Source organism: Amblyraja radiata, chromosome 1 (assembly GCF_010909765.2).
Source record: "Amblyraja radiata isolate CabotCenter1 chromosome 1, sAmbRad1.1.pri, whole genome shotgun sequence".
Taxonomy (NCBI): Eukaryota; Metazoa; Chordata; class Chondrichthyes; order Rajiformes; family Rajidae; genus Amblyraja; species Amblyraja radiata.
Window position 1 is genome coordinate 32,675,827 of NC_045956.1, and position 122,027 is coordinate 32,797,853.

The 122,027-nt window shown below is 46.4% G+C and overlaps 1 protein-coding gene and 1 long non-coding RNA gene across 2 annotated transcripts; both read right to left on the minus strand.

The window, feature by feature from the left end:
• Positions 1–15,278: 15,278 nt before the first annotated feature.
• Positions 15,279–98,361, minus strand: pkd2 (polycystin 2, transient receptor potential cation channel). The gene is made up of 15 exons (XM_033020164.1): positions 97,739–98,361; positions 81,052–81,165; positions 49,558–49,691; positions 47,133–47,383; positions 42,660–42,884; positions 40,522–40,750; positions 35,294–35,464; positions 34,978–35,159; positions 31,906–32,026; positions 30,690–30,788; positions 27,038–27,159; positions 26,827–26,944; positions 25,598–25,761; positions 19,128–19,275; positions 15,279–16,816 (listed from the first exon to the last, which is right to left on the minus strand). Exons 1-15 carry the CDS (start codon positions 98,130–98,132, stop codon positions 16,586–16,588), a joined length of 2,703 nt encoding a protein of 900 aa, XP_032876055.1. The 5' UTR covers positions 98,133–98,361; the 3' UTR covers positions 15,279–16,585.
• A 15,549-nt stretch (positions 98,362–113,910) lies between these two features.
• Positions 113,911–119,653, minus strand: LOC116970993. The gene is made up of 3 exons (XR_004411381.1): positions 119,324–119,653; positions 118,111–118,172; positions 113,911–114,118 (listed from the first exon to the last, which is right to left on the minus strand). It is a non-coding gene; the product is annotated as an uncharacterized LOC116970993 (long non-coding RNA).
• Between the last annotated feature and the right edge of the window lie 2,374 nt (positions 119,654–122,027).

The window sequence follows — 122,027 nt, forward strand, 5'->3', positions numbered from 1 at the left end:
AAATGTCCGGGGGGTTGGGGGGGTGATTGGCAGGTCACCGAGGTACGTTGTTGAGTAGAGTGACAGCCGCCGGGAAGAAGCTGTTCCTGGACCTGCTGGTTCGGCAACGGAGAGACCTGTAGCGCCTCCCGGATGGTAGGAGGGTAAACAGTCCATGGTTGGGGTGAGAGCAGTCCTTGGCGATGCTGAGCGCCCTCCGCAGACAACGCTTGCTTTGGACAGACTCAATGGAGGGGAGCGAGGAACCGGTGATGCGTTGGGCAATTTTCACCACCCTCTGCAATGCCTTCCGGTCGGAGACAGAGCAGCTGCCATACCACACTGTGATGCAGTTGGTAAGGATGCTCTCGATGGTGCAGCGGTAGAAGTTCACCAGGATCTGAGGAGACAGATGGACCTTCTTCAGTCTCCTCAGGAAGAAGAGACGCTGGTGAGCCTTCTTGATCAGAGTTGAGGTATTGTGGGTCCAAGAGAGGTCATCGGAGATGTTGACTCCCAGGAACCTGAAGCTAGAAACACGTTCCACCTCCGTCCCGTTAATGTGGATGGGGGTGTGCGTGCCGCCCCTGGACTTCCTGAAGTCTACAATGAGCTCCTTGGTCTTCTTGGAGTTAAGGGCCAGGTTGTTGTCAGCGCACCATGCTGCTAAGTGCTGGACCTCCTCCCTGTAGGCCGACTCATCGTTGTTGCTGATGAGGCCAATCACCGTTGTATCATCTGCATACTTGACCCCAGATCACCTGAATCTACGAAAGACAGAGTTCTGTAATGTTTATCATCAGTGGGGATGTGCCTCTTGATCTGGTTTGCCAACAGAGCCACAGGAATGATCTTGATGGTTCATTGCCCCAGTGAAAATGCCTGCAGTCTAGACACCAGGGTGTGCGTGTGTCTAGTGACACACCATGCCGGAAGCTACTTGCCCGATTAATGGCCCAAACTCAATCATCCACCCTTTGGACTTTAGAGATAGAGCACGGAAACAGGCCCACCGAGTCAGCGCCGGCCAGCAATCACCCTGTACACTAGAACTAGTGGGATAATCTGGGACCAGAGGGCACAGTCTCAGAATAAAAGGACGTACCTTTAGAAAGGTGATGAGGAGGAATTTCTTCAGTCAGAGGGTGGTGAATCTGTGGAATTCATTGCCACAGACAGCTGTGGAGGCCAAGTCAATTAGTATTTTTAAGACAGAGAATGACAGATTCTTGTTTAGTACGGGTGTCAGGGGTTATGGGGAGAAGGCAGGAGAATGGGGTTGAGAGGGAAAGATAGATCAGTCATGATTGAATGGCGGAGTAGATGACGGGCTGAATGGCCTAATTCTGCTCCCATGATTTGGGAATTGATCCTACACACAATTTATAATTCTTACCGAAGCCAAGTAACCTATAAATCTGCATGTCTTTGGAGCGTGGGAGGAAACCGGAGGAAACTTATGCAGTCACGGGGAGAATGTACAAACTCCGTACAGCCAGCACCCGTAGTCAGGGTGGAACTGGGTCTCGGGCACAGCGGCTTCAGTGGAAGCAGCCTTCTGACTCGTGTTGTCCCCCATTCCTGGTGCAAACATCCGAGAAATAGTAAGGCAGTGTGGAAACAGGCCATTCGGCCCATCTGTTCCAAGCCGACCAACATGACCCATCTACACTAGTCCCACCTGCTAACGCTCTTACTGTATCCCTCCAAACCTGTCCTATCTACGTACCTGTCCAAATCTCGCTTACAACCATCTCATGTGATGCAACTCTTTCGCAGCTAGGAGAACAATGTTAGAGTCATAGTCATAGAGTGATACAGTGTGGAAACAGGCCCTTCGGCCCAACTTGCCCAGACCGGCCAACGTGCCCCAGCTACACTAGTCCCACCTGCCTACATTTGGTCCATATCCCTCCTCACCTGTCCCATCCATGTACCTGTCTAACTGTTTCTTAAACGCTGGGATACTCCCAGCCTCAACCACCTCCTCTGGCAGCTTGTTCCATACACCCACCACCCTTTGTGTGAAAAGGTTACCCCTCGGATTTCTCTTAAATCTGTTGACACACACAAGCTGGTGTGTCAGCAGGTGGTGACAAATAATCTTGAACCATGAACAAGGTTTAGGTTTAATGTTGTCACGTGTACCGAGGTACAGCAAAAAGCATTGTCTTGCATGCAATCCCACAAGTCCAGATATACCGTACATAATTGCAATCACGCCAGACTCCAGTACAATAGGTAGAGCAAAGGGGAAGATACAGAGTACAGAGTATAGTTCTCAGCATTGTAGCGCATCAGTTCCAGAGACAAAGTCCAATGTCCGCAATGGGGTAGAGGTGAATCGGACAGTTCCCTAGCTGATGGAAGGGCCGTTCAGAAGCCTGATAACAGAGGGGAAGAAGCTGTTCCTGAGTCTGGTGGTGCGCGCTTTCAAGCTTCTGTACCTTCTGCCGGACGGGAGCGGGGAGAAGATGGAATGACCGATGTGGGACAGGGACAGGGACCCAGTGGTGTGGGTCGGAGGGCCTGTGTCTGTGTTGCAGGGCGCGGTGACTCAACAACCCGGAGCGGTGGATCAGACGCTGTCCCAAGCCTGCCAACAGTGGCCACAGGGAAACTTCCTGGGGAAAACATCCAGGAGGACAGCTGGGCCGCGGCACCGGGCTCGGGGAGAGTCTTGTGGCCGCAGTCTCTGCCTTGTGGTCACAGTGCCCCCGCTCCCACCGCCAGGAGGATCAGCTCCAAACCACTGGCTCTGCTGCCTCCACCGTGACATTGACCCAGTGCCCGCCTCCCTGGCTTCACCCACCAGAGGAAACGGCTTATTTAATCTCAGAAAACCTTTCTTAATTTTAGAAAACTTTAAAATCCCGACCACTGTCCCAGCCACTGCATTTCCGGAGTTTAGTTTAGTTTAGTTTACCAGCGATCCCCGCACACTAACACTACCCTACACACACTAGGGACAATATTACATTAATACCAAGCCAATTAACCTACAAACCTGCACGTCTTTGGAGTGTGGGAGGATACAGAAGAAACCCCACGCGGTCACGGGGAGAACGTACAAACTCCGTGCAGACAGCACCCGTAGTCAGGATTGAACCCGGGTCTCTGGCGCTGTAGGGCAGCAACTCTCCCGCTGCACCGCCGTGCCACCCGTTGCAAACTAGAGTTGCAGACTCTAGTGAAGAACGTTTGTTGTATCAAGTGTCCCCTCCTGCATTGCGGCGCTTCCTCAGTGCCCCCCCCCCCCCCTCCCACAGTGCTCCTTGAAACATTGAAAAGATCTCCCCTGTCTAAATGGAGGCAAGCTGCCCAAACTCAGGGCAGTGATTCTCACGTTGAGCAAAGATGTTGGGTGCGGAGGGTTGGCTCGTGACGGACCCATGAACCACAGCTCCAACCGGCCCTCTCCACAATCAACAGAGTAGATGGAAGGACACAAAGTACTGGGGTAACTCAGCGGCTCAGGCATCCGCTCAGGAGAACATCAGTCTGAAGAACGGTTCCGACCTTAAAAACATCACCTATTTCTTTACTCCTTGAGATGCTGCCTGACCCGCTGAGTTACTCCAGCACTCTGTGTCCATGTTCTCCACAGATGCTGCCTGACCCGCTGAGTTACTCCAGCACTCTGTGGCCTTTGATGTAAGCCAACACCTTCCACAACAGACTAGATGGCGTTGGAAGGAACCCTGGGAGTATTGAAGTGAATTAGTTTAGTTTAGAGCAGGGGTGTGCAACCTTGTTCTGCATAGGGGCCGGGACACATGTCTGTGAGCGGATGGCGGGCCACATCTATCACGTGTACACATGGATCCCGCCCCCAGCAGGCATCAAATCACATGTTCACAGGTAGACAAAAATGCTGGAAAAACTCAGCGGGTGCCTCATGCAATCCTTGCATGTCTCACCTGCTGAGTTTCTCCAGCATTTTTGTCTACCTTCGATTTTTCCCGCATCTGCAGTTCTTTCATACGCCAGAGCCTGGCGCTCTGCCGCTGCTCGGGGGCGCTGCTGCTCTGGGCGCTCGGCATCTGCTCGGGGCGCCCGGCGGGCAGAATGATTACGGGGGGGAAAATCCGCCTGCGGGCCGGATGATTTTGGGTTACAGGCCGTTTTCGGCCTGGGGGCTGCAGGTTGTCGACCCCTGGATTAGAGGAATAGCAAGGAAACTGTTGTTGTGGCTTACCGAGTCCAGGCCGACCAGCGACCACCCATACACTAGATACATCCTATACGGAAGCCAGTTGAGCTGGAAAACCTGTATGTGTTTGGAATGTTGGAGGAAATTGGAGGACCCGGCGAAACCCAACACAGTCATGTTCATCAAGTTCTAGGAGCAGAATCAGGCCATTCGGCCCATCAAGTCTACTCCGCCATTCAATCATGACTAATCTTTATTTCCCTTTCAAACCCCAAAACCCCACACGCGGTCACAGGGAGAATGTGCACCCTCCATACAGACAGCACCCGTAGTCAGGACCGAACCATGGTCTATGGCGCTGTGAGGCAGCAACTCTACCGCTGCGCCACCGTGCCGCACAATTAGCTGGAGTCACGACAGGAATTGAAATAAAGAGAACGAAAGTTTGGATTACGAGTTGGACGGGATGAAAATAAAGTCTGAAAATAACTTAGATATTTTTTAAAGTTATCAGGAAACATCTGGTTCTCTGTAACATTCTCATCCTGACCACGGTTGGTGCGTAGCAAGAACAAACATGAAGGGACCGGCTCTATAAATACCAGCCCTAATGTTCTTGGGCTATTGAGAGGAAGGCCGCGGTTTCTGAAACTCACCATGAAGTGAGTTCAGAATTGCCACTGAGTCAAACAGCACAGAAACTGGCCCTCCCATCCAACATGTCCTTGCCCACCAAGGTACCCCATCTACGCTAGTCCCATTTGCCCATGTATGGTCCACATCCCTATAAAACCTATCCATGTTCTTGTGGAGTTAATCCAGTACTTTGTGTGTGTTTTTTTTGTTTGGTAAACCGGCACCTGCAGTTCCTTGTTTCTACATTCTCCCTCTACAACCTTTCCTATCTATGTACCTGTCCAGGTGACTTTTAAATGCTGCTCAACTACCTCCTCTGGCAGCTCAATCCATACTGCCACCACCTTCGGTGTGAAAAAGTTGCCCCTCAGGTTCCTATTAAATCTTTCCCTCTCTCCTTAAATCTATGTCCTCTGGTTCTTGATTCCCCTACTTTGGGATCAAAGTTTAGTTTAGTTTATTGTCACATGTACTGAGGTATGGTGGAAATTTATTTTGTTGCACACTATCCAGTCATTACATTCAAGCCATCCACAGTGTCCAGATACAGGATAAAGGGAATAACGTTTAGTGCAAGATAAAGTCTAGTATAGTCTGATTAAAGATAATTCGAGGGTCTCCATTGAGGTAGATGGGAGGTCCGGACCGTTCTCTAGTTGGTGATAGGATGGTTCAGTTGCAGCTGGAAAGAAACTGTCCCTGAATCTGGAGGTGTGCGTTTTCACATTTCTGTACCTCGTGCCTGATGGGAGAGGGGAGAAGAGGGAGTGACCGGGGTGAGACATGTCCTTGATTATGCTGCTGGCCTTGCCGAGGCAGTGTAGGGTGTAAATGAAGTCAATGGAAAGGAGGTTGGTTCGTGTGACGTTCTGGGCTGCGTCCACAATTCTCTGCAATTTTTGCAACACAGTGGCGCTGCGGTAGAGTTGCTGCCTCACAGCGCCAGAGGCCCGGGTTCGATTCTGACTATGGGCGCTGTCTGTACGGAGTTTGTACGTTCCCCCTGTGACCGCGTGGGTTTTCTCCGGGTGCACCAGTTTCCTCCCACACTCCAAAGACGTGCAGGTTCGTAGGTTGTGGCTTTTGTGAATTGTAAATTGTCCTCAGTGTGTAGGATAGTGCTAGTGTACAGGGTGACCGCTGGTCAGCACGGACTCGGTGGGCCGAAGGGCCTGCTTCCGTGCTGTATCTCTAAATTCTAAAAAATATGAACATTTCTCCATTACGAATCCTTGGTTAGAATCAGTCCCCAAGTCTCCCGAAGCGAGCTCACGTTTACTTTCAATGTGGCTGTTTGCCAAAGTCCACTGGATCTCTCCTGGATCTTGTGCCAAGCTGTGAAGAAATGATACCTTTCTCCTTCAGAATCTGCAACAACACCTACTTTGCGTGAGTCGATTCTTTACCATTGCGGGGGAGAATGTTAAATAAATATCCTCGTCCAAACCTCCGCAAATATTCAAGGAAAAAAAAAAGCAGTGTTTACACTAAAAGAAAATTCCTCATTTATTCCAAATGGTTTTGAACCCTCAGTAATTCTCTTGGAATGTTAGTTGCTGTAAACATATTAGTTTGAATTGTATATTCTGGATAATTGTCAGCATTTATGCGGTTTTGAGAAGTTTTGGAATCTCACATCTATGTACCGAAGGGCAGATTTCTCCCCAGTCAGTGTCCCACATTTACAATAGTAAAAGTGACAGTATAACCTTTCACATTATAATGACACCTTTCTTCCCTGACATGCATTGCAATGAGTGCAATTACAGAGTAGCGAGCTGACACAGATTGTGGCGTTGCAGGTAGACAAGGCTACGAGGTGAGGAAGGCCTTTGGCACGCTGGCCTTCAGTCAACATAGAAACATAGAAATTAGGTGCAGGAGTAGGCCATTCGGCCCTTCGAGCCTGCACCGCCATTCAATATGATCATGGCTGATCATCCAACTCAGTATCCTGTACCTGCCTTCTCTCCATACCCTCTGATCCCCTTAGCCACAAGGGCCACATCTAACTCCCTCTTAAATATAGCCAATGAACTGGCCTCGACTACCCTCTGTGGCAGAGAGTTCCAGAGATTCACCACTCTCTGTGTGAAAAAAGTTCTTCTCATCTCGATTTTAAAGGATTTCCCCCTTATCCTTAAGCTGTGACCCCTTGTCCTGGACTTCCCCAACATCGGGAGCAATCTTCCTGCATCTAGCCTGTCCAACCCCTTAAGAATTTTGTAAGTTTCTATAAGATCCCCTCTCAATCTCCTAAATTCTAGAGAGTATAAACCAAGTTAAGCCGAGTCTATCCAGTCTTTCTTCATAAGACAGTCCTGACATCCCAGGAATCAGTCTGGTGAACCTTCTCTGCACTCCCTCTATGGCAATAATGTCCTTCCTCAGATTTGGAGACCAAAACTGTACGCAATACTCCAGGTGTGGTCTCACCAAGACCCTGTACAACTGCAGTAGAACCTCCCTGCTCCTATACTCAAATCCTTTTGCTATGAAAGCTAACATACCATTCGCTTTCTTCACTGCCTGCTGCACCTGCATGCCCACTTTCAATGACTGGTGTACCATGACACCCAGGTCTCGCTGCATCTCCCCTTTTCCTAGTCGGCCACCATTTAGATAATAGTCTGCTTTCCTGTTTTTGCCACCAAAATGGATAACCTCACATTTATCCACATTATACTGCATCTGCCAAACATTTGCCCACTCACCCAGCCTATCCAAGTCACCTTGCAGTCTCCTAGCATCCTCCTCACAGCTAACACTGCCCCCCAGCTTAGTGTCATCCGCAAACTTGGAGATATTGCCTTCAATTCCCTCATCCAGATCATTAATATAAATTGTAAATAGCTGGGGTCCCAGCACTGAGCCTTGCGGTACCCCACTAGTCACTGTCTGCCATTGTGAAAAGGACCCGTTTACTCCTACTCTTTGCTTCCTGTTTGCCAGCCAGTTCTCTATCCACATCAATACTGAACCCCCAATGCCGTGTGCTTTAAGTTTGTATACTAATCTCTTATGTGGGACCTTGTCGAAAGCCTTCTGGAAGTCCAGATACACCACATCCACTGGTTCTCCCCTATCCACTGCTACTAGTTACATCCTCGAAAAATTCTATAAGATTCGTCAGACATGATTTACCTTTTGTAAATCCATGCTGACTTTGTCCAATGATTTCACCACTTTCCAAATGTGCTGCTATCCCATCTTTAATAACTGACTCTAGCAGTTTCCCCACTACCGATGTTAGACAAACTGGTCTGTAATTCCCCGTTTTCTCTCTCCCTCCCTTCTTAAAAAGTGGGGTTACGTTTGCTACCCGCCAATCCTCAGGAACTACTCCAGAATCTAAAGGGTTTTGAAAGATTATTACTAATGCATCCACTATTTCTGGAGCTACTTCCTTAAGTACTCTGGGATGCAGCCTATCTGGCCCTGGGGATTTATCGGCCTTTAATCCATTCAATTTACCCAACATCACTTCCCGGCTAACCTGGATTTCACTCAATCCCTCCAACTCCTTTGACCCGCGGTCCCCTGCTATTTCCGGCAGATTATTTATGTCTTCCTTAGTGAAGACGGAACCAAAGTAGTTATTCAATTGGTCCGCCATATCCTTGTTCCCCATGATCAACTCACCTGTTTCTGACTGCAAGGGACCTACATTTGTTTTAACTAATCTCTTTCTTTTCACATATCTATAAAAACTTTTGCAGTCAGTTTTTATGTTCCCTGCCAGTTTTCTTTCATAATCTATTTTTCCTTTCCTAATTAAGCCCTTTGTCCTCCTCTGCTGGTCTCTGAATTTCTCCCAGTCCTCCGGTATGCTGCTTTTTCTGGCTAATTTGTACGCATCATCCTTCGCTTTGATACTATCCCTGATTTCCCTTGTTATCCACGGATGCACTACCTTCCCTGATTTATTCAATTCATAGAGTGATACAGTGATACAGTGTGGAATCAGGCCTTCGGCCCAACTTGCCCTCACCGACCCACATGCCCCATCTACACTTGTCCTACACTAGGGATCATGACAAAAGTCTCCTCATGACGATCCCTGGAAGCGACGACACGATGCACTCTGTGACGCGTCGGGCGACAATTCTGTCAATATGTTGGACGTCGACAGAAGCCAACAGCGAGCTACAACGTCTGACACACGAGCGGTCTAGTCCCACCTGCCTGCGCTTGGTCCATATCCCTCCAAACCAGTCTTTTGCCCAGAGGAATAGAGAACCAGTGGTCATAGATTTAAGATGAGGGGGGGGGGGGGACTTTAGTAGGAACCTAAGGGGCAACTTCTTTACACAAAGATTGGTGAGTGTTTGGAACGAGCTGCCAGAGGAGGTAGTTGAGGCAGGGACTATTGCAACGTTTAAGAAACAGTTAGGCAGGTACATGGATAGGACAGGTTTGGAGGGATATTGGGCAAACGCAGGCAGGAGGCACTCGTGTAGATGGGGCACAGTGTAGTTAGTCGGCGTGGGCAAGTTGGGCCTGTTTCCATGCTGACTGTGACTATTTAACTCCCCAGAGAAAGCTTAACCCCTTCACCTTGGCCAAACATACGAATCCACAAGGGATTAAAAAACAATTTGGCAAGACTTCCTCCCCCACTGAACTGAGTCACCAGGGTAAACACACCCACTGGTGTTTAATGCTGATGTGCAGAAGGAGCTCTTGGTTTTGTCTGTGGTGAGGTGGTATTCCACCCGTCTAATTTGTGACGCTCTCCGTAAACAAGTACAACCAACTCTTCCTAGCCCACAGAAAATCCTTTCACCCTCCTTACCACGTCTTTGACAGCAAGGACAAGCGTAAATGGAGAACTTTCTCACAAGCTGGGCCACGCCACCTCCCCTCGTCTCGTCTCGCCACGGTGACCTCTACGACCCTCTGGCGGAAGCTCGGTGGAGTCGGGGCTTTCTGTTTGACCTCACCTCACCAGGAGATGGCACTGGGACAAGGGCCACAACCACCCCAGGATCTGACGGCGAAGAAACGTCAAAGTGACTTCATCAGTCAGAGTATTGAGTACGGAAGTTGGGAAGTATAAGACGTTGGCGAGGCCACATTGAGAACATTATGTTCAGCTTTGGGTTACGTTATGGGAAAGATGTTGTCAAGCTGGGAAGGATGCAGAGAAAATGAGGTTCTTAAAGCTATGTCCTCGGATTCTCGATTCCTACTCTGGGCAAGAGACTAGGTGTGTTTAACCAATCCATTCCTCTCATGATTTTGCGCACCAAGTTTTAGAGGGATGTGAGCCAAATGCAGGCAAATGGGAATAACTTAGATAGCATTGATGAGTTGGACTGAAGAGTCCGTTTTGGTGAGCAACTTGAAAACCTTTCTTATCCATGTATCTGTCCAAATGCTGTTTATAAAGTCATAGAGTGATACAGTGTACAAACAGGCCCTTCAGCCCAACTTGCCCACACCTGCCAACAATGTCCCAGTTACACTAGTCCCACCTGCCCGCATTTGGTCCATATCCCTCCAAACCTGTCCTGTCCATTATCTGTCTGTTTCTTAACTGTTGGGATAGTCCCAGCCTCAACTACCTCCTCTGGCAGATTGTTCCAAACCCCCACCACCCTTTGTGTGAAAACATTACCCCTCAGATTTATATTAAATCTTTTCCCATTCACCTTAAACCTATGTCCTCTGGTCTTCTATTGCACTCCGCTTCAACTATCTTCTGGTTTCATATAGCCACTGCCCCATTGGCATATGGTGGCTATTCTCATAATCCTGTTGGCTGGTGTGGTGCTGTGCATTCCAGCTATGATTATCGGTGGGGAATACAAATTGTTTCACAGGCAGCACGGGTGGATGAACGTGTAATGTTTCATTATGCCCAATTTAGGAAACATTTGTCACTGTGCAAATCCTGCTTCAAACACTCTCTTGTGTCCTCCCGCATTGCAAAGACCTTTTTCGGTTTAGTTGTGAGGAACAGCGCATTCACCCATTCATTACTTCTATCCTACACACTTACAGACTCCGATTAACCGACCAGCCTGCATGTCTTTGGAATGTATGAGGCCAGAGAAACCGAAGGAAACCAACACGGTCACAGGGAGAACGTACAAGCTCTGTACAGACAGCACCCGTAGACAGGATCAAGCCCAGGTCTCTGGTGCTGTAAGTCAACCACTATACCGCTCCCTGTAAGGAGGTTTTTCAGGCTGTAAATTTGAGAGTGAGAAGAGCCCCCAGCGATCCGCAGCCGTATCCCAACGGGAGGCCTGACTCGCCCGCTGCGGAACTTGGAACCCGCGGAGAGAAGGATAGAGGGAGACGGCGGCAGATGCTGGACAATGGGCCCGGTGAAAAGAACTGGGGAGGGTCTTGCCCCCCCCCCCCCCCCCCCCCCGGGCGAACGAGCACTGAAGAGGACCGTGTGAGGAGAGGGACGATGGTTCGCGGGACGACTGGAATGGAGGCGACGGCTGCAATGGGCCTTTGCGGCCAGCTGTGGCGGGGACTGAACAATGATGCATCTTGCATATAGACTCTGTGGGCTGTGATGTACATTCTGTACTAACCGGGGGATTGTGATTATGTCTGGTGATAGTCTTGCTGAGCTGTATACAAAATAATACTTCATTGTACCTTGTTACAGGTGATAATAAAAAAAACATTGAGAAGCGCGGGAGGGCTGATGGACACAAGAGAAAAGGATGCAAAAAGTTGTGACCACTGCCCAGTCCATCATCGGCTCTAACCTCCCCACCATCGAAGGGATCTATCGCAGTCGCTGCCTCAAACAGGCTGGCAACATCATCAAGGACCCACACCATCCTGGCCACGCTTTCATCTCTCCGCTACCATCGGGCAGAAGGTACAGGAGCCTGAAATCTGTTACATCCAGGTTCAGGAACAGCTACTTCCCCACAGCCATCAGGCTATTAAACTCTCCAACAAACAGACTCTGAACTGTAACAGTCTATTGCACTTTATCTGCTTATTTATGTGAATATTCAACTGAACTGTTCTGTATTTTTGCAAGCAAGAATTTCATTGTCCTATCTGGGACACATGACAATAAACTATCTCGTCTTGTCTTGAAGAGGTATTCAGAAATAAATCAGGTGGGAATGGTGGGATTGTTTTCAGTCTGAGACTTAATGTGCCAAATGGTCTGCCTCCTTACGGAAATATGAGTAATGCCACTTACCAGAGCATTTACCACCAAAAAGTCCAGGGGAAGAAGTCACAGGAAGAGCATTAGGCTATTCGGGCCATCGAGCCTACTCCGCCATTGAGTCCTAGCCTTCCCTGTAGCTCAGGCCCTCAAGTCCTGTCATCATCCTCAAATATTCTCTGCACTCTTTCCAACTTAGCAACATCTTTCCTATAGCAGGATGACCAAAACTAAACACACTACTCAAATGCAGCCTTGCCAACATCTTCTAGATGGCAACAATTTAGTTGTTATTCTGAAATGGCTAAATACATATGTAGTCAACTTTAACTCCCACCTCCTTCCGTCCTGCCTCCCCATGCCTGAGCAGACCTGTGTAACACAGCTTTTTACTTTCTCATTATTTTCACCATGACTTCTTCCTCACGTCTTCCCTTGTATCTGCAGTGTGAAAATCACAGAGGCAAGTAAATCAGCAGAAAAGATATACTTTATTATAAAGTGCTTGCATACAATTGCCCGTAATCTACAAAAAACCTCCAACAATGGAAGACTTGAAACCTACTGGAAAGTTTGTAAACAAAGTGTAACTAGTTATAGAAAAGTAGCACGGGGAAGCTGGATATTTCAAATGAGATATTAAAATATAAAAACACAGTTCTATAAACTAGACTTTATGCATTTGCACGCACAGCGTCAAGATATAACATGGACATCCCATGAAATTATGCACTTCAAAATGAAGTTTGTTAAAGTTCCTACATATCACTTTAATAAAAATCTTTTTGTTCAAAAAAGTTGTGATGCATTAATAGGTACATGAATTCATATTCAACATTATGCAGGTAATGTCAAACCTAAACTACAAGGGAAATATACATGGCAAGTGAATACAGATCAAAGCACTTTCATTCTGTATTTAGAAAGGCAACTATGCAAAAATAATAATGTGGAATATAAGATTCAGACTTAATAACAGCACAGGTTACATGGAATTCTAGAAAAAAAAAAGAACCGCAGATACTGGTTTACAAAATAAGACAAAAGTGCTGGAGTTACCCAGGGGGTCAGATAGCATCTCCGAAGAACATGGATAGGTGACTGAAGGGTCTCAACCTGCAACATCACCTATCCATGGTCTCCTTGTTGCTGCTGGTAAATGCGGAAACCAAATGCTTCTGCCGTGTAATGTGAGGGTTTCCAAAGTGTCTAGTTTTACAAGCATTTGCCTCCATATTTATCACAACGGTAATGCCAACCAGGTCCTATCTTTAAGATGCGTTTGAGGCAATGATGGAAAGTCACTTCGATGGGTGAGAACTATGCGACCTACCTTCAAAAACAAGATCCAACAAAGCATCTCTCATAGGAGGCGGCTCATAACAAAAAACAGAAAGCAAGGAATTCAGCAACCTTTGCACAGGTGAGGGCCAATTACTATGTTTAGTTTATAGAGACGTTGATAAGAAAGTACTGAAACAGGGCCCTTAACCTTCAGTTAGGATGTTTCCGCCACAAAGCACTCCCACCCTCTCAATTCCGCTCACCACTTACATATTTCCTCAATCAATTAGTCAGAGTATAGAAACAGGCCCTTCAACCCAATTTGTCCATGCTGACCAAGAGGCCACATCTGAGCTGGTTCCATTTGCCCACATTTGGCCCAGATCCCTCCAAACCTTTTCTATCCACGTACCTGTCCAAATGTCCTAAATGCTGTTATTATACCTGCCTCAACTACTTCCTCAGGCAGCTCATTCCATACATCCACCACCTTCTGTCTGATAAAGCTGTCTCTCATGCTCCTATTAAATCTTTCCCCTCTCACAATACTTTGCCCTCTAGTTCTTGGTTTCCCTATCTTGGGATAAAGACACTGGATATCTTTTTAAGGACTATTTCAACAATGGTAATTTAGAGTAACCGAGCCTCCGGACTCAAATTTAAAAAAAGACACAACGTGCTGGAGTAACCCAGTGCGTCAGGTGGCATTCCTGGAGAACATGGATAGGTGACATTTCAGGTCAGGACCCTTCTTCAATCTTGAAAACAAGATGGGTGCCAACCAAAAATGTTACCTATCCATGTTCACCCAAGATGCAGCCTGTTCCATTGAGTTACTCCAGCACTTTGTGTCTTATGAACAAACATCTCAAGTTCCCCGGGTCCACTCTAGCCTCTAAAGCCATCCCAAAAATCTCTATTGTTACCAATTGTGAATCAGAATATTTAGGTGGCTCTCCACTGATTCGTGCACAATATCCTGGAGGAACTTTTTAAACTTTACAATTTAAAAAATAAACTTTTGTTTAAACAAATTCCACTGAAGGATCATTAAGGATTAATGGCAAAAGTAGAGTCCGGACTGTGAAGGGGCTGGCAATTCTTGGAAAGGTCCAGTAAGCAATCCGCAAGAACGTTTAACTCGGGCCTTCCCTTCCCTTCTGTGTTCAATGATCAACATCTGACACAGGAGAAGACGACACAACACGGCCCCTCAATCCCACCCTCTTACTGACACGACACAGAATCCAAGGATTCGTGGGGAAATGGAGGGTGGGAGATGGCAGGAGAGGTGGGATCTGCTTGTGTCACTAATCATTCTGGTTAAACCAATTCCATGCAGTCTGTGCCCCTGCATCCATTATCCACAAAAACTTTTAAACAGCTCCTCCTAGCTTGTAATTCACTGCAGTTCAGGATGAAAACTGATGAAGGCAACTTTTCTAATTTTACCTTCTAAAGCTCTTATTGTCAGCTAGGATCTTATTGTTAAGTAGGTTTCATTCAGTTGAGAAAATGCAGATACACTTCACAACTATTTACACAACTCGGCTGGAGATCACAGAATGCCTTTGGACTTTAGAGATACAGCGTGGATTTGGCCCACCGAATCCACACCGACCAGCGATCACCTCGTACACTAGCCCTATCCGTAACACTAGGGACAGTTTACAATGTTACCGGAGCCAATTAACCCACAAACCTGCACATCTTTGTGTGTGGGAGAAACCGGAGCACCCGGAGAAAACCCACACGGTCACAGGGCATTGGGATTAATAACATAGTCATCAAGGACGGCACAAAAGGTGTCACAGTGGCAGAGTTAGCAGCCTTACAGCGCCAAAGACCCGGGTTCGATCCCGAATATGGGTGCTTGTCTGTACAGTTTGTATGTGCTCCCTGTGATATGTGCGGCTTTTCTCCGGGATCTCCAGTTTCCTCCCATATTCCAAAGACGTACAGGTTTGTAGGCTAATTGGCTTGGTGTAGTTGTAAATTGTCCCTACGGTGTGTAGGATAGTGTAAGTGTGCGGGGATCGTTGCTCGTGAGATGAAGGGCCTGTTTTCACACCGTATCTCTAGACTAAATTAAAAAGGAGAACTCCGTACAGACAGCACCCGTAGTCAGGATGCAACCCAGGTTTTTGGCACTGTAAGCAGCAACTCTACCGCTGCGCCACCCTGCCGCGGACTATGCAGTCCATGTTGACTTTGTTGGATATGTTATTAATCCTAATGTCATGCTTCTTCCCTGACACCATCGGACAGATTCATGCTAATTATTAAACTATAGCCTTAAATTTTTTTTAAAAAATCCAAAATCACAATCCAGAGGTTAAATTACAGAGGTTCTGAGGAGAATGAGTGAGGCAACGTTCCCAAACCCATACCACTATTTGCTGAAAACACCACATCCTGCCAAACTAATGGGCAGCAAGATGGAGTTTACAGATTACAGAAGATAAGACACAAAAAGCTGGAGTAACGCAGCCCGCGGGACAGGGAAGGAATGAGTGACGTTTCGGGTCTTCAGACTAGAAGTATGAAGAAGGGTCTCGACCCGAAACGTCACTCATTCCTTCTCTCCAGTGATGTTGCCTGTCCCGCTGCGTTACTCCAGTTTTTTGTGTCTATCCGGTTTAAACCAGCATCTGCCGTTCCTTCTCACACATTTTGTTTTACAGATTACAGATGTCCACTGGATTGGGGGGTAGAATAACAGAGTGAGAATACCCATCTTAACCTCTAAGCCTGTTTAAGAAGACCCATTTGTAATCGACAGAGCATGGACGGAGGCCAATGTTACGTGTACTGGTTTGCTGAAAGATCTTTCATGTTCATGTCAGAGGAGCAGAATTAGGCCATTCTGCCCATCGAGTCTATTCCACCATTCAATCTTTCCAATCTTGCTGATCTATCTTTCCCTCTGAAGCACATTCTCATGCCTTCTCCCCGTAACCTTTGACACCTTTACTAAGCAAGAACCTTGATCAGGTTGAAGGGAGGGAAGAAAAATAATGAAACCTAAATCCCATCATGGTTGATCTCTGAAGCTCTCCAATTAATGCCGAGACACAGCTCTGCCCCGGTTTATTGGGAATTTCTCCAGCTAAAGCATTCTGTACCACGGGTGCAGGAAAATACGCACGCAGCTTCCTCTAAATTTCTTGAAGTAAAGCAGGCTACAGGTAAGAGTTTATAAAAATCCATGATTACATGGCTGTACAATCCTTGCCCAGGTGTTGGGTGTGATCATTCCTACTCAACTGATCAATTCACAACTGCATTAAAAAACAAGGTGTAAATACTGATGCAACGTCTGCGCAATGTGACGTTATAGATTAACTGACAAGCCCATCTCCAGCTGCAGAATGAAAGCTCTAGACATGGCTTCCCCCAAGACCCCCGGCGTCCGCCAAGCCTTCAGTGGACTGAGAGGACGAGGGGCGGGAACTGTGGGAGCGGGAGCGCCCGTTGATCCCCAGCGGGGTCCCGAGGTGGTGGCTCAGCTGCGACACGGTCTCGTCCGACTCCCAGCGCTCCAGCTCCTCGCGCACCAGGCGCTCCATCTGCTCGCGGTGCACGTCATTGTCCCGACCCAGGCGCTCATCCTGTGGGGCAAAGGAAGCTTTACTCATGTTACACTACGCCCGCTACCTCAGCCAAGCGCAGAGCGCTGGAGTAACTCAGCGGGTCAGGCCTGGAAACAAACAACTGCAGATGCTGTGTATACCAATGATAGACATAAAGTGCTGGTGTAACCCCGTGGGTCAGGATGCATCTCTGGGGAGAAGGAATGGGTGACGTTTTGGGTCGAGACCCTTCATCAGAGTCAGGGAAGGAACTACAGATGCTGGTTTATACCAAAGATAGACAAAGTGCTGGAGTAACTCTGTGGGTCAGGCAGCATCTCTGGAGAAAAATGATAAGTGACGTTCTGGGTCTGAAGAAGGGTCCCGATCCAAAACCACCTATCTTTTTTCTTTAGCAATGCCGCCTGATTTGAGTTACTCCAGCACTTTGTGTCTATCAGCGGGTGAGGTAGTGTCTTTGGAGGGAATGGACAGATGACAGTACAGCGATGCAGCGGGTAGAGCTGCTGCCTCACAGCGCCAGAGCCCCGGGTTTGATCTCGACTAAATGTGCTGTCTGTCTGCGTGGAGTTTGCATGTTCTCCCTGCTATCGCATGGGTTTCCTCCGGTTTCCTCCCACGTCCAACAGACTTGCAGGCGTGTAGGTTAATTGGCCTCTGTAAATTTTCCCTGCGTGTTTAGGGAGTGGACGTGAAAGTGGAATAGGATAGAACTAGTTGGAACGGGTGATCTATGGTCAGCGTGGCCCGGAGGGGTCTGCTTCCACATTGTATCTGTCAATGTGTCAATGAATCAATGACGTTTTGAGGCAGAATCCATCTTCAGACTGATGGAGCGGGAGAAAGCTGGAAGAGAAGTGGGTGCTGGGCAAAGCTTGGGAAGTGAATCATGGTACAGATGAGAGGAGGGCAATTGGCAGATGGTGGACCAAGTGACAAAGACTGGAGGTAAATAGGAGACAAAAGGGCATTAGATAAGCAAAGAGGAGTGAAATGTCAGTCCATTCTCTCCACAGATGCCACCTAACCTGCTGAATTTGCCCAACACTGTTAATGTTTATATATAATAACTGCTCTTTGTATTTCTCTTACTTGGCTCGGGCTGCAAATTTAATATCGAAGCAGATCTGTATCAGAATCTGAGGCTTCTCTTTACATTAAGCAAATTAAATCATTCAAATTAAGTTTCATTTAGAAGACCCAAGCATAGGAAAGTCAAGTTACATCATTCAATAGGCATTTGGACAGGTACATGGACAGGACAGGTTTAGAGGGATATGGGCCAAATGTGGGCAGGTGGGGCCAATATAGATGGGGGATGTTGGTCAGTATGGGCAAGATGGCCGAAGGGCCTGTTTCGACGCTGTATGACTCTATACGGACCAATGTATAGTCTGATCTAACTTTGTCCAATTAGCCTGTTCCTCGTCTGTATTTTTTATCTTTTCTTTGCCTTCCTTGGTTTGGCAAGCCTTAGTATTCATTTAACAAAACCTTTCCACCTCCGTTTTGGAAGTTTGAAGTGACCCCTGCTTCAACAGTTTAGTTTTGGCCCTTGGTTGGAGGTGGTGCCCGATTGTACAAACAAACATCCAGACATCACGCTGACACAACCTCCCGCAAATTCCTCACTTCCCTCCACCAGTTTACATCATTTCCAGCTGCCTACACTGTCAAACCATCATCTGCAGAAGCAACAAATCATATATTCAATGTTTAAAAACAAAATTTTAACCTCATTCAGACATGAGCCGACTCACACACAGAATGCTCAGCACAGTAGATGCAGTTCCAATTGAAAATCTTAATTTTATTTAGGGATGGAAACAAGGTTTTATTTTTAAGTTACCATTGAGGTACCATATGTTTCTATTGGGGAGAAGGCTTGGGGATGATTGATTGGGGACGATCAGCCATGATCACAATGAATGGCGGTGCTGGCTCGAAGGGCCAAATGGCCTCCTCCTGCACCTATTTTCTATGTTTCTATGTGAACCAGAGGACATAGGTTTAAGGTGAGGGGGGAAGAGATAGGAAACTGAGAGGCAACTTTTTTTTTTTACACAAAAGGTGGTGGGTATATGGAACAAAGTGCCAGAGGAGGTAGTTGAGGCAGGGACTATAACAATATCATTACAATTAGGAGACATTTGGACAGGTTCATGGATAGGATAGGTTTAGAGGGGTATGGGCCAAGCGCGGGCAGGTGGGACTAGTGCATTGGTGGGTGTGGGCAAGTGGGGCCGAGGGGTCTGTTTCCACACTGTATCACTATGACTATTACAGAGAGAGTGATGAAAGTCCAGCCAGTGCCTCAGATAGGGCTCACCTCTGTTACACCATCCAGCAGCCTGCCTAGTACGTCCCTCCTCTTCAGCTTGGCTCTCTCCATGGCCTCCAGCTTCACAATCACGGCATCAATTTTGGACACGATGCTGCCGATGGAATGCTCCATCCGATCCACGCGCCTGACAAGGCTGAGCAAAGAATCAAATCAATTACAAATACAGCTTTCAAAGTCATTCTAAAATTAGCTGTTCTCTACTGATTAATTACACAGATGCTTTCAACAGAGTAACATAGCTTTTATAGACAATAGACAATAGGTGCAGGAGTAGGCCATTTGGCCCTTTGAGCCAGCACCGCCATTCAATGTGATCATGGCTGATCATCCCCAATCAGTACCCCGTTCCTGCCTTCTCCCCAAATCCTCTGACTCCGCTATTTTAAGAGCCCTATCTAGCTCTCTCTTGAAAGTATCCAGAGAAACTGCCTCCACCGCCCTCTGAGGCAGAGAATTCCACAGACTCACCACTCTCGGTGAGAAAAAGTGTTTCCTCGTCTCCGTTCTAAATGACTTACTCCTTATTCTTAAACTGGTTCTGGACTCCCCAGCATCGGGAACATGTTTCCTGCCTCTAGCGTGTCCAAACCCTTAACAATCTTATATGTTTCAATGCAAAGTAAACATCCACAGTATTACATTACTAGGTTATGTGGAACATAGAAGAGTACAGCATAAAAATAGGCCCTTCAACCCACAATGTCAGCGTGAACATAATGCCAAGAACATATCTCTCCATATCCACGTGCCTATCCAAAAGTCTCTTAAATGCCATTATTGTCTTTGCCTCCACCATTTAAAATTTTTTTTTATTTCAAAATAGACTTTATTCAATTGATAAATATATACAATTCATGAACCATTCGAACAAAAAATTCATCCGACATTTTCGGAGACTATACTAATTTTTTTCAGTACAATATTTTGACATTTGTCAAATTCCACCAAAACTGTCCCCCACCCGTGCCACTCTGTGGCCCCTGTCCAAGTAATAAATATATACAATGTGTGCACAGTTCGAAAATTCCATCCGACATTTTTGTAGGCTATGGAGATTGTTCAATACAGTTTATGTCTTTTAAATTCCACAAAAATGTCCCCCACCCGTGCCACTCATGTGGCCCCCTGGTGTGGGATACCTTCCCTTAATTTAATTTGAGGGGTGTCTCCACCATACCGTGCCCCCCATGTCCAGCAGCGGAAGGACCCTAGACTGTGGCCCTCCCCCACCGAGCCTTGGCGTTGGCTGCACCAAGCTTCAGCGAGTCCCTTAGCACGTACTCCTGCAGTCTGCAGTGGGCCAGTCGGCAACATTCCCTGACGGACATCTCGCTCTGCTGGGTGGTGAGTAACGCTCGGGCAGACCAAAGAGCGTCTTTCACCGAGTTGATGACCCTCCAGCAGCACTCGATGTCAGCCTTTTGCCTCCACCATTTTTTTTTTTTCATTTAAAAAAAAATCTTTTTTTAATATACCATGGCCCGACAGTTCCAGGCACTCATTACCCTCTGTGTAAAAATACTTGCCCCGTACATCTCCGTTACACTTAGCTCCTCTCACCTTAAAGCTATGCTGCCGAGTAATTGATTCTTCCATCCTGGGTTTAAAGGGTTCAACTAGCTAGCCTATCTATGCCTCTCATTATTTTAAACACTTCTATGAGCTCTCCCCGCAACCTCCTGCGTTCTGCTGAGAGAAATCAATCCAAGTCTGTCCAATCTCTCCCTGTAGCTAATAGTTTAGGTTAGTTTATTATTGTCAAGTTTACCGAGGTACAGTGAAAAGATTTTTATTTGCGTGCTCTCCAGGCCAAAAGACTCCACATAGAAACATAGAAATTAGGTGCAGGAGTAGGCCATTCGGCCCTTCGAGCCTGCACCGCCATACAATATGATCATGGCTGATCATCCAACTCAGTATCCTGTACCTGCCTTCTCTCCATACCCCCTGATCCCTTTAGCCACAAGGGCCACATCTAACTCCCTCTTAAATATAGCCAATGAACTGGCCTCAACTACCTTCTGTGGCAGAGAATTCCAGAGATTCACCACTCTCTGGGTGAAAAATGTTTTTCTCATCTCGGTCCTAAAAGATTTCCCCCTTATCCTTAAACTGTGACTCCTTGTTCTGGACTTCCCCAACATCGGGAACAATCTTCCTGCATCTAGCCTGTCCAACCCCTTAAGAATTTTGTAAGTTTCTATAATATCCCCCCTCAATCTTCGAAATTCTAGCGAGTACAAGCCGAGTCTATCCAGTCTTTCTTCATATGAAAGTCCTGACATCCCAGGAATCAGTCTGTACTCCCTCTCTGGCAAGAATGTCCTTCCTCAGATTAGGAGACCAAAACTGTACGCAATACTCCAGGTGTGGTCTCACCAAGACCCTGTACAACTGCAGTAGAACCTCCCTGTTTCTATACTCAAATCCTTTTGCTATGAATGCTAACATACCATTCGCTTTCTTCACTGCCTGCTGCACCTGCATGCCTACTTTCAATGACTGGTGTACCATGACACCCAGGTCTCGTTGCATCTCCCCTTTTCCTAAACGGCCACCATTCAGATATGAGTCTACTTTCCTGTTTTTGCCACCAAAGTGGATAACCTCACATTTAACCACATTATACTGCATCTGCCATGCATTTGCCCACTCACCCAGCCTATCCAAGTCACCTTGCAGCCTCCTAGCATCTTACTCACAGCTAACGCTGCCCCCCAGCTTCATGTCATCCGCAAACTTGGAGATGTTGCATTCAATTCCCTCGTCCAAATCATTAATATATATTGTAAATAGCTGGGGTTCCAGCACTGAGCCTTGCGGTATCCCACTAGTCACTGCCTGCCATTGTGAAAAGGACCCGTTTATTCCTACTCTTTGCTTCCTGTCTGCCAGCCAGTTCTCTATCCACATCAATACTGAACCCCCAATACCATGTACTTTAAATTTGTATACTAATCTCTTATGTGGGACCTTGTCAAAAGCCTTCTGAAAGTACAGATATAACACATCCACTGGTTCTCCCTTATCCACTCTACATCCTCGAAAAATTCTATAAGATTCGTCAGACATGATTTACCTTTCATAAATCCATGCTGACTTTGCCCAATGATTTCACCATTTTCCAAATGTGCTGCTATCCCATCTTTAATAACTGACTCTAGCAGTTTCCCCACTACCGATGTTAGACTAACTGGTCTGTAATTCCCCGTTTTCTCTCTCCCTCCCTTTTTAAAAAGTGGGGTTACATTAACTACCCTCCAATCTTCAGGAACTACTCCAGAATCTAGAGTTTTGAAAAATTATCACTAATGCATCCACTATTTCTGCAGCTATTTCCTGAAGTACTCTTGGATGCAGCCTATCTGGCCCTGGGGATTTATCGGATTTAATCCATTCAATTTACCTAACACCACTTCCCAGATAACCTGGATTTCACTCAGTTCCTCCATCTCATTTGACCCCCGGTCCCCTGCTATTTCCGGCAGATTATTTATGTCTTCCTTAGTGAAGACAGAACCAAAGTAGTTATTCAATTGCGTTAGCTGTGAGTAAGATGCTAGGAGGCTGCAAGGTGACTTGGATAGGCTGAGTGAGTGGGCAAATGCATGGCAGATGCAGTATAATGTGGATAAATGTGAGGTTATCCACTTTGGTGGCAAAAACAGGAAAGTAGACTATTATCTGAATGGTGGCCGTTTAGGAAAAGGGGAGATGCAACGAGACCTGGGTGTCATGGTACACCAGTCATTGAAAGTAGGCATGCAGGTGCAGCAGGCAGTGAAGAAAGCGAATGGTATGTTAGCATTCATGTCTGCCATGTCTTTGTTCCCCATGATCAATTCACCTGTTTCTGACTGCAAGGGACCTACATTTGTTTTAACTAATCTTTTTCTCTTCACATATCTATAAAAACTTTTGCAGTCAGTTTTTATGTTCCCTGCCAGTTTTCTTTCATAATCTATTTTCCCTTTCCTAATTAAGCCCTTTGTCCTCCTCTGCTGGACTGAATTTCTCCTAGTCCTCTGGTCCATGATTACAATCAAGCTGTCCACAGTGTACAGATAAAGGATACAACATTAAGTACAAGATAGTCTGATTAAAAATAGTTTGAAGATCTCCAATGAGGTAGATGGGAGGTCAGGACCGCTCTCAGGCTGATGAAAGGACGGTTCAGTTGCTGGAGAACATGGATAGGGACTTTTCGGGTCGGGACCCTTCTTTAGACGTAGGATCCTGACTTGAAATATCATCTATTCATGCTCTCCAGAGACATTGCCTGACCTGATGAGTTACTTCAGTACTTAGTGTCTGTTTTTGTAAACCAGCACGTGTAGTTCCTTGTTTCTAGTCTTTTGTTTCCAATGTTTAGCAGTGTTAGCAGTGTTTCCAATCCAGCATCCCATTTAAACTTCACATTAACCACTACCTTAGCAACTGTGCTCTATGAACTGTATCTTTGGTTGCACTCTGAACTATTACGGTTTCTGAGCACAACATTAATTAATGAATTATTAATTATATATTTAACTGTTGTTTTGCTAATGGACCTGTTAAGGATTATAGACGTAGGTGCAGAATTAGACCATTCGGCCCATCAAGTCTACTCTGCCATTCAATCATGGTTGATCCATCTTTCCCTCTCAACCCTATTCTCCTACCTTCTCCCCTTAACCTTTGACACATGCACTAATCAAGAATCTGTCAATCTCCACTTTAAAAATACCCAACGACTTGGCCTTCACAGCCGTCTGTGGCAATGATATCCATAGATGCCTACTATGTTCTGTGTGCTGAAGCAAAGCAAGAATTTAATTGTCCTATACAGGGACACATGACTATAAACTCACTTGAACTTGGGGGAAATTTTTTTTTTTTTTAAATTCACCGTCCTCTAAAGAAATTCCTCCGTATCTCATTTCTGAAGGCACGTCCTTTTATTCCGAGGCTGTGCCCTCTGGTCCTAGACTCTCCCACTAGTGGAAACATCCTCTCCACATCCACTATCCAGGCTTTTCACTATTCGGTAAGTTTCAATGAGGACACCACCCCCTCCAAAACCATGCTGACTTCGGCCTATTTTATCATGTGCTTCCTAGTACTCTGAAACCTCAACCTTAATTGTCGACTCTAAAATCTTACCAACCACTGAAGTCAGACTAACCAGCTTATAATTTCCTTTCGTTTACATCACTCCCTTCTTAACAAACGGAGCTATAGTAAGAAAGAATTTCATTGTTTCATTGACAGTACATATGACAAATAAAACTCTTGACATCCTGTGGTCAATATTGCTTCTGCTCATTCTTTTTTCCCCCCCACACGGAATCAGCTCACACTCCATGTTAAATTACATCTGCCATGTGTGACCTTGCAGAGTAAGGGCAGGAGTCACAAGTTCATAAGTCATAGGAGCAGAATTAGGCCATTCGGCCCATCAAGTCGACTCTGCCATTCAATCATGGCTGATCTATCTTCCTCTCTCAACCCCAATCTCCTGTCTTCTCCCCATTGACCACCTGTGGCGCCTGTAATGGCCGCCTCGCCAGCAGCCTGTCTGTTTTTATTATTTAAAGTATGTTTCTAATGTAGGTCTCAATGTCTCTTGGCTAGTTTATGTGGGGGGAGGGAAAAATAGGGGGGAACTTTTTCCCAGTCACTTAACCTGGCGGAGAAGCAACTGTTCTCCATGTCCCATCTTCACCCACCTTGCGACCTACCAGCTGGATTGGCACGGCCTTTCCGACCAGAGCTTCAGCGGCAGACGCAGCGTGGACTTACCATCGCGGAGCCTGGGATCCTGTCGAAGATCGCCAGTGTTGGAGCTCCGACCGGTGGGCCTGCTGACTTTTAACATCGTGGAGCTGCGGGCTGCGGAGCTTCTAGCCGCGGGCGGCTCAGACTTTAACATTGCGGAGCCTGGGATCTTTTGCCGAGGATCGCCAGCATCGGAACTCCGCCCCTTGGGGACTGTAGACTTTAACATCGGAAGCCGCGGTCTCCGGAAACAAGCAGCCTAGTCGGGAACTCCAAAGATGGGGAGTGTGTTACGACCCGTCCCGATGTCGGAGTTTCGATTATCCCGGCGAGAGGGCCTGTATATCGGGCCGTCCTAGCGGCAACTGCGGAGGGTTTGAAAGGCCCCGACCAAGGGTGAACAAGGTGGAAGATGACTGAACTTTGTGGCCTTCCATCACAGTGAGAAATGCTGATCCCACTGTGGTGGATGTTTATGTTGAATTCTATTGTGTGTTGTGTACTTTTTATTCGTATGGCTGTATGGTAACTCAAATATCACTGTACCAATTAGTGCATGTAACAATAAATGAAACTTGAACTTGACCCCCGATGCCTTTACTAATCAAGAACCGATCAATCTCCACCTTAAATCAATCTCCACCTTAAATTTAAATAGTTGACAAGTGAATAAAGCGTTTGCCAGTCTAAACCCTTACACTTGAAACTCCTCGTAGGACACCCCTGTGGAGCTGCTCCCTCTTCTCCTTGAGCTATGACCGCTGTCTTCATCATCCTCCTCCTCTGAATCGTCCATGCTCCGCGGGAAGCTTCGGCCACTGGTGGATCGAGGCAATGAGCTCCTGTCCAGGTCCAAGTCGTCCTACAACACCAGGGGATTGAACACATAAGCTGTGCACTTATCTATACCACCTAGAAGCAGAACCCAAGCACAACGCACAATTCTCACCTTGCTTGCAACATGAGCCAACACACGCATGAGCTTACATCGCACTTAATGCCCGTGTCAACTTCATTTCCAGATTTTACTCCAGGTTGCTACTTGATTCAATATAATATTTGACTACACCGTAAGATGTAAGCAAGTTATTGTTTCCAGTGAGGATGGATTCCATTAAAAGGAACAATATAATGTTGAAAAAAACCCACAAAGTGCTGGAATAACTGCAAGGCAGGCAGCATCTCTGGAGATAATGGATAGGCGACAGCCAATTCATCCATCCATTATTTTCAGTGATACCTTGGCTGTCACCTATCCATATTCTCCAGAGATGCTGCCTGACTTGCTGAGTTATTCCAGCACAGTGTGTCTCTTTTTTTCAACAATATAGTGTTCCATTTAAAGAAATCCATCCTCACTGGAAACAATGACAATGTTTAATGAAATAACACTTAATGCAAGTGCAAATCTCCATTTTAGCAATATGCACATTTTAAATCATTACATAAAAAGTAAATATCAATCAAAATATTTTGACATTGTGTCTTATTTTGATGTGCTCTGTGCACTGTTTTTCTATGTACGGTTGCCCGACTGGATACCAAGATTCCACCCGCATCACTCAAAATTACAAAGATTTCCCTTCCTTTATATTGGTTAATTTTCATAATCAAATTAACTAATATGTCAATTCAGCAATCTATCATCCAGAGGAGGTACCACTGCAGATAGACAAAAGGCAGGAGTAACTCAGCAGGTCAAGCAGCTTCTCTGGAGAAAACGGATAGATGACGTCTTGGATCAGGGCCCTTCATCAGCCTGACCGGCTGAGTTACTCCAGCACTTTGTGTCCATCATTGGTATAAAGTAACATCTGCAGTACTTTGTCTCTAGATTCCACCACATTTCGTTTACAAAGTACTAACACTAACAAATCAGATAGGCTTGTAGACACTTGAACAACACAAACTCTTATGGTTAACTCACTCTCTCTTTCTCTAGGTCATCCCTCATCTGTTGATGTTCGTGTTCGGTCAGCTCCTGATCCCCATCCTGGTCATATTTGGCGAAGATTGCTTCTATCTCAGCATCTGTGTGACCCCTCCTAAGACGAGGGCAAAGGCAAAGGAGTTTGGCTGAAATGATAGTACACTGATTGAAGAAGCGTTCTCCAGTTATCAACCAATGTTTTACTCACCCTTTCAGATCTTGTCGCAATTCATCAAAATTTAGTTTCCCTCCAGCCTGCCGTAGACTCTCCGTGATGTCATCAACAGTGGACTTCCTTAGCCGCAGCTTCAGCATGGCCTTGCTACATCCCTAGTTAGAGGAAGTGTTTGCAGCTGGTGAGTTCTGACGAGTTAAAGCAATCAATCTTGTTGGAAGCTTCAGACTGAAAACTAATAGTCCATAAGCATGGCGTATTCATTAACGTCTGATGAGCATTTGACAGCACTGGGCCTGTACTCGCTGGAGTTTAGAAGGAGGAGGGGGACCTCATTGAAACTTACCGAATAGTGGATGTGGAGAGTCTAGGACCAGAGGGAATAAAAGGATGTTCCTTTAGAAAGGAAATACGAGGAGGAATTTCCTTCGCCAGAGGGTGGTGAATCTGTGGAATTCATTGCCATAGACAGCTGTGGAAGCCAAGACATTGGGCATTTTTAAAGCAGAGATTGACAGGTTCTTGATTAGCAAGGGTGTCAAAGATTTCGGGGAGAAGGCAGGAAAATGGGGTTAAGAGAGAAAGATGGACCAGACATGATTGAATGGCGTAGACTCAAGGGGCCAAATGGTCTAATTCTGCTCCTATGACTTAAGAACTTACGAATAAGCAAGTAACGGCTCTGACAACTTGACTAGTATTTGTACCATCTTTTATGCCTTTGAACTTCTGAATTAAAAGCACAATTACAGCAGGTACCACTGTTCAATTTTAAATCTCTCACCTCATTCAGGATTTGCTTTAGTTTGAAAGAACCAGTATCTGTAATTGTGCTTGTGCAAATATTTCTACTTGTGAGATGGATTATAAAATATTTGATCCTTTTCAAAGAAAAATGTCCTAATAACAAGGTAAAATAAGTGTTATCGAATGCTTAACTGAAAGCTTAAACGGCATCTGTGATAAGAGAAAGGTCTGGGCTAACTTGGAGATACCATAAATGAAATAAACAAAGGCTAGCTACAAGAATGTATTTAGAAACAATCTGCGGCAAGAGCAGCTCAATAACAACATATCTGTCCTTGTCTGTACTTTGGGGAAACTGAAATCGCATTGAATAGTCACTAACCAATCTGAATCAAAATGAAATGGCACAGAGTGAATGCTGAAATAATAAGACATAAACCTCTGAAAAATAAAACAAAGAAGATCTTTAGGATCCCTTCTTCAGTCTGTGGAAGGGTTTCGGCCCGAAACGTCACCTATTTCCTTCGCTCCATAGATGCTGCGGCACCCGCTGAGTTTCTCCAGCATTTTTGTGTACCAAAGATGATCTTTACATGGGCAACGTATCTAACAAGTGGAATGGAATTGGATCAAAATGTCTTGTGAGACTCAAGACCAGTAGTAAGGAATTCATTCAGCTGTGTGGTGTTTTTCAAAGACACCGACTTGGAGCTCTTGCTGTCATTTACACTCAAAATCTTTCCATATTAAAAAAAATTAATGAAGAACAGTTAATGATGGGTGGCATAGTGGGCACGTCTGTTGGAGCTGTTGCCTCACAGCACTAGAAACCAACCCTGACCTTGGGTGCTGTCGGTGTGGAGTTTGCACGTTCTCAGTGATTGTGTGGGTTTCCTCCGGGTGCTCCGGTTTCCTCCCACATCCCAAAGACGTGCAGGTTTGTAGGTTAACTAGCCTTTTTTAGATGGCACTAGTGTGTACGATGGGTGAGAAAGTGGAATAACATCAAACAAGTGTGAACAGGTGATTGATGGTCGGCGTGGACTCAGTGTGCCAAAGGGTCCGATTCCATGCTGTATCTTTCAATCAAAAACATGATGGCAATTTAATTACACCTTCTGTCCAAGATCTTTAGCAGCAAAACAGAACAAAAACAATATTTCAAATTGCAAAGCATTTATATTTTACATCGTAAAGAATTGCATAAATTACAGATTGGATTGTAAATTTGGACATATTTACAGTGCCCTCCATAATGTTTAGGACAAAGACCCATCATTTATTTATTTGCCTCTGCACTCCACAATTTGAGATTTGTAATAGAAAAATTTCACATGTGGTTAAAGTGCACATTGTCAGATTTTATTGAAGGGTATTTTTATACATTTTGTTTCCACCATGTAGAAGTTACAGCTGTGTTTATACATAGTCCCCCATTTCAGGGCACCATAACGTCTGGGACACATGGCTTCACAGGTGTTTGTAATTGCTTAGGTGTGTTTAATTGCCTCCTTAATGCAGGTATAAGAGAGCTCTCAGCACCTAGTCTTTCCTCCAGTCTTTCCATCACCTTTGGACACTTTTATTGCCGTTTATCAACATGAGGACCAGTTGTGCCAATGAAAGTCAAAGAAGCCATGATGAGACTGAGAACCAAGAATAAAACTGTTAGAGACATCAGCCACACCTTAGACTTACCAAAATCAACTGTTTGGTACATCATTAAGAAGAAAGAGAGCACTTGTGAGCTTACTAATCACTAAGGGACTGGCAGGCTAAGGAAGACCTCCACAGCTGATGACAGAAGAATTCTCTCTATTATAAAGACAATTCCCCAAAACACCTGTCCGACAGATCAGAAACACTCTTCAGGAGTCAGGTGTGGATTTGTCAATGACCACTGTCCGCAGAAGACTTCATGAACAGAAATACAGAGGCTACACTGCAAGATGCAAACCACTGGTTAGCAGCAAAAATAGGATGGCCAGGTTTCAGTTTGCCAAGAAGTACTTAAAAGAGCAACCACAGTTCTGGAAAAAGGTCTTATGGACAGATGAGATGAAAATTAACATATCAGAGTGATGGCAAGAGCAAAGCATGGAGGAGAGAAGGAACTGCCCAAAGCGTACCACATCATCTGTGAAACACGGTGGTGGGGGTGATATGGCCTGGGCATGTATGGCTGCTGAAGGTACTGGCTCACTTATCTTCATTGATGATACGACTGTTGATGGTAATAGCATAATGAATTATGAAGTGTATCGACACATCTTATCTGCTCAAGTTCAAACAAGTGCCTCAAAACTCATTGGCCGGTGGTTCATTCTAAAGCAAAACAACGATCCCAAACATACTGCTAAAGCAACAAAGGAGTTTTTCAAAGCTAAAAAATGGTCAATTCTTGAGTGGCCAAGTCAATCACTCAATCCGAACCCAATTGGGACTAGCCCCCAAAACAAGCATAAGCTAAAGATGGCTGCAATACAGGCCTGAACACACCCAGCAACTGGTGATGTCCATGAATCACAGACTTCAAGCAGTAACATGCAACAAAATACTAAACATGACTTTCATTTACATGACATTGCTGTGTCCGATACATTATGGTGCCCTGAAATGGGGAGGACAATGTATAAACACAGCTGTAATTTCTACATAGTGAAACCAAAATGTATAAAAATGGCCTTTATTAAAATCTGACAAAGTGCACTTTAACCACATGTGTTTTTTTCTATTACAAATCTAAAATTGTGGAGAACAGAGGATGGGTCTTTGTCCCAAACATTATAGAGGGCACTGTAACAACCAGCTAGATGACGTTGTTATCGACAACTGCAAACTAAATCGTAACAACTCTCAGATTCCATGCAGTACATTCAAATTCTGTAAAACTTTGGACAACACAAGGTTAGAATTATGAAAAAATCTAATCAAATACCTTCTTAATAAAGTCAGTAAGCTCCATCTCACTCTTCTGCTGGGCCATGTCAGCTTTCACTTCAGAGTAGGTGTCATTAATGATGGCCAAAAACATGTTCTGGTGGGACAAGCAGAACTCAACTGAAGAACTCTCTCAGAAAGTGTATTAACAAAGCTCGAGCTAATCTCCCTGCACAATGAGCTATCCGATTCACATTCTAGCGGTCTTTATTGGCAGCAATTGCACAGCTATAGATCTGTTGCCTCACAGCACCAGAGACCCACATTTCACGCCGCCTTTTGGTGCTTCTGTGTGTACTTTGCACGTTCTCTGTGACTGCGACGGCTTTATCCTGGGTGCTCAGGTTTACTTCTACACCCCAAAGGCACACAGGGTGGTAGTATTTTGCAGGTTAGGTAATTGGCTACTGTAAATTGCAATGAATGTGTCAATGAGTGGTAGAATCTTTTGATCCTATCTCGAGTAGTAGTGGAGCAACACGGTTGCGCAGCAGTAGAGTTGCTGCCTCACAGCACCAGAGACCCGGGTTTCATCCGGACTACAGGTGCTGCCGGTATGGAGTTTGTACCTTCTCCCTGCGACGACATGGGTTTTTTCCAGGTGCAGGTTTGTAGGTTAATTGGCTTCGGTAAAATTGTAAATTGTCCCTACTGTGTAGGATAGTGTGAGTGTACGGGATGATGGCTGGTTGGTGCGGACTCGATGGGCCGAAGGGCCTGTTTCTGTGCTGTATCACAGTCTAAATCTGGGCTGGAGCTGGAGATGTGGGGACATTTTTTATTAAATGGGATTAATGAGGGTTGAGTGTAAATGCGTGGTTGCTGGTTGGCATGGATTTAGATATGAGGGAAAGAGAGAGTCTGTTTCTGTACTTTGTCTCCCAACATATTAATCTTAACTGTTCTGCGGTTTCAGATTTGAGATCATGTACATCAACTTCCAATGGAACTGCACTTGTTCCAAACAAATAAATCTAACATAGCCCAGTGCAGTCCAAGCCAAACCTGAATGGAAGAAGGAGCAGTGAAATTGGCTACACACTGAATCAACAAGAGTTATCACATTCCTGACATCAGTGAAGAAATTCCCCAACAGATGTATCGAACTATTGGGTCACCATAACAAAAAATAATTAAACAGCCCCCCTTTCATTTTTACACGGCATATCGTCATTTCTTTACTCCTAGAAGCTTTGACTGCGCTCACTACTCACCAAAAGAATGAAGAAAATGAAGAAGACAAAAGTGGCAAAATAAACTGGTCCCAGAATCCGGTCTGCTTCTTCAATTTTGGCAAAATCGAAATCTCCCAGAATGATGCGGAACTGAGTAAAGCTGCAACAAAGAAATAAAAACTAAAATAAACATCTCGTCACTGTCCCGCAAAAAGCTCAGCCAATTATTCCCATAGAGGTCTGTATAAAAAGCCAACACACACTTGATTCCATAAAATGGAGCAGATGTCTTCTTGATAACAGGACAAATTTTGCAGCCTACGCAAAGGATTCATGTAAATAACAAAAAGCTGGGCATTGAAATCACAGCTTTGAAATAAGATGTGGCTAAATGTCCCATTATTTGAATGTCCCGGGCTACACAATGCTCTGTCTCAGTATAGAGTCATGGAGCACAGACACCAGCTCTTTGGCCCAACTTGCCTATGCCGACCAAAATTCACTATCTACGCTAGTCCCACCTGCCAGCCTTTGATTCATATCCCTCTAAACCTTTTCTGTCCATGTACCTGTCAAAGCATCTTTAAAATGTTGTTATATTACCTGCCTCAATTACTTCCTCTGGCAACTGTGTAGCCGGACACAGTGCGAACTCCATCATCAAGTTCGCCGACGACACCACAGTTTGTGGGACGAATTACAGATGGTGATGAGTCAGAGTATAGAAGTGAGATCGACCGATTGACCAAATGGTGCCAGCACAACAACCTGGTTCTCAATATCAGTAAAACCAAGGAACTGATTGTGGAGTTTGGAAGAGGAAGGATGAGGTCCCACAATCCTGCTTATATTACTGGTGGATTGAGTCAAAAGCTTCAAATTCCTGGGCGTGCATATTTCTGACGATCTTTCCTGGACCCAGCACACTGATGCAATTATAAATGAAACACATCAGCGACTCTACTTCCTGAGACGATTACGGAGATTCGGCATGTCAAAGAGGATTCTCTTGAACTTCTACAGGTGCAAAGTAGCGAGCATACTAATTGGTTGCATCATGGCCTGGTTCGGCAACTTGAAAGCCCAGGAGCGGAAAAGACTGCAAAAAGTTGTGACCACTGCCCAGTCCATCACCGGCTCTGACCTCCCCACCATCGAAGGGATTTATCGGAGTCGCTGCCTCAAAAACGCAGCTAGCATCATCAGAGACCCACACCATCCTGGCCACACACTCATCTCACCCCTGCCATTGGGAAGAAGGTACAGTAGCCTGAACGTCCAAGTTCAGGAACAGATTCTTCGCAACAGCCATCAGGCTATTAAACACTAGGACCTCAAATATGTTCTGAACTACAATATACACGAGAAGAGTCAAGAGAGTTTTATTGTCATGTCCCAGATAGGACAATTAAATTCTTGCTTGCTGCATTATTATTATTACACTACTAATGTTTGTTTTTTGAGCGTGTATATACACACACACACACAGGTACGTGAGTATGTGTGTATATATACCCAGACACTGAACATTTTTTCCTCTCTTGTTTATTATATTGTTTACAGTGTTATATGTTTACATATTCTGTGTGCTGCAGCAAGTAAGAATTTCATTGTTCTATCTGGGACATATGACAATAAAACACTCTTGACTCTTCCTCTGGCAGCTTGTTCCATACACCCACCACCCTTTGTGTGAAAAAGTTAGCCGTCAGATTCCTATGAAATCTTTTCCCCTTCACCTTAAACCTATGTCCTCTGGTGTTCACCTACTCCGGGCAAGAGACAAAGTGCATCGACCCAATCTATTCCTCTCATTCATTTTCCACTGTCAGAAATTATAACCAATCATATATAAACAGAAAGTGCTCAAGTATGAATAGGTGATTATTTCGGGTCAGGACCCTTCTTCAGGAATCTGACAAAGCATCCCAATTTAAAACATCACCTATCCACGTTTGCTGGAGATGCTGCCTGACCCGCTGAGTTACTTCAGCACTATGTTCCACGCAAGATTCCTGCACTGGGATGGCACTGTGGCGCAGCGGTAGAGTTGCTGCCTCACCGCGCCAGAGACCCAGGTTTGGGTGCTGTCTGTATGGAGTTTGTACGTTCTCCCTGTGACAATAGACAATAGGTACAGGAGTAGGCCATTCGGCCCTTCGAGCCAGCACCGCCATTCAATGTGATCATGGCTGATCATCCCCAATCAGTATCCCGTTCCTGCCTCCTCTGCATATCCCCCGACTCCGCTTTCTTTAAGAGCCCCATCTAGCTCTCTCTTGAAAGTATCCAGAGAACCGACCTCCATCGCCCCCTGAGGCAGAGAATTCCACAGACTCACAATTCTCTGTGAGAAAAAGTGTATCCTCAACTCCGTTCTAAATGGCTTACCCCTTATTCTTAAACTGTGGCCCCTGGTTCTGGACTCCCTCAACATCAGGAACATGTTTCCTGCCTCTCGCGTGTCCAAACCCTTAACAATCTTATGTTTCAATAAGATACCCTCTCATCCTTCTAAACTCCAGAGTATACAAGCCCAGCTGCTCCATTCTCTCAGCATATGACAGTCCCGGGAATTAACCTTGTAAACCTACGCTGCACTCTCCCAATAGCAAGAATGTCCTTCCTCAAATTAGGGGACCAAAACTGCACACAATACTCCAGGTGTGATCTCACTAGGGCCCTGTACAACTGCAGAAGGACCTCTTTGCTCCTATACTCGACTCCTCTTGTTATAAAGGCCAACATGCCATTAGCTTTCTTCACTGCCTGCTGTACATGCATGCTTACTTTCATAGACTGATGAACAAGGACCCCCAGATCCCGTTGTACTTCGTGGGTTTCCTCCGGTTTCCTCCCACACTCCAAAGACGTGCAGATTTACGGGTTAATTGGCTTCTGTAAGATGCAAATTGTCCCTAGCGTGTAGGATAGTGTGAGAGTACGGGGTGATTGCTGGTCAGCGCGGACTTGTTGGGTCGAAGAACCTGTGTCGACGCTGCATCTCTGAACTAATGACTCTAAGGTCTAAATCTGCAGCTCCTTGTGCCTCCACATAAACACAGGTGAAGTTTAGAATGGAGCCACCCCCACCTCCCCAGTGAAACTTACATGCAAGTGTGGAAAGTGCTGAAGTCGTCAACCTGGGTACCAAAGACGAGGTAGGCCAGCTGAGCGTAGGCCAGGAAAATGATAAAGAACATGATGGCAAAGCCCATGACATCTTTGGCACAGCGAGACATGGTGGAAGTCAACTGGATCATGGTCTTATTGAAGCTAATGAATTTGAAGATCTGTGAAAACAAAAGGTTCCATTTAACAAAGCCATTTCAGTCCCAATTGATCAATGTATACATGCAAGAAAAATACAGAATTTAAAAAGTGGCGTAGGAAGCAATGAACAAGCTAGATGTTGATATTAACATACCTTAATCCACACAAAGAACACAACCACTGCTGCCATGTTGTTGAACTGAACGTGTAAGTATGTCAGAGGCTCCAGCTTGGGGTATGAAGTCGGGTTCTCCAGTATTTCTCCAAGTACCTCCTCAATTATTGCTGTACAATAAATATTGATGCAGATTGCCACCAACGACAGCTGGAAAACATGAACAAATAAGAAAAAAAGAGTCTGAAGAAGGGTTGCGACCTGAAACATCACCTATTCCTTTCCTCCAGAGAAGCTACCTGATGCACTGAGTTACTCTAGCATTTTGTGTCGATCTTCAGGAAGAACAAATAATTACTGGAATCCATTGATAAGTACGATACTTCAAAAGTCATAATAAAACCTCATCTATTCTATAACATAGAGAAGTAGAATGGTATAGCACAGGAACAGGCCCTTTGGCCCCAGAATGTTCATACCAGACATTATGCCAACCTAGGTACACAAAAATGCTGGAGAAACTCAGCGGGTGCAGCAGCATCTATGGAGCGAAGGAAATAGGCAACGTTTCGGGCCGAAACCCTTCTTCAGACTGATGGGGGGTGGGGGGGGAGAAGGAAAAAGGGAGGAGGAGGAGCCCGAGGGCGGGGGGATGGGAGGAGACAGCTCGAGGGTTAAGGAAGGGGAGGAGACAGCAAGGGCTAGCAAAACTGGGAGAATTCAACGTTCATGCCATCCGGACGCAAGCAACCCAGGCGGAATATGAGGTGCTGTTCCTCCAATTTCCGGTGTTGCTCACTCTGGCAATGGAGGAGACCCAGGACAGAGAGGTCAGATTGGGAATGGGAGGGGGAGTTGAAGTGCTGAGCCACCGGGAGTTCAGGTAGGTTATTGCGGACTGAGCGGAGGTGTTCGGCGAAACGATCGCCCAACCTCCGCTTAGTCTCCCCGATGTAAATCAGCTGACATCTAGAGCAGCGGATGCAGTAGATGAGGTTGGAGGAGATACAGGTGAACCTTTGTCGCACCTGGAACGACTGCTTGGGTCCTTGAATGGAGTCGAGGGGGGAGGTGAAGGGACAGGTGTTGCATTTCTTGCGGTTGCAACGGAAAGTGCCCGGGGAGGGGGTGGTACGGGAGGGAAGGGAAGAATTGACAAGGGAGTTGCGGAGGGAGCGGTCTTTGCGGAAGGCAGACATAGGGGGAGATGGGAAGATGTGGCGAGTGGTGGGGTCACGTTGGAGGTGGCGGAAATGGCGGAGGATTATTTGTTGTCTTTGCCGGCTGGTGGGGTGAAAGGTGAGGACTAGGGGGACTCTGCCCTTGTTGCGAGTGCGGGGATGGGGAGAGAGAGCAGTGTTGCGGGGTATGGATGAGACCCTGGTGCGAGCCTCATCTATGGTGGCGGAGGGGAATCCCCGTTCCCTGAAGAACGAGGACATTTCCGATGCCCTGGTGTGGAACGTCTCATCCTGGGAACAGATGCGGCGTAGGCGGAGGAATTGGGAGTAGGGGATGGAGTCTTTACAGGGGGCAGGGTGGGAAGACGTGTAGTCCAGATAGCCATGTGAGTCAGTTGGTTTGTAGTGTATGTCGGTCAGAAGTCTGTCCCCTGCGATGGAGATGGTGAGGTCAAGGAATGGTAGGGAAGTGTCGGAAATGGTCCAGGTGTATTGGAGTGCCGGATGGAAGTTGGTGGTGAAGTGGATGAAGTCAGTCAGTTGTGTGTGGGTGCAGGAGGTGGCCCCAAAGCAGTCGTCAATGTAACGGAGGTAGAGGTCGGGGATGGGGCCCTGGTACGTATTGAACAAGGATTGTTCAACGTACCCGACAAAGAGGCAGGCGTAGCTGGGGCCCATGCGTGTGCCCATAGCTACGCCTTGTGTTTGGAGGAAATGGGAGGAGTCAAACGTAAAGTTGTTGAGGGTGAGGACCAACTACGCTAGGCGGAGGAGGGTGTCAGTGGCTGGGTATAGGTTGCTCCTCTGGTCGAGGAAGAACCGGAGGGCTTTGAGGCCATCCTGGTGGGGGATGGAGGTGTAGAGTGACTGGACATCCATGGTGAAGATGAGGGGGTGAGGGCCTAGAGAGTGGAATGCGCGGAGGCGGCGGAGAGTGTCTGAGGTGTCTAGAACATAGGTGGGAAGGGATTTGACCAAGGGGGATAGTATGGAGTCAAGGTATGTGGACTTAAATCTTAAAAAGGTAACTTAAATCTCCTCTGTCTGAACATAATCCATGTCCCTTCAATCCCTGCAAATCCACATGCCCATCTAAAAGGCTCTCAATTGCCACTATTCTTTCTGATTGTATGAAAGTACTATCCTGGTCAGTAAATTAACAATTATTTTAGGATAATTATGAGATGGGGAAATTGAGGGGACCAAAAATGTAGTGTTTCCTTTCCAACAGTTACTTGAAAAGCTGCCATGTGCAAGATGGAGGATAGGGGAAGGGACAGAAAACAAACGCAGGATGAATGAGTCAAAACAACTTGATGGCTTGGTGACCTGTGTGGAGGATGGTGAAACAACGGAGATATGGACATGCTGCTGGAGTGGCAGAGAAATGTGAAGTGCTACATTTTGCTGAGAGAAGTGAGAATATAAACCAGATGGCATAATTCTGAATGGTGTCGAAAAACAGGGTGATCTGGGTATACTCCACACTGAATATACCAAGCCGGATTGAGCTTCAGTTTAGGTTATTGTAACGTGTACTGAGATGAAAACTTTTTTATTGTGCACCATCCAGTCAGATTACACATGATTACAATCGAGCCGTCCACAGTGTATAGGTACAGGATAAAGGGAAAAACATTTAGTGCAAAATAGAGCCCAGTAAAGTCCAGTTTTAAGATAGTCCAAGGATCTCCAATGAGGTAGATCAGGGGTCGGCAACCTTGTTCTGCATAGGAGCCAGGACCCATGTCTGCGAGCGGATGACGGGCCACATCAATCGCCATCGTTAATAAATAATTAATTATAGTTTGTTTTTTTAAATCGCAACAAAAATGTAACAGGATGACAATTACCCCCACGACAAACTACACTAAAGTGCAACAGGGTGGCTGGAGTGGAATTCTTCACTGACCCCGCTGATGCCCGCCGCTGGTCTCCAGAGGAAACCACTCCAGCACCACCTGGCCAAAGCCGCTTCAGTTTCATACATGCTGCGGCACCGGGGTGGGGGGGGAGGGGCGCTTTCACTCCGGGTGGTCAGGAGGATGGAAGAGGGGGTAGGACAAGAGACACGAGACATTTATTGTCACATGCACCAATTAGTACAGTGGAATTTGGAGTCACCATACAGCCATACGAGTGAGTCAACAGGTGTTGCGATATGGAATTGGCTCTGTGTGTGTGTGTGAGAACTACTCTCAGATAAGTGTTGTGTGCGTTTTGTGTTACATCTGCGGGCCGGATAATTTCGGGTTTCCTGGCTGGATCTGGCCCGTGGACCGTTGGTTGCCGACCCCCGAGGTAGATGGTAGCTCAGAACCACTCTCATGCAAACTGAGGTACTGGAAACAGAAGATGATCCCTTATCATACAATGGTATGATTACAACTGGAGGTTTAGGTTCACCCTTTAGGAAAGAGGCATTAGAAGAGATTCACAAGGACGATTCCAAGGATGAGAGGCTTTAGTTCTGTCGATAGACTGGAGAAGCAAGTGTTGTTCTCCTTAGAACGGGGATGGTTAAGCAGGAATCTGATAGGGCATTTAAAATCAAGAAAGATATAGGCAGTAGATTAAAGATTCCCACTGCAGAGGGATCAAAAATCCAAGAACAGAATGAAAATGAAGGTGGTTCAAAAGGAAGAACTAGGTGATAATAAATTCTCAACAAAAAGTGAGCAGTTAGGGTCTGGAACACACTGCTTTAGGAACAATGAGGCAGATTCAATTATATCATTTAAATGGACATTGGATAAATATCTAAAAGGAAAAAAGTCTGCACACCCAAGTCGAGGGGTTTAGTTTAGAGATATAGTATGTAAGCAGGCCCTTCAGCCCACCGAGTGCGTACCAACTAGCAATCATCCGTACACTTCTTCTATCCCACACACCAAGGGCAATTTACAGAAGCCAATTAACCTATAAACCTGCACATCTTTGGAATGTTAAATCCTTTAAACATTCAACACATCCTCAATTTAGTTTGGTCCCTCGGAACCATCTACCGAGGCAATATGGAGATATGCACTGAGCAGATGCTTATAGACCATCCTCAAGGATGAGGGGCATTGGTCACCACAGGCCTGAAGAAGCAGAGATATTGTGATATTATTCTATATATTTAACTCATCAGTTTCTCTGACCCAGACTAGTCATAGTCATACAGCGAGAAAACAGGCCCTTCGGCCCAACTTGTCCACACCGTCTGCACTACACCGATCTGCCTGTGCTTGGCCCATATATCAATAGACTTATCCTATGTACTTGTCTAAATGACTTAAACACTGCCATAGTACCTGCCTCAACTACCACCACCAGCAGCTTGTTCCATACAAGTACTACCCATTCTGTGAAAAAAAGGACCTCAGGTTCCTTCCTTCCTTCCTTCACTTTAAACACATGTCCTCTAGTGCACGATTTCCCTGGTCTGGGTAAAAGACACAGTGAACTTACTTAACCTATTCATCTCATGATCTTGTGCACAGAGTTGTATCATTTGTAGACACAAGGAACTGGAGCTGCTGGTTTACAAAAAAACAAAGACACAAAGTGTTGAATAACTCAACAGGTCAAGCAGCATCTCGGAAGAACATGGATAGGTGAAATATCACCTATCCATGGTGCAGGGATGGGTCTATGCAAGACCAATATAATGCAGATGCGGCAGACACAGAATGTGAATGTGGAACATCCGTACAATCCATGCCACACCTACTGACATGCCCACTTCTTGGTGAACAATGCTGCCTGGAAGATCTAGTGGTGGCAAACGAGAAAGCTGTCCACTGTGCAAGAGCCTGGCCCAACATTTGAAACATTGATGATGGACACGAAAAAAAGAGAAAAAATAATCTATCCATGTTCTCCAGAGGTGCTGTTTGATCCGCTGAGTTACTCCTGCACTGTCATTTTTAGTTGTATATGTTTTTTGTGTATTTTTCCGAATCTATGTGCCTACGGTGCTCCTTCAAGCAAGATTTATCATTGTCCCTGTACCTAACTATTCTCATTCATATGACAATAAACATGAAACCCCTCTGTGCTCAAGGTTTAAGCAGATAACAAAGCAAAACAATCTCCACGCACCACAATGATCAGTATATCCAAACAGTTCCAGACGCTCCTGAAGTAACGCAGCTTGTGAACACGGATCTCCAGAAACTCCTCGACTATATAGTAAAATATGAAAATACAGAAAGTAATTTCACAGGCTGCCAGGAAATAGTCAAACGATGAGACATAGCGGATAAGTTTCACCGTCTGAAATTGCCATGAAGAAAGGGCACCTCCCGTCGCAGGGAACTCCACCACCAACCTGCAAAAGTGAAATGAAACACCTCTGTAAGCGGCAATATTAAATCATTACAAACTGAACACATAAAACAGAATTTCTATTACAATATAATTGTTTTTAATTTACGGCACAGTGGGGCAGTGGTAGAGTTGCTGCCTTACAGCGCCAGAAACCCAGAATTCCCGACTACAGGTGCTGTCCGTACAGAGTTTGCACATTCTCCCTGTGACTTTTCTCCGGGTGCACCGGCTTCTTCCCACACTCCAAAGAAGCACAGGTTTGTAGGCAAATTGGTTTTGGTAAATCGTAAATTGTCCCTCATGTGTAGGATATTGCTAGTGTAAAGTGCTTGTCGGCGCAGACTTAGTGGGCTGAAGGGCCTGTTTCTAGGCTGTATCTCTAAAGGTTAATGTAAATTACAATACAATAAAATAATGTTCACAATTAAAGGTACCCAACTTCAACTTGACCTTTCTTTTGAGATTGCGTCACAGTAATGGCTATCGTGGGTTGTTTGGAGGAGGGACTACACGTGGTCATTGATTACCCTATAATGCAGTCTCATCTATCTAGATCCCATAATTTGTTGGTGAGGGAGGTAACGGGCAGATACAGCACAGTACTGATTCCATGGAAATGTGGAAGTCAAGAAAATGCTGGAGGTCAGGAATGCATGTTTCCTTTAACACCAGAGTCCCATGCCATTAGTTCTGCATTCCAAAGAAAGCTCGTGTTATGGAAAGTCGTCTTATAAAAACAGTTATGTCAAGGAGGGAAAAGGAATAAGAGGCTAGAGAGTTGCAGACTCAAATTGTTTTTAGGTAGGATTTGCAACAATAAAGATCTTTTTAACAGCCGCAAGTTTATTTTTGGTAGTGCAAGCTAAAAACACCGGAAGCTGTATGTTATACGGCTTGATAGAGCACTGTTACTCGACTGTCAATAGAAACAAAAGCTTGCCAATTTCAATGGCTTCCCATGGCGTGTTCGTACGAGACAATGGTGTCTGATTACAGTGGACAGGTTACATGGAAACAGTTTCTTTTCCCGGGATATTTGTTTTGCAAGACGGCTTTTTTTCCCCCTGCTTTGATAAGCCTGGTAACAGAGGGGCTGTTCCCAAGTATTGTGTTGCACACTTTCAAGCTTCTGTACGTTTCGCCTGATGGGAGCAGGGAGGAGGAGGAATGAGCGGGATAGGACAAATATTTGATTATGTGTACGGAACTGCAGTTGTTGGATTAAACCGAAGATAGACACAAAAAGCTGGAGTAACTCAGCGGGACTGGCAGTATCTACGGAGAGAAGGAATGGGTGACGTTTCAGTTCGAGACCCTTCTTCAGCAGGGTCTGACGACTCTTCGTCTGTAGAAGGGTCTCGACCCAAAACGCCACCCATTACTTCCCTCCAGAGATGCTCCCTGCCCCGCTGAGTTACTCCAAATATTTGATTATGTCAGCTGCTTTACTGAGGCAGTGTGAAGTGTAGATGGAGTCAAGGGCGGGGAGTCTGATCTGTGTGATGGATTAGGCTACATTTACAACTGTAATTTTTGTTTTGTGGTCTTGGGCAGAGCAATTCCAAAACCAAGCAGTGATGCAACCCGATAGTATACTTTAAACTGTCTGTTAAAATTGCTTTAATTTATTTAGTACTAGATAATTATATCTTTATCAATGAAACTCCAAAGCAAAGGCTTTAAATTAATGGACTGAAGAATCCCTCGGTCATTAGCTGAATCACCTAATTGCTACTGCTGATCTTCCATTTATAGTAATAGCATTACATATACATCTTCCTATCTTTACGTTTCTGTATACGGTTTCTTCCATGAAAAAAACCCCATTGTTTCGTGACAAATAAATAATTTCCTGCTAAGTTTCAAACTCAGACAAGAAGTAGAGAAGCATTCATAGTTCCGGATCATACCTGATCACACAAAATAAGTTAATGTTTGCGTTGTAGACAGAGAAGTCAATGAACACAACCCTGGTGCCTCGATCAAGCCACAGATTCTCCTTCAGCACCTTTAACTTTGTGGCCGTTTCATCTCTATTTCTTGCCAGGTCCAAGTAATATCCTGCTCCACTGTAGATGGCGACTAACCCCCAGTAGCCAATCTCTTTCAGATCTTTCTCACTCGTGTAAGTCCAACTGTTTTGAAGAGAAAAACAATGCAATTATACTCCCAAATTATGTTCGTAAGTCACAGGAGCAGAATTAGTCCATTCAGTCCATCAAGTCTACAGTGCATTCAGAAGGTATTCAGACCCCTTCACTTTTTCCACATTTTGTTACATTACAGCCTTATTTTAAAATGGATTAAATTCTTTTTTTCAATCATCAATCTACACACAATACCCCAGAATGAAGAAGTGAAAAGAGGCGCTTAGAAATTTTTGCAAAGTAATTAAAAATAAATAATTGAAATATCACATTTTCATAAGTATTCAGACCCTTTGCTATGACACCCAACATTAGACACTAGGTGCAGGAGTAGGCCATTCGGCTCTTCGAGCCAGCACCGCCATTCAATGTGATCATGGCTGCTCATCCGCAATCAGTACCTTGTTCCTGCCTTCTCCCCATATCCCCCGACTCTGCTATTTTTAAGCCCTATCTAGCTCTCTCTTGAAAGCATCCAGAGAACCTGCCTCCACCGCCCTCCGAGGCAGAGAATTCCACAGACTCACCACTCTGAGAGAAAAAGTGATTCCTCGTCTCCGTTCTAAATGGCTTATTCCTTATTCTTAAACTGTGGCCCCTGGTTGAGCTTAGGTTCATCCTGTTTCCATTGATTATCCTAGCGATGTTTCTACAACTTGAGTGGAGTCCACCAATGGTAAATTAAACTGATTGGATATGATTTGGAAAGGCACACACCTGTCTATATATGGTCCCACAGTTGACAGTGCAAAAACAATAGACAATAGATGCAGGAGTAGGCCATTCGTCCCTTCGAGCCAGCACCGCCATTCAATGTGATCATGGCTGATTATCTACAATCAGTAGCCCGTTCCTGCCTTCTCCCCATACTCCTGACTCCGCTATCTTTAAGAGCCCCATCTAGCTCTCTCTTGAAAGTATCCAGAGAACCGGCCTCCACAGACTCACAACTCTCTGTGTGAAAAAGTGTTTCCTCATCTCCGTCCTAAATGGCTTACCCCAATTCTTAAACTGTGGTCCCTGGTTCTGGACTCCCCCAACATCGGGAACATGTTTCCTGCATCAAGCGTGTCCAAACCCTTAATAATCTTATATGTTTCAATAAGATTCCCTCTCATCCTTCTAAATTCACGAGCCCAGCCGCTCCATTCTCTCAAAATATGACAGATCAGCCATCCCGGGAATTAACCTTGTAAACCTATGCTGCATTCCCTCAATAGCAAGAATGTCCTTCCTCAAATTTGGAGACCAAAACTGCACACAATAATTGAATATTTATTACATGTCATTTGAACCTCAGTGAGGCTCAAACGAAACTTAGTTTCCACAGCCATACAACTAGAGACAATTCTTACAAGACATACAAACTCAATTTACACAAACATCCATCACAGTGAATCTCCTCCTCACTGTGATGGAAGGCAAAGTCTTTTCTCTCCCCTGCACCATTTTTCTCCCGATGTTGAAGCCCCAGGAGGGCGATGTTAAGTCCCACGGCCATTTTATGCCGCGCCGGGCGATGTACGGCCCCGCTCCAGGCCCAAAAGTCACAATGTTGGAGCCCCCGTCGGGCGCTGGAATGTCCCGCAGCCATTAATGCCGCGCCGGGCGATGTACGGCCCTGATCCGGGTCGTTCCAACCCTGCGACACGGGCTGGAGAAGTCGCGTTGCGGGAGCTCCGGAAAGCGGTCTCCACCCGGACCCGCGAGCTCCCGATATCACAGTCCACCGGATCTGCGGCTGCAGCTGGAGCTTCCGCGCTCTGGAGTCGGGCCGCAGCAGCGAGCCACCACCGCTGCCCACGCTCCGAGGCCGGCCATCCAGGTGTGGTCTCACTAGGGTCCTGTACAACTGCAGAAGGACCTCTTTGCTCCTATACTGAACTCCTCGTTATGAAGGCCAACATGCCATTCGCTTTCTTCACTGCCTGCTGTACCTGCATGCTTACTTTCATTGACTGAAAAACAAGGACCCCCATATCCCGTTGTATTTCCCCTTTTCCCAACTTGACACCATTTAGATAAAAATCTGCCTCCCTGTTTATGCTACCAAAGTGGATAACCTCACATTTATCCACATTAAACAAGATCTGCCATGCATCTGCCCACTCACCCAACCTGTCCAAGTCACCCTGCGGTACACACAATTGCTGGGGAAACTCAGCGGGTGCAGCAGCATCTATGGAGCGAAGGAAATAGGCGACGTTTCGGGCCGAAACCCTTCTTCAGACTGATGGGGGGTGGGGAAAGAAAGAAGGAAAAGGGGAGGAGGAGGAGGAGGAGCCCGAGGGCGGGCGGATGGGAGGGTGGGAGGAGACAGCTAGAGGGTTAAGGAAGGGGAGGGGACAGCACGGGCTAGCCATGTCACCCTGCATTCTCATAGCATCCTCCTCACAGTTCACACTGCCACTCAGCTTTGTGTCATCTGCACATTTGCTAATGTTACTTTGAATCCCATCATCTAAATCATTGATGTATATTGTAAATAGCTACGGTCCCAGCACCGAGCCTTGTGGTAACCCACTAGTCACTGCCTGCCATTTGGAAAGGGACCCGTTAATCCCTACTCTTTGTTTCCTGTCTGCCAACCAATTTTCTATCCATGTCAGCACTCTACCCCCAATACCATGTGCCCTAATTTTGCCCACTAATCTCCTATGTGGGACCTTATCAAATGCTTTCTGAAAGTCCAGGTACACTACATCCACTGGCTCTCCTTTGTCCATTTTCCTAGTTACAGCCTCAAAATATTCCAGAAGATCAGTCAAGCACGATTTCCCCTTCGTATTCCAGAAGATTAGTCAAGCATGGTTTTCCCTTCATATTCCAGAAGATTAGTCAAGCATGGTTTTCCCTTCATGAATGAAGACGAAGGAATTGTCCCTAGACCTCCGAGATGCAATGGTAGAAGCATCTACAATTACAAAATTTAAAAGCCAGACAGCTACATAGAAGGGGAAGTTTGAAGGGATAGACACAAAGTGCTGGAGTAACTCAGCGGGTCAGGCAGCATCTCAAATAAAAAGGATGGGTGGTGTTTCGGGTCGGGACCCTTCTTCAGATGCTTCTTACCGACCTGAAATGTCACCCATCCTTTTCCTCTGGAGATGCTGCCTGATCTGCTGAGTTACTCCAGCACTTTGTGTCTATCTTTGGTATAACTAGCATCTGCAGTTCCTTGATGGACACAAAAAGCTGGAGTAACTCAGTGGGACAGGCTGCATCTCTGGAGAGAAGAAACGGGTGACATTTCAGGTTGAGTCCCTTCTTCAGACTGGTTAGGGGTAAGGGAAATGAGAGATATAGACAGTGATGTGGAGAGATAAAGAACAATGAATGAAAGATATGCAAAAAAGATATGCAGTTTCTTGTTTCTATCAAGGTTTGAGGGGATATGGGCCTGGCGCAGGCAAGCTAGGTTAGCAAGGATGTGTTAGTCGAAGGGCCCGTTTCTGTACTGTATAGCTACAAGTCTATGAAAAGATGGTCATAGTAAAATCACTTTCAGCACATTAGGCGTGAAACTAGGAATAAATGTTTTAGTATCGTTATCTAATGTTGATACATTCATTTTATTAAATGATAGATCTTCAAAATACTTTACAATGACTTATTGGTGTATTTTGTGGAGCTCACAGTCCCTTGGGAGGATGCTGTGTAGGAAGCCTTCGAAGGAAAGAAACTGCGATATACAGAGCTTGCAGCGGAGGCTGAACAGCGGGGCTGGAGAGCTAAGATCTCCCGGTAAAAGTTGGATGTCGAGGATTCGTGGCAACATCTACCTTAAGACTGATGAAGGACCTGGGGATCAGCGGACCAGCCCTACGCCAGGCCATCAAAGAAATATCACGGGTGGCAGAGCGGAGTAGCCAGTGGCTCTGGCTGAAGAGGAAAGACCCCATTTGGTCTCCCAAATAACCGACTAGACAGATGCAGAGGGGGGTGGTTCTGGGAAGCCAGAATGCACCGCTGAGCCCACTGGAGACATCGTGGGTTCAATCAGTGAAACGTTGATGAAAGTAGGTGCCCACTTGATAACCCCAATGACGTGTCTGCCTAGCCTTTCTCAACATCGGAGGAGCATAGGTGAGTGCAGAAGGCTCCCATCACCATAAATTGATATTTGGCACTTTGGACTTTTAACATCTAGTCCTGTGTATTTGTAAATATTGATGAAATGACATTCAGTGAAGTTTAAGGAACCACGGTAGGAATTAAGTTTGAAATGATACATACGCTGTTTTATCCTTGAGACCAAACGATGCAGTGTCTTCATTTGCAACTGAATAGACGTCATAGCATTCCTTGATTTCATCTCTTAGGTCTTCATGCACTTTGCAAGACTCATTCCTTACTTTCAACTGCCTGATGCGAGGCACTCCCAAAAGCAGGTTTTCATGATAAATGAAGCTTTGGTTCATCCCTAGTGTTTTATTATTGTACCACTGGTCCCAATAAAGCCCATCCAGCAAAGGACCTTCTGTGAACTGGAGAGAGAATAATGCAAAACATTTACAAACTGGGTTAATCATGAATCGGAGTCAATACTAAATCTACCAACAAATGAGGTGCTATAACAACACTTAAACAATGTTTAAAAGACATTTGGGTGGGAACATGTATAGGAAAGGTTAAAAGGGATATGGGCCAAACACAGGCAGATGGGAGTACTCTGGATGGGGTTTTTTGGATCGGCATGGGAACGGTGGGCTGAAGGGCCTCTTTCCGTGCTGTATGTGCATGTCTCAAATTAAAAAAGAGAGAGAGAGAGAGAGAGAGAGACAGACAGACAGACAGACAGACAGACACACACACACACACACACACACACCCAGGCTTGCCCCAGGTTGCTGTGTATTGAGACAATGCCCGATTACTTTGAAATGTGTCTACCAATTGATGAGAGAGAGAAGCCCAGACTAGTCCCAGTGAGGGCTCTTGAGGCAATGTCCGATGCCTTTGAAATGTCCAATGACTGATGCCTTTGAAATCTCATCTTGAAAGTACCAACTGATAGGATATCTTTGATATGCAACTGCTGGTTGACAAGAGACAAACTCAGACGCATCCTGTGGTAATGTGCATTGACTGTACCTCTGACCATGACTAACATCTTTGGAATGTGCATAGGTGACACAAAACCAGTATAAAATACCATGTAATTCTCTGTTCATTGAAGTGGACACGAGGAGAGTCAAGTGTCTATGTTGCTTACTTGGCTGGTATATCCTCGCTACTTCCATCAGCCGATAATCAGTGGTTTGAATTGGTCTATCTAACTGTTTTGTGAGTTGTCTGTTTATTAAGAAGTGAACCTTTTTCACCTGTGGGGCAAAAAGGTTCATATTACATTTTTCTCTCTCATCCTAAATGCATGTCTTCTAGTTCTTGATTTGCCAACCCCGGCCAGAATGCTGTATTAACCCTATCAATTCCGCTCATGATCTTATACACGGAGGAAACCACATGGTCACAGGGAGAACGTGCAAACTCCACTGACAAGACACCTCTGAATGCCCCAACATCATTGCTGGTTTAAAGTAATTAATCTGCATGGTCTAAATGTCTCGGATGACAGGGAACCCAGACACTCAAAGTTAGTCTGAAGAAGGGCATCAACCCGAAACGTCACCAATTCCTTCTCTCCAGAGATGCTGCCTGTCCCGCTGGGTTACTCCAGCATTTTGTGTCTACCTTCGATTTAAACCAGCATCTGCAGAAACTTTTTCCAATCTCTTACCTTGCCGGAGATGCGATTGTTTTCCAGATCGTATCTCCGGTCGCTCTGCAGTCTAACATCATGGAGCTGGCGGTCTTGGTCGGGACTGACTTTGAGCCACACCGCGGGGGTGTGGACTTACCATCGGAGCCGATCCCTTGCCTGCGGATTTCAGCACCGCGGAGCTCGCAGTCTCGGGTAGAGACCGAGTCGGGAGGCTCCAACTACGCAGAAGGTTCGACTAGCCCTGACTCGGGGTCCGATCACCCGGCGCGGGAGGGCTGCCACCCCCCACCCCCGATGCAGGAGCTTGATCGCCCGATGCAGAGGGCCCGACCACCGGCTAAAGGAGCCAAGATTGTCCCGTCAACGGAGAGCTCGAGACCCCCAACCGCGGGAGAACAAAGAAGGGAAGAGATTGAACTTTTTTTTTCACCCTCCATCACAGTGAGGAATGTGGAGGAGTCACTGTGGTGGATGTTTATGTTAAAATGTATTTTGGCTTGTTGTTTTTTATTGGTAATACTGTATGGCGAATCAAATTCCTCATATGTTGCAAAACTTACTTGACTAATAAAGTATGATTATGATTACTTCCACATAATTTTATAATCCCTGAATAATCCATACATTCCAGTGTCTTGCATTCCTCCACAGCAGTTAATATCTTCCCATTTACTGGCTATTTCCTTAATCCACTTCCTTAAATGCATTTTCTCGTGCTTATCCAGTTTAAATCCCCCTTGCCTGCTTTCTGCCCAATTGACCCGTCATCTATATTCTTCCTGCACATATCCATTTCCTTGCAGTCCGACCACTCAGTGTCAACCACACCCTCAAAGGTAGGTACATTTCTATATTATTTCCCCTACATTTAAGGCTTGTTTATTTATAGAAGTACGTTTTCTGGCAATGTTTGAGGCATCTAAACTGCAGTTGTACCTTCCAAAAATCATCCATGTTGGCGATGTTCCTGAAATTCGATATCTCATTTTCAGAAAGTGGAGTGTCGAGGAAAAGACTGGACATGACTTTGGTGTAGTAGTACATGTTGGAGCTGACCATCCCATAGGTTGCTGCAAGAGAGAAATAAAAACATGGAAGGAAACTTTGTGTTTTACTGTTAATTCGTTAACTTTCCACCTCGCACGCATTATATATCAACTTCATGAAAATGAAAAAAGACAAAAAGCTTGAAATCGAAGATAAACATAGAAAATGCTGAAACACGCAGCAGGTCCAGGAGCATTTTCAGAAAGAGAAACAGATAATAGACAATAGACAATAGGTGCAGGAGTAGGCCATTTGGCCCTTCGAGCCAGCACAGCCATTCAATGTGATCATGGCTGATCATCCCCAATCAGTACCCCGTTCCTGCCTTCTCCCCATATCCTCTGACTCCGCTATTTTTAAGAGCCCTATCTAGCTCTCTCTTGAAAGTATCCAGAGAACCTGCCTCCACCGCCCTCTGAGGCAGAGAATTCCACAGGCTCACACTCACCACTTCTGTGAGAAAAAGTATTTCCTCGTCTCCGTTCTAAATGGCTTACTCCTTATTCTTAAACTGTGGCCCCTGGTTCTGGACTCCCCCAACATCGGGAACATGTTTCCTGCCTCTAGTGTGCCCAAGCCCTTAACAATCTTATATGTTTCAATGAGATACCCTCTCATCCTTCTAAACTCCAGAGTGCACAAGCCTAACTGCACCACTCTCTCAGCATATGGCAGTCCCGCCATCCCAGGAATTAACCTTGTAAACCTACGCTGCACTCCCTCAATAGCAAGAATGTCCTTCCTCAAATTAGGGGACCAAACTGCACACAATACTCCAGGTGTGGTCTCACTAGGGTTCTGTACAACTGCAGAAGGACCTCTTTGCTCCTATATTCGATTTCTCTTGTTATAAAGGCCAACATGCCATTCGCTTTCTTCGCTGCCTGCAGTACCTGCATGCTTACTTTCATAGACTGATGTACAAGGACCCCCAGATCCCGTTGTTCTTCCCCTTTTCCCAACTTGACGCCATTTAGATAGTAATCTGCCTTCCTGTTTTTGCTCCCAAAGTGGATAACCTCACATTTATCCGCATTAAACTTCATCTGCCATGCATCTGCCCACTCCCCCAACCTGTCCAATTCAGACTGCATTCTCATAGCATCCTCCTCACAGTTCACACTGCCACCCAGCTTTGTGTCATCAGATTGAAGAGTTTGTCATAATGAGGAACAGATTGAAATCCCTTTAACATAATGGGAAGTCTCTCACCTAAAATCTTGTTGCGTTTTTCCGCCAAATGGTCCCTAGCCTGCTGAGTGTTTCCAGCACTTTCTGCCTTTGTTTGGCTCCTCAGGTACGACTATACTAAAAATTAGGCTTGAGTTACTCTTTGGAAACGGGCCCTTTGGCCCACTGAATCCATGCCAACCAGCGATCACCCGGTACTCTCACAGTGGTTCTCAACCTTTTTTCAGTGATGTACCCCCTGTGAAATATTTTTTCAGCCAAGTACCCCCTAACCAGCGCAAAAATATAGGCCTACATATATGTAGGCCTATATTTTAAAATCTCACGTACCCCCTGGAGTGCCTTCACGTACCCCCAGGGGTACGCGTACCCCCATTTGAGAACCACTGCTCTAGCACAATCCTACATGCTAGGGACAAATTACGATTTACAAAAGCCAATTAACTTACAAACCTGCACATCTTTGGAGTCTGGGAGGAAACCAGAGCACCCGGAGAAAACGTACATAGTCACAAAGAGAACGTATAAACTCCATACCAGGCACGTGCCGTGAGTAATTACTCAGTATAGGCACTGGGCAGTCAGTCGACCTTTAAAAATCATAAAAACCGCACAAGCGCAGAAAAATCGTAAAACCGCGCATGCGCAGATCGGTCCTGTAGGCAGTCAGTTGACTTTTAAAATATTTAAAAAACCGTGCATGCACAGATTGGTCTCCTCTGCTGTGGGCATATGCAGCACCTTGCGCTCAGTCCACGGTGCAAAGGCAGGATTTCAGCTCCCTTTATTGTCCGTTGTAAGTGAAGGCTTGAAGCAAGCGTCCACAGCACGTGAGATGAACATAGCTACGCATATTACGCGTACTGCAGATGAAAGGCACGGGAGAATTATGCCTTCCTAAGATCCATTATTAAAATAATAACCATTTCATAATAAATACTGAATTTAGTAAATTAATTGGAAATCTTTACTATTTATATTTAACAATTACGTTTTTATAATTTTAATCAGGGTAGGCACTGCCTACCTTGCTTACCCTGACGCCACATGCCTGCTCCATACAGACAGCACCCATGGTCAGGATTGAACCCAGGATGTGACAGATGTGCTGCAAGGCAGAAACTCTACTGCTGCACCACTAGGCCACCCAAATTAATGATACAAGCTTAAATGACAGATATTGCCGTGAACCAATCATAAATTGGGAGGAGAAATGGTCATTTCAGCCGCTGTTATATCAGACAGTAATATCTTGGTCGATCTGATACCTCGTGCACTTCCCCTACACAATCCAGGATGGTGGCGCAGAGAGTCGAGCTGCTGCCTCACAGCTCCAGCAGGCCAGGTGCCACCCTGACCTCCAGAACTATGAGGAGTTTATATGGTCTCGCTGTGGCCGTGTGGGTTTCCCCCAGATGTACTGGTTTCCTCCCACTTCCCAAGGTTGTGTATAGGTTGGTAGGATATTTAACCACTGTAAACTGTGTGGGTGAGCTGTAGAATCTAGAGCAAGTTGATGACTACATGGGGGAAATAAAATGGGATTAGTGTAAATTAGTTCTGAGTGTAAATGGCTGACTTGGATTCTGTGGGCTGAAGGATCACTTCCATTTGTGACACACTAATCTCCCAAATTGGTCAATTTAATTCCCACATGCATTTCATAACAAATGTCATTACTTTATTTGTTAAAATCAGTGTTTATCATTAAAGTAAATGTTTTTCATAATTGTGCTACTTCCAGCCACAGTAACACAGAATAAATGTCTATATATATATATATATATATATATATATATATCTATCAGTCATACAGCACGGAAACAGGCCCTTTGGCCCAACTCTTAAATTAAGCTTTTTTAGTGTAGTTTATTATTATCACGAGTAACAAGGCACAACAAAAAGCATTTGTTGCATGCTATCTAGTCAAAAAGACTAGACATGATTATAATCAAGTAGTCCATAGCGTAAAGGGTATAAAGGGTACAACATTTAATACAGTTGTCACATTTGGCCCATATCCCCTAAACGGTTCCTATCCATGTACCTGACCTAGTGTATTTTAAATGTTATTGTACCTGCCTCACCTGCCTGCTCTGGCAGCTCATTCCAAATGCTCACCACCCTGTATGAAAAAGTTGCCCCTCGGGTTCCTATTAAATCTTTTCGCTCTCACCTTAAACCTATGCCCTCTGGTTCTTTATTCCGGTACCATGGGGAAAAGACCAGGGTGCATTCACCTTATCAATTTCTCTCATGATTTTATACACCTCAATAAGATCAGCCCTTGGCCTCCTGCACTCCAAGGAATAAAGCTTGCTCAATCTCTCCCTATAGCTCAGGCACTCGAGTCCCGGTAACATGCTCATAAATCTTCAATGCACTCTTTACAGCTCAACAGCTTCCTTCTAATAGAAGGGTGTCCAAATTTAAACACAATACTCCAAAAGCGGCCTTGCCAATTTCGCAATGATCAAGATTGATTATTTCAATTTTGCATTCAAATTGATCAAAGACTTTTCTTGAGATTTTTTAAAGAAGTAAATGAATATTGAAAATAACCGAGCATCTGGATGAAACTGTTGAGCAAAAATACACTACGTAGGTTGAAAACTTGTCTGATACAGTGCTTTAAAGAAAAAAGAGAAAAAGTTGGAATCACTGATCTATTTACTACGCTCTCCAGTGATATCTTTTTGGAGAGTAATTAGTAATGAACTCCCACTCATAGTGCAACTGCTAATTTCATAGCGAACCTCCAGTGTTGGTATCTATTTCACTGTAGATGTTTGGTCTGGTTTAAATCAATTGAGCCATCTGCTATTGCAGCAGGATCTTGATCAGTTAGTCCAACACGGGCAGGACCTACACTATAAATGGTAGGGCTCTGGGGAATGTTGCAGCACGGAGTGATCTTGGAATGCAGATACATTCTACCTTGAAACTGGTGTCACGGGTAGATTGGGTGGTCAAAAAGGCTTTCGGCACATTGGCCTTTATCAGACAGAGCATTGAGTATAGAAGTTGGTAGATCACACTGCAGTTATAAAAGATGTTGGTGAGGCCACATTTAGAGTATTGTGTTCCGTTTCAGTCACAATGTTATAGGAAAGATGCCAAGCTAGAAAAGGTGCAGAGAAGATTTAAGAGGATGTTTCCAGGACTCGATGGCTTGAGCTATAGGGAGAGGTTGAGCAGGCGAGGACTTTATTCCTTGGAGCGCAGAAGGATGAGGGTTGATCTTATAGAGGTGTACAAAAACATGTGCAGAATAGATTAGGTAAATGCACATTCTTTTACCCAGAGTTGGGGAATCGAGAACCCGAGGACATAGATTTAAGGCAAGGGGGGAAAATGTAGTAGGGACCTGAGGGGTAAATTTTATCTACCCAAAGAGTGGTGGGTTATGGAATGAGCTGCCGGTGAAAATAGTTGAAGCAGGTACTATCGCAACGTTTAAGAAACATTTAGACAGGTAAGTGGCTAGGATAGATTTATAGGTTTATCTAACTTCTATATATCTATCTTCTATCTATTATATAAAAGTCTGTGCCTGTCGCCTGCCGTCCGTCCGGCTGCCTTTCTGCCTTTTGATTCGTTTCCATCGTGTGATGTCACAATGCCCAATGCTCGCAGATGTCCAATCGCAATGCCCGATGCTCGCAGATGTCCAATCGGAATGGATCCATTTACATGTACGGCTTCCGGCTGCATTTCTTCCTTTGATGCACTGCAACTCCGAAACCAGACGCAGAATTGCCGACATCTTTTCCATTTCGGTAGAGATTTCACTTTTCTTTCTAAGTATCCGCTCCTCATTACATTTCGTCGTGTTTAAGTACACGCTTTTAATCAAATCCTCCCCCCCCCCCCCCTCCCCCCCCCAATATTTAAAAAATAAACTGGCTTCTCACCCATAGAATCAGCACCAGCCCAGCCCCTGGTGAACGTTCCATCGTGTGATGTCACAATGCCCGATGCTCACAGATGTCCAATCGGAATGGATTCATTTACATATGCCTTTGCAGGAGCCCCAGCCCCTGGTGAACGTTCCATCGTGTGATGTCACAATGCTCAATGCTCAAATACATTGTTGCCATAGAGGGAGTACAGAGAAGGTTCACCAGACTGATTCCTGGAATGTCAGGATTTTCATATGAAGAAAGACTGGATAGACTCGCCTTGTACTCGCTAGATTTTAGAAGATTGAGGGGGTATCTTATAGAAACGTATAAAATTCTTAAGGGGTTGGACAGGCTAGATGCAGAAAGATTGTTCCGGATGTTGGGGAAGACCAGAACAAGGTGTCACAGTTTAAGGATAAGGGGGAAATCCTTTAGTACAGGTGCACAACCTTTTATCCGGAGTTCCGGAAACCGAAAAGCTCCGAAAACCGGACATTTTTTCCAGGATGTCGTCTGCACACCAAAGCTCGCGTTTGGCGCCAAACTTGACCCGAAACGACCCACGGTCAACCCAGGTCTGTACTACTGTAGCGGCTGCCTCCTCCCCGGAGACCGGGGAGACACTTAAACATCTGTAAATCATTGCTTAAATGTTAGTCAGTTAGTTTGGAGGGCTTTTATGTGAGGGGGGGGGGGGGGGGGGGGGTGAAGAGGGAAACTTTAATTCTTAGTCCCCTACCTGGTTGGAGAGGCGGGGAGCGGGCAATGCCTTACCGGGTCGCCGTGCAGTAAGCTCCGGAGCGCTGTGGCCGCCGACTCCCAACATCGCGGAGCTGGGGCTGCGGGCGGCGCCGGTTGTAGCTCCGACCCCGGCAACTCTACCCCTGGCTGCGCGGCGCTCCAAATCCAGCGCGGCCTGCTGCCGGACGTCCGCAGCCCCAGCTCCGCGATGTGTGTCGGCGGCCACAGCGCTCCGGAGCTTACCGCATGGCGACCCGATAAGGCATTGCCCGCTCACCGCTGGTATCCCAGCGCTGCGACGCCGCCGACTCCCAACATCGCGGAGCTGGGGCTGTGGGCGTCCGGCCGCGGGCCGCGCTGGATTTGGAGCGCCGCGCAGCCAGGGGTAGAGTTGCCGGGGTCGGAGCTCCAACCGGCGCCGCCCGCGGCCGGACGCCCGCAAACCCCAGCTCCGCGATGTTGTGAGTCGGCGGCCACAGCGCTCCGGAGCTTACTGCACGGCGACCCGGTAAGGCATTGCCCGCTCCCCGCCTCTCCGACCAGGTAGGGGACTAAGAATTAAAGTTTCCCCCTTCACCCCCCCCACCACATAAAATGTAAGCAATGATTTACAATGATTCCCCGGTCTCCGGGGAGGAGGCAGCCGCTCCAGACTTCTACCTACCTAATCTACGCTAAAAATCTTCCATTCGGAAATCCGAAAAATTCCGAAATCCGAGAAGTGTCTGGTCCCAAGGCTTTCGGATAAAAGGTTGTGCACCTGTACTGAGATGAGGAAAACATTTTTCACACAGAGAGTGGTGAATCTCTGGAATTCTCTGCCACAGAAGGTATTTGAGGTCAGTTCATTGGCTATATTTAAGAGGGAGTTAGATGTGGCCCTTGTGGCTAAAGGGATCAGGGGGTAAGGAGAGAAGGCAGGTACAGGATACTGAGTTGGATGATCAGCCATGATCATATTGAATGGTGGTGCAGGCTAGAAGGGCCGAATGGCCTACTCCTGCACTTAATTTCTATGTTTCAATGTTCCCCTCTCCTCACCCCTCTCCCACCCATCACTCTCTCCCCCACCCCCCTTCCCTCTCTACCCCACCCCCTTCCCTCTATACCCCACCCCCTTCCCTCTCTCCCCCCGCCCCCTTCACCTACCCCTCTGTCCCTCTTCCACCACTCCCTCTACCCCTCCCTCCCCCACTTCTCTCCCCTTACCCCACCCCTCTCCCTTCCTCACCCCTCTCTTCCCCTCCCTGTCCCACCCCTTCCCCTACCCCTCTGTCCCTCTTCCACCACTTCCCGTCCCTCTTCCACCACTCCCGCTACCCCTCCCTCCCCACTCTTCCACTTCTCTCCTCCCCCTCTCCTCACCCCTCTTCCATCCCTCTCTCCCCCACCCCTTCCCTCTTTACCCCACCCCCTTCCCTCTCTCCCCCGCCCCCTTCCCCTGTCCCTCTTTCACCACTCCCCCTACCCCCCTCTCCCACTTCTCTCCCCTTACCCCACCCCTCTCCCTCCTCCACTCCTGTCTCCCCCTCCCTTCCCCTCTCTCCCCACCCCTTCCCCTACCCATCTGTCCCTCTTCCACCACTCCCCATGTCCCTCTTCTACCACTCCTGCTACCCCTCTCCCCCTCCCTCCCCACTGCCACTTCTCTCCCCCCCTCCCCCCCCAACACTCTTTCCCCTCTCTCCCCCCGCCCCTCTCCCCCTCCCACCCTCCCCCTCCACACTCTTCCCCCTCTCCCTCCTCATTCCCTTACCGTGCACAGTCTCTGTCTTTAAGAAGGAACTACAGATGCTGGAAAATCAAAGGTAGACATAAAAAAGCTGGATAAACTCAGCAGGTGCGGCAGCATCTATGGAGCGAATTGAATGGTCAACGTTTTTGGCTGAAACCCAGAAGGGTTTCGGCCAAAAACGTTGCCCTGTTCCTTCGGTCCATAGATGCTGCTGCACCCGCTGAGTTTATCCAGCTTTTTTGTTGTTGTACCAGCCTCTCTCTCTCTCTCTGCCCTTTTCTCTTCTCTCGACTCATGCACTCCCGCTCCAACCCCTCCCCCCCCACCCCCCTTCACCTCTCTCCCCCATCCTCTCCTCCCCCTCTTCTCCACCCCCACCCCCCCCTCCCCCTCTCCACCCTCCTCCTCCCCTTCCTCACAAAATATTTTTTGTGGGGGCGGGTCCTCAGTGTGTGTGACTGTTTGTGGAGGCGGCCACGCGCTCTCCATTCAAGAAGACGCTCATCTGTTTGTGGAGGCGCGTGCTTAGTATGTGACCAAAGATCTTATAGCGGAGCTCTCCGCTACAAGATCTTTGTGTGTGACGACACACGCTCCCCCCCCCCCCCCCCCCCTTTGGTGCAGGAGGCGCGCGCAGCATCTGAACGCTCAGCGATTATTCGAATTCTTCACTAACCGTCATTCTGACTTTGCTTGAGAAGAGAAAAGTCCTGAATTACATTTGTCTGATGCAGGAAGATTGTTCCCGATGTTGGGGATGTCCAGGACAAGCGGGTCACAGTTTAAGGATAAAGGGGAAATCCTTTAGTAATGAGATGAGGAAAACATTTTTCACACAGATAGTGGTGAGTCTCTGGAACTCTCTGCCACAGAAGGTAGTTGAGGCCAGTTCATTGGCTATATTTAAGAGGGAGTTAGATGTGGCCCTTGTGACTAAAGGGATCAGGGGGTATGGAGAGAAGGCAGGTATACGATACTGAGTTGGATGATCAGCCATGATCATATTGAATGGTGGTGCAGGCTCGAAGGGCCGAATGGCCTACTCCTGCACTTAATTTCTATGCTTCTATGTTTCCCTCTCCTCACCCCTCTCCCACCCATCCCTCTCTCCTCCACCCCCTTCCCTCTACCACACCCCCTTCCCCCTACCCCTCTGTCCCTCTTTCACCACTCCCCCTACCCCTCCCTCCCCACTCTTCCACTTCTATCCCCTTACCCCACGCCTCTCCCACCCCCACCCCTCTCTCTTCCCCTCTCTCCCCCACCCCTTCCCCTACCCCTCTGTCCCTCTTCCACCACTCCCGCTACCCCTCTCTCCCTCCCTCCCTACTCTTCCACTTCTCTCCCCCTTCTCTCCTCCCCCTCTCCCTCTCCTCTCCCTCTCCCATCCCTCTCTCCCCATCCCCCTTCCCTCTCCACCCCACCCCCTTCCCTCTCCCCCCCCACCCCCTTCCCCCTATCTCTCTGTCCCTCTTCCATCACTCCCCCTACCCCTCTCCTCCTTCCTCCCCACTCCTCTCCCCCTTTCCCTCCCCACTCTTTCCCCTCTCTCCCTCCTCCCCATCCCCCACATCTCTCTCTCCCTCTCTCACCCCCTACCCCGCTCTCCTTTCCCTCCAAAATCTATCCCGTTTCCTCCTCCTCCCCTCCCTCCCCTCTTCTCCCCCCCCCCCCCCCCCCCCCCGCAAACGCCGTTAGGGAAACAGACCCAACGGGTCTGCACTTGGTCTAGTATATTACTAAAACTCTCATCTTGTTTGTTTGTTTGTATGTGAGTTTGTCCTGGAAACTCCGCAAAACGGTACACGATAGCGCTACAATTTTTGGCCCACCTTATTGAACATTGGCCTGGGGTGTGCAATAGCCAAGTTTCGTGCCCTTGCCCTGCCCGTCAGCTGAGTTCGACGTCACAATGGGATCCAAAATCTCATTTAAAATTTAAAAAAAAAATTGCGATTTTCATTGACATTGATTTTACTCTGAAAGAAAAACTCCATGATTGGCTCCGACCTACCCCTCGACGCCCGATTGGTCTGGGTCCCAAGTTGGAGTGCCACCGCCGCAGCCCCCCCCCCCCGTGGGGTCGATTAATTGGCTCAGACCTCTCCCGCGATGCCAGTTTGGTCCGGATCCCACATGGGGATTATCATTGTGGTGGGGGGGGGGGGGGGGTGAGATAGGGGGGAGCAGGAGGAGAGGGGGAGAGGAGGGGGGTAGGGAGAGGAGGGGGGTAGGGAGGGAGAGGGAGGGGAGAGTGGTGGAGGAGGGGAGGGAGAGTGGTAGAGGAGGGGGGTGGATAGAGGGATTGGTGGGCAGTGGGGGAGGTGAGGAGGGAGAGTGGGGGGTTGGGATAGGGGGAGGTGAGGAGTGGGGGAGCGGGAAGGGAGATAGAGGGAGAAGAGGTGGGTAGGGAGGGGAGAGGGGTTATGGAGGGAGGGAGTGACTGAGGGTGGGAGAAGGAGGGGGAAGGAGAGGGAAGGAGAGGGAGGGAGAAGTGAGGGAGGGAATCGGGAGGAGGGGAGGCGAGGGGAAAGAAGAGGGAGGGTGAAGAGGAGGGGGGAGTGCTGGGGGATGAGGGGGAATAGCGGAAGACGGGTAGGAAGAGGAATTGCGAGGTAATGTCGGAGGGGAGGAGGAAGAGGGGGAGGGAGGGGGTGAGGGGAGGAAGCAGGAGGGTTGGTGGAGGAGAGGGCGGAGAGGGAGGATAATTAAGATGGGGAATAGGGGACTGAACGGGGAGAGCGAGTTTCGTTCACATTTATATTTTACAGGTTATTGCCATTTTGAACTTTAAAAATGTCGCAGCCACGCTCCCACTTGCCGGCCGCGCTCGTGCAGTTGGGGGAGGGTTGCCGTGACTCACGTCACAACGGGAACCCATCAGTCGCACTGCGCAGTTTGGTGGAATACTGTGATGGGGGGACGGGGCCCATCGCGTCCCACTTGGTCTAGTAAACCTATAAACCTAAGGATATGGGCCAAATGCAGGCAGGTGCAACTAATGTAGTTGGGGCATGTTGGTTGCAGGTTGGATCGAAGGGCCTGCTTCCATGCTGTACGACTCGATGAGCCTATGTTAAACAAGGCTGCGTATATATTTCAACTACAGTTCACACAACCATTGGGGCATGTGAAGCCGCCCTGCACTATGGAGCAAGAGGGGAGCTTGGTGGCACTGGGGGTGATTTAAAGCTTTAAATTACTTCTGATTACTTATAAGCGTCGGCACAGTAGTAGAATTGCTGTTTTACTAGAGACCCAGGTTCAATCCTGACTACAGGTGCTATACATACCGAGTGTGCACGTTCTCCCCGTGACCTGCGTGGGTTTTCTCCAGGTACTCCAGTTTCCACCCACATTACAAAGACATGCAAATTTGTAGGTTAATTACTTCTGTAAATTGTCCCTGGTGTGTAAGATAGAAAGAACTAGTGCATGGGCGATCATTGGTCGGCGCGGACTCTGTGGGCCGAAGGGACTGTTTCCACGCTGTATCTCTAAAATAGACTAAATGAAGACTAGCAGAATCTCTTTCACTAAAAGAAGCACATTCTTGTACAAATTAACAGAGATTCAGAGATGATTCTTTCTTAGTGAGAAACACAACCAGTAGATCAAAAGCCAGTTTAAAAATGTTTCCAGTTAATTTACGTCTCCGAGTTCGAGATTTTCATGTAAAGGCAGCCTGTTATATTCCCGTCTCAGCAAAACATACATGATATGCAGTGGTTTAAAACTATATATACACTCCAGTCACCAAGTTCGTAAATAGAGTGGTCTCAATTCATCCAGAACTTACACCAAACATCCAAAATCTATCCCTGCCTCCACACCGCCCCCTAGCTACTCCCCATCGTTTGTATTTAGAACATAGAACTCTACAGTACAGGAATAGGCCTATCATCGCACAATGTCTGTGCCAAACATGATGCCAGGCTCAATTAACCACCACCCTCCCCAGGTACTTTCCCCTGCAACCGCAGGAGATGCAACACCTGTCCCTTTACCTCCCCCCACCCTCTACAAGTCCAAGGACCCCGACAGTCTATTCAGGTGAGGCAGATGTTCACTTGCACCTCCTCCAACCTCGTCTACTGAATCCGCTGTTCCAGGTGTCAACTCCTGTATATCGGCGAGACCAAGCGCAGGCTCGGTGATCGTTTCGCTGAACACCTCCGCTCAGTCCGCCTAAACCCACCTGATCTCCCGGTTGCTCAGCACTTTAATGCCCCTGTCCCACTTAGGAAACCTGAACGGAAACTTCTGGAGACTTTGCGCCCCACCCAAGGTTTCCGTGCGGTTCCCGGAGGTTCCCGTCAGTCTCTCTACCTGCTTCCACTACCTGCAACCTCCGGCAACCACCTGCAACCTCCGGGAACCGCACGGAAACCATGGGTGGGGCGCAAAGTCTCCAGAGGTTTACGTTCAGGTTTCCTAAGTGGGACAGGGGCATAACTCTCCTTCCCATTCTTAATCTGATCTTTTTGTCCTGGGCCACCTCCCCACCTCCATTGTCAGAGTGAGGCCCAGCGCAAATTGGAGGAACAGCACCTCATATTTTGCTTGGGCAGCTTACACCACAGCGGTATGAACATTGACTTCTCTAACTTCAAGTAGCCCTTGCTTTCCCTCTCTCTCCATCCCCATCCCAGTTCCCTCACCAGTCTTACTGTCTCCGACTACATTCTATCTCTGTCCCGCCGACTCCCCTGACATCAGTCCGAGAAAGGGTCTCGACCCGAAACGTCACCCATTCCTTCTATTCCGAGATGCTGCCTGTCCCATTGAGTTACTCCAGCATTTTGTGTCTATCCACAATTAATCTCATCTGCCTTCATGCATGATCCATACCCCACCATTCCCTACATATCCATGCCCATCCAAAATCCTTTTAAACATCACTAATGCATCCACCTCCACCACCACCCCCAGCAGCACATTCCAGGCACCCATCACTCGGTGCAAAAAATATTGTCTAGCACATCTCCTTTAAACTTTGCCCCTCTCACCTTAAAGCTATACCCTCTCGTGCTTGACAATTCCACCCCAAGAAAAAAGTTCTAACTGGCTAAGAGGAAAGAGGGGAGATTTAAGCAACCTCCTTTCGCCGTATCTGGAACCGTTGCCAAATGAGCTATAGAATCTGATATAATTACAACTTTTAAAAGAAATATGATATGAATAGGAAGGCTTAAAGGGCTATGCGCCAAATACAGGAAAATGGGACTTGCTCGGTATGCTAAATCAAAGTTGACAAGGACAAGATGGGCCGCAGGACCCTTTTCCATGCTGTATCTAAATTACATGGTAAAACTCCTACAGAAAAATGTTTTTATCCCTCCCTTTGTGTAAACCTGTCTGTAAGTACCAGCCACAATTTACAATCTCCGTGCAATATTCAGTGATAGAAATCTACACGTCGTAGGGCACCTCAGTCAAGCAGAGATTATTCACTTGAAGGGGTTAATACATTTTATTTAACAAAATATTAAGAAATTAATCCTCCAGTCATTTTCTAACAGGAATTTGAGAAGTAGAAACTTTGAAAGTAGTCTCTAGCTCTTTACTAACAACAGTGTATATTTTACTAGACTAAGTGGGACCCGTTGGGTTCCAGCATCACACGGGAGGGCTGGTCCCTCAATGCAATATTCTACTTCTCCACTAATTCCAATATTGCCGGCCAGTGGGGGGGTGGGGGGGGCTTTCTGGTGCGCTAGTATGGGTGTTGTGGGCTGATGGGACTGGTTTCCAGAGGGCTAGTAGGGACATGGTGGCCCGAATGGACTCTTGGGCTGGTGGCTCAGTCACTCAAGCCTGTCGTGCTGGCAGCTCACTCACTCACGGCTGGTGGACTGGCAATTGACTCACAGCTATTCCTTGAAATTCCATTTCAAGCAGGGTGCAAGGTCACCAAATTCAAATGCAGTTTCTTACCACTTCAAGCAGGGTGCAAGGCCACCACATTCAAGTCCGGTTTCATACCATTTCTAGCAGGGTGCAAGGCCACTAAAGACAGCGAGTCGTGTTCTCTCCCTCCTCCATCTTGCAGAGACTGAGCCACTCGCAAACTTCTGGGTTTTATAGTCCCTCTCCCTTCAAGGGGCGTGGCCTTCATGGCATGATTGACAGGAGAGAGAATCTCAACATTTTTGAAACACTAGTAACACTTTTATTTTTCATCGATGGGAAAAATCCTTGGCACCTGATGAGCGGAGGGGGACTCAGAGTAAGATGGCCAAAAATCATAGCTGTACGTGGTAGCGTTTTTCCTAAAATCAATATACAATGCAAACAGGAAGTGGTCCTTCTTCTTCTTCTATGTGGTGTTTTTTGGCGGTTGGCAAACAACTTTTTTGGTGCATTACCGCCACCAACTGGCATGGAGTGTGGATCAAACAACACCATTACATATACTAATAACCTATATCCTTCCGAACAAATTGGTTACCCTAAGAAAATGCAACAGGATTTGATAGCACTTATATGAACTTCCTTGCAAAATATCTACCAAATCAAATTGTATTCTTTCTTTTCTGAACTGCTCACTCATCCGTTCTCTCTCCTCCTCATACCTCTCACAATGTACAATGACATGCTCTATTGTCTCTTCTTGCCCACAGTATTCACATCTACCTGTATTATGCTTGCCTATTATAAAAAGTGTACTGTTCAGACCAGTGTGTCCAAATCTAATTCTTGAGATTACTGTCTCCTCTTTTCTGTTTTTTCCTGCACATCTCATTTCTCCCACTTTCCTCTGGACTCTGTAGAACCACCGTCCTTTCCGCTCTTCATCCCATTGCTTTTGCCATCTTTCCTTCAGTCTTTGCTTAATAATGTCTTTGATTTCAGTTTTACCTATGTTAATACTTAAATCAATTTTACTTCTTTTTGCTACCTCTTTTGCTACCTTATCTGCCATTTCGTTTCCTCTAATGCCAATGTGTGCTGGTACCCATAAAAATATGACTGTAAGCCCCATCATTTGAATTCTGAATAGTGTTTGTTGTATTTCAATCAAAATGTCTGGTCTACTGTCTGAATGGCTGTGCTGTAAACTCTTTATTGCTAAACCTGAATCTGAGCAAATAACTGTCCTTAAAGGCCTAGTATCCTCGACCCACTGTACCGCTAACAATATTGCAATCATTTCACCTGTGTATACTGATACCTCATTATTGATCCTCTTCCCTACTTTGATGTGAAATTCTGGTACAATAAATGCTACTCCTACTTTATCTACTGAATCTTTTGATGCATCTGTATAAATTTGGACAAAACTGTAGTATCTGTCAATGTATTCCTGTATGATGACTGAATTATACCTATGTTGTTTTTCCTTGTTTTCCTGTTCTAATGTTGTAAAGTCTACTGTTGCATCTGGAAGTATCCAAGGTGGAATTGAAGGTAATGGAACTGTTGGAACCACATTTAATTGTGCTATGCCGATTTGTACTGCTCTCTGGGTCACTGTCCATCCAAAACTTTTTGTTTCCCTTCTCTCCTTTTCCCAGCATGGTTTGATAGTAACTTGTGCTGGGTGTTCTTGACTCTGGCCCTGTAGGTTAATCCAGTAATTTAATGAAAGCTGTATCCTTCTCATCTCTAGAGGCATCTCCCCCATTTCAACCTGTAATGCTGCTGTTGGAGTTGTTTTTATTGCACCTGTACATATTCTCAATGCCTGATATTGAATGTTGTCTATTTTCCAGGAAGTGGTCAAGAATAGACATTTAATTATAAGACAACTTTAGCATTTTCAAACCAACTTTTCAATTAGGCAAGGCAACCTTTGCATTCTCAAGCCAACTTTTCAATTAGGCAAGGCATTCTCAAATCAACTTTTCAATTAGGCAAAGCATTCTCAAACCAACTTTTCAATTAGGCAAGGCAACTTTAGCATTCTCAAACCAACTTTTCAATTAGGCAAGGCATTCTCAAATCAACTTTTCAATTAGGCAAGGCATTCTCAAATCAACTTTTCAATTAGGCAAGGCAACTTTAATTTGGCAAGGCAACTTTAATTAGGCAAGGCAACTTTAATTAGGCACACAGCTTCAGGAGTGGCGGCACGGCCCTGGCTGCAGTCTCTCCCTGCGGGGGAATGCGACTTTTTTGTCGTATTCCCCTTCTCTGCCTCCGTCTGCGCTGAGGCCTAATGGAGCTGATGTCCTCGAGGCTCCGGAGGCAGAGCCCGTCAGGACTCGCCCTAAGCTCGCTCCCGTGAGGGTGGTCCGGCTCAGGGCTGGAACAGTGCTCCCGTGAGGGCGGCCAGCCCAAGGGTGGAATGAGGCTCCCCGAGCTCGGGGAGGTGCTGGGCTCGCAGCCCGAGGGAGGTTCGGCGCCCATGTTGGGGCGGCCGGCCCGAGGGAGGTTCGGCGCCCATGTCGGGGCGGCCCGGCCCGAGGGAGGTTCGGCGCCCATGTCGGGGCGGCCCAGCCCGAGGGAGGTTCGGCGCCCATGTCGGGGCGGCCCGGCCCGAGGGAGAAGCGACGCCCAAGTCGGGGCGGCCCGGCCAGAGGGAGAAGCGACGCCCAAGTCGGGGCAGCCCGGCCGGGGGGAGAAGCGACGCCCAAGTCGGGGCAGCCCGGCCGGGGGGAGAAGCGACGCCCAAGTCGGGGCGGCCCGGCCCGGGGAAGAAGCGACGCCCATGTCGGGGCGGCCCGGCCCGGGGGAGGTATGGCGCTCATGTCGGGGGCGGCCCAGCCCGAGGCTGAAGACGGCACGGTACTCACGTGAGGGTGGCTGGGACGGTGTTCTGGTGGTGGTGGCCTGAGTCCGGGGTTCGGCCGCGGGCCAGCGGCTGCGTCTGCAGGACTGGTGGGCGGCAGCTTCAACCACCCCGGGCCGCGGTGTTTGAGCCGCGGGACTGATTTATAACATCGCCCGGGGGGTATCGCCTCAGCGCAGAGGGAGAAGAGGGGGAAAGAGACTGCAGACCTAAGACTTTTGCCTCCATCACAGTGAGGAGATGCTGGGTGGACTCACTGTGGTGGATGTTAATATGTGTTTATTGTTGTTTTTATTGTATTATATGTATGAGTTCAAGTTCAAGTGACTTGATCATGGATGGATGGATGGATGGATGGATGGATATATAATATATATATATCTATATATATATATATATATCTATATCTATATCTATATCTATATCTATATATATATCTATCTAGCATTTCCAAACCAAAGGCAACACAGCTTTAGCATTTCCAAACCAACGGCAACACAGCTTTAGCATTTCGAAACCAACAGCAACACAGCTTTAGCATTTCCAAACAATATTTTCAAACCACATTCCTGGTGGCGGCGCGACTCGTTGCAGCGGCTCCTACAGCCTGTCTGTCTTTTTTTTATTTTTGTCTAGTTAAATGTAGTGTTTGTGTTTTTTTAAGCTTGGTTTTAAATGTGTATATGTGGGGGGCGGGGGGGGGGGGGGCGGGGGAAACCGTTTAAAATCTCTTCCCTGTTCGGGAGACCCGACCTTTTCCCTGTCGGGTCTCCGTTGTCGTTGGGGCCTAGCACCGTGGAGCGGCCTCCACCCTGAACGACCCGGGGGCTCGGGAGACTGCGAGCTGCGGACTACTCACCATCGTGGGGCTGGCCGGCCTCGGAGCGTGGGGAGCGGTGGTGACTCGCTGCTGCGACTCGACTCCTGGGGCTCGGAGGCTCCAGCAACGCAGCCGCAGGTCCGGTGGACTGGGACATCGGGAGCTCGCGGGTCCTGGGGGAGAGAGAGACCGCTTCCCGGAGCTCCCGCAACGCGACTTCTCCAGCCCGTGTCGCGGGGTTGGAACGACCTGGAGCGGGGTCATACATCGCCCGGCACGGCTTCATGGCCGTGGGACTCACCATCGCACGCTGGGGCTCCGACCTTGTACTTTCAGACCGGGAGCGGGGCCGTAAATCGCCCCGCGCGGCCTAAAATGGCCGTGGGACTTATCATCACCCGCCTGGGGCTTGGACATCGGGAGAGAAATTGAGAGCAGGGGAGAGAAAAGACTTTGCCTTCCATCACAGTGGGTTCACTGTGATGGATGTTTGTGTGAACTTAATTGTGTGTATGTCTGTAGGACATTGCTTTTGTTTGTATGGCTGTGGAAACAAAATTTCGTTTGAGTCTCACTGGGGCTCAAATGACAATAAATTTGTATTGTATTGTATTGTATATTGTATTGTAGGGCACTGACAGGTCAGTAAAACCACTCACAGTTTAGTAGTCATGTGTTCAGTGTTATTCACTGCTCAGACTGAGAGACGTGATCCTCTCGCTCCCCCATCTTGCAGAGACTTACTGATTGAGGCACTCAACACTTCCGGGTTTTATAGCCCCTCCGGAAGGGGCGTGGCCTTCAAGAGAGAGAATCACAATTTTTTTTAAACACTAATAACTCTTTTATTTTTTATCGATGGGAAAAATCCTCTAGGCCTGCACAGCGGAAGGGGACTCTAAGTAAGATGGCTAAAAAGCCATAAGTGGCAGTGTTTTTTATAAAATCAATATACAGAACAACAGGAAGTGGTCAAGATCAGACTTTTAGTAATATAGATATGAGAAAGCATTGTTTTACTCTCTAGCTCTCTATTAACAACAATGTATATTTTATGAGAAAGCATTATTTTAAAGAAGAAGCTCGGTGCCTAATCTGTTATAACTAACTATTTTACGCAACTCATTTCTAGAATCAAGGGCAGGGCACATAACTCCAGATAATAATGAATCTATGCTAACCTTGACACAAATTGGAGTTGACTGTCCTTCATTGTCTAAAAATGGTCAAGAAACTAAAATGAATGCATACAGTAGAAACATGTGCAAATGCCCGAGCCAAGTTTGGAAAATACTGCTGACATTGCAAAGTTTACTTATAAATTGTTATTGGCTTATCTTAATATGGGTCTAGCCTTCCTTATTTCCTGAAAGGCTACGGAATTTTTCAATCATGCTATATCAGACTTGTTAAGTGTGTTTATTGATAAGAAATGACCAGAACTGTACTAACTTTTCTTTGTTCGGGGAGTGTGCGACAGGGAAGCGAAGGTACTCCCGCTAGCGAATAAAATAATCTTGTCTTACTTGGTGTTTAACTTGTCTGTGATAAGTAATCGAACTGTAACACACTGATCATCAGGTTTCCATTAATGGCCAGAAGCACAACTGCATCCGATGTTATGGGAAATAGGGCGTTGGAGAAGGTGTTTTGACAAGAACTTTAACTGGCAACCGTCCCTTAAACCTTGGAGCAGGAGATGGGTTGGGGAGAGGGAAATCAGGATCTCTGGGAAAGTAAATGTATCGTTTTGTGGCATATATATGTTTATTATACTAATGTCTACAAATTACATCAGACATTCAAAAGTTCATTGCTCACACTGTTTGCCATGTCTACATATAAAATTACTTTAAGCCTGAAACAGAAAACTCAGCATATAACCAAAAATAGAAATAACTAAAAAAAGAATCATTCTAGCCTGACCAACCTCTCCCTATAGCTCAGGCCTTCGAATCCCGGCAACATTCTCTTTTTTTTTCTGCACCCTTTCAAACCTAAATGAACATATGCAAGCACAATTCAATTGGTGCATTTAATCATACAATCCTCAATGCATGGAGTAACAAAACAGAACTGCATAACACCAGCATCTTTAGCCCACCTTGTCCATGCTAACCAAGTTGGCATATTGGGCTATTCCTACTTGCCTGCATTTCCCATTTGGCTGCATTTGGTCCAAAGATCTCTAAAACCTTTCTATCCATATCTGTACAATTGTATTTTTTAATGTCAGAATTGTATCCATTGTATCCACTTCAATAGCTTCCTCTGACATATTTTTTTAGTTACAGACTCAGTTCTCAAAGTTAGTTCTCAGAGTGAAAAAGTGACCCCTAAAATTCCTCAAATCCATATATATCCGGGGGAGGGGAAATCCACCAGCAATGCGGTGCCCAGACCGCAGACGTCCCCAAGATATGGGGTAAATCGACCCAAGTGGTCCGTCCTGGTGCCAGGAGGGTTCCCTTCCGGTAAAATGAATAATGTGGAGGTTGACCAGGATGGAGCCTTATTGAGAGGAGGCTCAAGATAGATACACCTTAACATTAGGAGTTGTGTCAGTGCGGGACTATGGGAAAGTCTGCGCCAGCAGTAGGGCTGCTTAAAGGGGATGCTGAGTCTATGGCAGTGCCGGCCTATTGCTCTAGGCCGCGCCAGTAGCACCTTGTAATAGGGCTGCTTAAATGTATGGCAGCAGCACCTATAGAAGGGCTGCATGATGTCTCCCTCATGGAGGAGGTGAGCTTACCGGGGCATTTTCTGCCCTGAAGGGTGGGCCTGTTGAAGAGGCCGCGCCAGCAGCGCCTTGTAGTAGGGCTGCTTAATGTCTCCCTTATGGAAGAGGAGAACATGCCGGGTCAGTGTAAATCCGATGCCAAGGCTGAGGGTATAGCGTGGAGCATACCTCCAGGGATGAAGGGCACGTCAGAGGTACGATTCCAGGCAGCAAGGTTGCCATCCCAACACAATGCAGTGAACACCGCTATCAGGGAACATTAGAGCCACCCGCCGAATCTTCTATTCAGGTAAGACTGCATCCCAGAGTACTTAAGGAAGTAGCTCCAGAAATAGTGGATGCATTAGTAATAATCTTTCAAAACTCTTTAGATTCTGGAGTAGTTCCTGAGGATTGGCGGGTAGCAAACGTAACCCCACTTTTTAAGAAGGGAGGGAGAGAGAAAACGGGGAATTACAGACCAGTTAGTCTAACATCGGTAGTGGGGAAACTGCTTGAGTCAGTTATTAAAGATGGGATAGCAGCACATTTGGAAAGTGGTGAAATCATTGGACAAAATTAGGTGCAGGACGATACAAAAATGGGAGGAAAAGTAGGGATGAGGAGGATAGGAAGAGTCTGCAAAAGGATATAGATAAGCTAGGTGAGTGGGCAACAACTTGGCAGATGAAATTTAATACTAATAAATGTGAAGTCATTCACTTTGGGAAAAAAAAATGATAGGGCAAGTTATTTTCTAAATGAGGAGGAGCTGCGTTGTAATGCAACGCAAAGGGATCTAGGGGTATTAGTACATGAATCACTAAAAGTTAGTATGCAGGTGCAGCAAGCAATCAGGAAGGCCAATGGAGTTTTGGCCTTTATTGCTAGGGGGATTGAGTATAAAAACACGGAGGTCTTGCTGCAGCTGTACACAGTATTAGTGAGACCACATTTGGAATGCTGTGTACAGTTCTGGGGTCCATACTTAAGAAAGGATGTACTAGCCCTGGAGGCAGTGCAGCGAAGGTTTACAAGATTAATTCCTGCAATGAGGGGATTGACATATGAGGAAAGGTTAAGTAGGCTGGAACTCTACTCTTTGGAGTTTAGAAGAATGAGAGGCGATCTCATTGAAACATATAAGATCGTGAGGGGCCTTGATCGGGTGGATGCATCGAGGATGTTCCCAATGATCGGGGAAACTAGAACTAGGGGACATAGTCGCAGAATAAGGGGGGGCTCTTTTAAAACTGAGATGAGGAAGAACTTCTTCACCCAGAGGGTGGTTAATTTATGGAATTCACTGCCCCAGGGAGCAGTGGAAGCAGAAACGTTAAATATATTTAAGTCTAAAATAGATGGTTTTTTAGCTGCCAAGGGGATAAGGGGCTACGGGGAGAGGGCAGGGATATGGACCTAGGTATGGTTAGTATAGTAAGACCTGAGTGATCTCCTGGACAAGTGTCGATCGCCTGGATTGGGGTCGGAGAGGAATTTCCCGGATCTTTTCCCCGAATTGGACCTGGGTTTTTATCCGGTTTTTTGCCTCCCCCAGGAGATCACGCGGTTCTTGGGGTGGAGAGGGGTGATAGCGGTATAAAGGGGAGGGTAGTGTCTTGTGTTCTGTGTCTTGTGTCTACTGTTTGTGGGTAAGTGTGTCTGTTTAGTGTTCAGCCATGAGCGAATGGTGGTGCGGGCTCGATGGACCTGGTGGTCTACTCTCGCGCCTACTTTCTATGTTTCTATGTTTCTAAAGTTAGCATGGATTTACAAAAGGTAAATCATGTCTGACGAATCTTATAGAATTTTTCGAGGATGTAACTAGTAGCGTGGATAGGGGAGAACCAGTGGATGTGGTGTATCTGGACTTCCAGAAGGCTTTCGACAAGGTCCCACATAAGAGATTAGTTTACAAACTTAAAGCACACGGCATTGGGGGTTCAGTATTGATGTGGATAGAGAACTGGTTGGCAAACAGGAAGCAAAGAGTAGGAGTAAACGGGTCCTTTTCACAATGGCAGGCAGTGACTAGTGGGGTACCGCAAGGCTCAGTGCTGGGACCCCAGCTATTTACAATATATATTAATGATCTGGATGAGGGAATTGAAGGCAATATCTCCAAGTTTGCGGATGACACGAAGCTGGGGGGCAGTGTTAGCTGTGAGGAGGATGCTAGGAGACTGCAAGGTGACTTGGATAGGCTGGGTGAGTGGGCAAATGTTTGGCAGATGCAGTATAATGTGGATAAATGTGAGGTTATCCATTTTGGTGGCAAAAACAGGAAAGCAGACTATTATCTAAATGGTGGCCGACTAGGAAAAGGGGAGATGCAGCGAGACCTGGGTGTCATGGTACACCAGTCATTGAAAGTGGGCATGCAGGTGCAGCAGGCAGTGAAGAAAGCGAATGGTATGTTAGCTTTCATAGCAAAAGGATTTGAGTATAGGAGCAGGGAGGTTCTACTGCAGTTGTACAGGGTGTTGGTGAGACCACACCTGGAGTATTGCGTACAGTTTTGGTCTCCAAATCTGAGGAAGGACATTATTGCCATGGAGGGAGTGCAGAGAAGGTTCACCAGACTGATTCCTGGGATGTCAGGACTGTCTTATGAAGAAAGACTGGATAGGCTTGGTTTATACTCTCTAGAATTTAGGAGATTGAGAGGGGATCTTATAGAAACTTACAAAATTCTTAAGGGGTTAGACAGGCTAGATGCAGGAAGATTGCTCCCGATGTTGGGGAAGTCCAGGACAAGGGGTCACAGCTTAAGGATAAGGGGGAAATCCTTTAAAACCGAGATGAGAAGAACTTTTTTCACACAGAGAGTGGTGAATCTATGGAACTCCCTGCCACAGAGGGTAGTCGAGGCCAGTTCATTGGCTATATTTAAGAGGGAGTTAGATGTGGCCCTTGTGGCTAAGGGGATCAGAGGGTATGGAGAGAAGGCAGGTACGGGATACTGAGTTGGATGATCAGCCATGATCATATTGAATGGCGGTGCAGGCTCGAAGGGCCGAATGGCCTACTCCTGCACCTAATTTCTATGTTTCTATGTTTCTAAGACCTATTCCACAGGCAAAACCTGAAGGACGAAGCATAAACTGTTGGACCAATTAGGCTAACGACGAGTAAGGATTCATAGTTTAGGGGAAAACGCACCCCACGGCTTCATTGGCAGGAAGCGGTTCGCTGAAGCTGGCAGCAGCATTAAAGCTGACCAGAGTTACTCTACAATGGCGAAAGATACATTCTCGCTACAAGCATGGGGAATGGTCTTTATGTCTTCCTCCATTTTGCTTAATGAGTCGGGTCTTGAAATAAAGTCATCAAGAGCCCGCTTTAGGTTCCAGCTGTGGAATTAACATAGAAACATAGAAATTAGGTGCAGGAGTAGGCCATTCGGCCCTTCGAGCCTGCACCGCCATTCAATATGATCATGGCTGATCATCCAACTCAGTATCCCGTACCTGCCTTCTCTCCATACCCTCTGATCCCCTTAGCCACAAGGGCCACATCTAACTCCCTCTTAAATATAGCCAATGAACTGGCCTCAACTACCCTCTGTGGCAGGGAGTTCCAGAGATTCACCACTCTGTGTGAAAAAAGTTCTTCTCATCTCGGTTTTAAAGGATTTCCCCCTTATCCTTAAGCTGTGACCCCTTGTCCTGGACTTCCCCAACATCGGGAGCAATCTTCCTGCATCTAGCCTGTCCAACCCCTTAAGAATTTTGTAAGTTTCTATAAGATCCCCTCTCAATCTCCTAAATTCTAGAGAGTATAAACCAAGTCTATCCAGTCTTTCTTCATAAGACAGTCCTGACATCCCAGGAATCAGTCTGGTGAACCTTCTCTGCACTCCCTCTGTGGCAATAATGTCCTTCCTCAGATTTGGAGACCAAAACTGTACGCAATACTCCAGGTGTGGTCTCACCAAGACTCTGTACAACTGCAGTAGAACCTCCCTGCTCCTATACTCAAATCCTTTTGCTATGAAAGCTAACATACCATTCGCTTTCTTCACTGCCTGCTGCACCTGCATGCCCACTTTCAATGACTGGTGTACCATGACACCCAGTTCTCGCTGCATCTCCCCTTTTCCTAGTCGGCCACCATTTAGATAATAGTCTGCTTTCCTGTTTTTGCCACCAAAATGGATAACCTCACATTTATCCACATTATACTGCATCTGCCATACATTTGCCCACTCACCCAGCCTATCCAAGTCACCTTGCAGTCTCCTAGCATCCTCCTCACAGCTAACACTGCCCCCCAGCTTAGTGTCATCCGCAAACTTGGAGATATTGCCTTCAATTCCCTCATCCAGATCATTAATATATATTGTAAATAGCTGGGGTCCCAGCACTGAGCCTTGCGGTACCCCACTAGTCACTGCCTGCCATTGTGAAAAGGACCCGTTTACTCCTACTCTTTGCTTCCTGTTTGCCAGCCAGTTCTCTATCCACATCAATACTGAACCCCCAATGCCGTGTGCTTTAAGTTTGTAAACTAATCTCTTATGTGGGACCTTGTCGAAAGCCTTCTGGAAGTCCAGATACATCACATCCACTGGTTCTCCCCTATCCACGCTACTAGTTACATCCTCGAAAAATTCTATAAGATTCGTCAGACATGATTTACCTTTTGTAAATCCATGCTGACTTTGTCCAATGATTTCACCACTTTCCAAATGTGCTGCTATCCCATCTTTAATAACTGACTCTAGCAGTTTCCCCACTACCGATGTTAGACTAACTGGTCTGTAATTCCCCGTTTTCTCTCTCCCTCCCTTCTTAAAAAGTGGGGTTACGTTTGCTACCCGCCAATCCTCAGGAACTGCTCCAGAATCTAAAGAGTTTTGAAAGATTATTACTAATGCCTCCACTATTTCTGGAGCTACTTCCTTAAGTACTCTGGGATGCAGCCTATCTGGCCCTGGGGATTTATCGGCCTTTAATCCATTTAATTTACCCAACACCACTTCCCGGCTAACCTGGATTTCACTCAATTTCTCCAACTCCTTTGACCCGCGGTCCCCTGCTATTTCTTGCAGATTATTTATGTCTTCCTTAGTGAAGACGGAACCAAAGTAGTTATTCAATTGGTCCGCCATATCCTTGTTCCCCATGAGCAACTCACCTGTTTCTGACTGCAAGGGACCTACATTTGTTTTAACTAATCTCTTTCTTTTCACATATCTATAAAAACTTTTGCAGTCAGTTTTTATGTTCCCTGCCAGTTTTCTTTCATAATCTATTTTTCCTTTCCTAATTAAGCCCTTTGTCCTCCTCTGCTGGTCTCTGAATTTCTCCCAGTCCTCCGGTATGCTGCTTTTTCTGGCTAATTTGTACGCATCATCCTTCGCTTTGATACTATCCCTGATTTCCCTTGTTATCCACGGATGCACTACCTTCCCTGATTTATTCTTTTGCCAAACTGGGATGAACAATTTTTGTAGTTCATCCATGCAGTCTTTAAATGTCTTCCATTGCATATCCACCGTCAACCCTTTTAGAATTAATTGCCAGTCAATCTTGGCCAATTCACGTCTCATACCCTCAAAGTTACCTTTCTTTAAGTTCAGAACCATTGTTTCTGAATTAACAATGTCACTCTCCATCCTAATGAAGAACTCAACCATATTATGGTCACTCTTGCCCAAGGGGGCACGTACAACAAGACTGCTAACTAACCCTTCCTCATTACTCAATACCCAGTCTAAAATAGCCTGCTCTCTCGTTGGTTCCTCCACATGTTGATTTAGATAACTATCCCGCATACATTCCAAAAAATCCTCTTCCTCAGCACCCCTGCCAATTTGATTCACCCAATCTATATGTAGATTGAAGTCACCCATTATAACGGTTTTGCCTTTGTCGCACGCATTTCTAATTTCCTGTTTGATACCATCTCCAACTTCACTACTACTGTTAGGTGACCTGTACACAACACCCACCAGCGTTTTCTGCCCCTTAGTGTTTCGCAGCTCTACCCATACCGATTCCACATCCTGCAAACTAATGTCCTTCCTTTCCATTGCGTTAATCTCCTCTCTAATCAGCAACGCTACCCCACCTCCTTTTCCTTTCTCTCTATCCCTCCTGAATATTGAATATCCCTGGATGTTCAGCTCCCAGCCTTGGTCACCCTGGAGCCATGTCTCCGTGATCCCAACTATATCATAGTCATTAATAGCTATCTGCACATTCAACTCATCCACCTTATTACGAATGCTCCTTGCATTGAGACATAAAGCCTTCAGGCTTGTTTTTACAACACTTTTACCCCTTATACAATTTTGTTGAAAAGTGGCCCTTTCTGATTTTTGTCTTGGTTTTGTCTGCCTGCCACTTTTACTTTTCACCTTGCTACCTATTGCTTCTACCCTCATTTTACACCCCTCTGTCTCTACGCTCACACATTTAAGAAACCCTTTCCCTTTAACTCCATCCTCCACTAGCCCATTCGACACCCCACCCCCCTTATTCAGTTTAAAACCACCCGTGTAGCAGTGGCAAACCTGCCTGCCAGAATGCTGGTCCCACACCTGTTAAGATGCAATCCGTCCCTTTTGTACAGTTCCCCCTTACCCCAAAACAGATCCCAGTGATCTAAGAATCTAAATCCCTGCCCCGTGCACCAGTTCCTCAGCCACACGTTCAGGTCCCGTATCTCCCTGTTCCTGCTCTCGCCAGCACGAGGAACTGGAAGCAAACCGGAGATAACAACCCTGGAGGTCCTGCTTTTCAGCATTTCTCCGAGCTCTCTAAAGTCACGCTGCAGAATATTCATCCCCTTCTTTCCGACATCGTTTGTGCCGACATGCACTACCACTTCCGGATGTTCACCTTCGCCCTTGAGGATTTTCTGCACTCTGTCCGTGACATCCTGGATCCTGGCACCAGGAAGGCAGCACACCATCCTCGCATCCCGTCTGTTGCCGCAGAAACCCCTGTCCGTACCTCTCACAATGGAGTCTCCCACTACAATGGCGTTGCCTGCCTTAGGCCTTTTTGGTTTTGGCTCAACAGCCCTATTCGCATCACAAGCCAGTCCACCGCCCAGTGTAAACACCTCTTCTGTCCCGACAGTTTCTAAGTGGGTGAACCTGTTCACAAGAGGTACAACACCCGGGTACGTTGGCATTCCATGCTTCCCTCCCGTTCTCACTGTCTCCCACCTTCTCTCTTCCAGTACCTTAGGTGGAATTGGCCTATGCAGTTTGATTCCTGATTTGTCGGGAATAATAATAATGCAACCTTATATGGTTATTTTAAAAGTAACTTGCTGGTTCAGCCTGTGGCTCGGGAAATCAGCCGTTGCATGATAAAATCAATTTATGTTCTACAGATTCTCAATAGACTGCTTACGGCTGGGGTTGTCACACCTAATTTTGTATGTATTCACTGTGCTGGAATGATATCAAAAAGCAGTACTTTGTTGATTCAGGAGATGGGAAGCGTTTGTTTAATGCTCATGTTACATTTAAAATGGTACAGATTCTGAGCTATTGCAGTTCATTTAAATGGTCTTTGACAATATTGAGTTGTAGGGTCATTAACTGTGCCAAGGTGCTTTCCATCAGACTTACTGCAGCTAATGAGGGCCACGTTGTTGGGTTCACCTTGGATATCGAGTTAGTAAAGGATATCTGTTACACAGGTTTCCCAGGACAAGTACAATGCAGTCTGGGAGGTTGACATTGTGTTAACACTATTTCACCAGGGGGTTCCAGCTACATTCTTAGCTTTGATCAGTAGGTAGTTATCCTCCTGGCGCTGGTCACTCGCTACATTATTGTGACAGGAGAGAATGATTACATCTGCAAAAATATGCATAGTATTTTATGCTATTATTAATTTAGGCAGAGCAGTAGGGGTGTCAGGTCTCAAAATACTTCAAGACATACCCAGGGACCTATCGTTATGTGGGGACACACATATACAACAATATGTCAAGGTCACCAAGAGCCTTTGAGACTCTGAGCTAACTATGATTGTTAGTTACAAAGACGTTATAAGAACCTATCTGCTCAGATCTTGCCAGGTGTTAAAACGGAGTTGAGTTTGCAGGAGTAGATACTGATCCGGTTCTCACTCCACAAGGGCTGCTATAAGAGCAGCAGCAAGGGTTAATTACGTTCTGCTGGACCACATCCTAACGGCTGTAGCGTGGTCAAACGAACACATTTTCAAACATGTTATAATAACCCGTTGCCAGACCAGGGGTATTTCTCAATTTATTTTATGTTCTGTTATAGATTCCATCCGGATGAGATGTGACTATTGTTATTGATTATTTAACAGCATCAGCATGTTTAAATCTATGTCATGACTGTATGCATTATGAATGTTTTCCCTCATTTGTCAATGGGGCAGTTGTGGTTGTGTAGACTTGTTTCTCACTGCATCAAATCACAGAGCTTTGAAATATTCACGTAGTCACTCACGTGACTCCGAAGTAAAATAGTAAGATTAAACGAGAACTTACCAGTTTGAAGTTTTATTTTTATTTTATGAGGAGTTACGATGAGGGATTACGTGCCCTCCGCTCCCAGCCCTCATTAAGATCATCTGGTAGTTCTAGTCTTCTTTCATCTTACTATCATACTTCAGTCACTATTATCTGTGATTTCACACCGCTGCTTTGAAGATTGACGCACGTGCGGCGGAACGAAGCTTCTTCACGTAATCCCTCATCGTAACTCCTCATAAAATAAAGATCAAACTTCAAACTGGTAAGTTCTCGTTAAATCATACTATTTTGTCTCATTCAGGAAATAAAGGCAGATAAAACTCATGTGAAATAACCAAGGATCCTATAGATTTTTGCACAAATCAGAGTTTAGATTTAACAGCAAGCTTCCCTGAAAATGTGTGACAAGAATTTGCAGTGTTAAAAATTAACAAGTGGGACTCAACTGAAGATATGAAATAAACCCAAGGCTTGTCAAAGAGCTTCAAAACAAAATACTTCAAAGCTGCAATATATCCCGCACGTTCATAAATAAACTAATTTCAACTCCACAATGTCAAAGCCGCCACAGCCAGACATAAAAACAGCTTTTTTTACCACGAGCAGTAGCTCTACTCAACAGCCAAAAATCTGTAGCCTTCTTTTGCTCTGGTATTTTATTTTTTTCTTCGCATGTTTAAATTATGATGTTTTATTTTTAATTGCCTACTGTATATCGCGTTGTTATCCTTGCGAGCATAGTATCAAGGCAAATTCCTTTTATGTATACATACTTGGCTAATAAATTTATTCAATTCAATTCAAAAAGTGTTGAGATCTGGAATAAATTGTGAAATTGTGATGAAGGTAGATTCAATAGTAACTTTCAAAAGGGAATAGGATCTCCCTTTTGAAACGGATAGGTAGAGATACCAATGTAGTAGAACAAAACCACAGCTCTTTCAGTCATCACAGGAACAAAGAGATCTTTTTAATTCCGCAATTGTACATAGTTGGTGCCAATTCTGTGCTTATGTCAGATGCCTGAAAAAGTGCCTTTGACAGCTGCTAACTTCACCCTCATTTATCTAACAGATTATTTGTACCAAATTACAGATTTTCTAAATCCAGCCTTGCTAACTTTCGCAAAACCTGTCTTTTTACAAATGTACCTGTTGTTGCTCGTCTACAGCAGCTTAGATGTGTTCTATCCATCACAATTATCCTTGGATATCTAAAGATTCCTCGTATTGGAAAGAACTGCAGATGCTGGTTTAAATCAAAGGTAGACACAAAATGCTGGAGTAACTCAGCGGGACAGGCAGCATCTCTGGAGAGGAATGGGTGACATTTCCGTCTGAAAAGGGTCTCGACCCGAATCGTCACCCATTCCTTCTATCAAGAGATGCTGCCTATCCCGCTGAGTTACTCCAGGATATTGTGTCTGCCGAAAGTGCCTCGGCCCAACGAATCCGCACAGACTACCCGTACACTAATTCTATCCTACACACTAGGGATAATTTACAGAAGTCAATTAACCTACAAACATGCACGTCTTTGAAATATGAGGGGAAACCTGAGCACCCAGAGAAAACCCACGCAGTCACATGGAGAACTTGCAAACTCAGTACAGAAAGCACCAGTAGTCAGGGTCAAACAAATTGTTTTAATCAATATACTATAACATCATAAAAAAAACATTTGAACAAATAAATTGATAGGAAATGTTTAGAGCAAAATGGGGCAAATGCAGGCACATGGGACTAGTGTAAATAGGGCATCTTGGTTGACTTGGGAGAGTTGGGCCGAATGGCCAGTTTCCGTGCTATACGACTCAATTACGTTATACAAGACGACAAGCATCCAGCAGGAGAATCTCATGCTAAAGCAACAGAAAAGGTCTCTGCTTTAGCGAAGAATGACTGGCCAAAAATAGATCAGTACTAGATTCATGAACATCTTGTGAGCTTCACAGTGAAGACACAAGACCATTCACAGGCCTCAATGCCACATTCAGTATAATGGTGAACATTTGCCAGTATGCAACATTTGTAGACGACACGACAGTTGGTGGTATTGTGGATAGCAGAGAAAGGTGTCTAAGAAGACAGCAGGACATAGATCACAAAGAATATTGAATGGAGAGTTGACAGCTGGAATTCAATCTCAACACGCATGAGATAATGTATTTTGTGAAGTCAAACAAGGGTAGGACAGAGTAAATTGTAGAACGCTGAGATATGTCGATAAACAGAAGTACCTTGGGGTTCAAGTCTGCGATTCCCTGGAAGTAGCTACACAGGTAGGTGAGTAGTGAAAGCAGCATAGGCATGCTTGCCTTCATAGGTTTGGCCCTAGAATATAGAAGTTGAGATGCTATGTTGCAACTTTACATGGCACAAGGTAAACTTCACATGGGAGTATTATGTGCAGTTATGGTTGCCACACCATAGGAAGAACAGGATTGTGCTGTAGAGAATGCTGAGGAGATGCACCAACATGTTGCTTGGATTGGAGGACATGAGACAGGGAGAGTTTGGATAAGCTGGGTTTGTTTGCTCTGGAGCAAAGAAAGTCATGGAGTGACCTGATAGAGGTATATAAAATTATGGCACAAATAGGATGGATAGTAGGAATCTTAACTGCATTGTGGGCCTAAGAAAAAACAAGCATAGATTTAAGGTGAGATTTTTAAAGGGAATGCGAGCAGTGTTTTTTTTTTTAGAGTAGTTGATATTTGGAACTTGGCACCAGAGTTGATGGTGGATTCAGATACAAGACATTTAGACAGGCCCTTAAACAGGCAAAGCAGAAAAGGACAATGCAGGCAAACGGGATTAGTATAGACGGGTAAAAGTCTGCAGAGGTGTGTAGGCCAAAGGGTTTGTTTTTTTTTATGTCTGACTGTGACTCGGACTCACTGGTATAACAGAAGTTGATCCTTCTCAGAGTTGAATAAACCGATATAATTTATAATCAAAACAAAAAGTGAATAAAGTATATAAAATAGCAACCCCACAAAAATAAACGTTTGGGCATCAAATAGAAACTGGGCAAAAATAAGATTTTTTAAAAAAGACTTACAGATGCACAGAACAACCATGAAGATTGCGTAGGTCACCAGCTCCCGCAGCACGCTCTGCAGATATCTTTCCCTATTGACAGTCTGTTCACCAGTCAGCCGGGTTCCCCAGAAAGCTTAAGGAAGAACAAATACAGTAAGACTTGAACAGGCAACAGTATTAGCATTATTTAATAATTAAAACAATTAAAAATACAAGTTAGTGTAAGCTTATGAACAGATAAAATCAAAACAACTATCGACCACAACAAACTTTAAAAGCAGATATAAACAATTCGCATAGAACAAGACTTAAAACATTTTTGACCGGTTGGTCTGATATCAAAACTGTGAAGTAATGTAAGCCATTCAATGTACAAGGCCCAGCCAGTGAAAATTCTTCTCCCTTTGTAACCCACCGTGCACCACATATGCCAGAGAGCACAGTAACTAACTGCCAGGTGTTGGAAACTAATACAACTGTTATACCATCATGTAACATGGAGTCCATTTCAACCATCAAGACCTGTTACATGGTGCAGCAGTAGAGTGCGTGTGTTGCCATTAACTCCCCTACATTCAACCACTCATACGAAAGGGGAATTTTACCATGACAATTATCCATTCATTAGACTGTTTGAGAAAATAGATGCACCCAAAAGAAACCCACACAATCACAGGGAAAACGTACAAACTCCACACAGACATGCCAGGGAAGGGCCATGAAAGGTCCAGGTTGATGGAGCTGCAAGGTAGTTTCTACCAAAGATCTTATAGTGATCTTATCCGCTATAGGATCTTTGCTTTCTACCAGATGCATCACTCTGCAACCTGTGTCCATACCTTTAATTTCATCCTTCCGCGCCCACAGGCTGAGGGAGGCGCCCCCGGGCACAAAGGCTGAAAGCCAGGAGAGGAGAAAACAACTGGTTATCCGGAGCGAGGCGATGGCTGCAACAGGCCTTTATGGCCAGCTGCAACTTGGACTGTGAAAATGGCACCAATTCCTGGCAACTCTTACATATGGACTCAGCGGGCTGTTTCTATGCATTCAGTACTTGATTGGGTATTGTCCTTATGTGTGGCAATAATCTTACTGATCTGCATGCAAAAATTATTTTCACTGCACTTTGGTAGACATGATAATAAAGAACCATTGAACCATTCAAAATATTTGGGAGAGCTGGATGGAAGTAATGCCACATACCACTCATTTCCAATTAGCCACCCCAGAAGTGTCAACTTGACGTGGACTGATTATTTGCTGTATTTCCTATGTTACAGTAACTGCACTTCCAAAGTATTTCATTACTTTATTCAGGAATGTCACTTCAGAAACACTGGTTTTGCTTTTGTCTAACCAGCGAGTAATTTCTGACAAAATGTATCTCATAAAATAGTAAGATTAAACAAGAACTTACCAGTTTGAAGTTTGATCTGTATTTTATGAGGAGTTACGATGAGGGATTACGTGAAGACTTCACGCATGCGCGGCATACTTCAAAGCAGCGGTGTGGAATCACAGATAGACAGTTATTGAAGTAAACATAGTAAAGAAAAGGAGACATCAGTTTATCAGTTTGACCCATATTATTGAGGGTGGGAGCGGAGGGCACGTAATCCCTCATTGTAACTCCTCATAAAATACAGATCAAACTTCAAACTGGTAAGTTCTCGTTTAATCTTACTATTTTACTTCGGAGTCACGTGAGTGACTACGTGAAGACTTCAAAGCTCTGTGATTTCAAACCGTGTAACAGGTATTACTTCACGCACTGCCGAAGTCCTTGAGGGAGGAAGTGTGTTATCGTAATCAACCAATGAATCTGTTTGTAGAAAAAACACAACGGTATTTTTTAACAATAACAACAAAGAAATTAAATTGCTCCCCTGGGCTTAAATTAAATATTTGCAGTCTGTAAAATCTTTTCTGCAAATAAAACAGGTTTTGCCAACGGCTTATTATAACATTTCTGAATGGTCTTTCCCCCCACCATCCTGCTGTAGTCAGGATGTGGTCTATAGGCACGTCCATTCTTTTAGCCGTCGACGTGGATGCTGCCCTGGTGGAATGAGATTTGTACATGTTAGTGTTTATCCCAGCAGCTTTTATTACGCAATGATTTGGCTCGTCACCCGACCATAAGGTTTTTTATGACTGACCCACAAGGCTTTTCATCTCCCTCGAATATTTTTGGTTGTGTCTATGTAGGATAGTAGGTGGGTCATGGCACATAACCGTGGTTCTGGCGGGTAAGCCCGGAATTCCACGACTGGATTAGGTGTACCTGGTTTGCTCTGTTTGATCAGTCCCTGGATAACGACCGAGACCTGGTCTGGAGCTGTGAGCATGCTGTCCAGTCGCAATAGGTGTAGTGACTGGACCCTCTGTGCAGATACAAGTGCCATCAACATGAGTGTTTTGAGCATAGATTGTTCCAGGTTGAAGGATCTGGCTGGTGGCCATCCCCTGAGGTATGTCAGGACCACACTGACATCCCATATATGGGTGTACCTTGGTCTAGGGGGTTTAGAGTTGTAAATACCCTTCATTAGTTTGACCACCAGCGGGTGGGACCCCATGGCCTGTTGTCCTGGAGCTGGTTTTAAATAGACAGGCAGGGCACTTCTAGCTGTGTTGATGGCTCTGTAGCTGAGTCCTTCATCGTGGTGAAGGTTCGCCAGGAATTCCAGTACGTTGGTAACTGTAGCGGTTGAGTAGATGGTCCCTGTATCCAAGCAGTACTTCTCCCATTTCTTGATGCTGGACAAGTGCTGTTTTTAGTGGATGTTCGGAGGGATGCTGACATGGTGTCGACGGTTTGTTCTGATAATCCCAGTCCCAGAAGTGGTTTGTGCAGAATCTGCAACCCAGGAGTTTGATTTTTTCATGGCCCGGGTGGCTTGTGCCCGACACTGGGTGTTAATAACTCTGGGTCACGGGGGAATACCATCGGAGTTTCAACAACCATGTCATGGAGTATTGGGAACCATCGGGCCAGTCGGGTACTATCAAAATACCTGAAGCAGAGTCCATTTGTATTGTGCGTAGTCCCCAGGCAGAAGGGAGGAAATGCATAGAAGAAGAATTTCCCCAATCCAGCGCGAACGCATCTACCGCTGCTGCCTCAGGGTCTGGTTCCCAAGCGACATACATAGGTACCTGGTGATTTAGCCTTGATGCAAATAAATCGATATCTGGCGTGCCATATTGCTTGATAACTTTTGCAAATTTATTGGGGTTTAACATCCATTCGATGTTGTCATTAAATTTACGTGACCTGGTGTCTGCCACTGTCTTTAGCTTACCTGGCAGGTAAGTTGCTGATAGCCAAATATGTCTTTCGACACACCATTGCCAAATTGTGTTGACCAACTTGTCACATGATACCGATTTTATGCCGCCCATATGGTTAATGTAGGCCACCACCGTAGTATTATCTATTTGTAACCGTACATGCAAGTGATGCATATTTGTGCATATGCTTTTAAACCATAAAAGTCACCCAACATCTCTAGATAATTAATGCCCAGTGTAAATGGTAATGATGACTCTGGGTTAGTCCATCTACTACTTGTGCTGGATATAGAGTTAGTTGCTCCCCAGCCTTGAGCACTGGCATCTGTTTGGATAACTAACGTAGGGTTAGTGATGATAATAGGGCTGAAACTATGCCAAAGTTTTTTGCCCACCACTGTAGTTCTGATATTGCTTCAGTGGGTAACTTTATGACACGATCATAATGACCTGTATGTCGTTTTGGTGCCTGTACCGTTGCTCTTTGTAAGTTTTGACAGTGCAAAGGTCCGAATCATTAAATTGTTGCATGATTGTGCCAATTCAACTGTTTTGTCTCTTGGCAATGTTACAGTCACGTAGACTGAATTAATTATGAAGCCGAAGTAGTCCATGATTGTGGATGGCTTCAACTTAGATTTATCTGGATGTAAGACAATCCCAGGGTTTCGAATGACTGTTTGGTAGCTGATACAGCTAACATATTCAATTCCATGGTCTTGCCTATTATTTAAGATATCATCAAGATATGCCATGACAATATGTTTTTGTCTTCTGAATATTGCCAGAGCTGGTTTTAGTATCCTGGTGAATAATCTTGGGCTGATGTGAATCCATTGGGTAACGCTTTAAACTGCCATAGCTGCCCCATCCAGGTAAATTTCAGGTATCTGCGATGATCCTTGTGAATGGTACTAAATAGTAAACATCTTTAAGATCAATGCTTGCCATGAAGTATCCTTTGGAAATTAGTTGTTTGGCAGTAACAACCGTTTCCATTTTGAAATGTATATACTTAACAAACATATTTAGTGAAGTTAAGTCAATGATGATGCGACATCCACCATCTTTTTTGGGTTTAGTGACGAATATTTGATACGAATTCCAAGGGTTCATGTTTTCCCATGATACCCTTTGTAATTAGTCTCACCAGTTCAGCTTGTCCCTCTCGTTTCTTTAACGGAGAGGGAAAATACCCTCTGGGGTGAATGTTGAACTGGTGGCAATTTTTCTAGTATGAATTGTATTTTGTATCCACTAATGCCATTGAGTATATACTGATCACTCGTGATAGACTCCCGTGCTTCTTAAAACAGGTGTAATCTCCCCCCTGTTAGTATTAAGCCCCTATTTTCTATATGCTGGTAGGAACCAGACCCACCAGACTCCATGGTTATGGGTATTGTTCTGTTTCTTGCCGGTCCAACGAGTCTTGCACGTCGTCTGACGTGGCGGTGATGTTGGGGGGTGGCGCATTTTCCATGGGGTCCGCTCTGGGCCCTGGTCTAAAGAAGACTTCCGGGGATAGAATGCGGACCCCGAGCTTTACACCAGTCCCATCTGGCAGACGTCGACTGATGGACGCGATGGGGTGCTGCTGCTTAGGAATTATTGTTTTTGGTTTTCGAAAGTTTTTTAAAAGCCTCTTCCATCCTTCATATGCTTTGTGAGGTTTTTGCCAAAGAGCAGTGGGTCTGGCTCAGTGGCTGGGGTATGCACAACCCCGCAAATTTAGGATTTTATGGCAGGTTTTATGATTTGTTTACGAAGGTTGTGGTCATCTCCGTATTTGTACACGGAACGAGCAAACGATGTGATGGCTGACGTCAGGAGCCTGAGGATCCGCTGCAGTTTTTCTAAGGCCTTATTGACCACCTCTCCTGTAGGGGCCTGTTGGAGAGGTGGTTAATGCTGGCCGCTGGGGTTGCCACGTAGCGGTCCACCACACCTAGCAGCTCTTCCTGTTCCTGCACCCCTTGCATACTCCCGAGATCTTCAGCCATCGTCCCCTCTTCTTGACCAGCCCAGTCCTGGTCACCAAAGCTACCCTCGGGTAAGGAGGAAGCAATGGGCAGTGCACAAGGCACTGTGGAGGGAGTGCCTGAACTCCCCCTGCGAGAGCGCCCCTCACGAAGCGCGTCTCGCTGGAGCTCCTGCTCCAGGAGCCGCTCCATGCGGCTGTCTCTCCCCCGGGCGGGTGGAGAGACGTCCCCGTCCGACAAGTCGGAAGCCACCGGCCGGACGCCTCTTCCGTGGCTTTACTTCCAGCCCGCTGCTCAGGCGCTAGCGGGCCGGGCTCGGCACGGCGTCGGGGGATAGCGGAGCGCCGGGTAAGCGGTCCTACCGCCTTGTTGCTGCCCCTCCCAGACGGAACGCTCCTCCGTGGAGTCGAGCGGGGGACAGGTTTGTCCAAGAGCCTTTCTTCTCTGCCTGAAAGCAGAAGGCTCCCTGTGAAAGAAAACCCGACCTCAGAGCTTACCTGACGGTCCGTTCTTTCACCTGTAGCGGGAGCGCCCGACTCCCGATGCGGCCGCTGTTGCACTGCTGAACGTAATGCGTGCTGAGCGGGCTCTTCACGTAGTCACTCACGTGACTCCGAAGTAAAATTGCATGTTTATTTCTCTTCACACCTCTCCAATGCCCAAAACATTTCACTAATGTTGGTAATGACCCCAGATGAACAAAGTGTTAAAATAACACTGAATCACTAGGCAGGCAAGTGTCTTGTCCAAGGCAGCCTCTCTAACAATGCAGCAATCTCTCAGTTTAATGCCGCACTCAGATCGGAGATCAAAATCTATTACCCAGAATCAAACTGCAATACACATATCCAAGTAGGCAAACCAGCGCTAGAGTTGCTGCCTTACAGCGCCAGAGTCCCGGGTTCAATCCTGACTACAGGTGCTGTCTGTACGGAGTTTGGACTTTCTCCCTGTGACCTCGTGGGTTTTCTCCAGGTGCTCCGGTTTCCTCCCGCATCCCAAAGACGTGCAGGTTTGAAGGTTATTGGCTTCTGTAAGTTGTCTACACACTGGGGACAATTTGCGGAGGCTACTTAACCTACAAACCTGCATGTCTGGCATGTGTGTGGAGACTGGAGCACCCAGAGGAAGTCCATCTGGTCACTGGGAGAACATGCAAGCTGGTCACAGGTAGAACATGCAAGCTCTGCACAGGATCAAAACCGGGCCTCTGACGCTGTGAGGCAGCAGCTCTACCACCTGCGCAACTCTGCTGCCCACTGGTTACGCAAGATTCAGGTTGTGCAAGATTTTCTGTAAGTGCTGCTGGTTGAGAAGGTCAAGAGTAGCTGCAGTAAAAATGGACTAATACAACGATATCCAAGCACTACATTAAAACTCACCATTGGACAATGACTCGATTTCAATTGGATATTTATTCCAGCATTATGACAGGGAATAAAAGAATGAGATCCAGACTGGCGTATAGATGCTCCCCGATTTACAATGCTTCGACTTACGATATTGCGACTTTACGATGGTGCAAACGCTGGGCAACAGCAGTGAGTCGCAGCTCAATTTCGGTCACGTGATCACATTGCATTAAATGCGTTTTCGACTTACGATATTTTCGATTTACAATGGGTTTATCGGACGTAACCCCATCGTAGGTCAAGGAGCAGCTGTATTGGTCTTATAGTGATCCTGAAAACAAACAGCAAGAAACAAATCCGTATAAAATGCCCTAAGTTATCTTTATAAAACTCCCTCTGTGCAGAGCCTGTGTTCCCAGACTCAATGTAGACGGAGAATTTAATCAAGTGATTTTATTTCTGATAATGTTTTTCTTATATAATTTTTCGAGGATGTAACTAGTAGCGTGGATAGGGGAGAACCAGTGGATGTGGTGTATCTGGACTTCCAGAAGGCTTTCGACAAGGTCCCACATAAGAGATTAGTATACAAACTTAAAACACACGGCATTGGGGGTTCAGTATTGATGTGGATAGAGAACTGGCTGGCAAACAGGAAGCAAAGAGTAGGAGTAAACGGGTCCTTTTCACAATGGCAGGCAGTGACTAGTGGGGTACCGCAAGGCTCAGTGCTGGGACCCCAGCTATTTACAATATATATTAATGATCTGGATGAGGGAATTTAAGGCAATATCTCCAAGTTTGCGGATGACACTAAGCTGGGGGGCAGTGTTAGCTGTGAGGAGGATGCTAGGAGACTGCAAGGTGACTTGGATAGGCTGGGTGAGTGGGCAAATGTTTGGCAGATGCAGTATAATGTGGATAAATGTGAGGTTATCCATTTTGGTGGCAAAAACAGGAAAGTAGACCATTATCTAAATGGTGGCCGACTAGGAAAAGGGGAGATGCAGCGAGACCTGGGTGTCATGGTACACCAGTCATTGAAAGTAGGCATGCAGGTGCAGCAGGCAGTGAAGAAAGCGAATGGTATGTTAGCTTTCATAGCAAAAGGATTTGAGTATAGGAGCAGGGAGGTTCTACTGCAGTTGTACAGGGTCTTGGTGAGACCACACCTGGAGTATTGCGTACAGTTTTGGTCTCCAAATCTGAGGAAGGACATTATTGCCATAGAGGGAGTGCAGAGAAGGTTCACCAGACTGATTCCTGGGATGTCAGGACTGTCTTATGAAGAAAGACTGGATAGACTTGGTTTATACTCTCTAGAATTTAGGAGATTGAGAGGGGATCTTATAGAAACTTATAAAATTCTTAAGAGGTTGGACAGGCTAGATGCAGGAAGATTGCTCCCGATGTTGGGGAAGTCCAGGACAAGGGGTCACAGCTTAAGGATAAGGGGGAAATCCTTTAAAACCGAGATGAGAAGAACTTTTTTCACACAGAGTGGTGAATCTCTGGTACTCTCTGCCACAGAGGGTAGTCGAGGCCAGTTCATTGGCTATATTTAAGAGGGAGTTAGATGTGGCCCTTGTGGCTAAGGGTATCAGAGGGTATGGAGAGAAGGCAGGTACGGGATACTGAGTTGGATGATCAGCCATGATCATATTGAATGGCGGTGCAGGCTCGAAGGGCCGAATGGCCTACTCCTGCACCTAATTTCTATGTTTCTATGTTTCTATGTCCCTTCTGTCTAGAATAGAACTAGTGTATGGGGATCGTGGTCGGTATGGACTCGGTGGGCCGAAGGGCCTGCTTCCATTCTGTATCTCTAAACTAAACTAAGTAATCCATTCTTACTGCACTGTGCAGAGGTCCTGAGGACATCTTTGCAGCAAGCTCCCTAAAAAAGTTCCTGTTTGACCGTAGAGCATCAAAAATCTCTTCTGCACTGTTAATGAAAGGTTTATCCAGAAAATATCTAAAGAAAATAGTTTTTTAGCATTTGAGCCAATGTCACATTATAAAATGGATTAACCAGTCATTAACTCACTGCCATTTGCAACGGTACTGGGCATAAAGATGATCTACATAACAAGAGCCATTGTAGCTCAAAGTATTCCATAGCCTTTGAAGTGCCCTGGGTCTGAGAAACAATGTCAATATAATGAAGTATTCTCTTTTAATTTAATAAGAGGCTTGGCATAACGCTCACATTTCACGAGTCATTGTTTAGTTTAGAACTTCTAAAGTTTTCTCTTCATAACATCATACAGCAGCTTTATATAAAAATCCATCTTGATTTTAAAAGGTTACTTAGAGCACAGAGTAAATCACTATTCAAGCTTAAAACACCCAAAGTGCTGTAGTAGCTCAGCGGGTCAGGCAGCATCTCTGGAGAACGCAGATAGGTGACATTTCGGGTTGGATCCTTTCTTCAGACTGATGGTCTGAAGAACGGTCCTGACCTGAAGTGTCACCTATCCATGTTCTCCAGAGATTCTGCCTTACCTGCCAAGTTGCTCCAGCACTGTTCATTCAGCATTAAACGTCTATACTGAATCATTCCACAGATTTGACCATACAGCAACTCAAACTTTCTAACAAATAAAAGACATACTTTTAGGAAGGAGATGCGGAGGAATTTCAGAGGGTGATGAATGTGGCAAAAAATGATAAGGAATAGTCAAAAGAAGATAACGTGCTGATGTGCATAGAACAGTACAGGAGACACAAGGAACTGCAATTGCTGGTTTACAAAACAGACCAAGAGTAACTCAGCAGGTGGGGTAGATTTCTGGAGAACATGATCGGCAAGGTTTCAGGTCAGGACCCTTCCTCAGACTGACATGGGCAGGACAAACGGTGGCACAGCAATAGAGTTGCTGCCTTACAGCAAAATGCAGCGCTGGAGACCGTGGTTCGATTCCAACTACGGGTGCTGTCTGCACGGAGTTTGTACATTCTCCCCATTATCTGCACTGGTTTTCTCCGAGATCTTTGGTTTCCTACCACACTCCAAAGACGTACAGGTTTGGAGATTAATCGGCTTGATAAATGTAAAAATTGTCCAGTATAAAATTGTCCAACTTCCAGTATAGTCCCTGGTGGACTCTTCAGAAGGTATAAGGTACAAAGCAAATAATAGGTGGAGGGAGGAACTGCAGATGCTGGTTTAAACCAAAGACAGACACAAACGGCTGCAGTAACTCAGCGGGACAGGCAGCATCTCTGGAGAAAAGGAATAGGTGAAGAAGTGGACACAAAAAGCTGGAGTAACTCAGCGGGACAGGCAGCATCTCTGGAGAGAAGGAATGAGTGACTTTTCGGGTCGAGATCCTTCTTCAGACTGATGTCAGGGGAGTGGGCCGTACAGAAATAAAATCTAGGTGAAGAAGTGTCGCGACCTGAAACGTCACATTCCTTTTCTCCAGAATTAAAGGACGTTCTTTTAGGAAGAAAATTAGGAGAAATGTCTTTAGTCAGAGGGTGGTGAATCTGTGGAATTATTTGCCACAGAAGGCTGTGGAGGCAGTCAGTGGATATTTTTAAGGCAGACAAAGATAGATTCTTGATTAGTATAGGTGTCAGAGGTTATGGGGAGAAGGTAGGGGAATGGGGTTAGGAGGGAGAGATAGATCAGCCATGATTGAATGGCGGAGTAGACTTGATAGGCCGAATGGCGTAATTCTACTCCTATCACTTATGACCTTTTGTGTCTAAATTATAGGAGGATACAGTTGAGGGAGTCAGATGGTGAGTGGAAAAGACAGGTCATCTTTCAAAAGGTTTGTAGAAGGTTGTGAATTGTGAAGCTCAAGGAAGTAATGCAGATGGAAGGGGGGGGGGGGGGGGGGGGGGAAGAGAAATAGGTGCGAGTCCAGGTGAAGCAAGGGGAAGATTGGAGCAAAAGAAAGGGGGGGGGGGTGGGGGGGGCGAGAAGGGGAATTTACGCAGTTACCTAATATTGGAGAATTCAATGTTCATACCATTTGGCTGCAAGCTATACAAGCAGAATACAGAGTGCTGTTCTTCCAGTTTGTGTGTGGCCTCACTCTGGCAATAGTCAATAGAGTCAAGCATGGGAAATCATAAACTTCATTTGTTTTCTTGAAAAGGTGAACGCAGGATGGTAGACATCTATATGGACCTTCACTAGGCTTTTGACAAGGTCCTTCATGACAGGCTGGTTTTGAAGGTTAGATTACATGGGATCCAAAGCGAGCTAGACAATTACCTAAAAAAATAACCTTGTGATAGAAGGGGGACGGTAGAGGTGGAGGAATCGTTTTTTTCCTGACAGTAGGCCTCAGTAGGCCTATGACGATTTGTGTGTTGCAGGGATCTGTGCTAGGTCCCATTGTCTGAGATCCATGGTAACCATTTGGATGGGAAGGTAGATTGGCATGATTAGGAAGTTTGTTGATGACATTAGAATTAGTGATGTGGTGGACATAGAAGCATAGAAAATAGGTTTGGCCCTGTGAGCTAGCACCGCCATTCAATATGATCATGGCTGATCATCCAAAATCAGTACCCCCAGCTTTTTTCCCCATATCCCTCAATTCCCTTAGCCCTAAAAATGTCCCAAAAATATAATGTGGCCCTCATGCTGAAAGGTTTTGAAGCCCCTGATCTATATCAATGATTTGGATGAGAACATACATGGCAAGATTAGCAGATGATACACAAATTGGTGCTTTTGATGATACACAGATGGGTGATTCAGCAGGATCTTGATCAATTGGCCAGGTTGGCTGAGGAATGGCTGAGGGAATTTAATTCAGAGAAATGTGAGGTGTTACAAAGATGTTTTTGGCACTATGGGAAGTCTAACGTAGGCAGGACCTACACAATGAATGGAGAGTATTGTAGAGAAGAGGGATCTAGGAGCACAGGTGCACGATTCCTTGAAGGTGGAGTCACAGTTGGTAAAAATACATTTGGCACATTGGCCTTCATCAGTCAGAGTTTTGAGTATAGAAGTTGGGAGATCATGTTGCAGAGGTCATGTTAAAACATTGGTGAGGCCACATTTAGAGTATTGTGTTCAGTTCTGGGCCCCATGCTATAGGAAAGATATTGTCAAGCTGGAAAGAGTACAGAGAATGTTGCCATGACCAGAGGCTCTGAGGGGTGGAAGAGGTTGAGTAGGCTGGGACTCTATTCCTTAGAGGCTGGAGGATGAGGGGTGATCTTATAGAGGTATATAAAATCCTGAGAGGAATAGATCAGGTAGATGCAGTCTCTTGCCCACAGTAGGCGAATCGAGGACCAGAGGATATTGGTTTAAGGTGAAAGGGAAAAGGTTAAATAGGAATTGGAGGGGTAACTTTTTAACACAAAGGGCGGTGGGTGTATGGGACAAACTGCCAGAGGAGATCGTTGAGGCAGGGACTATCCCAACCTTTAAGAACCGATTAGACAGGTACATGGATAGTGTGTAGAAAGACACTGAAGATGCTGGTTTAAACCAAACATAGACACACAAAGCTGGAGTAACTCAACAGAACAGGCAGCATCTCTGGAGAAAAGGAATTCGGGACCCTTTTTCAGGCCTGATCTTTGGTCTATTTTAGGTACATGGAAAGGACAGGTTTAGAGAGATATGTACCAAATGCGGTACATATGTACCTATATGTACGATATGTACCTATGTTTAGAAAGATATGTACCAAATGCGGGCAGGTGGGACTAGTGCAACTGGGACATGTTGGCCGGTGTTGGGCCAAAGTTTCCACGCTGTATCACTCTGACTCCAAAGATTCCATCTGGCCTCCAGTTTTTTTAGTCTATCTTAGGTACTAACCAAGGCAAGGTATAGACAATATGTGCAGGAGTAGGCCATTTGGCCCTTCGAGCCAGCACCGCCATTCACTGTGATCATGGCTGATCATCTGCAATCAGTACCCAGTTCCTGCCTTCTCCCCATATCCCTTGACTCTGCTATCTTTAAGAGCTCTATCTATCTCTCTCTTGAAATTGTATTCTTGTATTGTATTGTATTGTATTCAAATTTATTGTCATTGTCTCAATTAGAGACAACGAAATTAATTATCCTTACAGGCAGTATCATAAAAATAAATCATCCAGAGATTCAGCCTCCACTGCCTTCTGAGGCAGAGAATTCCACAGATTCACAACTCTGGGTGAAAGCGTTTTTCCTCACCTCCGTTCTATATGGCCTACCCCTTATGGCCCCTGGTTCTGGACTCTCCCAACATTGGGAACATGTTTGCTGCCTCTAGCGTGTCCAATCCCTTGATAATCTTATATGTCTCAATAAGATTCCCTCTCATCCTTCTAAATTCCAGTGTACACAAACCCAGTCGCTCCATTCTATCAACATATGACAGTCCCGCCATCCGGTGAATTAACTTTGTGAACCTACACTGCACTCCCTCAAAAGCAAGAATGTCCTTCCTCAAATTTGGAGACCAAAACAGCACACAATACTCCAGGTGTGGTCTCACTAGGGCCCTGTAATAATAATAAGGGTCATGTGGATCAAGGGTCAACGGCTGATGTGGATCTGAGGGACCGTGAGGGTTGGTAGGGGGAGAGGAGGTCAGTGAGATATGGGGGGGCCAGATGGTGGAGGGCTTTGTAGGTGAGGACCAGGATTTTGTAGGTGATCCGGTGGGAGATGGGAAGCCAGTGAAGTTGTTTGAGGACTGGAGTGATGTGATGCCAGGATTTGGTGTGGGTGATGAGTCGGGCGGCTGCGTTCTGGACCAGTTGGAGTCGGTTGATGTAGGTGGAGCTGATGCAACTGCAGAAGGACCTCTTTGCTCCAATACTCAACTCTTCTTGTTATGAAGGCCAACATGACATTAGCTATCTTCACTGCCTGCTGTATCTGCATGCTTACTTTCAGTGACTGATGAACAAGGACCCCTAGATCCCGTACTTCCCCTTTTCCCAGCTTGACAACATTCAGATAATATATGAAATATAATTGTCAGTTCTGAAGACACAGTTGGAATATTGCGTGCGTTGCGTGCGGTTCTAATCGCCGAGCCACAGGAAAGGGGGCAGAAGAGATTCACCAGGATGTGAATTGGGACTTGGACCGATTCATAAGGTGAGGTTGGATAGGCTGGGATTTCTTTTCCTTGAGGCATAGGAGGCTGAGGGGTGAGCTAAATTAAGTGTTTACAAAATCATAAGGGGAATGTATAATGTGAACATGCAGTCTCTTCCCCAGGATAAAGGATTCTAAAACTAAAGGGCATAGGCTTAAGATGAGAGCGGAGAGATTTAAGAGGGACCTCAGGGAAACTTGTTCACTCAAAAGATGACCCTTATTTGCAATGAGCTGCCAGAGGAAGATATGGAACCAGATACAACTACAACTTATAAAAGATATTTGGACTGACATTGGCATGGCAAGGATTTAGAGCATCATGGCCAAGCTCTGGAAAATGTTTAGTTTATTGTCATGTGTACTGTGAAAAGTGTTTTTGTTGCATGTCACCAGAAAGACTATACATTTAGACTATTCAAATAACCTAAACAATCCGTTGAAATTCTGGAAAACCATTAAATCAATAACTGGAAATAAAAATGTAATTGAGCTACCTCCATGCATTGTCAAAGACTCTACCCAAATTTATGAAAAGGCTGACATGCTTGGTTGTTTTAATGAGCATTTCATTGCCTCTGGTTCACTTTTCAACTCTCAAAACACAGCTCAAGGCTCCTCTGCTTGCTCTGATAGTAGTTGTTTTTTTGAGGGACAAGCCTTTACTTTTGACGCTGTTACACTTTCAGAGGTGCATAAGGCCCTGAGATGTTTAGACACAAAAAAATCGGCAGGTCCAGACAACCTTGAGCCTTACTTCCTAAAGTTAGCCGCTGATTTTATTGCATTGCCTCTGACTTATCTTTTTAATCTATCCCTGGAGACAAACGAAATTCCCCTTATTTGGAAATCTGCCTTTGTTCTCCCACTGTTAAAAGGAGGGGACCCCACTGTGCTAAACAACTATAGGCCCATCTCCAAACTGTCTTGTTTTAATTAAGGTGCTGGAATCCATTGTAAACCAACAACTGAAGGACTTTTTATCAACTAACAGTATTTTATCTGAATTTCAATCTGGTTTTAGGAAAAAATATAGTACGTCAACAGCTGCTTTAAAAGTAGTAAATGATTTTATTGAATTTTTAGACAATAAGCAACACTGTGCAGCCCTTTTCGTTGACCTATCAAAGGCTTTCGATACTGTGGATCATGCCTTATTGTTACAAAGACTATGCAGCATCGGTTTGTCTGATCAAGCTGTCTGTTGGTTTAAAAACTATCTATCAGGCAGATCCCAGTGTGTGCGAGCAGAAGGTATTACTTCTAGCTCTCTTAATGTATCCAAGGGTGTGCCACAGGGATCGGTTCTAGGACCTTTATTATTTACTATTTATATTAATAGTCTAGATCATAAAGCTCCGAACGCAAATTTTCACTTTTATGCTGACGACACAGTGATATATTGCTCTGCGTCTACCCCAAATCAGGCTCTCTGTCAGCTCCAAACTGCTTTTAACACTGTGCAACGTAACCTGTGTGATTTAAAACTTGTTTTAAATGCTGACAAGACAAAGCTCATGCTGTTCACTAAAGCTAAATCAAAGCCCTCGGACCTCCCTCCTATCACCACTTTCCAGGGCTCTGTGGTTGAATCTGTGTCTCAATATAAATATCTGGGAATTATAATTGACGATTCTCTCTCTTTTAAACCTCATATCCAGCAACTTGTGAAAAAAACTAAAGATAAAATTAGGTTTTTACTTTAGAAACAAATCTTGTTTTTCTTTTGAAGCCAAAAAAAGACTTGTTGCTGCAACATTTATGTCTGTGTTGGACTATGGTGATGTTTTATATATGAATGCATCTTCAAAATGCCTACAGTCTTTGGACACGGTCTACCACGGAGCACTGAGATTTGTTACTAATTTTAAAACCCTCACGCACCACTGCACTTTGTATGCTCAAGTTGGATGGTTTGCCCTGTCCACCCGCAGACTCCATCATTGGCATATCCTTATTTATAAGACTATCCTCGGTGTTCTTCCTTCATACCTGCAGAAGTATGTAATTCGAAAAAGCACAGGTACTTATCAGCTCCGCTCTGAGGACTTGTTCTTACTAACCTAAAGTCCGTACTGAACTGGGGAAAAGGGCATTTAGTTATGCTGCTCCCTTCGCATGGAACCAGCTGCAGAATGAACTGAAACTTAAGGAGCTGGTTTCTATAAACAGATTTAAATCCCTTCTTAATGATGTTGAAGCGGGCTCTTCTGTCTGTACATGCTTTGTTTGATGATGTTCTGACTGTGACTCTATTTATATGTTCTCTGTTGTTTTTTTTAAATTATTGTCTGTAACTGTGGAACTGTGCTGCTGCCTGTCTTGGCCAGGACTCTCTTGTAAAAGAGATTTTTAATCTCAATGAGACTTCTCCTGGTTAAATAAAGGTTAAATAAATAAAATAAAATAAAAATACATGCTTACAATCATGCCATCCAGCGTGTACAAATATAGGATAATGGGAATTATATTTTGTGCCAAGTAAAGTCCAGTTAAGGAGGCTCCAAAGGTGCAGATAGCAGCTCAGAACTACTCTCCTGCTTGGGACCAGCTTAGATGGGGCATCTTGGCCAGCATGGACAAGTTGGGCCAAAAGTCATATGGCCATACAAGGGAGACACAAAATCCTGGAGTAACTTAGCAGGTCAGACAGCAAGCATCTCTGGAGGGAAGGAATGGGTGACGTTTCGGGTTAAGACCCTTCTTCAGACTATGTCCTATGACCATTTATGGGACTATGACACTTGGGCAGATTTATGGACAGGAGAGTTTTTGAAGGATAATGGGCCAAATGAGACAACTGCAGTGTGCCAACTAGGTTGGTATGGACAATGTGGGCCGAAGGGTGCTGTTTCCACAATGTACAGCTCTCAGTCAATGGGAATTGTTGATCAGTAGGTCTGCTTCTCCCTCCACAGATGCTGCCCGACCTGCTGAGTGTCCAGAGTTCTCTGTGGTATGAATGCTCCGCCGGGGGGCTTGGTGCCCGGTGGCACTCACCTCGGATCCTGCGGAGGAGGGTGGTTCCGCAGCCTGGCCGCCCGCTGTGCTGGACCCCCGGGCTGGAGGTGGAGGTGGAGTACAGGCCGGCGTTCCTGCCGCTTTGCCGGGGCTCTGGGCTGGGGCTGGGGCTGCCCGGCGCCGCCCTCCAATCCACCTCCTCGTCGGCCGGCTCGTAGCCCGGGTTGTCCCGGCTCCAGGCCTGGCGGCCCCCGACTCCGCCTCGGCCTCCTCCGCCGGGGCCAGCGGTCTCCTCCTCCTCCTCTTCCTCCGGCCGGCTCTCCGCGCCCCGCACCCGGCTCATCTCCAGCTGCTCACCGCCGGCCTTCTGCAGGCGGGAGGAAGGCTGAGGCTGTGGCTGGGGTTGGGGTTGGGGCCGCACCCGGGAGCTCATGGTCGTGTGTGTGGCGGTGCCCCCGGGGCCCGCGTCTCCCTGGCAACCCGCTGGGCCTCAGGCCTCGGACACTCGAGTTCCGCCACCGCCGCGCTCCCTCACAGCGGCGCCCGCTGCCTGCTCGCCATCCAACACCCCCACCGATCAGGATCACTCGGTAACCCCGCTCCCGACATCCATGTCACCGACGACCCGCGATCAAGACCCGCGACCTAGGCCTCCCCGCGGTCCCGCCCCACTCCCGAGACTGACACTCGCACCCACCAATCACAGCGCGGCCTGGGGGGCGGGACCTGGTCCAGCCCGGCGGCTACTGGCCAGTCCGCGTGTCACTCTAACCGAACATGACGTAACATAGGGGCGGGACCTGACCCAGCCGGGCGACTACTGGTCAGTCCGCGTGTCACTCTAACCAAACATGACGTAACATAGGGGCGGGACCTGACCCAGCCGGGCGACTACTGGTCAGTCCGCGTGTCACTCTAACCAAACATGACGTAACATAGGGGCGGGACCTGACCCAGCCGGGCGACTACTGGTCAGTCCGCGTGTCACTTGGGGGCGGGACCTTGCAATGTCGCGCGGCCATTGGTCATAGCGCGCGTCAATCAAAGCGTCCACTCAACGCCCGCCTCCACGTGTAACTATACCCAGCCACTGACACTCTCCTCCGCCTAGCGGAGTTGGTCCTCACCCTCAACAACTTTACGTTTGACTCCTCCCATTTCCTCCAAACACAAGGCGTAGCTATGGGCACACGCATGGGCCCCAGCTACGCCTGCCTCTTTGTCGGGTACATTGAACAATCCTTGTTCAATACGTACCAGGGCCCCATCCCCGACCTCTACCTCCGTTACATTGACGACTGCTTTGGGGCCACCTCCTGCACCCACACACAACTGACTGACTTCATCCACTTCACCACCAACTTCCATCCGGCAATTTCCGACACTTCCCTACCATTCCTTGACCTCACCATCTCCATCGCAGACGACAGACTTCTGACCGACATACACTACAAACCAACTTACTCACATGGCTGGTACACAAAATTGCTGGGGAAACTCAGCGGGTGCAGCAGCATCTATGGAGCGAAGGAAATAGGCGACGTTTTGGTCCGAAACCCTTCTTCAGACTGATGGGGGGTGGGAGAAAGAAGGAAAAAAGGAGGAGGGGGAGGAGCCCGAGGGCGGGCGGATGGGAGGGTGGGAGGAGACAGCTAGAGGGTTAAGGAAGGGGAGGAGACAGCAAGGGCTAGCAAAATTGGGAGAATTCAATGTTAATGCCATACGGACGCAAGGTCCCCAGACGGAATATGAGGTGCTGTTCCTCCAATTGACTCACATGGCTATCTGGACTACACGTCTTCCCACCCTGCCCCCTGTAAAGACTCCATCCCCTACTCCCAATTCCTCCGCCTACGCCGCATCTGCTCCCAGGATGAGACGTTCCACACCAGGACATCGGAAATGTCCTCGTTCTTCAGGGAACGGGGATTCCCCTCCGCCACCATTGATGAGGCTCGCACCAGGGTCTCAACCATACCCCGCAACACTGCTCTCTCTCCCCATCGTGAACACCTCTGCGCTGCTGAAAAAGGTCCAGCAGAGACTGCACTTCCTGAGGGTGCTCAGGAGGAATAACATCACTCAGAGACTGCTGCTGTCCTTTTATCGGTGTTCCATTGAGAGCATCCTAACATACTGTGTATGCGTATGGTACACCAGCTGCACAGCGGCTCAGAGGAAAGCGCTCCAGAGGGCCATTGACAACGCCCAGAGGATTGTCGGCTGCCCTCTCCTTACCTTGGAGGACTTACACAGTTCCCGCTGCATCAAAAAATCCCCGAGTATTATAAAGGACATTTCCCACCCCGGACACTCCCTGTTTGAACTGTTACCGTCAGGCAGACGGTACAGATCTACAAGGACAAGGACAAACAGACTTAAAAACAGTTTTTACCCCACTGCTATAAAGGCACTAAATGTAGCCGCCAAGGAACGCAGGGGCGATACATACTAAGAGACTGTGAAATCGACAGAAGGATGTAGGGCTGGGTGTTTATGCGTGCTATTTTTATGATATTTATTTTAGTTGTTTATCTTTTTTAAATATTTACCTTGTATGTATCGTTAGCTTTTAGAAATGTTTGAATGGTGCACTGACTGGATGACATTTTACAATTTCGTTGTACATGGTTCATGTTACAATGACAATAAAGAAACTATTCTATATTCTATCCCCGCACTCACAACAAGGGCAGAGTCCCCCTAGTCCTCACCTTTCACCCCACCAGCCGGCAAATACAACAAATAATCCTCCGCCATTTCCGCCACCTCCAACGTGACCCCACCACTCGCCACATCTTCCCATCTCCCCCCATGTCTGCCTTCCGCAAAGACCGCTCCCTCCGCAACTCCCTTGTCAATTCTTCCCTTCCCTCCCGCACCACCCCCCCCCCGGGCACTTTCCGTTGCAACCGCAAGAAATGCAACACCTGTCCCTTCACCTCCCCCCTCGACTCCATTCAAGGACCCAAGCAGTCGTTCCAGGTGCGACAAAGGTTCACCTGTATCTCCTCCAACCTCATCTACTGCATCCGCTGCTCTAGATGTCAGCTGATTTACATCGGGGAGACTAAGCGGAGGTTGGGCGATCATTTCGCCGAACACCTCCGCTCAGTCCGCAATAACCTACCTGAACTCCCGGTGGCTCAGCACTTCAACTCCCCCTCCCATTCCCAATCCGACCTCTCTGTCCTGGGTCTCCTCCATTGCCAGAGTGAGCAACACCGGAAATTGGAGGAACAGCACCTCATATTCCGCCTGGGTTGCTTGCGTCCGGATGGCATGAACGTTGAATTCTCCCAGTTTTGCTAGCCCTTGCTGTCTCCTCCCCTTCCTTAACCCTCGAGCTGTCTCCTCCCATCCCCCCGCCCTCGGGCTCCTCCTCCTCCCTTTTTCCTTCCTTCTCCCCCCCCACCCCCCATCAGTCTGAAGAAGAGTTTCGGCCCGAAACGTCGCCTATTTCCTTCGCTCCATAGATGCTGCTGCACCCGCTGAGTTTCTCCAGCATTTTTGTGTACCTAAAGATACACAAGGTGCAGGAGTGGCGGAGGGAAGGATGGTTTGAATGGGTGCCGGATTTTCTGGAGCATCTTCCTAATGACTATATTTTGTATGTTCAAAGTTAATAAAGAAAACTAGGCAGGAATATCAAAATGATCACCTGCAGCTGAGAAACAGAAAAGATGATTTGTGTATGAAGACGCCATGACCGAAGCAAAGAGCGGAGACGGAAGCCGGTTACGGAAATGGCGCTAAAGATTACCCATGCCCCTACTATGAGTGGGCTATCTTGCTCCGCTATAGGATCTTTGATTCAGCCCTTCGAGCCAGTACAATTATCAGGGCTGTCAACTCTCACACTTTGAGCGTGAGAATCACGCATTTGGACAAATTCTCACGCTGATCACAAATTTCTCACGCTCTGTCGTGAGAAATTCTGTGATCAACGAAAATTTCAAAACTCATATAAACTGCATGGGCTGCGGGTGTTGGCGAGCCGGTGCTGAAGCAGCGGCGAGGACAGATGCGGGGAGCCGGGGCTGGCGAGTGTTTGCGGGGCTGGCGAGTCTCTCACTGCAGCTCTGGCCATGGAGCAGCTTCAGTGCAAGAGTCCCGGGCTGTCGGAGGCGTCAGAAGCGTTGCGCCGCTGACATGAGAGTCTATATGCCGAAGGGACAGAGACTCTCAAAGGGAGGGGGAGACAGAGAGACGGGGGGAGGGGAGGGAGAGAGACAGGGGAGAGAATGGGGAGAGAGAGGAGGGAGAGGGGGAGAGAATGAGGGAGAGGGGGGAGAGAGAGGGGAGAGAGGGAAAGAGAGGAGGAGGGGGAGAGTGAGGTGGGAGAGAGGGAAAAGAGAGAGCGAGGCGGTGAGGGGGAGGCAGAGAGTGAGGGGGGAGAGAGAGGGGGGGAAGAGGAAGAGAGGGAGGAGTGAGATGGAAGAGAGAGGGGAGAGAGGGGAGGAGAGGGTAGGAGAGAAGGGGAGAGGGAGGGGGAAGAGGGGTGGTAAAAGAGAGGGAAAGGGGGAGAGAAACAGGGTAAAGAGAGAGAGGGGGCAAAGTGAAAAGAAGAGATAAGAGACAAAGAGAGAGCAAGGGGGAGAGTGAGGTGGGAGAGAGAATGGGGGAGAGAGAGGGGGTAGAGAAGGGGGAAAGAGTGGGGGTGAGAGGAGAAGGAGAGAGAGGTGACATAGAGAGGTGAGATGGAGAGAGAGGGGAGAGAGTGTGTTGAGAGAGAGAGGTGGAGAAAGAGGAGGAGGGAGAAAGAGAGAGAGAGGGGAGAGATGGAAGAGGGAGAGGGGGAAGAGGAGAGGGGGAGAGAGAAGAAAGGGAGGGGGAGAGAGAGAAGAAAGAGGGGGAGGGGGAGAGAGGTAGTGGAAAAAGAGGGGGAGAGAGAGGGGAGGGGGAAGAGTGAGGTGGGGGAGAGAGAGGGAGAGAGAGGGGGGAGACGGGAGAGAGAGAGGGAGAGTGAGAGGGGGAAAGGGGGAGGGGAGAGAGAGGGGGGGAGAGAGGGGGGAGAGACGTGGAGAGAGAGGGTGGTGAGAGGAGAGAGAGTGGAGGAGAGGGGGGAGAGAGAGGGGGGAGGGAGAGAGAGGGGAGAGAAAGATAGCGGGAGAGAGAGAGGAGGGGACAGAGGAGAGAGGAAGAGAGAGAGGGGGAGAGAGGGGGACAGGGAGTGAGAGAGAGAGAGAGAGAGAGAGAGAGGTGGGAGAGAGTGGGATTGAGAGGCAGGGCTGCCAACTCCCATGCATTGAGCGTGAGAATCACGCATTTCACCAAATTCTCATGCTGATCACAAATTTCTCACGCTCTGTCGGGAGTGGGGCTGGCGAGTGTTTGCTGGGCTGCCGAGTCGCTCACTGCAGCTCCGGCCATGGAGCAGCCTCAGTGCAAGAGTCCCAGCCTGTCAGAGGCGTCGAAGCGTTGCGCTGCTGCCGTGAGAGTCTCTGTGCCAAATTCGCCCAGGTGACCGGCATGGATCAGGCTGCGGCTCGGTGCATCCTGGAGGACAACCAGTGGCAGCTGGAAGTAAGTACCAAGTACTGGGTAGAAACGGTGGAAGATAGTGGACTTCAAATGGGAGTGGTTGGATAAAGAATCCTGCTTGCCTGCTAGATTTTCACTTACTGTAACTGCAAGAAAAATGTTCCCGATGTTGGGGGAGTTCAGAACCAGGGGTCAGAGTTTAAGAATAAAGGAGGGGCCAGTTAGGACTGAGATGAGGATAAACTTTCTTCACACAGAGAGTTGTGAATCTGTGGAATTCTCTGCCACAGAAGGCAGTGGAGGCCAATTTACTGCATGTTTTCAAGCGAGAGTTACATTTAGCTCTTGGGGCTAACGACATCAAGGGATATGGGGAAAAAAACAGGAAAGTACTGATTTTAGATGAACAGCCATGATCATATTGAAGGCAGTGCACCTATTTTATATGTTTCTATGCTTGAGTATATGGCAATAAAACTCGATCACTTGATTTTGAAGCATTCATGCATGGTGGAGGTATAATGTAGTCATAGAGTGATGCAGTGTGAAAACAGGCCCTTCGGCGCAACTTGCCCACACCCGCCAACATGTCCCAGCTACACTACCTGCTTTGGCTCCATACCTCCAAACCATATATCAGTCTAACTGTTTCTTAAATGTTGGGATGATCCCTGCCTCAACTACCTCCTCTAGTAGCTTGTTCCATACACCCACCACCCTTTGTGTGGAAAAAGTTACCTCTTAAAAAGTTACCTCTTAAAAATACATCATACAAAAATAATTGAAATTATACTTCTACAATGCACTAAAACATGATTTTAATACATCAAATTTCAAAAGGTCCCAACCCTGGGAGGGGGACACCCTACTTCCACACCCTCTCCAGGTACCCCCAAGGCCAGTGATCAGAGATCACGCAGCCCCCTCACTTTCAAAAACGCTCCACGGTCCCTGGTTCAGACAGAGAACACTGCCAGATGTGAGCGAGGAACTGAGGCCAGGGGGATGGGATAAGTGTAATATTAAAATGACATGCAAGGTGTCAGGCTGTCTGTCACACCATACAGCCATGATAACCCATTATTTCCTTCAGCTAAATATTGGGAAGGTTGCACTTTTGTCATTTGCCACTCAATTATGGAGGCCAAGTGTGCATCCAGAGTCAAGGTCTGGAATAGTACTAGGCGTGTGGTCAAAGCTGGGACCAGGGGAGTGTTCAGCACTGGGAACCTAAGCAGGTAAGCAGCTATGATCAGGGTAGAATAGGGGCCAGGTTGGACTCAGGGACACGAATGAGAGAAGGTATGCAATGGAGTCAGGGTCAGGAGTAGTACCAGGCATGCAGTGAGACCCAGGTTGGTCAACATGGGCCAAGTATTTGATTATAATCTGATTTCCATACATGAATATACTAGGATCATTCATATGCTGCATGTGTTGATCAGTGCCTGGTCTTTATTGTGGAATGTAATTAGGAATGTAATTTAGTCTAACCTTATTCATAGCTAATCCAATTTAAAGCATATATATTGCATTCAAGTGTAAGTTAAAAGACTCGCTACAGTATGCACCATCTTGCACAATTTCAAGCCAAAAAATGCAAACGTTCCGTACCAATGGGAGGGGGAACACCCTCCACCCCCCCCCCCCCTTCCCCGGTCACTACGCTCCCTCGGGCTTGGTCTCTCACAATTTCTCACTCCCAACTCTCACCCAATGTTGGCAGCCCTGTGAATATAATATTCCTTTCATCATAAAACACCAAAGAGAGGAAGTGATACAATCTATTCACATCTTAATTCTCACAATCATTTGTGAGAGTGAAGGACTCGGGTGCCTCATATGCTGTGCTTTGTAATGTAAAACAGTTTAACCTCTCAGTAGATCAGAAAATAAGACGTGAATCAAAGTCTTTATTCATCTTGTTCAATAAACAAAGTGCAATTTTGCACATCTTGAGAAATGGAGCACCACAGCAAACAACACAGTGGTTTGAAAAAGGGCTTCTCATACATGTCAATTAACAAATAAAACACAAAGAAGTATTTCCACTATTTCCTCTCATTCAGCTGAGAAATGGAGCACTAGCCTACATTCTGGCAATAAAACAGACAATGCAATGCACTCAATGGCTATGTTTTGAGATCTACCTACACTAATCAGACAAGCAGATGCATGATAATCACTGCTTCAAGAACAGACAGTGCAATTAAATTATTTACACTAAAATGAAAATATAAATCACACTTAAAGTTAAATCAAACGAAGTCAACAGGATTTAAACTGAACATAACGTTTACTGAATTTGTCTGCATGTGGGCTCTCCTAATGCAGTGGTGTACCTGTTGTCGGCTGTCCCTCAAAATAAGTTGTCCTGCCACAGCACACTGCCCAATATTGAATTGTAGTATGAACAGAGATGGTCTCTCTGCTCTTTTGCACTCTTAGCCCCCGTGTTACCTGGAAAACGCTGCCGTGACACCAAAGTCGCGTCGTTTACACCACTCCTCCACGCACCTGGGGTTATGCTTACATAGATACATAGATACATAGAAAATAGGTGCAGGAGTAGGCCATTCGGCCCTTCGAGCCTGCACCGCCATTCAATATGATCATGGCTGATCATCCAACTCAGTATCCCGTACCTGCCTTCTCTCCATACCCCCTGATCCCTTTAGCCACAAGGGCCACATCTAACTCCCTCTTAAATATAGCCAATGAACTGGCCTCAACTACCCTCTGTGGCAGAGAGTTCCAGAGATTCACCACTCTCTGTGTGAAAAAGTTTCTTCTCATCTCGGTCCTAAAGGATTTCCCCCTTATCCTTAAGCTGTGACCCCTTGTCCTGGACTTCCCCAACATCAGGAACAATCTTCCTGCATCTAGCCTGTCCAACCCCATAAGAATTTTGTACGTTTCTATAAGATCCCCTCTCAATCTCCTAAATTCTAGCGAGTATAAGCCAAGTCTATCCAGTCTTTCTTCATATGAAAGTCCTGACATCCCAGGAATCAGTCTGGTGAACCTTCTCTGCACTCCCTCTATGGCTATAATGTCCTTCCTCAGATTTGGAGACCAAAACTGTACGCAATACTCCAGGTGTGGTCTCACCAAGACCCTGTACAACTGCAGTAGAACCTCCCTGCTCCTATACTCAAATCCTTTTGCTATGAAAGCTAACATACCATTCGCTTTCTTCACTGCCTGCTGCACCTGCATGCCTACTTTCAATGACTGGTGTACCATGACACCCAGGTCTCGCTGCATCTCCCCTTTTCCTAATCGGCCACCATTTAGATAATAGTCTGCTTTCCTGTTTTTGCCACCAAAGTGGATAACCTCACATTTATCCACATTATACTGCATCTGCCAAACATTTGCCCACTCACCCAGCCTATCCAAGTCACCTTGCAGTCTCCTAGCATCCTCCTCACAGCTAACACTGCCCCCCAGCTTAGTGTCATCCGCAAACTTGGAGATGTTGCCTTCAATTCCCTCATCCAGATCATTAATATAAATTGTAAATAGCTGGGGTCCCAGCACTGAGCCTTGCGGTACCCCACTAGTCACTGCCTGCCATTGTGAAAAGGACCCGTTTACTCCTACTCTTTGCTTCCTGTTTGCCAGCCAGTTCTCTATCCACATCAATACTGAACCCCCAATACCGTGTGCTTTAAGTTTGTATACTAATCTCTTATGTGGGACCTTGTCGAAAGCCTTCTGAAAGTCCAGATACAACACATCCACTGGTTCTCCCCTATCCACTCTACTAGTTACATCCTCGAAAAATTCTATAAGATTCGTCAGACATGATTTACCTTTCGTAAATCCATGCTGACTTTGTCCAATGATTTCACCACTTTCCAAATGTGCTGCTATCCCATCTTTAATAACTGACTCTAGCAGTTTCCCCACTACCGATGTTAGACTAACTGGTCTGTAATTCCCCGTTTTCTCTCTCCCTCCCTTCTTAAAAAGTGGGGTTACGTTTGCTACCCTCCAATCCTCAGGAACTACTCCAGAATCTAAAGAGTTTTGAAAAATTATCACTAATGCATCCACTATTTCTGGAGCTACTTCCTTAAGTACTCTGGGATGCAGCCTATCTGGCCCTGGTGATTTATCGGCCTTTAATCCATTCAATTTACCCAACACCACTTCCCGACTAACCTGGATTTCACTCAGTTCCTCTATCTCCTTTGACCCGCGGTCCCCTGCTATTTCCGGCAGATTATTTATGTCTTCCTTAGTGAAGACGGAACCAAAGTAGTTATTCAATTGGTCCGCCATATCCTTGTTCCCCATGATCAACTCACCTGTTTCTGACTGCAAGGGACCTACATTTGTTTTAACTAATCTCTTTCTCTTCACATATCTATAAAAACTTTTGCAGTCAGTTTTTATGTTCCCTGCCAGTTTTCTTTCATAATCTATTTTCCCTTTCCTAATTAAGCCCTTTGTCCTCCTCTGCTGGTCTCTGAATTTCTCCCAGTCCTCTGGTATGCTGCTTTTTCTGGCTAATTTGTACGCATCATCTTTTGCTTTGATACCATCCCTGATTTCCCTTGTTATCCACGGATGCACTACCTTCCCTGATTTATTCTTTTGCCAAACTGGGATGAACAATTTTTGTAGTTCATCCATGCAGTCTTTAAATACCTTCCATTGCATATCCACCGTCAACCCTTTTAGAACTAATTGCCAGTCAATCTTGGCCAATTCACGTCTCATACCCTCAAAGTTACCTTTCTTTAAGTTCAGAACCGTTGTTTCTGAATTAACAATGTCACTCTCCATCCTAATGAAGAACTCAACCATATTATGGTCACTCTTGCCCAAGGGGGCACGCACAACAAGACTGCTAACTAACCCTTCCTCATTACTCAATACCCAGTCTAAAATAGCCTGCTCTCTCGTTGGTTCCTCTACATGTTGGTTTAGATAACTATCCCGCATACATTCCAAGAAATCCACTTCCTCAGCACCCCTGCCAATTTGATTCACCCAATCTATATGTAGATTGAAGTCACCCATTATAACTGTTTTGCCTTTGTTGCACGCATTTCTAATTTCCTGTTTGATGCCATCCCCAACTTCACTACTACTGCTAGGTGGCCTGTACACAACACCCACCAGCGTTTTCTGCCCCTTAGTGTTTCGCAGTTCTACCCATACCGATTCCACATCCTCCAAGCTAATGTCCTTCCTTTCCATTGCGTTAATCTCCTCTCTAACCAGCAACGCTACTCCACCACCTTTTCCTTCCTCTCTATCCCTCCTGAATATTGAATATCCCTGGATGTTCAGCTCCCTGCCTTGGTCACCCTGGAGCCATGTCTCCGTGATCCCGACTATATCATAATCATTAATAGCTATCTGTACGTTCAACTCATCCACCTTATTACGAATGCTCCTTGCATTGAGACACATAGCCTTCAGGCTTGTTTTTGCAACGCTCTTACCCCTTATACAATTATGTTGAAAAGTGGCCCTTTTTGATTTTTGCCCTGGATTTATCTGCCTGCCACTTTTACTTTTCACCTTGCTACCTATTGCTTCCGCCCGCATTTTACACCCATCTGTTTCTCTGCTCACCCATTTAAGAACCCCACCACCTCTTATTCTCTGTTTATTATTGTTTTCTTCTTTCCCCCCTACATGTTGGGTCTGAATGCTTTCCTTCTCTGCCTCCTGCCTCACACACTGTCTAATAGCTTTCTCTATTTGAGTCCCTCCCCCCAACCATTCTAGTTTAAAGTCTCTCCAGTAGCCTTTGCAAATCTCCCCGCCAGGATATCGGTCCCCCTCGGGTTCAAGTGCAACCCATCCTTTTTGTACAGGTCGCACCTTCCACAAAAGAGGTCCCAATGATCCAGAAATTTGAATCCCTGCCCTCTGCACCAGTCCTTCAGCCACGCATTTATCCTCCACCTTGCTCCATTCCTACTCTCACTGTCGCGTGGCACAGGCAGTAATCCCGAGATTGTTACCTTTGCTGTCCTACTCTTTAACTCCCCTCCTAACTCCCTAAATTCTCCTTTCAGGACCTCTTCTCTTTTTTTACCTATGTCATTGGTACCTATATGTACCACGACCTCGGGCTCCTCTCCCTCCCCTTTCAGGATATCTTGGACACGTTGAGACACATCACAGACCCTGGCACAAGGGAGGCAAACTACCATCTGGGTCCCCCGACTGCGTCCACAGAATCGCCTATCTGACCCCCTAACTATAGAGTCCCCTATTAGTATTGCTCACCTCTTCTTTTCCTTACCCTTCTGAGCAACAGGACCGGTCTCTGTTCCGGAGGCCCGGCCGCTGTCGCTACCCCCAGGTAGGCTGTCCCCCCCAACAGTGCTCAAACAGGAGTACTTATTGTCAAGGTGTACAGCCACCGGGGTACTCTCTAGTCCCTGCCTGTGCCCCTTGCCTCTCCCAACCGTGATCCACTTGCCTGCCTCCTGTGGTCTTGGAGTGACCACCTCCCTGTAACTCCTATCAATGACTTCCTCGCTCTCCCTGACCAGACGGAGGTCATCGAGCTGCTGCTCCAGGTTCCTAATACGGTCCCTTAGGAGCCCCATCTCGATACACCTGGCACAGATGTGGACGTCTGGAGGGCTATCAGACTCTATGACTTCCCACATCTGACATCCAGAACAGTAAACTGCCCTGGCCATCATACTCCCCTTACCTAGGATACAATACAAAACAAACTGCTACAATACAGTACAATCAGCAGGGATCTGGCTCCCAATCAGCTGCTCCCTCTTGTCTGCTTCCACCAATCAGCGGCTTCCTCAAACCCACTTGTTTTTGAAGTGGAACTTGGAACGTTGCAGATTTCAGCGACTCCTCCCTCTGCGACCTCTCCAACGGCTCTCGGGCCTGTCTGACTGTCCACCAAGTCACCATCCTACATGGCTGTCGCTGATCCTGCAGCTGCACCTCTCGTGCAGATAAGGTTGTGCAGAACACATGCTGCAAACACAATAGTCTCAACATTCTTGGGCTCCTGCTCCATAGTTTTGAGCAAGCATCGAAATCTGTTTGCCAGGATGCCAAATGCATTTTCTACAACCCTCCTAGCCCTCGACAGCCTGTAATTAAAGATCCTCTGGACCCTTGTCAAATGCCTGTGTGGGTATGGCTTCATTAACCTGGGCCTTTGTGCAAACGCATCGTTAGCAACCATTGAATAAGGAATGTCCGGGTTGTCTTCTCCTGGCGGAGGTTTGGGATCGGGTATGCCTGCTGTTCTGCCCAAGGGATGTCTCTCTCCAAATCCTGCCATCAGCGACACTTCAAGGTGTGCCCACATCCACATACTGGAAGTTGTAGTTTGAATCCACCACAGCTAACAGTACAATAGAATGGAATTTTTTGTAATTAAAATAATTTGAGCCACCATTGGGTGGACAACGAATGGCCACATGCTTGCCATCCAGAGCCCCACATGTGTGTGTAAAGTTCCATCTGTTTTCAAACTCAGCGCCACTCTCTTCCACGCATCTGGTGTACTGGGTCAGTCCATCTCATCATCTGCATAAAAATCGATAATGGCCTCGCAGGTCTCTCGGACAATCCTGCTGATGGTGTTGTGGGCAACCAGAAAGTTGTCGGGGTGACTCTTGTAAGAATCACCTTTTATTTATTTAGCGAATGCAAAGTCCTTTAGCCAAGCAGTTGCCTCTTGATCTGCTGTATGAAGGGTGACAAGTCCTCCTTTGAGTCTTTGTTGAGGGCATGCTTCAATGATGTGTTGCATTGTTTGCTGCTCTCCACAAGCACACCGTGGGGTTGAGCTGCTGCCCCATTTGTGAAGGCTGGCCAAGCAGGGGCCATGTCCAGTCCTGAATCTATTCAGCGTCGTCCACTGCTTCCTTGGGAGATTGGTGCCAGGGACCGGTAGGGTGGGGTCTGACACCAGATGTTTATTTGGGACGTCCTTGGACTCCCATTCCCTTTTCCAAGCTGATTGGATGGTGAAATCAGCTGGTGGTGGGTTCTTCCAAATTGGTCGTCTAGATGGAAGTCGAGCAGTGGGTGGGTTGAAGATGTCCATGTGAATTGGCAGGTGAGGGGAGTTTTTGGTCTTTTGGAGCATCCTTTGAGTGAGGACTACTCGCCGGATGTGTGGAGGGGCTATGTTGGATAGGACAGGGAGCCAGGGGAGTGGTGTTGAGCGGATTGTTCCTGTGATGATCCTCATTGTTGAGTTCAATTGGGTGTCCACATGGTGTGTGTGGGATGACCTGGACCAAACAGGGGCACAATATTCGGCTGAAGAAAATGCAAGGGCTAGTGCTGAAATGCGCAGTGTGGGGGCTGCTGCCCCCCACTTTGAGCCAGCAAGCTTACTGAGGAGATTGTTTCTGGACTTCACCTTAGATGCTGTTCTTTTAAGATGTTCCTTGAAGGATAGGCTCCTGTCAAGGGTCACTCCGAGGTAGGTTGGAGTGGGGGCATACTTCAGTTTGGTCCTGCTCAGATAGATGTTTGGTTCTCTTGTGGCTTCTGCATTATGGAGGTGGAACACACTGGAGACCGTTTTTGCTGGGCTTGGTTTTAGGCGCCAGGTTTTGCAGTACTCGTCCAGTTTAGCAAGGTCTTCATTGAGCACCTGTTCCAATGTACCAAAATCTGGTGCTTGGAAGGCCAAACAGATGTCATTTGCATAGATGAATTTGCGGGATTTGGTGGTGGGTAGGTCATTTGTGTAAAATCACCTGATGCCAAGTAGTGGAGGGTGATGTCTAGGCGCAGGCCTGGTTCCAGTGGATTCCTCATAACTGTGTCATGTTTTATCAGCAGAGGTCCCACGTTAGTCTTCAGCTCATTAAAGAGCTCAGGTGGTATTCTGATGAAATTTTTAAATGCAGAGCGATCCTCTTCACACAGCACATTAAGCAGCTTGTCATACTGTCCAAACAGAGATCTCCTTTGAAAGAGGGGCTTCACCCACTGAGACCTCTTCTTAATCTTCCTCTTCACGCTTTCCCTTCTGCCTTCATTGCACAAGCGTTCTTGCATCAGATAAAGGGCTGCTGCATACAACACTCGAACAAAACACCATGCCATCCTGAACTCCAGTTGCCTTCTTGCACTCATGTTTCCGAATGAGTTAATTTAAACATGGGAGGATTTTTATAGTAGACACTGCATTACATCATTTTTACCATGTGCTGATTTTTCCACATGTCAGTAGTCATTGGTGGCTCAAGAGTAACTCGGGAGAGGAACTTGGTACATCGCAGAAATGAGAAGTAAACGGCAAACTTAGACATACTCGTGGGAACTCGTAGTAACTCGTGAACATACACGTGGAATATCGTAGAAAACCACGAGTTTGATTTTTTCTTTAACTCGGGATAACTTGTGGGTGAACACGCACCGTGGGACAGGACTAGATTTAGCTCTTAGGGCTAACGGAGTCAAGGGATATGGGGAAAAGGCAGGAACAGGGTACTGATTTTGGATGAGCTATGATCTTATTGAATGGAGGTGCTGGCTCGAACGGCCGAATGGCCTACTCCTGCACCTAGTTTCCATGTTTCTCTGGCAGTTCGTTCACGATATGGACTTCCCAAAGTGAAAAAGTTGCCCAAGGTCCCTCTTGAAATATCTCCCCTCTCACCTCAAACCTATGACCTCTGGAGTCATAGAATCAGAGGCATACTGCATGGAAACAGGCCCTTCAGCCCAACTTGCTCACACTGACTAATGTGCCACATCCACACTAGTTCCACCTGCATGTGTTTGGCCCATTTCCAATTAACCCTTTCCTATCAATGTACCTGTACAAATGTCTAGTTTTAGAATCCTCAATCGTGGGTGAAAGGCACTGGGCCTGTACTCGAGTGCTGGAGCTTAGGATGAGGGGGGCACCTCATTGAAACTTACCAAATAGTGAAAGGCTTGGATAGAGTGGATGTGGAGAGGATGTTTCCACTAGTGGGAGAGTCTAGGACCAGAGACCACAGCTTCAGAATACAAGGACATGCCTTTAGACAGGAAATGAGGAGGAATTTCTTTATCCAGAGGGTGGTGAATCTGTGGAATTCATTGCCAGAGATGGCTGTGGAAGTCATTGGGTATTTTTAAGGCAGAGATTGATAGGTTCTTGATTAGTACGGGTTATGGGAAGAAGGCAGGAGAATGGGGTGAGAGGGAAGGGTAGATCAGCCATGATTGAATGGTGGAGTCGACTCGATGGGCCAAATGGCCTAATTCTTGTCCTATAAATGTACAGACTTGTGAAATAATGAAGATACTTTCAATGAAATAACTGTCGACAATGTTCACAGAATATTGGAGGTTTAATTAATAGAATATTACAATGACCATAAGAGTTGCCACTAATATTTTGACAGAGTGAAGACAATTGCTAACGATCTTCCATGGATAAAGTTGAATTTTCCGAAAGCCACTGTAATTGGAAGTAGATGACTTAACCCGACCATCTCACAATGGACCATCCAATGTTAGCTGTGCCCATCTCAATAAATGATTTAATCTTTAGACTTTACTTTAGACGTCAGAGATGCAGCTCAGAAACAGGCCCTTCGGCCCACCGAGTCCGCACCGACCAGCGATCACTAGCACTGGGGACAATTTACACTTTACTGAAGCCAATGAACCTACAAACCTGCACGTCTTTGGAGTGTGGGAGGAAACCGGAGCACCCGGAGGAAACCCACGCAGGTCACGGGGAGAACGTGCAAACTCAGTACAGACAGCACCCGTAGTCAGGATGGAACCCGGGTCTCTGGCGCCGTGAGGCAGCAACTCTACCGCTGTCACCATGCCGCCCAGCTCTGCAAGCTTCTGATGATAGTGTGGATTAGTCCACAATGAGGCTTCTTCTGACGAGAGTTTAATAGAGTCTTGTCATGGTAGGAGATGGTCAGAGAAAGTCTGCGCAGGTTCAGAAACCTGCATTAAAACATAGAAAGTAAAGATTGTTATCAATTCATATTAAATTAAAAGGATCATGTTCACAAGTCATAGGAACAGAATTAGGACATTCGGCCCATCGAGTTTATTCTACCATTCAATCATGGCTGAATTATCTTTCCCTCTCAACCCCATTCTCCTGCCTTCTCCCCGTAACCCTTGACACCCGTACTCCTGCACTTATTGTCTACTGTCTATTGTTCCCATAAACTCTATCATGTATAATAATCAAGAACCTGTCAAACCCCGCTTTAAATATACCCAATGACTTGGCCTCCACAGCAATGAATTCCACAGATTCACCACCCTCTGACTGAAGAAATTCCTCCTCATCTCCTTTCTAAAGGAACGTCCTTTAATGCTGAGGCTGTGCCCTCTGGTCCCAGACTCTCCCACTAGTGGAAACATCCTCTCCACATCTACTCTATCCAGGCCTTTCACTATTCGGCAAGTTTCAATGTGTTTGCTTCTTGGTAAATAAACAAAACTTGTGTCTCCCTTGAAACTTGTTGCCCCTACCTCTATTTCAAGGTTGCAGAAGCCATCTGTTACTGTCCCCCTCCTTCTCTCCCTTGCATTCATACTCTAACAGTAGACACAGAGTGCTGGAGTAACTCAGCAGGTCAGGCAGCATCTCTGGAGAACATGGACACAGAGTGCTGGAGTAACTCAGCGGGTCAGGCAGCATCTCTGGAGAACATGTATAACATGTATAACACAGCAAAGAGTAGCGGTAAGGCAGAGGATTGGGAAACTTTCATAGGACAACAGAAGGAAACAAAACGGGCAATACGGGCTGAAAAGATGAAGTACGAGGGGAAGCTGGCCAGGAATATAAAGAAGGACAGTAAAAGCTTCTTTAGATATGTTAAGGGAAAAAGAGTAGCAAAGTCAAATGTGGGTCCCTTGAAGGCAGACACGGGTGAAATTATTATGGGCAACAAGGAAATGGCAGAAGAGTTGAATAGGTACTTCGGATCTGTCTTCACTAAGGAAGACACAAACAATCTCCCAGATGTACTGGAGGACAGAGGATCTAAGGGGGTAGAGGAACTGAAATAAATTTTCATTAGGCGAGAAATAGTATTGGGTAGGCTAATGGGACTGAAGGATGATAAATCCCCTGGGCCTGATGGTCTGCATCCCAGGGTCCTCAGGGAGGTGGCTCTAGAAATAGTGGACGCATTGGTGATCATTTTCCAATGATCAATAGATTCAGGATCAGTTCCTTTGGATTGGAGGATAGCAAATGTTATCCCACTTTTCAAGAAGGGAGCGAGAGAGAAAACGGGGAATTACAGACCAGTTAGCCTGACTTCGGTGGTGGGAAAGATGCTGGAGTCAATTATTAAAGAGGTAATAATGGGGCATTTGGATAGCAGTAAAAGGATTAGTCCAAGTCAACATGGATTTATGAAAGGGAAATCATGCTTGACTAATCTTCTGGAATTTTTGAGGATGTGACAAGTAAAATGGATGAAGGGGTGCCAGTGGATGTAGTGTATCTAGACTTTCAGAAAGCCTTTGATAAGGTCCCGCACGGGAGACTGGTGACTATAATTAGAGCACATGGTATTGGGGGTAGGGTGTTGACATGGATAGAAAATTGGTTGGCAGACCGGAAGCAAAGAGTAGGAGTGAACGGGTCCTTTTCAGAATGGCAGGCAGTGGCGAGTGGAGTGCCGCAAGGCTCGGTGTTGGGGCCGCAACTGTTTACCATATATATTAATGATTTGGAAGAGGGAATTAGGAGCAACACTAGCAAGTTTGCAGATGACACAAAGCTGGGTGGCAGTGTGAACTGTGAAGAGGATGTTAGGAGGTTGCAGGGTGACCTGGACAGGTTGAGTGAGTGGGCAGATGCGTGGCAGATGCAGTATAATATAGATAAATGTGAGGTTATCCACTTTGGCGGCAAAAACAAGGGGGCAGATTATTATCTCAATGGGGTTAGGTTAGGTAAGGGGGAGGTGCAGCGAGACCTGGGTGTCCTTGTACACCGGTCACTGAAAGTTGGCGTGCAGGTACAGCAGGCAGTGAAGAAAGCTAATGGCATGTTGGCCTTCATAACAAGAGGATTTCAGTATAGGAGTAAAGAGGTTCTTCTGCAGTTGTACAGGGCTCTGGTGAGACCACATCTGGAGTATTGTGTACAGTTTTGGTCTCCTAATTTGAGGAAGGACATCCTTGTGATTGAGGCAGTGCAGCGTAGGTTCACGAGATTGATCCCTGGGATGGCGGGACTGTCATATGAGGAAAGATTGAAAAGACTAGGCTTGTATTCACTGGAGTTTAGAAGGATGAGGGGGTATCTTATAGAGACGTATAAAATTATAAAAGGACTGGACAAGCTAGATGCAGGAAAAATGTTCCCAATGTTGGGCGAGTCCAGAACCAGGGGCCACAGTCTTAGAATAAAGGGGAGGTCATTTAAGACTGAGGTGAGAAAAAACGTTTTCACCCAGAGAGTTGTGAATTTATGGAATTCCCTGCCACAGAGGGCAGTGGAGGCCAAATCACTGGATGGATTTAAGAGAGAGTTAGATAGAGCTCTAGGGGCTAGTGGAGTCAAGGGATATGGGGAGAAGGCAGGCACGGGTTATTGATAGGGGACGATCAGCCATGATCACAATGAATGGCGGTGCTGGCTCGAAGGGCCGAATGGCCTCCTCCTGCACCTATTTTCTATGTTTCTATGTCTGTTTCTATGTAACATGGACACAGAGCGCTGGAGTAACTCAGCGGGTCAGGCAGCATCTCTGGAGAACATGGATAGGTGGCGTTTCAGGTCGGGACCCTTCTTTAGACTGAAAGAAGGGTCCAAACCCAAAATGTCACCGCTCCATGTTCTCCAGAGATGCTGCATGACCCGCTGAGTTACTCCAGCACTTTGTGGTTTGTTTTGTAAGCCAGCATCTTCAGTTCCTTGTGTCCATACTTACAGTCCCCAACTACTCTAGTCCCACGTGCCTGCATTCATCCACCACCGCTTGTTTCTAGACGGGGTAGTTTTCTTTACACGCTATTCCTATTTGTGTCCGTTTCTCATCTGAAGCATCTCTCCTACCTCCAGGGTCTGCGCCAGCTCCTCACACTCTCTGTGTTCCTCAGAGTCAGTCTTTCCGACGGATCCTTTGCCTGCAGCGGGTCGCAGCCAGTGTCAGGGCTTTGAGGAGAGACACAATAACGCCCAGGAACGGAGACTACAGAGAGTGGTGGACACTGCCTGGTCCATCACAGGTACTGACCTCCTCACCATCGAAGGTCCATCATAGCTACTGACCTCCCCACCATCGAAGGGATTTACAGGAGTCGCTGCCTGAAAATGTCAGCCAGCATCATCAGAGACCCACACCACCCTGGCCACGCTCTCATCTCGCTGCTACCATCAGGATGAAGGTACAGGAGCCTGAAAACCGTGACCTCCAGGTTTCTTCCCAACAACCATCAGGCTGTTGAACACTGCCCAACACTAACCTCAGCAACTGTGATCTTCTATTGTATGTATGACAAACATCTTCCCAGCTGTCATCAGGCAACTGAACCATCCTATCACCAACAAGAGAGCGGTCCTGACCTCCCATCTACCTCATTGGAGACCCTCGGACTATCTTTGATCGGACTTTACTGGACTTCATCTTGCACGAAACGTTATTCCCTTTATCATGTATCTGGACACTGTGGGCAGCTGGATTGTAATCATGTATAGTCTTTCCACTGACTGGATAGCACGAAACAACAAAGCTTTTCACTGTTACCTCTGTACACGTGAGGATATTAAACTAAACTAAACTATTATAGTTACCAAATATTATGAATTTATTGCATTATTGATTGTTATATATTTATCAGTGTTATTGCATAAGCTGTACCAGGTAAGAATGTCATTATTCCGTTACGTACATGTGACAACTAATCACTCTTGACTCTCAATGTTCAGAAGAAATAACCATCACAAAACTTGTGCCTACCTCAGTCTGTGTTACGTAGTCGAATGGAGATGAGCGTTACTTGGTTTTTACCAATCGAGAACCTGTGTTAATTGAGCAGAAAAGAGAGTCCTGGTCATGGACACAGTGAATGGTAGGTCTCTGGGTAGTGTTGTAGAGCAGAGGGATCTAGGAGTACAGGCGCATGGTTCCTTGAAGGTCGAGTAGCAGGTAGATAAGGTGATCAAAATGACTTTTGGCACTTTGGCCTTCATCAGTCAGAGTATTGAGTATAGAAGGTGGGAGGTCATGTTGCAGTTGTATAAGACGTAGGTGAGACCGCATTTAGAATATTGTGTTCAGTTCTGGACACCATGTTATAGCAAAGATATTGTCAAGCTGGAAAGGATTCAGAACAGATTTACGAGGATTGTTGCCAGGACTAGAGGGTGTGAGCTAGAGGGAGAGGTTGAGTAGGCTGGGTCTCTCTTCCACAGAGCGTAGGAGGATGAAGGTGATCTTATAGAAGTACAAAAAAACATGAGAGGAATAGATCGGGTAGATGCACAGAGTCTTTTGCCCAGAGTAGGCAAAATCCCATTGGTTCAAGGTGAAGGGGAAAAGATTTAATAGGAATCCGAGGGGTAACTTTAGCACACAAAGGGTGGTGGGTGAATGGAACAAGCTGCCAGAGGAGGTAGTTGAGGCTGGGGTTATCCTATAGTTTAAGAAACAGTTAGACAGGTACATGGATAGGACAGGTTTGGAGGGATATGGACCAAGCGCAGGCAAGTGGGACTAGTGCAGCTGGGACATTGTTGGCCGGTGTGGGCAAGTTGGGCCGAAGGGCCTGTTTCCACACTGTATCACTGTATGACTCTATGCGAGGTTCTCTGGGCTACTGAGGTCCAGAGAAATGAGAGAGTAATAAAAAGGAACGGCAGATGCTGGTTTATACCAAAGATAGATGTAAAGAATAACTTAGGGAGGTCATGTTGCAGTTGTATAAGACGTTGGTGAGGCAACATGTAGTGTTTTGGGTTCCGGGTCGAGACCCTTCTGCAGCCAGTGTTACTCTAGAAGGATAGAGGTACGGTGGGGGGGGGGGGGGGGGGGGGAAACTGAGGGTGGGATAAGGTCCGATTTATGGGCCCAAGTGTTGGATGATTAATGTGCTCACTGTGCCTCTAATGAAGTGTTTAAGCCTCAACCCCACCCTATGGGCACAGATACAAGATCAGCAAATCACACTCACTTGTCTAGTGTTCTGCCTCTTGCCGCTGTTCAAGATAAAAACAGAAAGGGAATTACTTACATGGTGAAGAGGATATAACAACCCGCGGCAGCTTTCCTGTTTAGTGCAGGATGTTCTCCGGCATTTCCTCCGGTATTTTCCCAGCTAATCCCAGCACTTTTCTCATCTTATAAACCGTGGTCTGATGTTGACACAATAATGCAGGAATGTCACAGAGTCTTGAATCGAACAGCACGGAAACAGCACAGCGAAGTCACTGGAGACATTTCATTCCTTCATAAGCCATAGGAGCAGAATTAGGCCATTCGGCCCATCAAGTCTGCTCCACCATTCTATCATGGCTGATCTATCTTTCCCTCTCAACCCCATTCTCCTGCCTTCTCCCCATAACCCCTGACACACATACTAATCCAGAATCTGTCAATCTCTGCCTTAAAAATCTCCATTGACGTGGCCTCCACAGCCTTCTGTGGCAATGAATTCCACAGATTCACCACCCTCTGACTAAAGAAATTCCTCTTCATCTCCTGCCTAAAGGAACGTCCTTTTATCCTGTGGCTAGACTCTGGTCCTAGACTCTGGCCTTAGACTCTCCCACTAGTGGAAACATCCTCTCCATATCCACTCTATCCAGGCCTTTCACTATTCGGTAACGGGCCTGTCCCACCTAAGCGACTTTCTCGCCGACTGCCGGCACCCGTCATAGGTCGTTGCAGGTTGCCAAAAATTTTCAACATGTTGAAACTCCAGCGGCGACCAGAAAGATGCTACGACTCTGGGTGACTGAGGAGACGACTCACACCTATACAGGCGACGTGTTGCGGGGTGAAGCCTGTATGGTCGTGAGTAATCGCCCAAAGAGTCGTACCTTTTTCTGGTCGCCGCTGGATTTTCAACATGTGTAATATTTTCGGCGACCTGCAGCGACCTATGACGGGCGTCGGCAGTCAGTGCCGTCTTAACGCATGGGCAGTTGCACGGGGCCCACGAGCAAAGGGGCCCCAATGATAATCTATGTGTTGTTGAATGTTATTGTAGAACATGAAAACGGAGAAGAACATCGCAAGTGCATGACGGCATAATTGATTCGGCATAAAGAAACTGGAAGTGTAGGGGCCCCAGTGCACTGCTTTGCCCGGGGGCCTAGAATGCTGTTATAACCATATAACCATATAACAATTACAGCACGGAAACAGGCCATCTCGACCCCTCTAGTCCGTGCCGAACACATAATCTCCCCTAGTCCCATATACCTGCGCTCAGACCATAACCCTCCATTCCTTTCCCATCCATATAACTATCCAATTTATTTTTAAATGATAAAAACGAACCTGCCTCCACCACCTTCACTGGAAGCTCATTCCACACAGCTACCACTCTCTGAGTAAAGAAGTTCCCCCTCCTGTTACTCCTAAACTTCAGTCCCTTAATTCTCAAGTCATGTCCCCTTGTTTGAATCTTCCCTACTCTCAGTGGGAAAAGCTTTTCCACGTCAACTCTGTCTATCCCTCTCATCATTTAAAAAACCTCTATCAAGTCCCCCCTTAACCTTCTGCGCTCAGTCTGTTAAGACGGCCCTGCCGGCATTCGCCGAAAAAGTTGTGTAAGTGGGACAGGCCCATAAGTTTCAATGAGGTCCCCCCATCATCCTTCCAACCCTCCGCGAGTACAGGCCCAGTGCCGCCAAACGCTCATCGTATGTTAACCCACTCATTCCTGGGGTAATTCTTGTAAAACCTCCTCTGGACCCTCTCCAGGGCCAACACATCCTTCCTCAGATACGGGGCCCAAAATTGCTCACAACAGTCCAAAAAAGCGATGGGATGAATCTTGATTTGGTGAGTCAAGGAATGACCGGGGATAGTCAAGGAATGACCGGGGATAGTCGGCATGCACTTACTGGGGGGATGGGAGAGGGGGGGGGGGAGGAATGAGGGGGAATTGGGAGTATCCTGAATAACTACTTTGATTACATTTTTCCAGCAAGTGCCTCAGTGTGCCAATAGGCAGATTGTGCTTGGAGTAGTGACTTTAAGATGAGGGGGGGATAGATTTAATAGGAACCCGAGGGGTAATCTTTTCACACAAAGGGTGGTGGGTGTGTGGAATGAGCTGCCGGAGGAGGTAGTTGAGGCAGGGATTATCCCAACATGTAAGAGATATTTGGGTGTGTACATGGATAGGGCAGGTTTAAAGGGATATGGATCAAATGTGAGCAGGTGGGACTAGCGTAGATGGGACATGTTGGTCGGCGTGGGCAAGTTGGGCTGTAGGGTCTGTTTCCAGGCGGTTTCACTCTTTGACTCTTTGACACTAGTCTACACGGACCAACTTGCACCTTTGACAAGATCCCTTGTGAGAAGATTGTGGTGTGTGTGGTCGACATGCATCACCCTAGGGCCTTTGACAAGATTTCACGAGGTCCAAAGGTTGGAGCCCATGGGCTTCAGGCCAATGAGCAAAGGGTGGCAATAATGGTGGAGGAATCTTCCTGTCATGGGACCTGTGACCTGTGACACTCACAGTCTGACCGTGAATTTACACTTTGGACTTTCGAGATACAGAGTGGAAACAGGCCCTTCGGCCCACCGAGTCCGCGCTGACCAGCGATCACCCCGTACACTAGCACTATCCTACACACCAGGAACAGTTTACCATTGACAGAAGCCAATTAACCTGCAAACCTGCACGTCTTTGGAGTGTG

Excerpts from the sequence above, each read along its gene's own strand:
- pkd2 (XM_033020164.1), bottom strand. The coding sequence starts at position 98,132 with ATGAGCTCCCGGGTGCGGCCCCAACCCCAACCCCAGCCACAGCCTCAG. Across the intron at positions 47,384-49,557 it reads ACATGGATGATTTTTGGAAG|TTCACAGAAGGTCCTTTGCT; the intron begins GTACAACTGCAG and ends TTCTCTCTCCAG. Across the intron at positions 30,789-31,905 it reads TCATTTTCTTCATTCTTTTG|AACATGTTTTTGGCCATCAT; the intron begins GTGAGTAGTGAG and ends TTGTCCCACCAG.